The sequence below is a fragment of the Eublepharis macularius genome, chromosome 8 (genome assembly GCF_028583425.1).
Source record: "Eublepharis macularius isolate TG4126 chromosome 8, MPM_Emac_v1.0, whole genome shotgun sequence".
In the NCBI taxonomy this organism is placed as follows: domain Eukaryota; kingdom Metazoa; phylum Chordata; class Lepidosauria; order Squamata; family Eublepharidae; genus Eublepharis; species Eublepharis macularius.
Genome location: NC_072797.1, coordinates 7600867 through 7745045, shown reverse-complemented (window position 1 = coordinate 7745045; position 144179 = coordinate 7600867).

Here is a 144179-nt window from a genome sequence, read left to right as displayed (position 1 = left end):
AAAATGATCAATTTGGTGAAGTCTAGCAGTCTTTTCCTGACTCTCAGAACTTTTATCTGTGGTCGATTAGGCTCATCTGAATAAGACCAGATGATGCAACAGACTCTTTCTTTTTTAGAGCACTCCTTACTGTTCGCACTGCACCTTAATTAGAGTTCGCACACAGTGCTGTAGCGTTCAGATCTTGGGACTGTGCTACAATACAAAAGCAATTAATCTTACCTGCTACCTCTACAGACGATTGTTCCTGGTTGGCCAGACACAAGACAGAGTCTGTGATCACTCAAGATGGTGTAAGTTTATTTCTTCATCGATCTCACAGAGCTCCTCTGTGGGTTTAGTTTTTCCCTCCCTTCCTGTCAGTTCTCTGGACTTTTGTATCTTCTATCACTCACTCTTTAAGGTCATGGCCACATCCAGTTGCCTCAGTCAAAGATTTATAGAGCTTCTCTAACGTCTTTATTTCTACATGTGTTTTTCCGACCCGAGCTTTACCAGTCAGCTCTTCCACTCCATCTGCTCCGTACCACTTCAGCACATTGGTTACATTGTTAACACATCTTAACACAACTCAATATATTCTTGGTGGTGAAGAGTGCCCTCAAGTCATAGCTGACTCATGGCGACCCCTCGTGGGGTTTTCATGGCAAGAGACTAAAAGAGGTGGTTTGCCATTGCCTACCTCTGCAATCCTGGTCTTTGTTGGAGGTCTCCCTTCCAATTACTAACCAAGGCCGACCCTGCTTAGCTTCTGAGATCCTATGAGATCTGGCTCACCTGGGCTATCCAGGTCAGGGCCAATATATTACTAACCCATACTTAATACCAGGATCATATAAGTATTGGACCTGTCAGTGCCTGGCTTCTTCTCTATATTTGCAACACAATCTGCTGGCTTTTTTCATGGAATTTGATAGTTCAAGTAACGTCTTTTCATTTTACCCCAGTCTAGATGATACAATCTGTCAAATGGCAACAAAATACACTAAGTGGATGTGGGGATAGGAATAGTTTCTACAGTGAATGCCTGAGTATTAGGTCTGAACTTATTTACTTCAGCTTGTTTGTATACTTCAGTCTACTCTCTGCCATGAAAAGCTTGTGCCTTGCTAAAGCACTTCTGTTCTAGTATTTCCCACAATGCTTTTTCTTTTCTTGGTGCTGTGCAATGACATGATGACTACTCTTGTGGGATACAGTGCCACCCCAAGCAGACTAACCTTATCAAAACTCTTTCAGTTCCTCAAAACTCCTTGGATGTTTGTCAGGAGCCACCCAGATTTATCTCAAAATTTCTCCTTGGCATCATTCAGAAACAATTTAGACATCATATTAACTTTGTGTTTCTCATGGAAATTTTTTCCACCAGTCCTGAACTTCCAACTCATGCTAGACAAACTTTTGTTGGCTCAGTTTGCAATTAGGTTCAGCAAATTGAGGGGTTTTTTTAAATTGTAGCTTGCCCCCACCCCCAACAATCATATTCCAGACTGTGGCCTGTGTTGTGCTTCCAATTATGTTATCAGGACAAGGTCAAACTGTTTTCCCCCACCTGCAGGTGCCAGGCTGCACACGGGTGAAATCAGCAGCAGCTCTGTGGTGGCCCTACCCTGTGGAATGATCTGCCTGAGGAGGTCAGGAGAGCCCCCACTCTCCTGGCTTTTCACAAACAATGCAAAACTGAATTATTCAAAAAGGCTTTTTACTCAAATGGGAGGGCTGTATTGTAGGGATGGGGTCTCAGATGCTTTACTAATGAGTTAGAGACTGTAGACTTCATCACTGTATTACCTTACATTTTATTTGTTGCTTTAAATATGTATTCCTGTGTACCACCAGTGCTCCATGTTGACTAATGTTAGTCCTAGAACTGATTATGTTTTGCTTCAGTATTTTTTCTGCTCTGTATTGGATTCTTGTGAATACTATGTCTTTTAAATTTGTATCTATTTACCCTATGGCATCATTTATGGAAATGTCCTTGATACGGTATTGAAATGTACTTATTACTAGAGATGGGCATGAACCGAAATATGAACCAAAATTAAGCATGAACCAGGCTGGTTTGTGGTTCGCGAAAAACGGTTCATCAGATCCCAGTTTGCTGAACTGCCACGAACTTTTAGGCTGGTTCGTTTGGTTCATTTTTTGGTTCGTCACTGCAGACAGCCTGGCTCCAATCAATCAGTTTCCTAGGCAACAGGGGATGGACTTCCTGCAGACCTTCTACTGACCCGGAAGTGAACTTCTGCTGCCCTGGAAGTGACCTTCTGCTAATCTGGAAGTGACAATTTTCTGACCTGGATGTGACATTTTCACGAACCAAACGAACTGGTTCACGAACCAGGAGCAGGTTCATGAAAGTTCGTGGTTTGTGGTTCATGAAATTTGATGAACCATGAACCATATGGTTTGGGTTTTTTACTGTTCATGCCCATCTCTACTTATTACTGATTCTCAGTGAGAAAGGTGGACTATAAATGAAATAAATAAATAAGATCCCAAGACCTTCTACATGCAAACCGAAGGCTCTTCCACTGATCCACAGCCCCTCCCCAATCCCCTTGTTGGTGAGATTTTAATGAACATGCTGGATCTTCAGACAAGTAGGCGTACTCTCATAAAACAAACTTGCTTTCTAAATTTTTATTCTCAATTGGATATCTCATGCGGTGGTGAACAGCAGATATCTCAAACAGCGTGATCACCAAGGTTCATGTTTTCTGAAGACATCGAACCACCACCACCACCACTCAAGGAATTATCCTTGTCTTGGGAAGATTCATTATCTTCCCTTGAAAGCAGTCACGAGTCCATTCCCCAGTCTTACAAGCCTCCTCCATTTTCACTGTAGGCAAATTTTAGCTGCAGATTAAAAGAAGGATAAGCCTTCTAAAAATGCCTTTCTGTCCTATCAGTAAATGCCATAGCGAGAAAAAAAAAGTACTCTTTGAGACCAATTGCAAGCCCATATTCTAAATGTAAAGTGTGTTGCTGTGTTTGTTGTGCTGATGTCCTGCAGATAAACAGTTGGTGTTTCCTAAGCCAAAGACCTTCATGCCGGGGTCTCTCCGTTATTACAATAACTCCCATTCCTGGTCAATATGCAGCAGTAACTTCCCATTAAGTAGATATTATGTCCTTTTATTACATTCTCCGAGACTCATTATTCTACATTTATCTGCATTGAATTTGCTATCTATTAGCGAGAGCGCTTCGCTGATCGAAGCCCCTTCCCTACCTGCCTGCATTGTTTCTTCCAAGTGACCTTTCCTCCCAATTTAGTAATGTTGGTGCTGCAGAAATTCTTAGTTTAAAATAACGGAGCCTGGTCTCACTTGGGGAATTGGATGAAGCGGCAAATCTAACATTGATCACTATAGTGTCTCGGACACAAGGGAGTGCGCTTCACTGGGCTTCCAAATATGGCTCACAACTCAGTATTCACACTGTAATTTCAATGAAGGCTTGCTTGGAACAAAGTCACTTTCATTTGAAAAGTTAGAGTAGATTTGGACGCACCAAAGCTTGTTTGACCTCTATAGGCCCGAAGGCTGTTACCGAAAGCAGTCCATGTGTCGGGCACATAATGTGGTTGTGTCAGATTGCACTTTTAAAAGCCTAGAAGTGCTATATAAACAACTGAAGGACTGTTGTTGCTACCCAAAGAATCTGATTGGGTAGCATGAGTTGGAAAGAGGAGGGTCTGTTTTCAGCTCTAGCTGTGAGGACTCGAGTATGAAGAGTTGGGAGATGGAGTCCTAACAGAGAGCAGTTTTAACACCGATAGGAGAACTGGGGGAAAGTTGGCAAGGAGGTTTGGGAAGTGGGTGCAGACTCCCAATTGGGCCAAATAAAAGAGATAGATCGTCCAAGGAGAGGTGATTTCCCCACCCAGTTAAACAGGGAGGCAGCTCTTGAGAATGAAGAAATCCCTGGTTGGGTGTTGTTGGAAACTGCCTTAGAAAACCTTCAGTTTAAAAAATTGAAGGAACGCACAAGTGTTTGAAGAAAAGAGGCTTGGGATACTAGAAAGTGGGCACCAGCCTTCTTAAACACAAAAGAGAAAGAGAATACTAAAAAAAAGCATGCTAGAGTGTTTTGAGAAAACATGGGAACAAAAGCTTCTAGACATAAGGAGTTAAGTGTCTATGAAGAGCATAAGAACTACAGTCTGTTCATGTACTGATTTTACCTCAAAGATATCCATGTCTTCAAAAATTTTCAAACCCTAATTTCACCTGATTCCCCCCTCTAAAATAGATAAAATAGTTACTTTTGAATTTTAAAAACGTCTCTGGCGCCATTTCTGCTGTTTAAGGGCAAAGAAGAGGGAGAGAGGAGGAGGGAACGTCGTAGTGCAAAACATCCTCTAGGCATGTAGGAGTCATACAAAGGCTGAGCAGTGGTTTGATCATATTACTGGTACACACAAGTATTTTGAGCAGAGTTTTATGGCTTAAGGTAATTATCCGGCAAACCTGAATCAATTATTCCTATGGCTGTCAAGCTCCTGGTAGGGACAGTAGTAAAAGAGTCCAGTTGCACTTTTGAGAATAACCAACTTTAATGTAGCATAAGCTTTTGAGAACCACAGTTCTCTTCTTCAGATGCATGATAGGGATAGGGAATCCTCTGCTCTCGTTCCCTTTTTTTTTACAATAGAGTTTCCAGCTGTTCCTAGAATTACCGATTGTCAGTGCCGGGGTAGCTCCACAAATCACCAGAAGCCCTATGGTTTTACCATAGTTTTTCCAGCTATTTCTAGAGCTAACCTTTGTTTCCTTCAGTAAGAATGTACAGTAAGTACATGAGGCTGCATTTAAAAAAAAAATATCTCCTGCCAGTTGCTAAGCTCTGATACAAAAGAAAGAGGCATACCCAAGATACAATATGAGACCAAGAGACAATATGAGACAAACAACAACAACACTTGGGAATGAGAATAACCACACAAGAAATGTCACTTCATAAACAGAATTTCTCATCTATTTAAGTGCTCAGTGCAAAATAACTCACTCTTAATTAAACAATGATTGTATCAAAACCTATGTATGCAAACCATACAAATGGGGATTAGTTGCTAAGCTCTGCCTGGTAGTGAGAGAGTGTGACAGAACTTTTGGATGCTGCTATTAAGAGGCATTTAATCAGGGACTTTGGAACATCCCAGTAGTCAGGTTATTCCCACTTGAGTCTCCAGGGACGTTCCTTCTAGCTTTGGGGGCCCTTCTTTGATATTTAAGTGGACACCATATTGACTTGAAAGGAAGCAACCCCGACTGTAAGGCAACCCCCCTAAACAAAAATGATACACAAACACCCAAAAACATAATTGGACATAGTTTTAACTTGAATGTGAATGTAAGATGACACCTCCCCCTTTTTTATAAAATATCTTTTTAAAAAAACTAGTCTTGTATTGGAGTAAATACTGTATTTTATCCATGCATCTAGAGGTTAAGTCAGTGGATCTTTTTGGGGTGACCAAATACAGGGCTCCCTGTGACAAGATGGACTCATTTGCAGTAAGGGTTCTTGTCGTTTCACATCCCTGACTTCCTTGATTCTCTGGAAGTTCCAGTGGTCTTCTAAAGGGCCAAATCTGCTTTAAGCAAACCTGTCCAGTTTTGTAGCATTAGCTTTCGAGAACCACAGCTGTCTTCGTCAGATGCATCTGACAAAGAGAGATGTGGTTCTCGAAAGCTTATGCTACAACAAAGTTGGTTAGTTTTAAAGGTGCTACTGGACTCTATTATTTTGCAACTAGAGATTAACACTGGATCTATTCAGTTTTCTCTCTCTCTTGTACTACTAATTTAAAATATACTAATTGAGCAAGTGAGGGGAGGCAGGCACCTCTGCAGCAGGGAGCCTACGAAGAATCAGTTCCCCCCCACAAAGCCAGCATGCGCTTGGCATCCCCAGACTCTTTCTCACAAGAAAAGTGCAAAAACATCAGTTTCTGCCTGTTTCCTTCCAACTGTGAAGCTATTCTGTTCAGGCCCCCAGCCAAGCAGGAGGTGGTATACCTGCTAAGAGGAATTCTTCAGTGATCAAGCTGGCTTCTCCTAGCTATCAATGCCAATTACCGGAATACCTTTAGACTACTAGCTAAAAAGAAGACCAAAGAGGTAGCTTACATTGTGTTGTAAGTGTTTGGAGAGACTCGGTGTGTTAGACAGTGGACTTTCTGCTGAGTCCCGCCATAATCTTTAAGATCAGCTGAAGGCTGCCGGACTTTTCGACAGCAGTACTCAGTCAACCCAAGCACAGGGTGCTTGTTTATTTTTTATTTTTTTTTATTTATTAAATAATTGTACTTCCTCTCAACTCAAGGAAGCTTACAAATAGGCTTGCTAGGCCTCGGTAGTGTGAGAGGAGAATGCAGCAGGTGAGCAGGGACGTGTGATTGGGGAGGGCTCCATAGCAAGCAGAAGAGGGAAGGGGGCCCTGGGCACTCTCTGTTAGGGCCCACTAAAACCTGACCCCACCCTGAGCCCCTCACGGTGGCTGTTTAGCCCCCCAACACATTTGGAGATCCAGTCATGGAATTCTAGTGTCACATTTTTATTTATTTATTTATTCATTCATTCATTCCATTTATGTAACTTGTATTTCTTTCCCCTACCCTTCTTATTCTGTATTCCCCCAACTATCAATCATAAAATTAAAATATCAAAAAAAAAGTTTTTTACGCAGGGAAAGAAAAATTTAGCTCACAGGAAATCTCTAGGCACCCAGTTAGGGAACTGGTTAGGAAGTTTAACATATACAGAGAACATACGATGTTCGATTCCCCTGTCCCCCCGCCGCCAATCATTAATCCAAAATTGGTTACTGCTTTTATGGCAAAGGCACACTAAGGACACGCCAAAAGACCGCTGCTGCAATCCAAAGCTTTATTCATAAATGCCGAGGGTCAAATCAAAAGGACAGGGGAGTGCCCACTCTCTCCAGCTGCTCCCGGCAGGAGATTGGCAACGGGTTTGCCTGGCTAAATTGTCCCGTTTCGCAAGACTCACAGCTTCATCAAAAGCCACAAATAAATTCTCGGTGTAAAGCGTATTTCCCTTACTGCAAAATAACCTGCTGGACAAGAATCAAGTTTCTTCTTAGTTTTAGTTAAACAAGAGAGGAAATTTTGTCTTGGAGTTTGGGACCTGTCTTTTTGCCTACTGCTTTTATGGAACAAATGATGCCAATATTGTCATTAAAAGAAAATAGACAAGAGACTTTGCCACTATGTCAGCACATGGATGGTGCAAGATGCATAAAGTAATATATACATTTAGTATGGATGTGGGGATGAAAGAAAACAGGATAAGTCTGCCGTACAGACGGTATTATCCCCTGCTATTAAATGAGATGTTATAAGATGACAGACACCTTTCTATAAATCCTAGTGGAAATTTGGAGGTCCAAATAAGTTAGGATAAAATATTGGAATGTATTGGGATCTGGGGTAAAGAGTGCTTTTTTAAAAATCCAGATTTGGTTCTTTTAGGGATCTTAGTGATACCAGTAACTAGGTTCTAAATATTATTTTATTTTATTTTTATTTACGTCATTTATAGTCCGCCTTTTTCACTGAGACTCAAGGCGGATTACACAGTATGAAATTAGTACAATCAGTATCAAGCACATTTCCATACAGTGGCCGTTTCCACATGTTGTTAAAGCAACGGGCTACTTACTCAATGCTGGCGTTTTTTTTTTTTTTACAGATTCCAGATGCCTCTGATTTCAAAGCCGAAGCAGGCAGTCCGATCAGCATCCTTGACCCAGCACAGGAAAGAGCAGGAAATCCCAGTCTCAGAAAAGACACTGATCAGATGAAAGACAAACGGCCTGCTACCGCTTTGAAATCGGAGGCATCTGGAATCTGTAAAAAAGAATGACAGCATTGAGTATGTAGCTCGTTGCTTTAACAACATGTGGAAGTGGCCAGTATCAAGGACATTTCCATGAATAGAGACAAGTTTACAAAGACATAGCATTAGCAAGAATCCAATACAAAGTAGAAGAAAATACTGAAACGGAACATAATCCGTGATCCAGGCAACGGTCATCTCTAGGTTGGATTACTGTAACACGCTCTACGTGGGCCTATCCTTGTGCCTGACCCGAAGATTACAGCTGGTGCAAAATGCAGCGGCGCACATCATTATGAAAGCACCGAATAGGGTGCATATTACACCAATATTGGGCGAGCTGCATTGGTTGCCAGTGGAGTATCGGATCAGGTTCAAGGTTTTGGTATTGACCTATAAGGCCCTGTGCGGACTGGGGCCAGCGTATCTGAGGGACCGTCTCTCCCCGTATATTCCCCAGAGAACCCTCCGATCGGGAGAAAAGAAATTGTTATCCATCCCTGGCTCCAAGGAGGCCCGCCTGGCCTCGACTAGAGCCAGAGCTTTCTCAGTCTTGGCTCCTACCTGGTGGAACACTCTGTCTACCGAGACCAGGGCCTGGCAGGATTTACTATCTTTCCGCCGGGCCTGTAAGACAGGGTTGTTCCGCCAGGCTTATGGCTGAGGCTGGGCCTCCACTGGCTGGAGGATATAACATCTACTCCCCTCCCTATGAGAGCTTCCCACCACTGCTCTTAAGCTGCTGCCATGTTTCAATTGCACTGCTGTACTTTCTGTAATCGCCACAAAAAAAAAGAGTGCTGCTATTTTTAATATCTTTATATAATGCTTTTAATGTTTTATGATAATGTTTAATGAAATGTTTTAAATGTTTTTAATGCTGTTATCCGCCCTGAGCCTGCTTGCGGGGAGGGCGGAATATAAATATGATAAAATAAATAAATAAATAAAATAAATAATCATTTCTAGGACCAGGGCTTTTTTTCAGGGGGAACGTGGGGGAACGGAGTTCCGGAACCTCTTGAAAATGGTCACATGGCTGGTGGCCCCACCCCCTGATCTCCAGACAGAGGGAAGTTTAGATTGCCCTCCGCACCGCTTGGTGGCGTGGAGGGCAATCGACACTCCCCTCTGTCTGGAGATCAGGGGGCGGGGCCACCAGCTATGTGACCATTTTTGCCGAGGGCAACCCACTGAGTTCCACCACCTCTTTTCCCAGAAAAAAAGCCCTGTCTAGGACTGACATTAGACAACACAAAGCTAACATAAAGCACAAGTAGCTCATAGGAGCACATATTTAAGACAATAGGTAGTATGTAAGGCAACATAGTAGCGAAGTCTACAGTCCCTAATTCATTAGTGAAGCATCTGAGACCCCATCCCTACATTACAGCCCTCCCATCTGAATAAAAAGCCTTTTTGTAGCTCGTTCCCCAAACTCAAGCAGTTCTGTAGACTGGTTCTCAGAAGGCTATCTCTCATTTGTGCCCCCAGAGCTGACGAGAGCAGTCTCTTCACCGGTCAGGCTCTACTTCCCAGCCATACTGAAGCTGTGTGAAAGAAGAAGGTCTCCATGGTGGCTCTGCCAAAATGAAACGGAACCGACTTTGTCCGAGCCCAAGTGTTCCTGGAAGTATTTGACATACATTTGATTAAAAATGGCTTTGGGGGATGAGGGTTAAGGCAGCAGAGAAATGGGAGTTTTAGGCTGGGTAAGATTTTTAAGCTGTTTAATTGGATCTTAATTTGAATTTTAATGGGATTTAACATTTGGTTGTTTGCTTTCTCTGTATCCCGGGCGTGCAGGAAGAACCAAACCGTAACTAGAAATCATTTTCTGTCTTTCTTTTCTTCCTTCCTTCCTTGGATGCACAGACACACGAAAGCACGTGAAACTGTACTGGATCAGACCTTTGGTCTATCGAGTATTGCATACTCAGACTGGCAGCTGCTCTCCAGGTTTTCAGGCTTTCGATTTTCAGATAGCCCACTGCCCAGTCCTTTTAACAGATGCCAAGTATTGAACCTGGGACCTTCCGAATGGCAAACAGATGCTCTACCACTGAGCCATGGCTCCTTCTCTTCCTTTCTCCCTCTTCAGGAGGGGATAGCTATGTTGCAGCAAGATCCATGGCCAGATCTGTAAGTATCTAGATCCCAAGAAGGGTTTTCATGTCTCTTGCTATGGAAGGAGGAGAACTACCGGCAACCCTCACTTCCCACCACTGTTCCAACAGCTGGTGGTTGGAAATTAATTTAAAACTTGTCAGTAGAACATTGACATGCCATCACTTTCTGGAAAAACCCAGAAGTGAAATCATGCCACTCTAGAAATTTCCATAAACTCTATGGCAAAACCATTGAGTTTCTGGTAATTCCTGGAGAAGTATCATGTCACTTCTGGGTTTTTGCTGGAAATGACATCACACAATTGCATCAATGGCACCCACCATGTCCTTTGCTGGGTGCCACCATCAGCTGGCTATCCTAATTCCAAGTCATGAAGGAAACTGAACCTTGAATTTAACCTGGAAGCAAATAGACAGCCATGGGGAAATTCAGTGCAAGAAAATAGAGAGAATCACGGGTTCGACTGCACAAGAGATAGGTGAAATTGAAATAGAGATTTGGGGGCTGAAGCAACAGGGGTGAGAAATCCAAACCCTTTCCTGCTGAAACCACCAAAAGGTAATGGCTCTCTGGGATAGAAGTTCAGCCATTTAAATCCTGGCCTCCCCCACATTTCTCCAATAAGTGATTATTTTCTTACAAGGTGCACCAGCAATTTGGGGGCTGCCGGAGAGCCATAAGCCGCTTCTTTCTTTGACTGTTTCACTTCTCTCTGTTCCCCCAGGATGTACCTCAATGATTATTTCTATCTTTATTTTTTTTTCCTTTAGCACTTTCTCTCTCTGGCTCTTTTTAAAAACAGCTCTACTTCCCCTAAGGGAGATTTGCAGCAGTAAAGCTCTAGTGCCATTAAATGCAGTAAAGGGAAATCTAGACAGTTCGATTCCTTGGATAGTGGATTAACATCCATATACACACAACATGAGTAAAGGGGTGGGGGGGAAATCAACCATATCTAAGATCTTCCTGTGCATTTGAATTCATTAAATTAGGACTTGATTCCTTCCACTGTTGTCAATATCACACATTTAAGAAGATGAATGAATAGGCACTAAGCAATAAGATACGTTTGAGCCTTTGACATATATTTGTTGCAAATTCTTTGTTTTTCATAATGGGCAGCATTAAGGATGGCAGATGGATAATTCTGTAAAGCAGTGTCTGACTCAGGCAATGGAGTGCCCGGAGGTCTCTATGCCAATTCACTCATTCAAGGTCTTGGCACATATGCAGAGTGGCAAAGCCTACGTTCGAATAGAAGTGACTCGGCATGCCTGGCGATGGAGGGGTTGCAATTTCTCCCTTTTCATCACAAGCAGACTGTGTATTTGTGTGATGTCTCTCTTTGTTGGATATAGAAACTCCTGACTCCTCCTTCTCTTTATGTGCCGTTTGTTTTCTGTCTCCTGCTGGTCTTTCAAGAAGCAAGAAACTATCTGCCGAGCTCTCCTGTGCAAGAGTGCCAAGAGGCACATCCATACTCTCATTCTTGTGCAGCTGGATTAGCGGGCTACTTGTAATAAAGAATAATGTTATTTAGATTAGGTTTCTACATTTGTCTTCTGCTGCTATGAGAACGCAAGAGAATGTGAATTAGCTTTAATAACAGTAAGCTCTATCATATGCCGGCTTGGAGAGCGTTTCACCAGATGTGATCCTCCAGTTTCCTGACTAACTCTGCATTAGCTAATTAATAATCCCCAATAGTTTATACCTCTTGAACTGGCCTGCCCCTCCGCACCCTCCACCCATGGGATAAATTGCAAAAGGCTTCATGCTGGTAGTTGGGAATAAAATTTTACTATATTTATAGTCTGCCTTTCTCACTGAGGCTCAAAGCAGATTTCACACAGCAAGTCAGTGTGGGCAATAGGATGAAATATCTAATAAGGAATGTATTAGTGCTAGGGTTACAGAAATAAGGAACAGCCACAGAATATTAGCCATGACGTGAAATCGGAGGCTCGGCTGGCCTGAACCAGGGCCAGAGCATTTTCTGGCCTGGCCCCAACCTGGTGGAACTCTCTGTCGGAAGACACTTGGGCCCGCCAAGATCTTGTATCTTTTCAGCGGGCATCTAAGACAGAGATGTTCCGCCAGGCATATGGTTGAGCCCAGCACTGGATCCATCTAATTAGCCTCCCTGCCAGTCTCCTGTCAGTGGGGGGGGGAGCATATGGTCCATCTGCCTCCCCATGCTTGCAGAGTTAGAGGTTCACCAACCCACACCTCCACCCTTTTCTTCCCTTGTGTATGGTGGGCAGGGAAAGGGGGAAGGGTGTCCCATTTGGAATGTGGATACCCATGAGATGTTATGGTCCATCTGCCTCCCCATGCTTGAGGAGTTAGAGGTTCACCAACCCACACCTCCACCCTTCCCCCCCTTTTGTATGGTGGGCAGGAAAAGAGGGAAGGGTGCCCCATCTGGAATGCCAAAATCAATGTTTGCACTGAGATGTATTTTATTGGTTTTATCTCTTGTAATTTATTTATGATTGTAACCCACCCTGAGCCTGCTTGTGGGGAGGGCGGGCTAAAAATCTAATAATAATAATAAAAAGAATATTATTGCATCTTGTCTCCATATTTATTATCTATGATTGGCTCAGTCTAGGGTTGCCAAGTCCTCTTCCCCTCCTGGCAGGAGGGAGGGGGAGCTAGGACTTACCTTATAAATGTACACACACTTTGTCGAAGGCTTTCACGGCCGGCGAACGATGGTCGTTGTGGGTTTTCTGGGCTGTATTGCCGTGGTCTTGGCATTGTAGTTCCTGATGTTTCGCCAGCAGCTGTGGCCGGCATCTTCAGAGGTGTAGCACCAAAAGACAGAGACTTTGTATGTGTGCACCTTTGATGTGGTGAGATGACATCATTTCTGGGAATGACGTCATTGTGCAGGCCCCAGGACCACTCCTGTGCTTTGCATCAGGCTGATTCGGCCCATTTGGGGCCCAAATTGGCCCAGCATGAAGCAAGGGAACACTTCTGGGGCCTACGTGGTGATTGCACTCCTAGGAGTGACATCATCTCACCACACCAGGAGCGTGCCCTGGAAGGTTCGTTCTCTCGTATTCCCCACCATCGCCAGCCAGGTGAGTGGTGGCAGGGAGCAGATGCTGGGAGCAGGGGATCCCTCTCCCCTAGCGGGGGACCAGCACCCTTAGCTCGATCTCATTGCACACATCCAATTGCCACATTTTCTTTTCGTAGATCTCATGAGAATGTTCTCGAACTGTTGGCTCCATCAGGACTCTTGAAAGCTTATACCACTAGAAATCTTGTTGTTCTTTAAGGTGATACTGGACCCGAATACTGCTGTTCAATAGCAGAAACCTAATTATAAAATGCTAGCCACTCTAAACACTCTAAACACTGTGCAAGTTACCCTACTCAAAAGGAGAAACAAGGAGCCAATGATATTGCAGGAGAAAGAAGGTAACATGCGCAAAGGAGATGATCCGGGCATTAAGATATCGTATGAATAATATGCACTTTGAACATTTGAAAAGCCCTGCTGGAAAAGCCCAGTGGTCTATCTAGCCCACACAGTGGCCAGTCAGTGGCCCGGAAGGGCCAACAATTTGGGCACAATAGCTAAGGGCTTCCCCTGATGCTGCACTGGTATTCAGAGGTTTGTTACCTCTAAATATGGATGCTTACCATGGCTAGAAGCCAATGATGGACCTCTCCTCCTTGAATATGGCTCATCCCCTTTGACAGCCATCTACGTTACTGGCCATCATTATTTCCACCGGCAGTGAATTCAACAATTTAACAACTCATGGAGTAAATAACTATTTCCGTTTGTCTTTTCTCAACCTATTGCCAACCAACTTCGCTGGGTGCCCCTCCAAGAGTTTTAGGTTTTATGGGAGAGCAGGAAAAGCTCTCTCTATCCACTTTCTCCACACCATACCTAATTTGATAAACGATCACGTGTCGGGAACACGATGGTACCCGATGGCAAGATGGTAGCCAAGATGGCAAGATGGTAGCCAAGTAACTCTATATCAGCCGTTATGACCACTTCCTCTTCTGGACCTAGCTGACAGGGAACTTTAATTACTAGCTTGATACCCGTCCTTTGCTATGGTATTTAACTACTTTAAATCCAGTTATACTACTTATGAGCAACTCTAGTGAACTTTTAGGGGAAGACTGGGAGGTGCATTTGACCTCAGGACTCATTCAATGACTCCCAATAGCAACTGCATACTGTTTAGAATGAGGGAGGGGGTGAGGACCAATCAGGCCACATACGCAAATGACCTCTGTGTTCCAACTGTCTGGGGGGGGGCAAGGTGTGGAATGTTGTGAGCCCCAATCAGCCTGCATATGCAAATGACTTTGAAAAGCTGGCCCAATCAGGGAAGAGTGGCCAAACTGGCAGTGGGTGGGCGCCTCCAGTAACATAGGGAAGCTGTATCCCTTTGGGGAAATGTATTTTCCCATATCTATGGGACCATCTCTCCCCATATATTCCCCAGAGGACACTCCAATCAGGGGGCAAACAGCTGTTGGTGGTCCCTGACCCCAAGAAGGCCTGCCTAGCCTCAACTAGAGCCAGAGCCTTTTCAGTCCTGGCTCCCACCTGGTGGAATACTCTGCTGAAATCAGGGCCCAGCAGGACCTAGTATCTTTTTGCCAGGCCTGCAAGACAGAGTTGTTCCGCCAGGCATATGGCTAAGGCTGGGCCTCTGCCGGCCTGAAAAAAGGGGTGTATAAAATATTAACCCTCCCTGTGAAAGCTGTTCACCATCTTGTTTTAAATGTGTTTTTTTTAAATTTACATGATTTTTTTAATTGTATTTTTAATATCTTGTTATCTGCCCTGATCCTGCTCGTGGGGAGGACGGAATAGAAATCTGAAATAAATCAATTAAATTAATAATAAATTTTACCCCTTTTTACTCCCTTAGAGAACCGATTTCTTAAAATCCCTTCTTAGTGGGTGTTTACATCATGAAAGGAAAGTTCTCCCCAAAATTCATATTTCTAGGTCCAGGGGTTTAGGCTGGGTGTTGATGAGTCTGTCAGGACACTTGTTTTTATATATGCAGATTCATTCATTCATTCATTCATTTATAGTGTACCTTTCACACTGGGACACAAGGTGGATTACACAGAATCAACAGGATGAGACATCCAATAAGCAGTGCCAAAGGAATTGGAACAGTTGCATCAGACCAAAGGGGGAGAGGAGGTCCCATAGGTACAAAGGATCGAGGCCGTGAAGGACTTTGTATGTGATAGCAAATACCTTAAATTGAGTTTGGTAACTGATGGGCAGTCAATGGAGTGATTGCAGAATGGGAGTAATATGCATGCTCTGTCTTGATCCTGGTATGGCTGAGCTGTGGTGTTGCGCACCAACTGGAGTCTCGAAGTTCATTTCGAAGGAAGACCACTGTAAAATGTGTTACAGGATTCTAGTCTCAACTTTACAGTGGCATGGATTTAGGTCACCAGATTGGCTGTATAAAGGTAGGGGACCATCTTAGTTAGACTGAGTTGGAAGAAAGCATTTTTTTGCAGCGACATTAACTTGTTTCTCTAACAGTAATGTTGGTTTTTCATTTCATAGAAAAAGTGCTAAAGGAACTCATCAGCAAAACTCATTAGCATAACTCATTAGCATTTGCCACACCCCTTGACATCATCAGAAGTGAGTCATTAGCATAACTAATTTGCATATGCCACATCCCTGACATCACCTATCCTGGCTGTTTTGGACCCAATCCTGGCCATTCAGGGCCAAAATTGGGCTCAAAATGGCAAAAGGGGGCCCTGGTTTGGGGCCAAAACGGCCCATATCAGATCAGTGCTGGGCAGAGGAGGGTTCTCCCACCTGGCACCAATCTAATCCAGGCTGTTTTGGCCCTGATCCAGGCTGAAACGGGCCCCAAATGGCTGAGTCAGGTGGGCGAGGCCACCTGACATGTGACCTCCTTGGAGAACTGCCGGAACTGTATTCCTGTGCGTTCCCCTTTGAAATGAGCCCTGACCCCTAGGCTCTTAGCTGAGTCAGCAAGGGTCAACTGAACCCTGTTGAAAGTGGAAGCACAATGTCCTTCAACACCTCTGCCTTCCCAACTAACATTACCTCTGTCTGTTTAGGGTTTAGTTTCAATTTGTTCAGTCTTAGCCAGTTAACCACAGCTTCAAGACAGTGAATCAGGGCTTCTTGGGCATCTTTAGAAAATTTGGATAAGGCTATATAGAGCTGGGTATCATCCACATATTGATGACAGCCAATCCCGGCACAATGGATGATTTATCCTTAGGGCTTTTACATAAAGTTTGAAAAGTATGATGGATAGGACTGCGCCCCATGGAACTCAATAGGAGAGGTCCCACACTGGTGATAACTGCTCTCCTGCCATGACACTTTGAGTCCGTTTCATAATTGGAAATAGTCTAAACACTCTTCCTCTGATACCTACATCCCCAGTCGTGTCTCCTATATTTAGCTTGCTCGGAACCATTTCAATTTATGTGGTATCTCAAGTGGTCAATGATGAAAACATGGTCCAGTTCTATTTTGGGTTGCACTAAACATTATTATTGCAAGAGTTGCAAGAATCTGTAGCCCAATTCTCAACACAGCAGTTCCCAAAGTAATCCATATAAAAAAAGTTCAAGGAATTACATTGGAACTAATACGGAAGAGCAAGCAAGAGGACTAGAGCTGGAATGGTATCTAGGGGTGTGCAAGGAAAAAAATTTCGGCTTTCTTGTTTCGGGATTACCCGAAACAAGATTCTCTACCGTTAAAGCCGAAAGCCGAAACAAGAATCTCTTTCGGGATTCGGGATTCGGGATTCTTTCGGCATTCTTTCGGCATTCTTTCGGGGGTTTTTTTGGGAAAATGCCTCCGTCTTTCAGGACGCCTGGAGGAGGCATTTTCCACCTAATAAGCCCAAAATTGGTGGGGACCTTCCTCTAACCCTTCTCTAACAACCACCCAAGTTTCAGACAGATTGGACTTTGGGGGGCCATGTTATGGCCCCCCAAAGCAGGTCCCCCCATCCTCCCATAAGAAAGCGAAGGAGCAGCATATTGTTAGCATGCTGCTGCTGATCTTTCTTCATTATTTCCTATGGGGAAAAATGAAGAGGCAGGCTTCCTTTGCCAGGGGTGGCATTTTGCATGCAAAATGCCCCCCTACCCTCAGGGGCCCTTCTCCCACCCCTCCTCCCACCCCCCACCAAGGCTCAGCCTGCTCCCACTTGGGGGGGGGGCATTTCATGGCCTCCCCAAGTAGGTGCTCTAATCTCTACCACTGACAGCTGGGGGAGGCTTGTGTTGCCAGGGGTGGCATTTTGCATGCAAAATGCCCCCCAACCCTCTGGGGCCCTTCTCCCACCCCTCCTCCCACCCCCCACCAAGGCTCAGCCTGCTCCCACTTGGGGGGGCATTTCATGGCCTCCCCAAGTAGATGCTCTGCTCTCATCTCTACCACTGACAGCTGGGGGAGGCTTGTGTTGCCAGGGGTGGCATTTTGCATGCAAAATGCCCCCCAGCCCTCTGGGGCCCTTCTCCCACCCTTCCTCCCACCCCCCACCAAGGCTCAGACTGCTCCCACTTGGGGGGGCATTTCATGGCCTCCCCAAGTAGGTCCTCTCAGCCCCTAAAGTCCACCCCTTACAGCCCCACACAAACCCAATTCCCCCCCCAGCTGCCACACACAGACCCAAATCCCCACATTAGCCCCTCACAGACCCAAATCCACCCCCACCTGCCCTACACCCATAACCCCAGGAACAGGCTGGCAAAGGCCAGCCCTCTCCCTTTGTTCCCTATGCTGGGAACTTCTAAACTCTCTTTCCCTGGGCAATTCTGCACAGCCCAGGGGTGCCACAATGGTGGGCACACTTCTGAGTGCCAGCTGGTCCCTGTGAAAGAGCACCTGAACCACAGACACCCTCCCTCAAATTCCCCCACCACCTACAGAGATGGCTGGCCAGCCAGCCCCATTGTTCCCTATGATGGGAACCAACTGCACAACAAAGAATAAAACAAGAACAACACAAAATAAAGTTTTAAAAAAATTATATTCTCCCTTCCAAAGTACAAGTAGGCAAAGCATTATGACACATTACACCAGCAGTCCCCCACACAGAAAAATTAAAACAAAACTCACTTAACATCAGAGAATCACAAAGCATGATTCCTGTCAAAAACACTTTATTTCTTGAACAGCTTTAGGTTACACAGCAGGGGGGAACACCAAAGGGCATGGCAGCACTATCTTACACAAAAATAACACAACTCGCTTCACATTAAAGAATCACCCCAAAAAATTGCTGTCAAAAGCACTTTATTTCTGTAACTGCTTTAGGAAGGCACCACAGAGCAGGAAAGCAGTGTACTACACAAAAATAACACAACTCACTTCACATCAGAGAATCACACAAACACAATTGCTGTCAAAAACGGTGAAGTGGGTTGTATTATTTTTTGCAGTACATTGCTATCATGCCCTGTTGTGCCCTCCTACTGTGTAACCTAAAGCTGTTCAAGAAATAAAGTGTTTTTGCCAGGAATTGTGTTTTTGTGATTCTCTGATGTTAAGTGAGTTGTGTTATTTTTGTGTAAGATAGTGCTGCCATGCCCTTTGGTGTTCCCCCCTGCTGTGTAACCTAAAGCTGTTCAAGAAATAAAGTGTTTTTAACAGGAATTGTGCTTTGTGATTCTCTGATGTGAAGTGAGTTGTGTTATTTTTGTGTAAGATAGTGCTGCCATGCCCTTTGGTGTTCCCCCCTGCTGTGTAACCTAAAGCTGTTCAAGAAATAAAGTGTTTTTGACAGGAATCATGCTTTGTGATTCTCTGATGTTAAGTGAGTTTTGTTTTAATTTTTCTGTGTGGGGGACTGCTGGTGTAATGTGTCATAATGCTTTGCCTACTTGTACTTTGGAAGGGAGAATATAATTTTTTTAAAACTTTATTTTGTGTTGTTCTTGTTTTATTCTTTGTTGTGCAGTTGGTTCCCATCATAGGGAACAATGGGGCTGGCTGGCCAGCCATCTCTGTAGGTGGTGGGGGAATTTGAGGGAGGGTGTCTGTGGTTCAGGTGCTCTTTCACAGGGACCAGCTGGCACTCAGAAGTGTGCCCACCATTGTGGCACCCCTGGGCTGTGCAGAATTGCCTAGGGAAAGAGAGTTTAGAAGTTCCCAGCATAGGGAACAAAGGGAGAGGGCTGGCCTTTGCCAGCCTGTTCCTGGGGTTATGGGTGTGGGGCAGGTGGGGGTGGATTTGGGTCTGTGAGGGGCTAATGTGGGGATTTGGGTCTGTGTGTGGCAGCTGGGGGGGAATTGGGTTTGTGTGGGGCTGTAAGGGGTGGACTTTAGGGGCTGAGAGGACCTACTTGGGGAGGCCATGAAATGGCCCCCCCAAGTGGGAGCAGTCTGAGCCTTGGTGGGGGGTGGGAGGAAGGGTGGGAGAAGGGCCCCAGAGGGCTGGGGGGCATTTTGCATGCAAAATGCCACCCCTGGCAACACAAGCCTCTCCCAGCTGTCAGTGGTAGAGATGAGAGCAGAGCACCTACTTGGGGAGGCCATGAAATGCCCCCCCAAGTGGGAGCAGGCTGAGCCTTGGTGGGGGGTGGGAGGAGGGGTGGGAGAAGGGCCCCAGAGGGTTGGGGGGCATTTTGCATGCAAAATGCCACCCCTGGCAACACAAGCCTCCCCCAGCTGTCAGTGGTAGAGATTAGAGCACCTACTTGGGGAGGCCATGAAATGGCCCCCCCAAGTGGGAGCAGGCTGAGCCTTGGTGGGGGGTGGGAGGAGGGGTGGGAGAAGGGCCCCTGAGGGCTGGGGGGCATTTTGCATGCAAAATGCCACCCCTGGCAAAGGAAGCCTGCCTCTTCATTTTTTCCCCATAGGAAATAATGAAGAAAGATCAGCAGCAGCATGCTAACAATATGCTGCTCCTTCGCTTTCTTATGGGAGGATGGGGGGACCTGCTTTGGGGGGCCATAACATGGCCCCCCAAAGTCCAATCTGTCTGAACCTTGGGTGGTTGTTAGAGAAGGGTTAGAGGAAGGTCCCCACCAATTTTGGGCTTATTCGGTGGGAAAATGCCTCCTCCAGACGTCCTGGAAGACGGAGGCATTTTCCCATAGAAAAGCCGAAAGAAAGCCGAAAGAATCCCGAAACGTTTCGGCTTTTTTCTTTCGGCTACCCGAAACGTTTCGGCATTCCCCGAAACGTTTCGGCATTCCCCGAAAGAAGCCGAAACACTTTTGTTTCGGCATTCTTTCGGCATTCTGAATGCCGAAACGCACATCCCTAATGGTATCTGATTCCTGTCCTGCGTTGCATGGTGGTAGAGGGAAGATAGAGGCAGGGAGTCAGCAACTGGAGCTAGATCCAGGCATGATGGAGGGTCCTTGGCTGCTTTCTCTCCTTCTTCCATAGTTCCACCACAGTAACAAACCTCTATTTTTGTTGCCCAAAAGATCAATTCTAATTCACATATGCCATTTGCAACCAATGAGAGATTTATGTATGTATTTATTTTATTTATATCACGCCCTCCCCACGAATGGGCTCAGGGAAGCTCACATCATCAATAAAATATAATGAGTTAATCATCAATTATAAAAACACACTTAAAACTGTCACTAAAATACTCCAAGCACCATTGTACATAGGCTACTTTAGATATTGATCAAAAACCTGCATTGGTGTCAGTTCCGGGGACAGCAGTCCATGACAGGTAGACCTCCAAACCCCTTACAGGAAGCATTCCAGTGCATTGGTTGAAAGGGTTTTTATTTAGAGATCCATTAAGTTCATGGGTACATCCATAGATGGGAAAGTTGGCAGGCATGATTATACAGGCAAAGGCACTATTGATATAGGGAACACTATTCCCCCCCTCCCTTGAAGCAGTTTGCATTTTGGTGCGTGTCCGGGGATGGGCCTCCCTCCCTCAGGAGGGCCCCCCCGGCCTCGCTCGCCCGACCCCCAAGAGCTCACGACAGCAGCCCCACTCACCAGAGGCATGGCAGGGCGCCACACAATGCAGATGGCGGAGTAAGAGAGATGTCCTGAGCCAAGGAAGACGGGCTGCCCACCGCAGCATTGGGAGCAGCCGCCGGACGGCACCAAGGCAGCAAGGCCCGGCCCAGCCACCCGCCACAGGACGCCCTCACCGGGGCCGAGACAGGGACATGCAGTGGGCGGCAGGGCAGCCTGCGGGCCAGCAGAGAAACCTCGAGGCCAGCGCTACCGGGCGTGGTGCGGCGCCTCCCGCCCAGGACAGCTGGAAGGGCAGAACCCCGTCGGCTGACGCTGGGCCCGAGGCCACGGAGGCGGGGCCACCATCAGCCCTCAGCCAACAACAGGCCGGGATGCCTGTCTGTCATGCTGACCCCCCGCCTGAACCACCACTACGGCCCAGGGGCGGGGAGGCTCACGCCGGGGCGCAGGTGGGGCCAAGTGCTGGCACCTGCCCTAGCACAGGTGATAGGCCTTCCGCTGGGGGCCGGGTGAGGGGGGAGCGGGGTGGAACTTCATGAGGACAGGGGATAAGAGGGCCCCAGGCTCCTGGCTGAGGAGGAGAGAGACGGGGGGGGCTGACCCTGCTGGGGAAATAGCTGGCCTAGAAAAGAGGAGCCAAGGGAGGGCCCTCCTCCTCCCCCTCTTGGGGGGCTGGCGGTGCCGCTGGAAGGAACCCGCCCAGACCACGGCAGACCCACAGGGCGCCGACCAGAAGGGCGGGACACTTCACAGCGCGAAAACCTAAGAAGATGCATGAGAACACAATAGTTTAGTCTGGATAGAAACAGCAAAAGGTTACAAAGAAATCAAAGTCTTTCTCTCTCCCCTGGGAAACGGTTGCATTTCTGGTTCCAGCTGCAAGGCCAGCGCCGCATATTTTCAGAGATGACAGGCTGGTTACTTTCCCTGTGAAATCAGCATTAGTACTTTCGTTTTCAGGCAGGTCAGGAATGGCATGTGGCTACCTTACAAAGCATAACTATAGGCTCATGGCATGAGATTAATACAGTAGACCAGAGAATACAGAAACGGCATGGATGTGTGCACACATGACAGTAGGTCATAGCATGTGGGCAGAACACATGGTCGAGGGCATTCATAGAAGAGGTGGTGACCTTAGATGGAATAAGAGGGGGACACCTGCTGACCCTCAGCCAAAGGCCCGATGGAACATCTCCATTTTACAGGCCCTGCGGAACTGTAATAGGTCCCGCAGGGCCCGGATCTCCAGCAGGAGAGCATTGCACCAGGCTGGGACCAGGGCGGAAAAAGCTCTGGCCATGGTGGAGGTCAGATGGATGTCCCTCGGGCCGGGGACCACCAGGAGTCACATGTATTGCATGTTTATGCTACACCTGAGTATTAAGCATCACATGAATAGGCTGAAATGGGACTGAAGCACTGATTTTATCATTCAAGGGTGGGGATGAGAATTGGAATTGTCTGAGAAACCTGCTGTAGCTACTCATTGTCTTCTGTATTTTTTCATTCATGATTTCCATCTAACAGACACAAAATAGGGTTCTGTGTTAGAAGCTTTTCAGTCGGAGAGACAAAATTCCATCTGATTTCTCCTGCCAGCATGAATTATTTACATGTTCGACTGAACCACTTCAGACCGCAAGACAATTCCTCCTTCCAGAGGGAATCTATTATTAGGGTTTTTTCACTTCCACTTCCTCTGCCCATAAGAGAATGCATGTCTGGTGGGCTTCCTCTAGTTTTGTTGGCTGAAAAGGAAGCATAACCAAACAAGAGATCATTTTCTATTCTTACCTACTGAGTTTCTCAACTCGTCAAACATATGGCATTTGAATATCTAGCTCTTCCACTACTATTACATCTGTTGACCTACCTTTCTTTGATTAGTAGAGAAATGACAGTTTGATGTAATGGTTAAGAGTATGGGACTCTAATCTGGAGAACCAGGTTTGATTCCCCACTCCTTCACTTGAAGCCAGCTGGGTGACCCATAATTCTATCTTCTTGGGTAGCTCAAGAAGATAGAATTAAAATTCAACAAGACCTGAATACTCTGGAGATGTGGGCAGCTGTGAATAGGATGCAATTCAACAAAGACAAGTGCACAGTATTACATCTGGGCCACAAAAATGGGAAGCACAAATACTGGATGGGGGATACACTTCTGGGCAGTAGTATATGTGAAAGGAATCTTGGGATAAGAGAGGACTGTAAACTAAATATGAGCAGTCAGTGTGATGCGGTGGCAAAAAAGGCCAATTCAGTCCTGGGTTGTATCAAAGGAGCCATAGCATCAAAATCGCAGAAGATCATATAGCCCCTCTCTATACTGCCTTGGTCAGGCTGCACCTGGAGTATTGTGTGCAGTTCTGGAGGCCTCACTTCAAAAAGGATGTGGACAAAATCAAGAGGGTGCAGAGGAGAGCGACGAGGATGATCAGGGGTCTGGAGACTGAGCCCTATGAGGAAAGGCTGAAGGCCTTGGGAATGTTTAGTATAGAGAAGAGACTGAGGGGGGACATGATTGAAAGGCTGTCATTTGGAAGATGGTATGGAGCTGTTCCAGTTGGCAGCAGAGGGTAGGACCCAAAACAATGGGCTTAAATTACATGCAGAAAGGTACCGGCTGGATATTAGGAAGAACTTTTTCATGGTCAGAGTAGTTCAAAAGTGGAATCAGCTGCCTAGGGAGGTGGTGAGCTCCCCCTCACTGACAGTTTTCAAGAAGAGGCTGGATGAATATTTGTTAGAGATGCTTTAAGCTGATCCTGCACTGGGCAGGGGGTTGGACTAGATGGTCTGTATGGCCCCTTCCAAGTCTATGAGCAGAACTACAAGTGACAAAAGGCACAGATTGGACACTTGTCAGCTTCCCTCAAGTTTTGATGGGAAATGTAGGCAGCTTGGCGGAATGTTGGACAAGTGACAGTTGAAAAGTCCATTGGACAGCAGTCGGAGAGTGAAGCTGCGAGACCAGGATGCCTACATTTCCCATCAAAGCTTGATGGAAGCTGACAAGTGTCCAATCTGTGCCTTTTGTCACTTGTGGTTCTGCTCTATGATTCTATGATTCTTGGAGCTCTCTCAGCCCCACCCACTTAACAGGGTGATTGTTGTTGTAGGGATAACAATAACATGCTTTGTAAACTGCTCTGAGTGGGCATTAATTCATCCTAAAGGGTGGTATATACATCAAATGTTGTTGTTGTTGTTGTTACAACTATTATCCACCCTCAAAATCTCCAGGAATTTCACAACCCAGAGCTGGCAACCCTATATTTACATATTGGTGACAACCCAGTCGGCATCTCTGGATGACGTAACCCAGCAGTGTCGTGTAGATGTAAAGAGATGTAAAGAGCATAGGAGATAAGATGAAACTGCTCTGTGTGGGTGTTAAGTCATCCTGAAGGGTATATACATCGAATGTTGTTGTTGTTAAATGTTGGATGGAACATCCACGTTTATTTATTTGAATAGTAAACCCTAAACGGCTTGGGGCCACAGTACATGAAGGACTGTCAATTCTCCTGTCATTACAACTGATTGCCAAACTACAATGATTAGTTTCCTCATAGAAAATAGCTGCTCAACAGGGTTGGACTTCATGCTCATGACATCACCTGTCTGCTGACTTTTCTCCCTTCCTCAAACTCTGCTCTCCCCAGGTGCTGACCCCAAATCTCCAAGGATTTTCCAAGCTGAGGCTGGCAACCGTACCTAGTTCACCAGTGAATTTCTGCCTCTGAGGGCCAAGCTACACATGACAAATGACACTTGAACGGCAAGTGTATTTCTCCCTGTTCACTTGCCCTCCACTCAATCCACTTGCCGTTCAAGTGTCATTCGTCACTTGTAGCTTGGCCCTCAGAGCCAAGCTACAAGTGATGCCTGACACAGGTTGGACACTTGTCAGCTTCCCTCAAGTTTTGAGGGGAAATGTAGGCATCCTGGTCTTGCAGCTGTAAGACCAGGACACCTACATTTCCCATCAAAACTTGAGGGAAGCTGACAAGTGTCCAACCTGTGTAAGGCGTCACTTGTAGCTTGGCTCTCAGACCCTGCTCTCCATGTCCCTGCCTTTGGGGGAGGCATGTGGCAAATCGAGATAGGGCATCTTCTGTGGTGGCACGCCCCTTGTGAAACACTCTTTCTCTTGTGGCTTCTCTGGCACATACTTAACTTCCTTTTAGGCACCAGATCAATCTTTTAGTTAAGGGTTTTATCCTGACAGCTTTTTAAATGCCTCCCTTCACTTTTATGGATCATTTTTGATGTTCTATGTCTTGTTCTTAATGGTTGTTTTTGTTGTTTTAATTGTAATAACATCGTAATTGCTTTGAGCAGGACTCTAAAGAGGCAGCATAGAAATATCCTAAATAAATCAATAAACATTTCAATCCTAAGCAAAGTTGTTCTCTGACTTCATTGGATTTAGAAGGGTTTAGGCTTGCACTGCAAACCATATTGTTCCTGAAGAACAGCAATAATCTGGAGCAATAACCTTTAGAAATAAAGGAAATATATTCATGGCCACAGCTTCTATATCTGGATTTCCTAATTTAACTGGGAACCTACATGGGACGCAAATATTCCTTTTGGCAGGAAACCGGATGCTGTAGACTTTGTGGTGAATATCTTAACGACAACAACAACATTTGATTTATGTACTGCTCTTTAGGACAACTTAATACCCCACTCAGAGCAGTTCATGAAGTGTGTTATGAAATCGCCCTGTGAAGGTGGGTGGAGCTGACCCAAGGTCACCCAGCTGGCTTCAGCCGGAGGAGTAGGGAATCAAACCTGGCTCTCCAGATTAGAGTCCTGCTGCTCTTAGCCACTGCACCAAACTGGCTTCATCAGACAACCATACCTCAGATCCCATGGCCTCATGTGCTGTTGCTGTAGTGGTGGAGTTTAATTTCTTTCTGTTTGGGGTAACTTCTGTACCCACAGGGTAGGTGAAATCATTTATCCCCCAGCTTACTGGATAGTTGGAGGGAGTAATTCAATTATGTGTGTGTGTGTGTGTGTTTTTGGGGGGCGGGGAGGATATGACTACGATAAGATTGTGCAAAAATGCTCAGAGGCTCAAATATTGTCAATAAGATGGTCTTGGTTGAACATAAAACACTAAGAATGACTTTTTAAATTACAACTTTTTGGAGCTGTCTCAGCCCCACCCACCTCACAGGGTGATTGTTGTAAAGAAAATAATAACACACTTTGTAAACCGCTCTGAGCGGACGTTAAGTTGTCCTGATTCCCATACAATGCAAAGTGACCTGATTACATGTGTGCTAAACTCATGTCTAGCCATGGGGCGGGGCGGAGGGGGACCACAACTGAACTTGCATTTTATGTGTAACTGCACGGATGGGCTCACATGAGTACACACGGAAGAAATCCCTGTTTTCTTCCAGTACATTTCTGGAAACACAATAGAGCGATGCAGGGGGGGGGTGTTATTTGTCTTACTGCTGGAGATACATATCTTCAGGCAGACATGTGAAAAACATGTGCTAAACACATGTTTAGCACATACTGGACCCAGCTATTGAGGGATACTTGGGAAGCAGAGATGTAGTTCTAGCCCCATCGTTAGGGTTTTGCTCTGAGCGTACATTAATCCAAAGTGGAATTTTACAAGTTCAATTCCTCGGCAAGACAAAACGTAAAGCGAACAACCTTGGAATCCGCTCCACAATATTGATTGAGACTGCTTGGGCATTCCTGTGGGTAATACTTCCTTTGTTTGCTTAAGCAAAAATAACTCATTTGTCTCTTTAATAAGAACATTATGGATACCCCATGAATTGGTATGTCAGCAGTAGTTTGGAACGATGGTGTGTTCACCGACAGGCCAGCCAAGAATAAATAAGCAACCGTGAGCGATACTGGTTGTTAGTGCGGTAGATGAACCTCAGGGCAAAATATCTCGCAACTTTTCTGACACAAATATGAGCATAACGGTTGCTTACTTTGGAAGAGGGAATAGATTATGGAGGTAGTATTGAAATGATCTTAGAAGCTTCTAAAATATTTTCAGAATTACCTTTTTTTTAAATGTGCAAATCTTTCTTAGAATTATGATTTATTATGTGATTATTAATTCTAATTGGGGAGATAATGCTGGGAAGAGCAAGTTCCTGAAGGGCATTGTGCTCTATACCACTGAAGAGTTCTACTTGATTTTTGCTAACTCGGTCAAGAATCTAGGTGTTGTATTGGATCCAGCACTATTACTGGAGAAGTGAGTAAAAGCAGGAACAAAAAGATGTTCTATCAGCTTCATTTAGCCTGGAACATGGACTCCTACCTTGGCTTGGGTGATCTGGCCATGTGGATCCAAGCTACGGTTTACATTGAGGCTAAACTATTGTAATGCATTCTTCCTGGGTCTGCCCTTAAAGACAACTCCAAAACTCCAATGAATTCAGAATGTCGCAGTTTGGTTATTGTTGGTATCACGTTACTTTTACTGCATTTTTTTAGACCTTGTAATCCACTGTCTGCACCGTTTATAGTATCTTTGCCTTAAATTGTTGTTTTCGTTGTTCTCTAATTCTGTCATCCTAGTCCTGTTTAGTCTTGCCAGGTCCTCTTATCCTCGTGGTGATCGGCACTTACCTTCCTAACATCTTCCCATGTGGTATGATGATGGTATTATGATGTCACTTCCGGGAGTGATGTCACCGTACAGGCCCTAGGAGTGCAACCTGGAGGGTTGCGCAAAACTCGCGAGAGAAGATGCTATCTTCCACATTTTTTGTGATGTTCCGCAGCGTTCCAGATGAAGGTAAGTAGTATGAAAATGGCCAGGGACTGGAGGAGCAGGAGTTGGTGAGCTGGGTGTCCTATAGGACCAGATACCTGTGGAAATATAAAGGAACATTGAACAAGAGAGTTCATATTCCAAATGTCACCTGAGACCTTGATGCACATGAGCACTTTGGACTGGACTTCTTAGAAAAGAATGGTCCCTCTGTCAGGATCTCTTTTAGGGCTCATGTTCTTAACCAGAGTTATGCCATGTTTAAGTTGTAGTTGTTAAGCTTTTTCTCCCTCCAGGTCCAGATGTTGTTTTTACCTCTTTTTCCATGGGAGAAAATACTTCTTATCTGCCTCTTCAGCCAAAGACCTTGGCAGCCTTCCCACGTTCTCAGCATACAGAACTATGGGGGGAGGCTGGGAACGAGGGGTTTGATGTGTTGCTGGTTTCATTTTGTATCTCATTCTCAACAATGCCTTGGTTCAGTCAAGTCTTCTTTAGGCCTTGAAATATGGACACTTGTATCACAGCCTAGGGCCAAGCTACACATGATGAATGACACTTGAATGGCAAGTGGATTGAGTGGAGGGCAAGCGAACAGGGAGAAATACACTTGCTGTTCAAGTGTCATTCGTCATGTGTAGCTTGGCCCCTAGTCTTTCAATAAACCTTTTGAAATCAAGAAACTTGTGCTTCTTGCAGAAGAGGGAGACCAACTCTAGATAACAGGGATTCCATAGTCTGACACCCTCTTGGACATTAGATGCACCTTATTTGCATTTCCTCCCTTTGTATTTTTCGGCGGGTAGCAGTACATTTGCACATTCTGTAATTGATATGAATACATCAGCACTATAGTTTGCACTCAGCTTCAGGATTTCTGTGAAAGTTCTGACATAGGATTTATGGTGTGTGGAGTAGATTGGGCCTTTCAGGTTATGAGTTTGATTGTATGAAACTCCATCAGCACGTAGCACTTTATTAAGCATAAAAAGAGTACATGATTGCCAAATTGGAGTGAGAGTGGTTGGAGCTCATGATGGACTTGGGTCCTTTTGTTTTTGTGCCCACTAGGGGATTTGCAGCCCTCAGTTTCATTGTTCATTGGCTGCCTCATGTTTTCTGATTGCACTATTTTATTCTGTAATCTGTCTTAAGCCCCAGCAAGAAATAATAACATAATAACATTCGATTTATATACTGCCCTTCAGGATGACTTAACACCCACTCAGTGGTTTACAAGGTATGTTATTATTAACCCCACAATAAAACACCCTGTGAGGTGGGTGGGGCTGAGAGAGCTCTGAGAGAGCTGTGACTGACCCAAGGTCACCCAGCTGGCTTCAAGTGGAAGAGTGAGGACTCAAATCCGGTTCTCCAGATTAGAGTCCTGCCGCTCTTAACCACTACACCAAACTGGCTCTCCAGCAGACTATATAAATAAAGTAAATAAATAAAAAATAAATATTATGAGAGCCCAGAAGCTGCAGTCATTAGAATGTTGGACTAAGAGCTGTGACATCCAGATCCCCCTTACTGCCATGAAACTCACTGGGTGACCTTTGCCATTCACAAAGATGTGCGTGGCCAGAATCTACCAAGGTAAGGAAGGCTGAAACTACCGTACTGATTTGAAATAACCAGTCAGGTTTGGGGTGATAGGCCCTCTTGTTACTACTATTCCCCAGGGGTTGGAAAGTGTAGTTTTAACTTCGTGTTGGCTGGAAACTACTTTATAATATATTACTATCAACTGGGCTTCGTGAATCAGTCTTAAGTGCTGACACTTTTGCTCTCCAGGGCTGAATATTTAGCTCTGAGTCTTTTGAAAGGAACAAATCAATATGAAACCTTCCCTTGGTTGGAAAGGGTGAAAGGAAGGGAAATTTCTGTTTGCTTCTAAATCTCGCTCCATCTTCTGATTCGAAGGCATTACTCATTGAGGAGGTGCGAGGTGGGGAATCTTTGTCAAACATGCATGTTTGTCCCAGCAACCAAACCTTAGCTTTATTATCTTGTTCCTGCAATGGCATCAACAAGCTCAAATGTTGCCTAATAAAATTAATTATACTACACTGTGGAACGAGGCCTTTTAAATAGGCATTGTGCTTTTAAGCCTGTTTGGGGGCGGGAATCCCATCATCAAAGCAACAAGCAAATCTCTTGGGTGGGGGATGAGGAAGGCACCATTTTAATTTATCCATCCTGGAGATGCGTGCCAAGAGGATCGCAAAGATGAAAATAATGAAACCACCAACAGTGCCTGTTTTCATTGCTGAGGGGGCTTGCAAGTGCATCATCCCTCTCCATCCCTGAGAAAAGAAGATACTGCTGTGTTTCCTCTACCCAGCATGCTTTGTAAAGCCCTTAAGGAAAGCCCCATTCTCTCACATCCTTCTGCCAAATTGCAGGGTAGCAGCTGAATTCTCTCAGAGCAGGACTTTGTATAAAGCCGTAGAAGGGGGGCGGCCACTGGTAGAGAGATAAACAAACCGGCCGGAGGAAGAAAGGGACTGCAGATTTTTTTTCCTGAATAGAATCGACAGGTTCGGCTGTAGCTGTTGGGGGAACGAAAGCAAGCTGTGAGGAGTCTTATGTTAGGGTTTCCAGAAGGGACACCAACACTTCCTAATTTTATCCCTCGAAGTCAACTGTCCCTTTGTTTTCAGAACAGAGTGGAATCCATGAGGCAGAAGCGAGTGTAGCGACCCTGTAGAAATCCTTCCTTGGAATAAATTCATCAGAGGGCTTCATAGTTTGTGCCGAAAGGGAGAATATTAGTGAAATGCAAGTTCTGTTGTTTTTTAAAAGGCAAAATAAACGAAGTAGGCCGGACTGCTTGAGAAGGCTATGGAATGGCTGAAGACACCACAACATATTTTCTCCTTGGCCAGCTCAGAGCTTTGCTACTCCCTGCAAGGATAAGACGGAATTCAGAAAGTTGGTAGAGTTCATAGGCCCCTATTTTGATTTGTTTCCCCTTTGAGAGAAACAAATCCATGTAGCTTTATTGTTGTACCAGGTTCTCTTTCCTCATGCCCAACACCCTCCCTCCCCGTTAATACATTTTTTCAACAGCCTTCTTGTATTCATTACATATAAATGGGGGGAAATGGCAAAAAGAAACAACAGATTATCAAAAAAAAGTAATCCCACCCATGGTCTCAGAGAGGGCAGTGGACACTTCCTGCTTGAGTGGCTCAGTGTTGCTGTGTACTAAATAGTACCACACTCATTCGTGGCTGAGTTTTAAAGGTAAACCTAACCTTATCTATGTCTGTGGGGCTAGCCTGTGTTACTCAGAGTAATCTTGTCAGATATGTACAGGTACATCTGTCAGGCCACACTAAGGGGAAAAGGGGTGTGTAAGTGACATTGGTGACATCACTGAGATCCCTATGTCACTTTCAGGTACAGCCAGAGGTGACAAATGGTAGCTCTAGGAATCACTGGAAACTCTATGGTAAAAGAGCCTGTTTGGTGTAGTGGATAAGAGTGCGGGACTCTAAACTGGAGAGCCGGGTTTGATTCCCTACTCCTCCACTTGAAGCCAGCTGGGTGACCTTGGGCTAGTCATGGCTCTCTGGAGCTCTCTCAGCCCCACCCAACACACAGGATGTTTGTGGTTGTGGGGATAATAATAACATACTTTGTAAACTGCTCTGAGTGGGCATTAAGTTGTCCTGAAGGCCGTTATGTAAATCAAATGTTGTTGTTATTGTTCTTGTGAAAACTGACATTGGTGATGTCACAGATTACTATTTTATTTTTCTCCCAACACTGCTCAGGGCAGTCACAGGTAACCAGAGTCCTGGCATCCATTACACAAAGCACTTTAGTTGTGTTGTTTAGAGTCTCTTCTGGGAGTCTCATACACAATCAGCCCCACTGCCTTGTCTTGGCATTGAGATCCCATTTTGGGTACCAGTCTGGGAGGGGGAGATGAGGCTTGGAACGCTTCCCTTCTCCCCACCCCCACCCCATTTCTCTGTAGCTTATTTATTTATTTATTTATATTCCACCCTCCCCACATCAGCAGGCTCAGGGTGGATTACAACCAAGTTTAAAATCATATTTCATAGTATATACAATTTAAAACCATAAAGCATCTTAAATACTTAGATTTATATAAATTTATTATATAAGTATTTATATAAATACTTAGATTTATATAAATCTAATTATAATTATATATATAATTCCCTTACCATCTATCCAATGAGTCACAATGTAACTCAGAGCGCAGGCGAATTATTACCCCCCTAGCGGGGATAGGAAGGGAGTCCCTTCATAGAGCAGCAGATGGGATGGCTGCTGGGTGGAGGAGCCTGGATCCACCTCCCCACACACTCCCTGCCCGCAGCGCCCCGATCGGGGTGCCTGCCGGACAGAGGAGCCTGGAGCTTCCTCCCTGTGCACTCCCCGCCTGCAGCGTCCCGGGATCTGGGGGGGGGGTCAAGCAGCAGCATGCAAGCCTCGCTCACCTCCTTTCCCCACCAAAGCCGGGATCTGGGGGGAGGTGTTGATCAGCACCAAAGCCAGGATCTGGGGGGGAGGGTCGAGCAGCAGCATGCAAGCCAGCATGCAAGCCTCGCTGCCTCCTATCACCCTAAAGCAGCGATCCTGGGGGCAGGGGGGGTCAAGTGGCGGCATGCAAGCCTCACTCCCCCCCGCAAAGCTGCAATCCTGGGGTGGGTGTCAAGCCACAGAATGTCCCAAACTGGAGCTGGCAACCCTACTTGAACTTGCAGTGGGAAGAGCGAGAGGGGCGCACATGAGTAAAGGAGGGGGCAGGGCAGCAGGCATATATCACCTCCCTCCCGAGCCACAATGGGGGTGAGTATTAAGTGATGACAGAGGGGCATGGAGGCGAGCATGCCACCCTGCCCTCCTTCCCCTTGCCCAGATCAGGACGCTGGGGAGGGGACAATGGCCGGCCAGCCCCCCTTACCCTTTCTAGAGCCCGTTGTATTTTTTTCTTACAATGGGCTTTCTTGCTAATATATATATATATATATATATATATATATATATATATATATATATATATATATATATATATATAGATAGATAGATAGATAGATAGATAGATAGATAGATAGATAGATAGATAGATAGATAGATAGATAGATAGATAGATATGTATATATAGATATGTATATATAGATATAGATATAGATATAGATATAGATATAGATATAGATATGTACATATATATACGTACAGACAGAGACAGACAGAGACAGCAGCACACAATATAGACGACCACCTTTTTCGCCATCCCCAAAGTATTTTGGCAGGGAAATATGAGAGATGAAGGTGTCACTAGTAGGGAAGGCATATCAGTACTCCCCTAGCTAGGGGGCACCACCCGGCATCAACCACATGCCTGGCGGAACAGCTCCGTCTTACAGGCCCAGCAAAAAGCTAATCAATCTCACCGGGCCCCGGTCTCCTTGGGCAGAGCGTTCCACCAGGCTGGGCCCAGGTTTTATTTCTAGAGATGGTGAAGGGGTGTTTCTCATCTCGCTCTTGCCAGTGTTGCCTTGTTTCCAATTAAGCCATGTTTGTTTCAGTCAGGCCGTTGATTCTCTGGGGCCCTCATGGGCTCGCTACTCCATGGACAGGTTTGTCAGGCACTGCCCAGCAACAGGTGGGAGAGCTGTGGGTGGGGATATGAAGGAACATGATACCAGATGCAGCATCACATCACTTCCAGTACAAAAGGTGGAAATGAGATAGGTCGCTCTAGGAATCACTAGAAAAAACTGTGGTTTTACCATAGAGTTTCTAGGGAGCCCTGGAGCTACCCTATGTCACTTCTTTCTCCCCCAGATGTGACTTAAAGCTGCACATGACATTATTTTTTTTTAATTCCCTCAAAAATCCCTATATTGGCTCATCTCTATCTCTTTGATTAGATAGAGTAATTTCTCTCCATGTGTGGGAACTTAGTTGTTGACCTCAGTATTTTACGAACGAATAATTCTCTCTGTTCTGCTGGTTTTTCTCCTTCCACTCGATGGCTTGCATCAATTGTTCTTCAATGAGCCTTTAAGGGACAATGCACTTAAATGGCTTTCAGAACCCGCTTGCCTTCCTCTGCTTAAATCCTCATAGCACACTCTCGAATGTCAATACTGAAAGTCCCTGCCTCCAGCCCGAAGGAAACTTTTCTCTCCCACGTTGAATCAAAACGATGAAAACGGGTAACATATCCTTGAAATCTTCAGCGATGAAAGGTAACTTTTCGGCAAGCGTGGAAAGATGCAAATTCAAGAGCCAAAATCACCTTGTAAATTGGAAGTGTAATTGCATCCAATCTAGGTTGGGGCTTTTTTTTCGCTTTGTGTATTTCCTTACATACACATCCCCATTTGCAAAAGCATAATCTAGCAAGCAATTACACACATAGGTGACTTTAAGGCTGCGAATTGCCCCGGTGAGTTCACTTTTACATAAACCCTTGAGTGTTTATCTAGATCCCAGCCAAAACTTGCACCTCTTTTAGCCTTCAATGTATGACAGAAAAGAAATGTAGGCCAGGCCCCAGTGGAGCTCCTGTAATCTTTCTATCCATTTGCAAAAGCGGGCAAAATTGTTCTTAATGGGGCAGGTGTCTGGGGAAGATGGAGCCCTAGGATCTGCGTCCAAAAGCAGCCCTCTAAAAGGAATGAAGAACAGAGAATCAGCCTCCACATCTGAACACAAACATGAATACATAGTTTTCTCCTTTCTCTCTGTTGCATTGCTTTCAATGGGATGTGAATTTGGATCATCTTCTGAGTAGAGATGGGCAGGAACCACAAGGAAACCGAACCATGAGGTTCGTGGTTTTTCACGAACTGGGAACCACGAACTGGGGCCAGTTTACGAACCAGTTCGTGGTTCATGGGGTTTAAATGTCCCTTTCCGGCCGCTTAGCAGCAGCAGGGGAAAAAACATTTGACAGTTTAAAGGGCCCTTTCCTGCCCTGCAAGCGGCAGGGCCCTTTAAACTATCAGCTGGCAGGTGGCAGGGGGGATGCTCCCCTCGCTGCCTGCCAGCTGATAGTTTAAAGGGACCTGCCACTTGCAAACGGCAGGGCCCTTTAAACTGTCCAGTGGTGCTTCTCTAATGTGGAGGCCAGCACGAGATCCTCACTGAGCCTCCCACCAGCCTCGCACTAAGTGTGGGGTTACACAGTGTCCACCGGCCGGCTGCCCAACATATGGGTACAGCACAGGGCTATGTGATGCCCATTCATTGCTGACCCATGTATGGGTTGCAGTACATTATCTGTCTGCTTCCCTCCTCCTGTATGTTGATGGGCAGGAATCTGGAATTGACCCCATCTTGGGACAGTCATTATCTGTTTGTTGATTTTATGATGAACTGTTGTTTTATGGTTTTAATATTTGCATTATATTTTTATAATCTGTTGTACCTCGCCCTGAGCCTGCTTGTGGGAAGGGCGAGTTAGAAATGTTAATCATCATCATCATCATCATCATCATCATCATCATCATCATCAGTGGTGCTTCTTTAATGCAATTCGTAACTCCGTGTCATACAGAATTTAGTGCAACAAGAAGTGGATATGGCCAATAGCGACATGGCTTTTAAAACTGGACTAGGCAAATGCATGGATGATGGATCAATCAGTATTTATTAGTTTAACTGTTAAATAGAATTTTGTACACAATTCTCACACATGAAGTGGCCTTAATGAGGGTGAAGCTACAAGTGACTAATGACACTTGAATGGCAAGTGTATTTCTCCCTGTTCACTTGTGCTCCACTCAATCCACTTGCCGTTCAAGTGTCATTTGTCACTTGTAGCTTGGCCCTGAGTTAGACCATTGGTGTGCCAAAGTCAGGTAAGCAGTTGTCTACGACAGGCAGCTGCTCACCAGAGAGTCAGACAGAGTTCTTTCACCCAACAGTTTTTATTGAGGATTGAGCCTGGGGCCTGGGGCATATTAAGCATATGTTCTACCTACTGAGCCATGCTCCCTCTCTGCTTTCCATGTATGCAGGTCATGTATCTTCTATATATTTATTTGCTTCATTTATACCCTGACTAACAGGGACCCAAAGCAGTTTCTATTATTCTCCTCTGCTCCATTTACAGCAACCCTGTGAGGTAGGTTAGGCTGAGAATGGGAAACTGGCCCAAGGTCACCCAGCAAGCTTTCAAGGTAGACTGGGGAATTGACCAGATGCTGGAGGAAAACAATACAGGATAGCCGTGACCTTCACACTCTCTGCATATGCACAGAAACGCTTCAGCTTAAGGTTAGACTTTTTCTCCCTTTGTGCGGCAAGGAACTCTGGGTATTCTCAGAGGTGCTAAGTCCATTCTCCCCAAAATTTGACAGGCAAAAGAAGGTTATCTTTTATGCTACTAAAGATAATTCCTTTAAAGACTTTCTCCTTCCTTCCTCCCTGACAGCAGATACAGCAGCTAGCAGCTTTCACTACAAAATTAAATTCAGTATGTTTCATGCAGCATGATTATTCCTTTGCTACCAAGCAATTATCTCCCAAAACAAAACAGAACAATAAAATATATGAATTATGTCTGAAACCTTATGGCAGCCTCGGCTCCTTCTGCAACTTTTCTTCTATTTTCAACCGTCTGTAAATGCTTTTTGGAGCAATTTTAAAAATTTTATTTAGATTGCATTGGGCACAATTTGCATGGACTATAGAGCACCGGAATGAAGGTTTCTCTTTCCTTCCTGTCTTAAGAAAACATGGGTCATATGTTGTGATTTTACCATGAAAATTCTCATCAATGCGCTGGTCATCTTTTTTTCCCTAAAGCATAAGAATGTACAAGATGTCTTGCAAGATTAATCCCGAAGTTAGTCTAATCTCACATTATGCTTCCAAGAGCAGCCAGCAGGAGACCTCTGGGAAACAAGTGAAGGCTTCTTTTTTTTTTTTTTTAAATTTTATTGGGTTAGAATCCATTATTTTTACATTACATTCAATTTTCCCCAAATTTTTCATTCCTAACCCCCTCCCTTTCCCCCCCTTTTGTTGACTTCCAACAGCTTTCCCACCCTTTGTCCCTTTTCCCTTACTTCTGTTAAATTCCTCTATTTAAAACAGATATACATTCTCTATTATATTAAGCAGTACATCCTTAACTACTTTTCTTGTTATATACCCAAACTGTAAGTCTTTGTTTCCATCTTAGATAAACAATTTATCCCACTTTCCAGTTTCAAATATTTCTATATATCATAAACCATAAAAATCTTACATTTAAATCAGACAATTTGACTTATTCTCTATATATTCCTCATTCTATCTTTTTATGGTACTTCTATATAGCCCATCACATAGTCAATCAATTTGACTCTTCTGTACATTCAGTTTGGTGCATATAAATCTTATCAAAGAAAGAAAATATTGTTAGTTATTCACTCCTTATATTTAAACCTTATCATTAATTATTTTCTATCAATATTCTATCTATTAACCTATATATATCTATTTATATATCAATCTGTTAACTGCTTATTAATTCACATTTATCTCTTCCTCCCTCGGTAAAGTCACCCCCCTCTATTATACTTTTATTATACTTCAGTAGTTCTCAAACTGCCACAGTTTTCCTCCCACCTCCCATTTCTTCTCCAGATATTGTTTCAGCTTCTCCCAGTCTGTGTTAAACTGCCCTGAGTCCAGATTTCTCAGTTTTACAAGTGAAGGCTTCTTAGGAGATCATGTGAAACCATGGTTTCATTAAATTAACAGTGATTAATGGGGGGGGCGTGTTATCCAAACCATATTTTCGACTGGTAGCAGACATCTCCATCAGCCAGCTCCCACTTTTCCCCCCTATTTTTTTATTTTTATTTTTAGTGCGGGAAAGTTAAAAGAACAAAAGAAAGAAAGTAAAACAGAACAAAAAGACAACTTCAAAGGGCCACAAATGGCCTACAAATCAGTCTACAAAGTAAAAACAGTAAAAAACATAATAAGCATCTTATTAATCCATTACAGTTTTTCACCTACAACACTTCCTCCTTTATAATCAATCAGCTTGTGGTCTCATTAATATCTTTTTTTTTCTGTGTCTGTCTTGATATCTCAGAATCTTATTCTAAAAAATCAAAACCACAAATCATTAATTCATTTTTCTTTGTTCCTCGCAGGTAGTCCACAAAGAGTTTCCAATTCACCATGAATATAGAGTGTTTTATCTCTAATTAACACTGTAAGTTTGGTCATCTCAGCTAAGTCTATCATTTTTCCAGTCCAATCTTCCAATAAACGGAGCTCTTTACACTTCTATTTTTGAGCATATAAGAACCATGCTGTTGTTACCATATATAAAAGTAAAATACCATGATCTTTTTCCAGTTTGTTGTCCCTAATTCCCAACAAATAGAACTCTGGTTTAAACTGTAAATTAACTTTTAAGCTCCTACTTTGGCAGATACATAAAGTGTTACATTCAATTGCAATAGACTGGGTTGAGAATCCCAGTTTGTAATGAATAATCAAGCTCCAAACCACAGTTTATAAAACGTGGCTTGCTTTAACTCCCATTTTAGCCTGAGGTCAGATTTAGATATGCTTGAACACCCACCAGCTCAACCTATATCCCACTCACCCATCACAAGCAGGGAGCTGACTGCTAAGTGGGCAGTTTAGGCTGCTCGTGAGAAGCTTAATGCTCGAGTTTTACTTTCCGCACATACAATCATACACAATGCCCATTAACCCGAACTCCTCCCATTGCAACTACCTGTCATACTCTGCTGCCAGGTATTTAAATGAGAAATGAACGAAACCAGCCAGGCATATGGAAACAATAAATTTAGGTGTTTTTTTAAAAGACTTTTAATGCTCTTCTTCTGTTTTATGGATACTTTTTATGCTGCTTAAGTTGAATGGCTTATTCTTTTTCTACTGTGTTTTTTTTTTAATTATAAGCCACCTCAAGCAAGACTCTGATGAGGCAGCAGAGAAATATTCTAAATAAGTACTTATCTCCATGGACACTATCAAGACCTACTGATACATAATTTATTTACTGCTTTTCTCCCTGATCTGCAATGCATAGCGGGTTTTCACACCATCCTCCCTTCCTTTACTTAATCATCACAGCAGCAACCTTGTGAGGGTTGGTTAGGCTGAGAAGTTGTGATGGGTCCATGGTCACCTGGCAGGCTTCCATTCTTGAGTAAGGGATTTGAACCCAGGACCTAGCCTGACACTCTAACCGCTATACCACACCAGCCCTCATGACAGACAGACAGACAGACAGACAGACAGACAGACAGACAGACAGACAGACAGACAGATAGATAGATAGATGATAGATAGATAGATAGATAGATAGATAGATAGATAGATAGATAGATAGATAGATAGATAGATAGATAGATAGATAGATAGATAGATAGATAGATAGATAGATAGATCCCCTGCAGAAGAATTTCAAAGGGAGATCAGAGAGACTACTGAATTACAACTGATAACAAAGCTCAAGACCATGCATCTACTTGGACTGAATCGAGACAAAGGTCTCCTGTTTCATTACCAATGCTAATTTCTCCCCACCCACTACTCCTCTGTATACCCCACCCTATTCGATCACACCTGCCATTGTCATTCACCGGCTATCATCATTCCCCTTTGTCATTCCCCTTTGTCATTCACCAGCTATTCTCATTCGGCTTCTGCAATCACTCCACTCTCCAAGATATAAGAACAGATGGACTCACACTGTAGCTGTATCTGAAGAAGTGAGCTGTGGCTCGTGAAAGCTAATTTTGTTAGTCTAATTTTGTTAGTCTTATAGGTGCTACTGAACTATTGCTCTTTTCCATTGCTACAGACAAACTAACCCAGCTACCCGGATAGATAGATAGATAGATAGATAGATAGATAGATAGATAGATAGATAGATAGATAGATAGATAGATAGATAGATAGATAGATAGATAGATAGATAGATAGATAGATAGATAGATAGATAGATAGATAGATAGATAGATAGGTAGGTAGGTAGGTAGGTAGGTAGGTAGGTAGGTAGGTAGGTAGGTAGGTAGGTAGGTAGGTAGGTAGATAGATAGATAGATAGATACGCCTCTAAGAAAAGCATTTATTTTTGCTAAGTGCAAATGTCTTTTCAGCAGGTGCATGCTGCGTGACCAGGAAATAGTTCAGGCAATGCTTGTTCCATAGGGTTGCCTGACTTGTTCGTGTTAGAATGTCACGTCTCTACAGTTTTGAGAGAGTTTAGAGGTCAGTGTCTGACCGATATGCTGTGGCAGGGAGGGAGACTCTTTTGCCTGAAGCAAAGGACGCTCGCTGTTAATTCCTCAAATGTCACTCCTGGCTTGGATTGGTGTGTTTGCATTTTTGCCTGTTTCAGCTGCTCGCTCTCTTATATCTCCTTAGACCTTAATTCAAGTACATATAACCGTCCTAGCTAGCATTCATGCTATATTACCCTCTCATCTCTTATTCCTCCCAGGAATGTTTACAGCTTCCATTCTCTTTAACAGTTACCATCCAAAGAGGGAAATAATAGATATATTAAAAATCTTGAAATTAAGAAAAATAAACTCATTTGTGAATATAAACTTGATCACGCACACACGTATACATATCATGAAGGCAAGAAAGTAAGAAGGCAGTTTCCCTATCTGTCTCCCTCCAAAACTAATAATAACATGAATGGAGGGGGCATTTCAACAGGTAAAACCAGAAAAATATCCCTACACACTGGGGCAGAGTCCAAAACAGAGCTCCACGTGACTGTGATTGTATTTTCCTTTATAGGCCATTCACACACAGTGAATGGATTTATCTCTTTGTTGTATGAGACTTGACCTTCTCCTCTCTACTACTATCAGGGTTGCCTGTCCCCCCCCCCCCCCCGGCAACCAGCAGGGGGCCAGGGGACTTACTGAGTCACAGGGCTCTTGCTGATGATGTTATCATGTTGCCAGAGATCCACTGATGTCACTTCTGGAAGGGACATCATCCCATTACTGGGCTGCTGGAACTGTTCTGGCATTTGTGCATTTGTGCAAAACTCTATGGTTTTTGCCAAAGTACCACTGCTTCACCCAGGCATATGGGAAGTGATGCCAAAGCATTGCTGGTGATATGACAACATCTCCAGCAAGAGCCCATGTTGCCTGATAAGTCCTCCCACCTCTTTTTTCCCCAGCATTAGGAAACACCAGGTGGAGGTCTGGTAACCCTGATTGCCATTTGGCTGGTTTCCCAGTCTCAGTTGGAAACCCCATTCCCAATCCAGCCCCAATCTCCCACCCTCAAAAAATTGAACATTGAAAGAAAAATGGCTTTGATAGTGATGCTCTAGGAATTTCACATCATCTCTATGTTCTTTACCATAGAGATTAGGAGAAATTCCTAGACCATCACCTGAGTCTGACATCCCTTCCTCCCCAAACTCCACCCTTCCCAGTTACACACACACCAATTTCCCAATTATTTGCCTAGGTAATGTTGGGGACCCTAATAACCATGCCTCCCATTTGTGGCCTAGCTGCCCACTTACCAGGTTTGACCTCCAACTTGCCTCCAACCATGCTGTCAGGCTTCCAGCTCAGGGGGAACTGGTCTAACCGGAATCCATTTTGGCTGACATGGACACCCCTAAATTGATAGCTCCCTGGGGCAGCAACTTAACTATTTTCTTTTCCCCTTACATTGTGAAGCATCATAAGCACTGATGATCCATTAACAACAATCCAGCACTCTAGTATATTTTTCTCCTGGCTCTGCTGCAGGGAGCAAGTTAGACTGAGACAGAGAGCCAAGCTACAAGTGACGCCTGACACAGGTTGGACGCTTCTCAGCTTCCCTCAAGTTTTGATGGGAAATGTAGGCATCCCAGTTTTACAGCTTGGCTCTCCATTACAGCTGCAAGACCAGGATGCCTACATTCCCCATCAAAACTTGAGGGAAGCTGACAAGTGTCCAACCTGTGTCATGCATCACTTGTAGCTTGGCTCAGAGTGACTTGCCCAATTTACCCGCCAGTTTCAAGGCAGTATGGGAATCTGAAGCCAGATTTCCCAGACCTTGTTCTGATACATAAACTGCAAAATCCTAAACCAAATTACTCCAGTCTAAGCTCATTGAAATCAATGGGTTTAGACTGGAGTAACTCTGCTTAGGATTGCACTGTAAGTGTACCACTGCACTTTATCTTCCCTTTCTGTTCAAGACTCTAAAGGGGCTTGTGTCCATTCATCGAGATGAAGCAATTGAAGCAAGAGCCAACCATCAATATAATGGTACATAACAAATGCATGAGAAACAGAAGAAGAAAAGAAGCCATAACAATCGCACCCTGACTTAGACAAATTGTTCAGCAATTGTTCGCTGAGATTCAATGAACATTTTCACCGCTTTAACCTCAGCCTCGTGTTTTTGCCTGTCCCCATCCCATCTCACCTGCTGGCACAGAAAGCATTGGACTGAGCCATCAGAGAGTGACTGTGTTGACCTAGATGTGGTAGTGTATGGGGTGTGTGTGTGTGGGGGGGGAGATTTGCATTTTTGGCAACAGCCACATGTCTAACACATCATGCCGTTCTGTGAGAAAAGCAGACTATAAATGAAGTAAATATATACACAAATAAATGTGTATGAGTTATGTGCCATCAAGTCACCTCTGACCTATGGTGAACCTATGAATGAACGATCTCCAAAACTTCGTATCATTAACAGACTTGCTCAAATCTTGCAAACTAGAGGGTGTGGCTTCTTTTATTGGGTCCAGCCATCTCGTTTTGGGTCTTCCTCTTTTCCTATCACTTTTCCTAGCAATCCTATGATGAAACTCAAAGAAATAAACAATATAAATAAGTGATCGAGTTAGTCTGGGTCGAGTGTTTTTGTTAACATGGATGTAATGCCAATAAAGGTTGCTGAATTGACTGGCATCTTAAACTGGATGTAAATTGTCCAGATTGAAACTGGAGAAGTTACACTTTCTGATCGGAGAATATTTCCAGATTATTGTGTTTAAGAACCATAACATGCTTAAAATCATATCTGGTAACTTTGGAGGACTCGAATACATTTATCCTTGCATTCTTATCCCATCCTTTCCCCAAGGAGGTAAGTGTGCATGCCCGCATGCCTGCTCGTGCGCCCTCTTTCTGCCCTCACAATGACACTAAGAGGTAGGTTAAGCTAAGAAAAAGAGTGACTGCATAAAATTAGCCAATACGCTTCGTGACTGATAGGGGATTTCAGTTCAGCAGTTCATAAAAACTCTATGAAATAAAACAGTCTTGCAAAGTCCTTTAATAGCTATCAGAAGGGTGTTTTAGCAGTCAGTCTTCTGGAGTCTGTTTCATAAAACCCGTACTACAGCCAAATGTCCTAATTCCACACAGTCACACCATTGAAGTCGATGCCATTGTCAGAAGGGCATGCGGTATGTCTGAACAAGTGGAAGGGGGCAAATTAGAGGGGAGGTCCTTCACGTATGAGGAACCCTTGGTGGTCAGAAAGTGGGATACAAATAAATAAATAAAACCCAGGTTGTTAAACTCATTAAAGGTAAAAACCTTGAATGAAACCTGAAAGGAAATCAATAACCAGAGTCATAGGTAAAAGATGCTTTGGGGTTGGATTTTAACTGGTTGGACTGCAAATCAGCACTTTGCTGGTTCAAATCCCACTACTGCTATGAGCTCTGCAGATGGCCTTGGGGAAGCCGCTCCTCTCAGCCTCAACTCTGTGGGATAATAATAACAGTGACTTTGTTTACCACTCTGAGTGGGGCGCTAATCTGTCTAGAGAAGCAGTATATTATCATCATCATCATCATCATCATCATCATCATCATCATCATCATCATCATCATCATCATCATCATTAACTAAACCTCCAAGTACAGATGTTGCCATCCTGTACCGGTATTGGGATGTGATGGTTCAGGTGTCTGTGTTATGTGCCGTCAAGTCGCCTTTGACCTATGGTGACCCTATGATGGAAAGACCTCCAAAATGTCCTATCATTAACAGACTGGCTCAGATCTCGCAAACTGAAGGACGTGGCTTCTTTTATTGAATTAAAGCCATTTCGTTTTGGGTCTTCCTCTTTTCCTACCACCTTTCACTTTTCCTAGCATTATTGACTTTTCCAGAGAATCTTGTCTTCTCATAATGTGACCAAAGTACGACAGCCTCAGTTTTGTCATTTTAGCTTCTAAGGAGAATTCAGGCTTGATTTGATCCAGTACCCACTGATTTGTCTTTTTGGCCATCCATGGTATCCGCAAAACTCGCCTCCAGCACCACATTTCAAATGAATCCATTTTCTTCCTGTCAGCTTTCTTCACCGTCCAACTTTCACATCCATACATAGTAATGAAGAATACCATAGTTTGGATTATCTTGATCTTGGTTCCCAGAAAGACATCTTTATCTTTAAGGATCTTCTCTAGCTCCCTCAAAGCTGCTGTTCCAAGTCCCAATCTTCCTCTTATTTCTTCATTGCAGTCTCCCTTTTGATTAATGATGGAGCCAAGGAATAGGAAATCTTGAATTTCATTTTCCTCATTGTCAACTTTAAAATTGTGTAACTTCTCAGTAGTCATTACTTTTGTCTTCTTGATGTTCAGCTGTTCAGGTATAATCAATAATTTTCATATTGGCTCATTCTAGTCAACATACAGAGTGAGATGGTGCCAGAGTGCCAACTTGTTCAGTTGTTTGGGATTCTTTTCAGTTTATTCAGTCTGAGGATGTAGACAATATCCTTGGAGGTTTGAGGCCTACCACCTGCCTGGATACTTAAATCTGTCTTGACAAGCTGGTTGACAGGATTCAAGAGGTAGTTAATGCCTCCTTGAGGGAGCAGATGGTTGCTGCAGCTTTGAAACAGGCTGTGGTCCTCTCACTTTTAAAGAAGCTCAATCCCTTGGCCTTTGGTTTCATCTTATCTCCTATGCTCTTTAACATCTACATGACACTTCTGGGTTATGTCATCCAGAGATGCCAACTGGGTTGTCACCAATATGTAACAACAACAACAATAACAACAAAAACCAATTTATATACCACCCTTCAGGACAACTTAGCACCCACTCAGAGTGGTTTACAAAGTATGTTATTATTATCCCCACAACAACAATCACCCTGTGAGGTGGGTGGGGCTGAGAGAGCTCTGAGAGAGCTGTGACTGACCCAAGGTCACCCAGCTGGCTTCAAGCAGAGGAGTGGGGAATCAAACCTAGCTCTCCAGACTAGAGTCCCATGCTCTCAACCACTATACCAAACTGGTTCCTGGGAAGAGCGAGAATTTGGAGGGGAAGGACCACAACGGGGTATAATGCCATGGAGTCCACCTTCCAGAGGATCCATTTTCTCCAAAGAAACTGAATTCTGTCATCTATTGCCTGGAGATTTGTTATAATTCCAGGAGATCTCCAACTACCACCCGGATGTTGACAGCCCTATGTAGATGACACTCAGCTCTATTTCATGTTTCCAGATTATCCCAGAAAGGAGCAGAAGACTTGAAACAATGTGAAGAGGCAGTTTAAAACTGGATGCGAGCTACTAAACTGAGCCCAAAAGCAACAGATGGTCTCGGTTAATGGCCTGATGTAGATGTTAAATAACAGACATCTGGAACATCTAAAGTTAAGTAATTGATTTGGTTTCTTTGATGCCCTTTGTTCAGACAACCATTTTCCCCAAAATAACATGGATCCATCCTCTCCCACCATCTTTTACAATAGGTACCACAGTCAAGGATGATCCAAGGTAATAAAGTCCATGAAGAGATGTAATAGGCCAGAAGGGATGAAAGACTCTTGAATGTTGTCCCCGATATCAGAGCTGAAGCCATATTAGAAGGGATCAAGGGCAAAAGTAGCATTCATATTTTGGAATTGGTCTGCTATCATCCATTCCACCACCTTGCCCACCAAAGCGAGATACAACCCTGCCCTATAATTAGCCACATCATCTTTTCCCATGGACAGACTTTTTAAGTAATGGGCTCACCACTGCCTCCGTCAGGGGTTTCAGTAAATTCCCTTTGCTGTATCAGAGTTGTATCCTGGCCAAAGGAATTCTAATCTTCTCCAAAGAGGATTAATTAGCCAAAAGGGACAGAGATTTATATTGCAAATGGTGGCCTTCTTTGATCCGAGGACTCTGTCCCCATCAGTCTGGAGAAGCAATCTACAAGTATCCAGATAACAACATTTGATTTATATACCACCATTCAGGGCAACTTAACACCCACTCAGAGCGGTTTACAAAGTAAGTTTCTATTAACCCCACAATAAATACCCTGAGAAATGAGTGGGGTTAACAGAGCGCTAGAATAGCAGTGACTGACCCAAGGTCACCCTGCTGGCTTCAAGTGGAGGAGTGGGGAATCAAACCCTGTTCTCCAGATTGCAATCCCATTGCTCTTAACCACTTAACATTGATAAGAGAATGTAACTGACACTTTTGGCAGATTAAACTGGTAGAGGAGCTTCCCCAATGAAATAAATGGAAATAAAATCTGCTGTTATATATCTTTTTAAAATCTTCTGCTGTATTGTTTGTTGTGTGTTTTTAAATATTTAAGGAGTGTTATTGGTTTTAAAGGTATTTGTATATTATATTAGTGTATTAATTGCAATTAATTACAATTAATTAATTAATTAATTACAATTAATTAATTAATTACAATTAATTGAGCCTGAGTCTGAGCCTGAGTCTGCTGATGCAGGCCGGGCGCGGAATATAAATAAATAAATAAATAAATAAATAAATAAATAAATAAATAAATAAATAAATAAATAAATAAATAAATAAATAAATAAATAAATAAATGAATGAATGAATGAATGAATGAATGAATGAATGAATGAATGAATAATAAAAACAATGAGAATGAATAGCAGTAATCCACAAACATAAGGGAAAAAATGAAACGAAGCTTTTAAAATGGGTAAAATGCTTATCCCTTATAGACATGAGTAAAGAGTCCGTCTTCTTAAAGCGGATTCCAAAGCAAAATACATTGAATGCAAGATTCGATACATTAAAAGTCACTACCTTGGATATCAAATTGGTCCTTATTGCACCAGCTATATTGGTCCATCCATATTACACCGTGGCTGCTTCCACACACGTTGGATAATCCACTTTCAATACTCTTTAGTGAACATTTGAAACTGATTTTCCATGTGTGGAACAAAAAATCCACTTCTAAAGGATTACAAAAGTGCATTGAAAGTGCATTATACAACGTGTGTGGAAATGGCCCATATCTCCACCGTGAGTTTTCCACCCTCCAAACTGTAATGTCCCCAATGGTAAACACCATTCACACGGATTGTGGATGGAGGCCCGTATGATTAGCCAATGAATGTTCTGAATTGTGATGAGAAACTTGAGCAGGAGTTGGAGGTCTAACAAGGGCTGCTTCCACACACGTTGGATAATCCACTTTCAATACCCTTTAGTGAACATTTGGAACTGCTTTTCCATGGGTGGAACAAAAAATCCACTTCCAAAGGATTGCTAAAGTGCATTGAAAGTGCATTATTCAATGTGTGTGGAAATGGCCAATATCTAGGCCAGCTTTCAGCCTATAGAATACAGTTCTGTAACCCCCCCCCCCCCACACACACACACACCACCACCATTCCTTTTGGTGCTTGAAACTCTTTCAGTAAACCTCCGCTGGCGAACAATCCTCCCTTGATGATTATGCAAAACTGTCATTAAAAAGAAACAAATAATTGATACATCTAAGTGACCACAGCGGGGGAGAAAGAAGTGGGTGGTCTCATTAAGATCTTTTGTTCGCTAGGAAGGGTATTACTCATTGTCTTAAGTCAACTATACAAATGACCTGTGCCACAAAGATGATGAATGCCTAACTCGTTTTCATCATATATTTTAATGTCCCGCTGGCAGCAATCTTTGTCATCCAAACAAAACAAAACGACTAACATAAACAAGAAATCTATTATTAAATGCAACGTGATCCTTGCTCTTTTCTGAAACGGGAACTTGCAGCGCTTGAGGCTCATGTACTGTAATCAGAGCAAAAAGCTTCTTGTTGACTCGATATAGGGTAGATAAAAATGGATGGCTTTTAAAAAAACATTAAACATAAGACATCAGTTTTAAAAACAAAAAGTCAGTAACCTTACAAGTCCTTAAAAAAAAAAACTTTTAAAATGTATAACTGTAATATGAACAAACCCATACATTTGTGATTCCTCAAAACTCAATTTTACATAGGATTTAAACCTATTTTCCCATTAAAATCTTGACATCCCACAAAAATAATCCCATAAAAATATAGGCCATAAAGTGATATTTATAAAATATTATAAATAAGACACTGTATGATAATTTATTTTATCACAGTATCTGAAAGAATACTGTATGAATCCATACACCAGCTACGTTCTTCTGGTAGCTGCATCTCTTCTCTCATTCATTTTTTCTCTGTCAGAGGTGGTATTTTTACTGTTGTGGCACCTGTTAGATAGAATGGCTTCCCAGAGACGGTAAGGAAAGCTCTGTAACTGCAGATTTTTAGAAAGAGGTAGACTTCTATTTTAATTTTTAGGATTTTCAGTCATACATAAACTTCCTGGAACATTTTGCTAGCCTTATAAAGATCTTATTGTTATTCTAAATGGGAGGACTCCTTGTGAGATGGGGAAAATTAGCATTCAAGGAGATGCAGCGAGAGGGGGTAACTGGGATCTCCCCCAATATATACCAGGATTGTTCCCTTAGACAACTCTCTGGATGAACCAGGCGGGTGCTCAACAGGAAAGGTTTTTATCGAAGGTGCAGTAAAACCAAACACACAGAAAATTACATGTAGCATACATACAAGGCTAACTAGAAAATCAGGAAAAGAGAGAGAGATCCAGGGCAGGGTGATATTTACCAGTCTAGGAGAGAGAGGATGTCTGTAGAGATAGCAGCTTGAGTGACCAGTGCTTTGCAACAGGAAAAAGAAGGCTCAGACACATGTCTGACGATGTGCATATTATCCAAGGACACACACATTGCATATGGCTTTGAAAAGCCCAGTTATAGAGCAAAACGTATCCTGGGGCAAAATTACGTCTTCTGCTCCTGAAACAATAATTTACATATATGGGCGGAACTATAAGTGAGAAGGGTGCTTAATGTTCCACAATTGTCAGATGAGAAGGGTTTATCAGGTCCCTGAATTGCCCAGAATAGGAAAGATGAGTGAGGAATGTGTGGACGGATGTTGTTGAAATCAAGCAGGCAGACTTCACTTTAAGTGCTTCACTTAAGTGCTTCTCCGGGGCACGGAGGGGCCGCTAGTCAGCCTGACACACCTCCTGCGAATTTTCCAACTCCAGCCAGAGTTGGCATATGTTCTGCCTGGCCAGGCAGTATTTTGTTCTTATGATATTCCAGTTTTCTAAACAGCCCTTTCAGAAAGGAGAAGGGGTATGACTGCCAATATAACAGCATCCCTTGCAAGATAGCAGATATAGACCTAGGCTGGAACCTCCAAATTTGCCACAAAATTGTGCTTTAAGTGGAGTCCAAAGATTAGTTGAAAGCTTGTTGCACTCATCTTTGCAAAACTGTTTTTGCTCCCTTCAGGTTTATTCAGATTTGGGAGGGGGGAGTGACCAAGAACCTCCAAATTTTACTTGAATTCATGATTGATAGATTTTGATTTGCAGTTCAGTTCAGAGTGTATCCAAAACAACAACTCTCTCTATCACCCCCCCCCACTCCTCTCTTTCTGCTGGAACTATGGGCCAAGCTACACATGACGAATGACACTTGAACGGCAAGTGTATTTCTCCCTGTTCACTTGCCCTCCACTCAATCCACTTGCCGTTCAAGTGTCATTCGTCATGTGTAGCTTGGCCCTAGCATTGTGATAGAAATTGGACTTTGCTACCCTAGTCAGAATAAGAGGCAGACACAAGGACTGGGTACTAAAGGGCCACTTTTATTAAAACAACAACAGTAATAATGCAGCAACAAGGGGACCTAACTAGCTGTCCAGGACAAGCCAGCGGTCGCACTGGGACCTCTCCTTGAACCTGTCTGGGCAAGACCCACTGCCCCGGGCACGAGCCATCCAGATGACACGGCTGGGACCCGGCCTGCCAGGTGGATGGTTCCCCCCTTAAAGCTCCAAACACCCCAAGCCGTGAAGCCCGAGGGAAGGACTTGTACAGGAGGTCCCACCAGGCAGCCTGCCTTCGCAGCTGACTGATGTAAAGCACGCCAGCCGCTCCTGACAGACCCCGATTCCCCACCAATGGGGATCTGCCAAGGGTACTCACAAACCTGCTCTCATTTCCCTAACTCTACCCTGCCAGCGGCCGAATTAAAAGAAGTGGCTCCACCTGATCCATTGCCACTTACCACTGCAAATAGAGCAAGGTAGGTGAAAAACACCCTGGACGCCCAGGCCAATTTGGTGAAAAGGGGGGGGGATTCCTACCTGGCCCGAAAACTGGCGACCGGCAAGACCTGCTCTGCTACAGGGTGTGGTGGGTGGGCTGAGCTCAAGGCGCAGACTGAGCGCCCTAAGGGCGGAGCAGCCTAATAGGCCTGCGTGCTCCGCCCCACAAGAGCCCGTATGCCCAGGAAGGGGGGAGCTGCCTCCCATCCTTTCAGGGCAGCAACAAATAGCACCCGGCCATAGCAGCCAATGGCTGCGGACGGGGGTTGCCGCCTTCTTTTTTTCCAAAATCCACTTTTTTTAGATATAGCCATCGATTCTTTGTATTTGCTTCTTATCTTTCAAAAATAACGGCTCCCAGACTCACCTGGGGGCCTGAGTTGCGGGCGATGTGGGGGAAGGTGAGTGGGGAAGTGGCATGGGGGCAGCCATGTTGAGGAGGGGCGGGGAGTGTCCAGGGGCCAGGTGATTCTGCCCAGGCACATCCGGCGAGGGCCCCTGGTTGGATGGCTGATCCCCGCCCCTCAGCACTTGGCTCGTGGGGCATTGGGCACCGATCAGTTTGGGGGGAAACAGGGCCCTCAGGCTCAGTTTCCCTATTATGGGGATCCCCATAAGGGGTCTGGGGAGTGAGGAATGGCCAGTGCATGCCCAGACGGGGGCTGTCAGTCCGCCTCACTCCCAGGGGATGATCTACACAGGAGTGTACACCCACCTGGCATCCCACTGACTGTCATCCCATGGTTCCCCCCTCAGCAGGGGTCTGAGGGGGCGTGTGGTTCATCGGCTTGGCAGATGGGTCAGCCGATGCTCGGATCTGTGCCCTATGCACGCCTTTGCTCCCTGAGCTGTAATTTCAATAAAGTTGTGGCCTCTACCTCCAGCACTGTGTCCGTGTGTTTCTTGTCGCCATGCCCCCTCCCCACTCTCCTCCCCCCATTTAGCACTCGCCTGCAATAAGGTTTTCTCTTTAATTTTCCTTTGACTCCTCTCTATAGTTTTCTTTTACACTTCTGTACACCCTTTTGTAAAATTAACCATTGCACTTTTGGGGGGAGGGGCGTTAGTTACTTCAGGCTGGTGTGTTAGCAGGAGGAAAGGAAGGTCTGAGAAGACATTGCCAGCCTCTGAGCATCTACAGAATGAAATTCTGCAATTTTATGCAACCTCCCTTCCTGCCCCTCTTCCCTGTTCTCCTAGGAGGAACATACCACACATTAATTGCAATTTTTAATTTTTTATCTCTTGGCTGCCACAGGAGTGGAAGCACGAACAAAAGGTAGAGGTGGAACATCTCCCACCCCCAGAGGTTATGGCATTCATATTCTTGATGGTTTTTTGTTCTTTAACTTGACTAGTCTATAAATACAACGGACCAATTCTATGGTGGTAATAGTTAATGTCCATGAAAACCAGCACTACCTCTACCCCAATTCCAATATATTGTTTTATCAGGACCGGTGTTGTTCTGGGGAGTGGAATGAGCAAGCAACACCCTGCATGGATCTTAGATAGCTATCCTTAAAAGCCCTTGAAAAATGAGCATGGAGAGGAAGATCTTTTTAAAGAACATTCAGAACAAACCAAAGTTTTGCTGGACATCATACTTATATCCATACCGATTGGCAATCTGCAGCCATTTTTGTATTCCCAAACCCTTTCTTGTTTTTTGTTCCTGTTGGGATGCTGGACATGTTCATGAACCTGCAATTGGGGACCCCAGCAATTTCTCGCAATTTTCTTGTCCCCGAGAAGTGCGGATGACTGCGGTGGTATCCACATTTATACAGTACAGCGAGAGTATTGTTTTCAACCAGCCGCCATGTTAATGATAGCTTTGTGAACCTATCATTACTGAGAGATACTGCAAGTAACAGATGGTTATGAACAACACCTGACTTGTGTTTCAACGCAAAACTGTAGGTGGCTAAAAGAATCACCACTAGGATTATGGATGTAATGGAGGCACATCAGAGATGAAATTGTCCCACACATGCATTTTATAGGTCAAAAGGTCTGAAGTTCGGGGGCCATCTGTTGCTGCTGTTCAGTAGTGTAAGGAAGTCTATAGCCTCTGTTTGACTTGTCATTTTCTCCAGAGCTCTGTTGATCTCTCCCAGGAGCAGGAGATTCTTGCAAGCAACCGGAAGGAAGGAGCTGACCAAAACATGATGATACTTCTTTAGTAGTGGCCCACAACATGGTTTGTTGGACATCTGGGCTCATATATTGTCTTTCCAGGGAGGTACGGTTGCCGACGTAAGAGCACTCTTTAAAAAGAATGTTCAGTTATATCAGCCATTCCTGCTTAAACCCCACTAGCAAATGTTTGTTTTGACATAAAAAGTCTTGGTTCAAAACAGCAATTTAAAAATATATAAAAATGTGAGCACATAGTTAACAGCTTTTAGGCTCCCTCTACAGCTTCAGACTCCAATATATTCTTTTCCCTCCCTCCCGCCTCAGTTCACAGCATCACTTCACACATCCAATCTTGCCTCAGGAAGCTTATCTCACTTCTTCAGCAGTATCCCATTACAGCCAGACACGTCCAGCCTCGATTGTCAACAGAGAATTCATAGTCAAAACAAAGAAGGCTTCTTGGTTACATCAAGCAATGAAAATAAAGGACTCAAAAGTTGTGGTTTCCACAAGGTAAGAACTATCAAAACCAAAAGTCCAAGTCAAAGGATGTTGAACTGGCCTCTATTTATCAAACTAAAGAAGGCTTTTTGGTACCATGTTCTTCTCAAGACGAGACCCACCAAAACCAAAAGTCCAAGTCACAGGTTGTTGAATTGGCCTGCAAAGAAGGCTTTTTGGTATTGTGTTCTTCTCAAGACGAGACCCACCAAAACCAAAAGTCCTAGTCAAAGGTTGTTGAACTGGCCTGTATTTATCAAACCAAAGAAGGCTTTTTGGTACCATGTTCTTCTCAAGACGAGAACTATCAAAACCAAAAGTCCTAGTCAAAGGTTGTTGAACTGGCCTGTATTTATCAAACCAAAGAAGGCTTTTTGGTACCATGTTCTTCTCAAGACGAGACCCACCAAAACCAAAAGTCCAAGTCACAGGTTGTTGAATTGGCCTGTAAAGAAGGCTTTTTGGTATCGTGTTCTTCTCAAGACGAGACCCACCAAAACCAAAAGTCCAAGTCAAAGGTTGTTGAACTGGCCTGTATTTATCAAACCAAAGAAGGGTTTTTGGTACCATGTTCTTCTCAAGACGAGACCCACCAAAACCAAAAGTCCAAGTCACAGGTTGTTGAATTGGCCTGCAAAGAAGGCTTTTTGGTACCGTGTTCTTCTCAAGACGAGACCCACCAAAACCAAAAGTCCTAGTCAAAGGATGTTGAACTGGCCTGTATTTATTAAACCAAAGAAGGCTTTTTGGTACCGTGTTCTTCTCAAGACGAGAACTATCAAAACCAAAAGTCCTAGTCAAAGGATATTGAACTGGCCTGTATTTATCAAACTAAAGAAGGCTTTTTGGTACCATGTTCTTCTCAAGATGAGACCCACCAAAACCAAAAGTCCAAGTCAAAGGTTGTTGAACATGCCTGTATCCATCACACTACCATGTTTTTCTTTGTGGGTGAGGACTGAAGCTATGATCTCTACCATACATGGCTCCTGTTCAGTGCTGAGCTATAAGATACAATACTTCTGACACTGCATCACAACACCCTATAGTAAAGGAATTACTTCCTCTTATTCAATGGTCTTCAGCAGCAGAAGATAGTATCCCTCCAGTGAACTGTCTTATGAGCATAATAGCACTACAAATATGAAGAAGGTGAAGAAGGTGAAAATGAACAAGACAACAACAAAGATGACGATGGAAACAATGACAACGAGGACAACAACAAAGACAATGACAAAGAAGAATATGGAGGAAGGAAGGAAGGACTGTTTCATCTGCTAAAGGTATACTTCAAGTCCAGTCCCTTTTTTCCCCCTAAAAGAAAGACGTGCTGGTACTCCTGATGTTCACCACCTTGGGGACTCAAGGCCACCAGCTGAAAAGATTTGCCAGTACTGCAAAAAGAGGTGAGGTACTGGCACCACTGGGGAGGGGGGAAGCCAAGCTCAAGGCTAAGAAGTTAAGTAACAAGTTACATATCTTTCACACTTATATCTCACCCTCCCTCCAATGAACCCGGGGCTGCATAAAAGATTCTCCCTTCTCCATTTTATCTTCACATCAGTCTTGTGAGAGAGAGCAAGAGAGAGAGACTGACTCCAGCTTGCCCAATGAACTTCGCAGCACAGCAGGATTTAGAACTCAGGTCTCCATCAAACACTCTGCTCACTATTCCACTGTAAGTTTTTTTTATGAGGAATCTGGAGAGAGGAGTCATGTCAGTTCTGGGAGTCTAAGCACAGAAGGCAGCAAGAGAGAATGGACACAGCTCCTTTAACAGAGCAGAAGTCTTGCTCTTAAATTTCATTTTCACCATTTGGATTTCCAATTGAGTGGCTGAATACCAATTGCAATTTAACTTCCAAGCCACCCCTCCTTCCCCACATCTGTAACGATTTGCAGAGTTTCGCATTCATCAGGGCAGTTTGCTGATGCCGTTCCTGTGAAAGAAGACCATGGGGAATGTCGAGACAAGACTGCAACATTGGGCAGCTGAATCTGGATTCGAAAGGTGTATTTGTTCTGCTGCTCACAGTCCTAAGATCAGCAATATTTATTTATGAATTTATTTATTTATTGTCTACCTTTCTCTCTAAGGCTCAAGGCAAATTACACAGGGGAAGTCAATAAGATTAACAGCTGGGGCATTCAATAAACAATACGATAGGATATGGATTACTGAAATTTGAAAACAAGCATAAATCTGAATACAGAGATGAGACATTGCTAAAACACAACATAATTAATTTGACATGACATATTAAGCGATGTGGAAGCTGCCCATTAGGATCATATACACCTCAACAGACAGTACCCAGTAGTATAGTCTACAGTTCTTGTCCTTTCAACAAACGATCTCTCTGAGCCTTTCTTACAGCACGGTTTTATTATCTGAGTTAAAAAGTCCTCCTGAATAATTTGGTTTTGCATAGTTAGTGGGAAATGAGTAGAGTGGAAGTTTTACTGATCTCTGCAGGTAGGTCGTTCCAGAGGGTGGGGCCACCACAAAGAATGCATGTATACAGGCAGCTGTTGACTTAGCCCATTAGAAATATGGTATCGGCAGACGGCTGTGTTTAGTTGAGTGAAGCTGCTATGGCAGAGAAAAGGGCGAGAGATGGTTGCAGAAGAGCTAAGGCCATGAAGAGCTTTGCATGTGATAGACAAGCTCTTGAATTGAGGCTGGTAACAGATGGGTAGCCAATGGAGCGACTGCAGAATGGGAATAGTATCCCATGTGTGTTCTGCCTAGCTCTCTCTTTTTTTTTTTTTGAAAAATTTTTATTGGGTTAGAATCCATTATTTTTACATTTACATTCAATTTTCCCCAATTTTTTCATCTCTAACCCCCTCCCTTTCCCCCCCTTTTTGTTGACTTCCAACAGCTTTCCAACCCTTTGTCCCCTTTCCCTTACTTTTATTAGCTTCCTCTATCTAAAACAAATATATATTCTCCATTATTCTAAGCAGTACATCTTTAACTATTTAACATTGTATGCCCAAACTGTAAGTCTTTGTTTCCATCTTAGATAAACAATTTATCCCATTTTTCAATTTCAAATATTTCTATATATCATAAACCATATAGATCATACATTCGTTTATATCAAACAATTTGACTTATTCTCTATATATTACTCATTCTATCTTTTTATAATAATTCTATATATCTCTCATCACGTAGTCAATCAATTTGACCCATCTATATCTTCAGACATTCAGTTTGGTACAAAACTTACCAGAAAGAAAGAAAATATTGTTAGTTAATCAATCCTTATATTTAGTCCTTATAATTAATTATTTTCTCTATGTTCTGTTTGTTAAACTATATATATCTATATATATATCAATATATATCAATCTATTAATCTGACTGCTTATTAATTCGCATTTTTCTTGTTCTGCCTAGCTCTTGATAACAATTGAGCTGTGGGATTTTGCACTGTCTGGAGTCTCCAAGTTTCCTTTGAGTAGAGACCTATGAAGAGTGCCTTACAGTAGTCTAGTCTCAATGTTACTGTGGTGTGGATCTAGGCAGCCAGATTGGCAATGTCAAGGTAGAGGGCCAGGATCAGAAAGCTGCAGAAGCTGGGAAAGCCAGACCTTGAAATGTCCCTAGTTACCAGCACTGCCCAGGAAAGGTTAGGACATTAAACTCAAGTAGCCCTAGTTGACCCAGCCTCACCACCACAGAGACTTCTAAAGGCCTATTCAAAGCAAAAGTCACTGATGCACCCACTGCAATGCAGATCCCAGACACAGAATCTGAGTTTTTTCTTTCAGGTCTTGGAGTCCTGACGATAAAATCCCCTTAGGTATAGTTAAGGGTGAACAAGTCATGCCTTTGGAGAGCCATTCTCTGAAGACCCTTTAGAAAATCTAAGTTTGCAATAGATCTAGAGGAGTTAGCTTTGTTAGTCTGCAGTAGCAAAATAGCAAAGAGTCCAATCTCACCTTTAAGACTAACCAACTTGATTGTAGCATAAGCTTTCGAGAACCACAGCATGGAGGGTATGAAGAAACTGGCCAGAGGTATATAGGCGGTGAGGGGAGGGAGGGTGCAGGGAGGGAGGGTCATGTAAATGTAAATAAGTTCATGAAAGAGGTGGAATGCACAATCCAGGCTGGCAGAATCCCCTCCTCTCCATGGCAGAATCTGAATAGAATGCCTGAAGGCAGTTACTTTTGGTAATGAGATAACCGTTCATAGTCTCTATTCAATCCAAGTCTGACTGAGTCAAATTTGCATATGAATTCCAATTCAGCAGCTCCCTGTTGGATTGAGTTGCAATGTTTTCCAAGGCTGTCTGGCTTCACAGTAGAGTAGAGTACATGCTTAGTCCTGTATTTTCTGCATCCCTGACTAGATACTCTCCCTCACAATGAGAACAGCCCTATATACAGAGAGTAGGTATGTGGAGGAAATGTGTGCAGACAGCGAGAAAGACTGAACACACTGGCGGCGGCACACCAGTAGGGTTGCCAGACCTTTGCTGGCAATTCACAGGAGCTTTGTGAGGTTGGAGACTGGGAAGGGGGGCATCACAAACATTGTGACATATCTCTCAATTGAGTGGCCAGAAGTGACGCCATCATGTATGTAATGCTCTAATAATTCCCTCAATCTCTATGATAAATACCATAGAGACTGGGGAATTTCTTAAAATGCTACTGACACTGTGACATCATTTCCAGCCAATCAACAGGAAGTGGATTGAATTATCTATGACGGTCAAAGACCAGTTCTGAAATACATACAATTGCACACATAATACATAAAAGATTAAACTGGAAATGATATCACGCATTTGTGCCAATGTTCCCCCTTCATTTTTCTCTCCCACTACTCCTAGGACAGGAGCAGTATGGTGGCAACATGGCAATTCTATCCACAAGAGATTTGGGAATGCCCAAATGCTGTTTGATGGTTATTCATAGAACCCACAGCATTGTTGTTGCTGTTTCAGAACCGCAGACTGATGGAACAGTTGAATGGATGGACAACCACCACGAGAAACATCTCTAGTTTATTGAAAAGCAATTTGCTTTCCTTGAGATTCTTCTGAGCACTGGTGGCACTAAAAAGGTCTCAACATTTTGGGGCAACTCCAGTCATCCTTCAGGCTCTGCATTCAGAGGTTGGGAGAGGCAGAGAGGCACCTGGTAACAAGGGGCCAAGTTAAAGGATTGCTTAAGCACATCTCTGCCCCATTCTCATGTAAAAGGAGAGGTCTGGTTTTACAAAAAAAGTGACAAATAGATTAAGGGAACTGAATGTTGCCTCCATCCCGCTTTCCCTCTTGACGGTCCATTGCTTCAGCATTCTTTCTCTTGAGCCTGCTGTTTCACATTCTGTCCCCCCAGAATAGGGATGGGCACGAACAGAAAAAAAACAAACATGATGTTTGTTCTTCATTGCCATCCACGAACAGGGACTCATGAACACTTATGAGCATGACCTGTTCATGAACATGTCCATGGTTGGCTGTTCGTGGGGGCCAGCAGGCTCTCCTCCAGCCATCATCCAAGTTTGGTCAAGATCCCTACTGCACCACTCCCAGAAACCTGACCTGAGCAGGCAACAGGAAAGGTACCAATAATAAATAACAGCTTGGCTAGATCCTGGGAGCAGCCCTGGAACATGAAAGGGTAGATCCCTATCCCACCACACACAAAGAAAATTCAAGCTCCAATGCGCTCTCTCTATCAAAATGCCAACAGCAGCTGTCTCTCCCTCTCCAAAGCCAGAGCGGGGAGCCCCCTCCCTCCTGGTCTTTGCTCTCTTGTAACAAATTTGGAGCTCCACACTTGCAAGGAAGACCTGCCTATCAAGCTAAATTGGGCTTAGATTGGGGTTTCCAGGCCAACAGCAGGAGTTCAGACAGAGTTCAGACAATCCCTGCCTATGTTGCCAAGGGAATTGATTGCAGGTGCCAAACTGTCTGGCTTGACGAACAGCAACGAACAGCAATGAACGAGGCTTGCAATGACCACCTGTTCGTTTAGAATGAGGCCTCATGAACAGCTTGTTCTCGAACAGCAGATTGGGCTGTTCGTGGTTTTTTTTTGTTCATATTGCTGTTCATGCCCATCTCTACCCCAGAATAACAGCAGCAGCAACAACAACAGCAACAACAATGTTCAGTTTTTATACTGCCCTTCAGGACAACTTAACACCCATCCAAAGCAGTTTACAAAATGTATTGTTATTATCCTCATGACAATCACCCTGTGAGGTTGATGGGGCTGAGAGAGCTCTGAAAGACCTGTGATTGACCCGAGGTCACCCAGCTGGCCTCAAGCAAGCAGAGGAGTGGGGAATCAAACCTGGTTCTCCAGATTAAAGTCCTGCCTATCTTAATTGCTACACCAAACTGGCTCTCATGGCATTTATAGATGTTTTATATGAATACCTTATGCTGAAAACATATCTGAAGAAGGGAGCTCTGACTCTAAAAAGCTTACATCCTGAAAATCTTGTTGGTCTCTAAAGTGCCACTGCATTCAAATCTGCTCTTCTACTGTAGACTCTCCTAAGACTACCCCCATATTTGGCAGACCTATACATTTAGCTTGGCTCAAACAACCGGCATTTACATTTTTGTGGCTCCCTGGTGAGAATATGTAGATTCCCTGGGCTTCCTTCACAATTCCTTAGATGTTTTACCTCAGACAGAGCCTCCGCATTTGCTTTAGGCAAATCTGGGGGCGACTCAAGCTGTGTGTTTTGTTTTAGTTCTGCATTTGTGTTGGCATATCCCGCCCCCCCCCCCCGCTTGCAAACAGCTCCTCAATATGCACTGCAAATTTCCGAGGGTTTGAAGATCTTCTCTTAGAAGCTGTCCTGCCCAACTCCTGCAAAATGCCAATAAGAGAACAAATAATATTTGCTCATCATAATGTTCAGCACAAACCATGACTGATTAGTGCTGGGTGGGACATCAACAGAGGTAGTAATCAAGGTTACTTCAGCATTGATTTTTTTCAGAGGTGAAGCCTCTTTGATGTATGACTCCATCAACACCTGCAGAGCCAAACGGTGCACATGAAATTAATCCCAATTAATTAGGCTATTTGTTGATGGCACTCGGCTCTTTTATGTTGCAAAATAAATATTAATTCAGTGACACTTTTTCACCTTGTGAAGCTTACATAGTAAGGAAGGGAGGGGAATAGCCTATTGATCGGCGTACTGGAACATAGGAGAAAGTTTAGATAACTCCCAGGCGGAACTTGAGTATTGGTGCTGCCTACAGAAAGGTTATATGTTCAAAGACTGAATGCAGGTTATTGGCCATGGGTTGAACCAGAGCATGGAGCCAAGCAACTCCTATCCCAGCACGATGTCAAAAACTAACAATGTTGTGCCAGAATCATTAGACAGACAAAACACGATCTGACTGCACCCCACGAAGCAAAATGTACCGGTGGATAGAAGCTTCCAAAGATGCAATCTGTAGGATCTTCTGTCTCAGTTGAAGGTTCCCATCCATGTATGCAGAGGAATCCCACAGATGGTACTTTAGGTCTGCACGATTCCTAAGATTGGCTGGTTTGCACAGGCCCTGGTGTTAGGGTGCGGAAGTGAGTTTTGGATTTGTCTATACTCAGCCCTGGCGCCAGGGTTACTGGCACGTGAGGCCATCCTCGCACGCGCCCCAGACTGCATGATGACACCATCATGTGATGATGTCATCACGCAGTGATGCCAGGACCATTGGCTGGTGGGTGGCTGGGGTGGCACGAGGAGGCCACCCGCGCTCTGCTCGCTGCCCGGGCAGCCTGCTGTCCCTGGCCCGCGGCTGCTGTGCCTGCCTGCGGGCATGTGGCAGCGGCAGTGCGGGGCTGGCCGGTGGCAGCGCTGTGCACACCTCCACCCCCAGCACCCCCTCCAGTGCCCCCTCCAGCCCCCCGGCACCTGCGGCCCCCGCCTCATGGCCTCAATGGTGGTGCCAGCCCTGTCTATACTTGAAGCTTGTTGTTCAATACTTGATGACCCCAAGAAGAAAGCCAGAACTTTTTCTACCGAAGAGCACTGTGGTTGTGAGTTGAAACAAAGTGAAGGAAACGTGTGATTTAAAGTATAACTTGTTCACACATGCTAGTAAATTGATAGTTTGGGGTGTGTGCATTGTACATCTCCATTTTTGCCATCAAAATTCCATGCATGTTGAGCCCTGACAAAGGCATCTATAAATGCCATGAAGACAACTTCAGGTAGGTAGCTGTGTTGGTCTGCAGTTGAACAGCAAAATTTGAGTCCAGTGGCACCTTAGCATCCAAGAAGATATTTCAATGGTATAAGCTTTTGAGAGACAAAGCTCCTTTCTTCAGATACAGATATCTGAATAAAGGGAACGTTGACTCTCAAAAACTTACACCTCTGAAATATCTTGTTGGTCTCTAAGGCACCACTGAACTCAAATCCTGTTATATAAATGCCATAGAACCCACTGCAACTGTTAAGTAAACGCAAAGCTTCCTCGGGAAATACATAAGGCATGGATTTTCTCATTGTGCGTTTTTCCTCATGAATGTTTTGGTTTCAGTGTGAGTTGTGCAGAAGAATGCACCGCAAAAAGATCCATGCCATCTATCCATGGAAAGAAAGTCGGTGTCTTGTTGAAGTGAAGTGACACGGCAAGTGGCAAGGCTGTGGAATGACTTTAGTGTTTTCATCTGAAAGTGAAGGACATTTAAGATATATCTACCTCCTTTTGAAGTTGACTTTGTAACTTACCTGATTATAGGAGGCTTTTAATAATAATAACAACAACAATAACATTCAATTTATATACTGCCCTTCAGGACAATTTAATGCCCACTCAGAGCAGTTTACAAAGTGTGTTATTATTATTCTCATGACAATCACCCTGTGAGGTAGGTAGGGCTGAGAGAGCTCTGAGAGAGCTGTGACTGACCCAAGGTCACCCAGCCGGCTTCAAGCAGAGGAGTGGGGAATCAAACCCAGTTCTCCAGATTAGAGTCCCGCACTCTTAACCACTACACCAAACTGGCTCTCTTTTATGGAACCAAGGTTTTAGACTGTTACTATAATAGCGATATAAATATGTGGATCCCTTCCTATTTATGAATCATATATTGCACTTTGCACTTTATATAAGGACCACAATTGTGAGTTTGCTCTCGTGTTTACTTTTCAGTCTTATTTAATAGTTGCTTGGTGGCGGTTGTTTTTTTTGACATTTTCAGTACTGCAATACTCTTCCTTTTTGGCTAAATGCCATAAAAGTCAAAACATCATGGAACAGTGTTGTGTTATGTACTATCAAGTTACCTCTGACCTATGGCGACCCTATAAATGATGACCTCCAAAACATCCTATTGTTAATCGACTTGCTCAGATCTTGCAAATTGGACATTTTGGAGTTCTGGGGAATCTGCTGGATTGATTCATATTGATATTTTCATTTGATTGCTGCAATATCATGCACAAACACACTTGAGACTGCCTTATACTGAACCAGACAGCTGGTCCATCAAGGTCAGTATTTTCTATTCACCCTGACAACAGCTTTCCATGGTCTCAAGTAGAGTTCTTTCCCACTACCTCCAACCTGCTCCTTTTAATTGTAGATAACAAAGATTGGACTTGGTACCTTCTGCATGCAAAGCAGATTCTCTACAATGGAGCCATGGACCCTCCCCATGATTTGCATGTGTGAATGTACCATGACAGACACGACACCACAGACAGACACTTCGGTCCAGTGCATGGATTCAGTCCATGTGTGACAAACTCAGCTTTACACGCTGAGATTCCTAGTCAGAGGGTTATGATTGACAGGTTTCCTCCCCCCTTGTGGCTGGCCTGGAATGGCAGTTGGGGATGGATGTTGGGGGAAGCTGTCAGTTGGGAGTGAGTGAAAAACTGTTGCGTGAGAAGGAGAGTTGGAGCCTGGCTTTTGACCAGTGAGGGTCAGCCAGAAAGTCCCCTGTGTTTTGTGAAGCACTTACAGTCCTAGGACTCAAGTGGGGAAAACCAGCATAAACCCCCTACATAGACTCAATAGATCTGGGAAGTATAGAGGGCCAAGGAAGGAGGTAGCAAGGAGTCTCCCCTTCAGTGCCAGGAACAGGGTTATAGTTCACCGCTATAACACCTGCCCAAGATCTGGGAAGGGTCTGTCTCTGTGGAGCGCCCTTAAGTCTGGAGAGGAGGGAAAGTCGTCCTGTGCTTTTACTTGTCAAGTGTAACATCTGTGAAGCAGTGGGAACCTCTAAAAGCAGCCTGTAACCAAATGTGTTGTGCCTCACACCTGCGAAGTTGTTGTACCCAAACCTTTCTGTCATTACGTTTAAACACCTGCCTACCCGCCTCTTGAGTTCAACTTCTGTTAATAAACCTTCATTTTACCTTTTTGAATCTCCTCAAGCCTCGTGTGCCAGTTTCTGATAAAGGGAAGCGCAAACTCCAGATCTGTCCCCCTATAAAGAATCGGCTGGGTAACCCAATTGTAATATTTGTAAGGGTGGGACAAAGAAGAACATTGAAGCTCAATATCAACCATGTTACCAAAGGCTGCCCAGCCCAGTCTACAGCTTCATAAGCTTACAGTGGAGGAAGTTTTACCTCAGGGTAGGGGAAGTTCAGTCCAAGCCTGAGTGTGACGTGGGTTTGTGGCACCATGCATCCCCCCAACAGACTTCTGATACTGTGGTCTTCATTCTTTCCAGACCCAGAACCTCATTTAATCCATAGGAGGCAGCAGAGACCCAATGAGATGCAAGCAAGTGACATCAGAAATGACATCAGAGGTGGAGCCACAGTTTATGCACCCACCTGTATGTCAGAAAGGCCTTCAGCATATCTGCCATGCCTTAGGTGTGTTGTGATAGTATTGTTCCTCTGAGTACATGCGGAGTAAAACTAGCATTCTGTTGCTTTGTTGCTAACTGCTTATCTTCCAGGGAAGGTGTTTTGGTTACCAGTTCCTGCTGATACCTGAGAACTTGATCTTAGATTTAACACAGAGACTGAGCAGAGCTCCTTTCTTCCTCCTTCCCAAGCAATGCATGCCAAAACCTCCAATGGCCTCTCCTTCCCACTGTGTGTGTGTGTGTGTGTGTGTGTGTGTGTGTGTGTGTGTGTGTGTGTGTGGAAACAGTGTCCTATAACTGATCCTGCTTTACTTCCTTTAGGCATTCCAGTCAATCCCATTGTTACAGCTTCTTGAACAGATATCTTTCCTTAATAAAATCATCTTTAACTCGTACATCAGAGTGATGCAGTGAAGTGATTGGGGAAGTAGCTGGCAAGACCTGACACTGTACTAAAAAGGAATCCTGTCCTCAGTTGAGCGACCACAGTGTGCTGTCCTGCTGCTTTTCTCAGAGTCTCTCTACACGAGATGCCTCAGCACATGTTCATCAAGTGTAGGGGAAAGCAATGTTCGTCGGGAAGCATAGTTTTAAAAGACAGAGCCATCAGAGATCACTCCTCAGAGGGTTTGTTATTTTCACCTTCACCTCCCTGAATGCTCTGTCAATTTCACCTTTCCAGTCTAAAACTGTGTGGGATCAGAACCAGAGGGCACAAAGGAATGGAAATGGGGGACGTCACATCACAACGTTTTCCTGGCAGAATTTTTGTTATGGGGTGGTTTGTCATTGCCTTCCCCAGTCATCTACACTTCACCCCAAAGAAACTGGGCACTCATTTTACCAACCTCGGAAGGATGGAAAGCTGAGTCAACCTTGAGCCGGTTACCTGAACCCGGCTTCCTCCAGGATCGAACTCAGGTCGTCGTGAGCAGAGCTTGGGCTGCACTACTGCAGCTTACTACTCTGCACCACAGGGCTTTTTATGTGGGGTTGTGCCTCAACAAAAAAAATGATGGGCCCTTAGTCCTTGTGGGGCCCTAAACTTCAGCCTAGTCAGCCTTGGGAACAATACAGCCCTGGCTGAAATTTCCTTTCTGGCATTTCACAGCCCCTGCCCTCAGCTCCAGTGTATAGCAAAGGCTTTACCCTGCCTCTGTCTTTTGAAATGATCCTTCCCGCCTAACAATGCATCTCCCGACATGCGTTCTTCATGTGTCAGATGTCTCATGTAGAGACACTCGCAGAATGCGTGCTGACAGAGGTAGGGGGATGGAATCTTATTTAGCAGCGAGTGTTTCAAAAGAGCACCCCAAATTGCATCTCAGTAGTTCACTACCCAACAGCAGAGAATGCATGATAATCTTCACCAGTAAGTTGCAGTCTACTAATTCATTGGAGAGAAGTCAAGCAGAAAGATTCAAGTGGTGTGCGTGCGTGCGTAGATCAGGCCTCTGAGAGTACAGCCATGTGTGAACCCGCCCTTTGCAATAAGGATCTGCATCGCTTCAACCAGGGCCAGGGCTTTTTCAGTCCTGGCCCCAGCCTGGTGGAACGCTCTGTCAATGGAAACCCGGGCCCAGCGGGACATATTATCGTTCCGCCGGGCCTGTAAGACAGAGCTGTTCTGCCAGGCGTTTGGTGATTGAAGGGGGCGGTGCCATGTCGGCCTCACACCTTTGGGGTGGGGAAGGTTCTCCCCACCACTGCACCTTGTTAATTTGTTTTATTATTTGTATATTGATTTTAGTTTTTGTTTTTATCAATTTTAACTGTTCACCGCCCAGAGCCCCTGGGATGGGCGGTATATAAATTGAATAAATAAAAATAAATAAAAATAAATCTAGTGCTGCTGTTTAGGCACGCAGAGTGTGCATGGCTGTGCCCGCTCCTGTAGATCAGGCAGCAAATGTATCAATGCTTCCAAATTTACATGTGAATAAGAAATAATTATCTGTGCGAGCCCATGGGTTGGGATTTAATAGTTATTTTTTCCCCTCAACAATATACCCTTATCTTTATGGAAGCAGTACAGCCCATCAAAGAGTCGTCGCTGATGAACTCACGCTAATGAGTTTCCGATACTTAACCTTGTATTTCGCTTCATTACGGGAGCCTCCGTTCCCTCTAGTTTTGTATTTCGTATCAGAAAGTTCATTTAGAATCCAGTCAATCTTCCCGTGCCAGGGTTGCTCTTTAAATTTTTCATTCAGGGAGGACACAATGGGAATAATGTTTGTATCTGTCAAGGAGACATATGAAAACTTTTCAGAGACACTGTCGGGAGCGAAAAGGAGAAGAGCAAAATAAATCCACAAAAGACGGGATTCAATAAAGAAAGAAAAGAATAGAATTAAGACACCAAGGTCTGTTTGTTATGGTGAATAAGTCATTGGGCGCCAATGGGTCTATTAAAAAAGACAGCTGAAGTCTTTAGATTAATATTTTATTTAAAATGACAGCGTTGCGTAATTGCCTCTGTTGGCCTCTTGCCGTGATGTGCAAGATCATCTGAGAAGACATTTACGAAACATCTTGGGGGAGCTTAGTGGGTCTTGCCAGAGAAAAGCAACGCCACTGTAGTAGGTTTGGCATAACCCTTTTAATGGAAGTGGAGTCATGGTGTTAGACCAAGAATGGGAGTCAAGATGCATGACGTGATGGGATTCTATGATTGTTTGATATTCTGAGAAATTCAACATGTGAATACAGTGACCAAGCTTGCTTCAAATCTCCCACTCTATTGGCTTTCTGCAAATAATGCAAGACAACTATTCAAGAGGGATTGTTACTCTGATAGGAGGGCTGCACTATTCATTTATTTAACTACACTTTTATTCCACCCTCTCTGAAAACCAGGCTCAGAGCGGATCACAATAGGAATATAAAACAGGCAGCATAAGGAAGTGGTCTCAGAGAAACACACCAGTAGAGATAGGGACCATAGACTTTACTTCTATGTGCTACTATGTACTATCTGTTGCTTGAGGTGTGATCCTACTGGGCGGTTCTATGTTTGTTTAATATGTCCATCTTGGAATTGTTTATACTCTGTTTCAGCATTTCCTCAACTCCTTATTGGATTTCTGCTGGTGTAAAACCTTGGTAAATTTGCATTTATACACCCAGTTACGTTGTTTATTGAAATGACCTTAAAACTGACTGTACTAACTCGCACTGTGTAATCTACCTTAAGTCTCAGAGCCAAGCTACAAGTGACGAATTCCACTTGCCTGGCAACTGAACAGACTCACGTGTATTCCTCCCTGTTCACTTGCCATTCACTTGAGCTCCACTTGATCAAGGGTTTCCAGTTCCCACCTGGATGTTTCTTAGGGATTTGGGGGCATGCCTGTGGAGGGACCAATTTAGGAGGGAATTCACCTAGAATTGGTGGTATACCATACAATATGCCCTCTGAAGATGCCATTTTTGCAGTAATCCGGGGATCAGTTATAATTCTGGAAGGACCCTAGGTGCCACCTGGAAGTTGGCAACCATACTGGGGAATCAGAGTTCTCCTAGAATTAAGTGTAGGGGTGTGTGCCAAGAAAATTTCAGTTCTGGTTCTGGAGGGCTCCAGAATAATTCCATTCCCTTTCTGTTTATTCTGACTGGGGCAGTGCTGGCTTGGAATGGATCTGTTTGCTTTTTTTCCCCTTCCCTTGTGATTTTCAGAGTTGTGCATCATTGGCCATGCATGTGTAAATGCATGCTGTTCTTTTCAAGGGAAGGTGGGCAAACTAGGCTCTGGGATAGCTCTTTTTGCACACAATTGCAAAATTGCACAGACCACAGTACTCCCTCTAAACCATCGACTCATCGAGGTTGAGAGCGTGCAATGACGGGTTTCCATGTTTATGAACCCCGAGGAAAGCTTAGTTTAAGGTGCACATCAAGGCGAGAGTTGAGAAACTGCACAGTGCGCATGCGCCCACAAACTGTTCTTTTCAAAGGGAGGAATTGGGAAAATTGGGAAAAATTGGGAAAATTCATACTTAATCAAATACCACATTCTTCCAAAACCCATCGATCCGATGAATTTCTTCTCAAACACATGAAAACACGTGAAAAATCACACAACAATGGACCTCCTTGGCAGCCTTGCAGATACAATGGTGGGCAAATGGCTGGCAAAGTGGCTTTGGCACTGCCTGCCAGCTGTGCAAGCAAGATAGCATTCCATTACCAACCAGCACAGTGCAGTGAAATTAAAACAAAATTGCTTCTTTATGATAGTGACAAAGCCAAGAAATCATTACTTTTGTGTCCTGCAGTTGTGCCATGTTTCCCTGTGCCTTAAACTTCCATTTCCACGATGAACAAACCATTTGACCAGATCAGTCCTTCTGCATGGCATACTGATCTGGAAAGACTTTGTGTGTGCTTGTGTGCGTGTGCAATGCACATGCCTGCACATTCCTGCTGCAGTTTTAATGGTGATACTGGAGCTTACGTCACCATGTCCTCTGCTGCTCCCCTCCTCGGCACAAAGCAAGCTTTTTGCAATTTGATTCCTACGAGCTACTCAACATCCATACCATTGCCCAGGAAGCGCTGAAGGAAAAAATGTGCTCGTGTGCACCCCACATATCCCCTTCCTGCCCACGGAGTTAAGGCTAAGGGCTCACTCTCTCCTGTTGGTATCCAGTTGGTTGCATGATGAGTGCAGACAGATTTTCCTTTAAGGAAAACAAGGTGCTGCCGGATGGCCCGCCCCATTGCCTGGACTGCGTGCACAGCCTCTGCAAGGTGAGAACACAAACTTTTTGGCGGGGTGAAGTTGTTACAGCTTTGTTTCCTGACTTTGTTCCGCCATTCCAGAAGTTGCTTGAAGGCCCCGAAACAGCTATTTCTGTATTTTCAGCTCTTTTTTTTGTGTTATGCACACCCCTATGATGACTGATCTCTGGACTACAGAAATCAGTTCCCTCGAGAAAACGGCATCTATGGGCCAAGCTACACATGACGAATGACACTTGAATGGCAAGTGTATTTCTCCCTGTTCACTTGCCCTCCACTCAATCCACTTGCCAGGCAAGTGTCTTTCGTTATGTGTAGCTTGGCCCTTACCTCCATTGAACTGCCTCCCCAAATTCCACCCTCTCTAGGAGCTACCCTCAAATCTCCAGGAATTTCAGTCTCGCGCTGACAATCGTATGACCTCAGAATGATTCCCTACCAGAGTTCATGAGATATGAAGTCTGAGAAAACTGCAACTCCCATCAGTCCCACCAATGCACCCTCAACTCCGTTGTTGGGTGTTCAGTATGAGAGAGGACATTGATGTGGATAGAGGAATAAGTTCAATTTTTAAAAAGTGATTTTCATGGATTGCAGGATCACTACAAGTTAGTATTTAAAAGTCATAATTAACTTCTTCTGATGCCGCTGAGGCCTTGATATTCAGGTTCTCTCTACATTGCATCCACCCCTTTATAAACAGGACGGGGAGAGGGGAGTAATTCCCTATTATTTTGCTTTGTAATAGCATCCTGTAGGTATTGGGTACCTTGCTAAAACTGACTCATGCTCCAACAGATGTGAAAGCTTCGGCGGCTAAGGTGCTAACAATTAAAGCAGCCAGAGACAGATTAAATTTGCTGATGACAGCTCATTTCTAAGATGACTGCAAAGGAAGCCTGATAAAACGTTATCTGAAATTCACAGTTTTGATGAGATGTCTTCCTGGACCACTGAGAAAATGAAATATTGGAAGGTGCCGGGGAGCCTAAGGGAATGGCTGGTTTGGTATGACAGAGACTCCTGCAATCTTGGCGCTCTGCAATTTTGGATTATCAGCGGACTGTTGTTCCCAACGCAGTGTGTGATTTTGCCAGCAATTCTTGGGTCATTTCAAACAAAACATATATATCCAGGCAATATATTTCAAGGCACTTCTACTCTGCTGCAACCAAAATGGTGAGAAGCCCTAGCAAAGGGACGATTACCAGAATAGGAACAGTCCCTATTTTCTGCTTTCTGTCTGTGGAAATTAACTGTCTCTAGTTTGTTTCCATGTTGAATAAGAATAAGAATAAGAATAAGAATAAGAATAAGAATAAGAATAAGAATAAGAATAAGAATAAGAATAAGAATAAGAATAAGAATAAGAATAAGAATAAGAATAAGAATAAGAATTGATTTATATACCACCCTTCAGGACAATTTAACACCCACTCAGAGTGGTTTACAAAGTATGTTATTATTATCCCCACAACAATCACCCTGCGAGGTAGGTGGGGCTGAAAGAGCTCCAGTGACCCATGACTGACCCAAGGTCACACAGCTGGCAACAAATGGAGGAGCGGGAAATGAAACCCAGCACTTCCGATTAGAGTCCTGCTGCTCTTAACCACTACACCAAACTGGTTCTTTTTTTACGTTTGTGTTTCAAATTTTCTACTACCTACCTATTGTATCTCTTTCACCAAATGTCCTAACTGACCCAAGGTCACCCAGCTGGCTGAGAGAGCTGCAATTGACCTGGTTCTCCGGATTAGACTCCTTCCAGTCTTAACCACTACACCAAACTGACTCCCACTACACCAAATTGGCTCTGTTTCCATTTTGAAGATGTCCTGTTAGTGTGTGTGGCGGGCAGGGAGGTGGAGTTTAGGTGGGTAGCCTTGGTGGTCTACAGTAGAACAGCAGGATTTGCATCCAGTGTCAGCTTAGAGACCAACAAGAATTTCAGGGTGTAATCTTTTGAGAGTCAGAGCTCCCTTCTTCAGTGGGAGAGAGTTGTTATCTTTCTACTTGCTCTCCCACCCTGGACAAGCTGAATCTCTGCCCTCAAACATGTATATCTCTGAGTGGGGGACTGGATACATCATCTCCAAAACTGGCTTTACAATTTGCAGTGGTCACTTCAGGCAGCAGATTTTAACAACAACAACAACATTTGATTTATATACTGCCCTTCAGGACAACTTAACACTCACTCAGAGTGGTTTACAAAGTATGCCATTATTATCCCCACAACAACAAACACCTTTGAGGTCAGTGGGGCTGAGAGAGCTCCTAGAAGCTGTGACTGACCCAAGGTCACCCAACTGGCTTCAAGTGGAGGAGCGAGGAGTCAAACTCGGTTCTCCAGATTAGAGTTCCGCACTCTTAACCACTACTCCAAACTGGCTTTTTAGTTTTAGGGAGCAACAAGCTGTTCAGCAGTTACCAACAAGACTGTCACCTGTGCTCTTGAGTGGCCAGCTGTTCTCCTAGGCACCCCATCTAGGTGCTATTGCGAGGACTCTGAAAATGGCATCTGAATTCTTTTAAGAGGAAGTAGTCTGATGGGGGAGGATGTTCGAGAAGTTTTATAGGGCTAGGATTGCCCGGTCCCCTTCCCCTCCCAGCAGGAAGACGAGGACACTGGACCTGCCTTCTCGGTGCTCCTGTGATTGCCATCACACATGGGACCATGTGCTGTCATGATGACATCACTTACAGGAAGTGATGTCATTGCACATGGCTGAGGAACATGCGCATGCTTTGCAGCTGGCCAATTTGGGTCCCAAACGGGCCTGGCCCAAACTGGCCCGTAGGAGTGCTCTCAGTGCAGCCCCTCATCAGCCAGGTAAGCAGTGGCAAGGGGGAAGAAAGATGGAAGCAGGAAATTCCCTGCCCCCACCGTGGGAATGGGCTCCCTTTATAGGGTGCACGTGGTAGCCAGCCTCCTTAAGCAGCCATATAGTATCCATGTATGGACACAGAGGCACCATTCATTGAACCATAGGCCAGGAAGAAGCAGAGACAGCTTATGGAATGTTCTTCCCTTTGAGGATGGCCAGGCGCCTATATTGCTTTTTTTAAGGCACCAGGACAAAGCATTTCTGTTCCCCCAGGCTTTTAACACTATGTCCGTTTCCACACTTCCTTAAAGGAACGACCCACTCACCGAACACTGCCAGCTTTTCTCCTTCATTCCACACGTCTCCAATTTCAAAACGATAGCAGGCTGTTTGGCTTCCATTGTTTCAATGCCTTTTGGGGGAACTCGTGAAATGCAAGAAAAGAAAAGGCTCTGAAAAACCGGAAGCCAAACAGCCTGCTACTGTTTTGAAATCGGAGATGCGTGAAGTGAAGGAGAAAAGTCGGGAGCATTCAGTGAGTGGGCCATCCCTTTAAGGATGTGTTGAAATGGCCTATTTTTAATCTAGAAACCATTATTTGAAGCTGTCGGTAGCCTGTTTTTATGTTCCACCATTGTCTCAGTTTTAAATGCTGGATCTTAATATATTTTAATTTTTTAAATTAAAATAAATGTTTATTTTGTTAACCACCTTCCTGAAGAGGTGGCATAAAACTTTTTTCTAAATCAAATAAACAAACCATCTACACATCGGCTCAGGACTTGAACTTTCCACTGATACCTTGAGGCCAATTTTGTTTTTCTATTACATTTTGAAACAAAAGAGTAATATCTTTAACTCTATGGGGCATATGCAATACAGAAGAGACAGAAAAGGAAGTGGAGAGGAGGTTCGACCTCTTATGGCCTGAAGGCTTGGCCAGTGGAAGAAGGCAGCTTGAGCTCAAAGTTATTCCTGGTGGAAGGTCAATCTCAAGAAGGTCAAGTCAAGGTGCCTGCCAATTTAGATGCTGGAGATAAACTTCTGGCATGATAAGGCACAGCACAGGTTGTGAAGCCTCCGAAAGCAGATGAGTCAGGGAATTAGAAGCACAAGGAAGCCTGGAGCCGGCTTGTTATAACGGGTAGATCGTCTTGTGTTAAAATCCCTATGCAGCTGTGAAGCTCAATGTACATGACCTGGGACTGCTTTTCTCTCTCTTTCCTGTCTCAGTTTGCATGTCTTACGCTACCTCTAAGATGGAGGAAGCATGGGGTAAAAAAAGTAGCAAATTTTGAAGGTCTGTAGGCAACTCAAGGCAGCCGTAGAGGCATATAAATGCCCTTCTTCATTTTTTTGTGTCATTGGGAGCTTTTCGTTTAGACCATTTTCAGAGGCAGTGGTTCTTGGTTCTTTTATTTATTTATTTATTTTTCCAAGTATGAAAGCTGTTGGATATTTAGCAGAGTAAATAAAGCGCAATGGAATAATGCCGGACAGAGATGTGTGTTAACTTCTAAGAAAAAATTTACTTCAAAAATTAGGGAAAGGGTTGCATGGAAAGAAAACGACAACAGTCTAACTAACTTATCTTTACTCCATCTTGTTTCTTTGTCCCCGCTCTTTGGCTGTTTCCACACACCCTTAAATGGACGGCACACTAACAGAATGCTGATGACATCTCCGTTTGGCTTTCGTTTTTTCAGCGCCTTTTCTGGGACTGCGGAAAGTGAGTTCCCATAAAAGGCACCCAAAAAATGGAAGCCAGGCGGCCCACAACAGTTTTGTAACATCTGGATTCATGAGGAAAAGCTGCCAGCATTCATTGAGTGGGCTGTCCCTTTAAAGGTATGTGAAAATGGCTCTCTCTCTCTCTCTCTGACCCCTTGCGTACACGCAGGATAGCATGAACTATCTCTAATATATTGATCAGTCAATAGTCAATCTTAAGGTCACCTCATTGAGAGTAAAACCTCCTCCTTTTTGGCAGGAAGAGTCTACTCTACACCTGGGCCATTTTCACATGTCTTTAAAATAGCGAGATACTCATGGAAGGCTGCCGACTTCGGGCCAAGCTACACATGACGAATGACACTTGAACGGCAAGTGGATTGAGTGGAGGGCAAGTGAACAGGGAGAAATACACTTGCTGTTCAAGTGTCATTTGTCATGTGTAGCTTGGCCCTCACTCACATGATTTTTGACGCCATCCGTTTACAAATTGGAGGCAAGTAACAACGAAAACGCAATAATCAGGGAGGGCCGGTGGCAGCCTTCTGTGAGTATCCCTCTATTTAAAAGACGTGTGAAATGGCCCTAATTGGCTCTATGCTAAATTTGCTATCACTAGCTTGCAGAAACTTCAGCATAGCCCTTTCATGATAAAAGAGGTGACACCTGCAAAACACAACAGAAGTCAAATGTGATAGACACAACAAATAATGGTAAACATTATGTTGATTTAATGGAAATGGTACAAGGGGAAGAAAATGGAGCAAAAATATGTGCAAGTGAGAAGTGAAAATAGCATATGGATTTTTGAGCTGAAACAGTGAAATTTGGTGGTGTCCTTATACACCCCGTTCCACATATGCAAAGCATAGTTCACACAAACAGCAGATGTGAAGGTAAAGCTGTCAGATAGCCCTAGGATTGCCAGGTCCCCCACTTCCAAATCGGGAGAGGGTGCTGGGCAGGTGGGGGTTGATGGTTCTTCTCATATGTGTGTGTTTCATGGGTCTTCCGTCACCAGGTCTAAGTAATATTTTTGCTCTTTTATGCCATTTCCTAAAGAATCAGTCCCACTGAATTGGATAGCCCAGGAGAACCTGATCTCATCAGATCTCAGAAGCTAAGTTGGATCAGCCTTGGTTAGTAATTGGATGGGAGACCTCCAATGAAGACCAGAGTTCTTCTGCCATGAAAACTCCACCAGGGGTCACCATCAGTCATCTATGACTTGAGGACAGGATTTCATTTCATTTTCAGTCTCACTGAGGGCCAAGCTACACATGACGAATGACACTTGAACGGCAAGTGGATTGAGTGGAGGGCAAGTGAACAGGGAGAAATACACTTGCCGTTCAAGTGTCATTCGTCATGTGTAGCTTGGCCCTGAGACCCCATCACTTCTGGTTTGAACCAAAAGTGATGTCATCAGAGACCCTGTGGAGTGTCCATGTTCTATTTCATCTCATGTTCTGTTCAGCCTCTCCACACCTTTCCACCCCTGCTAGCCAGGTGAGGAGTGGTGGGCCGTGGCAGTTTGTGGCAGGGGATCTTCCGCACCAAGTAGATGGTGTCCATCCTGTCACAGCCCTGGTTAGCAACATGCACACAAGAATTCTAAATGTCAGGCTCCAGTCCTGACATTTTTGTTGCTTTTTTCCCTTTAAAAATGTCACACACATACACACACACACACACACACACACACCCATTAGCAGTTCGATACAGTCTCAGGATATAGGTTAACACACTCATGGGTTAATAATAATAAAAGCTTCCAGACAGATTCATGCCCCACCCAAAGCGGTGAACAAGTTAGTGTTATTATCCCTACAATACAGCTGGGGAGCTGGGGCTAAGAGGAGTGGCTTACCCAAGGTAAGCCTACTGAGCTCATGGCAGAAGTGGGATTTGAACCAGTAGAGTGCTGATTCACAGCCGAACTACTTAACCACTGTGCTACAGCAGCAGGTTGAAGATAAGGAGTAAGAATTAACTGTGAATGAGGGTTGCTAACCTCAACGTGGGGCCTTGAGTTCTCCCAGAATTATAACTGATCTTCAGAAGACACAAATCAGTTTCCCAGGAGAAAGTGTCAGCTATGAAGAATAGACTCCGTGGTATCTTATTTCCACTGAGTTCCCTCCCCAAACTCTACCCAAGGCATCCACCACCCAAATCGGAGTTGACAAGATCAGCAATGGCTGCTGAGTTTTACTGATAATGCCACATCTCCAAGTGCTAAATTTCCCCAGCAATGCATAGCAACAGGAGAATGTTGAACATTGCCTAGATAAGGTGCGTTTGCAATTTGTGTGAGCTAAGGTATGTTGGACATGAATGCCAGCTGTACCCAACAAGATAACATTGCTGTATTCATCCTAGGTGCACATGGGCCTCCCACTAAGCAAATCCATGTGGATTCCATAACCAGAAACAGGTTTTAAAAAAATCATCACTGGTTCATCTAATCATATCTACCATGTGCCTGGATACCCACAGGAACAGAAAGCTTCCCTATTAAGAGATCAGTGGCGCACATTTCATTGCTTGTCCTCACAAACACTTGAGGACAAGCAATAACGAAATTCTGATGACCTCTGCAGTTACTTAATTAAAATCTCCCTGCCGTTTTGATGACATTTTTTCATTAGTTTAGGGTGAACTGTAAGTAAAGAGCCAACGGTGTGAAGGGGACTTGGGCGGAAGAGACCCACGTTCAAAGCCCAGCTTGGCCATGAAAGTCCTCAATGGCTTTGCATAATGGCTTTGTTTATCCAATCGAAATGTTGCGGTCGTCTTTCCAAGAAGATCACAGTTTGTGGTTTTCTAATGGTTTTCCTAGGAACACTGGAAAACATCCGAGTATCCTACCAGCACATTCGTAGAATTTCAGGGTTCTGAAACATTGAGCAGTCGAGCAATGAAAAGGAAGCAAAGGGGCCATAAACTGATCCAGGAAGAAGCCACTGTGGTGTAGTAGTGTGTAGTTTGTGCGTCTGATTAGAATTGGGGAAGCCATACATAACAACAACAATAACATTTGCTTAAATGTTTATTTAATATACCACCCTTCAGGACAACTTAATGCCCACTTAGAGTGGTTTACAAAGTGTGTTACAATAACAAAAACAACAACAACAGCAGCAGCATTCAATTAATATACCGCACTTCAGGACAACTTAAAACCCACGCTTAACGCTTCCAGTTTTGTTTTAAAAATAGAACTTCCTGCCTTACACGTGAAAAAGTGGTCTGCTAGGTCTCTGACCACATGCAATGCTTTTAAAAGCAATAAAGCTGAGAAATAATAATAACACTCGAATCATATTTTTATTGATTTATTTATATTTGATTTATATTCCGCCTTCCCCACATCAGCGGGCTCAGGGCGGATTACATCATATACGTTATTAAAAAAGTTAACATTTCAACTTTCAAACCAACAGACAATAATATATAATTTAAAATCTAAAATACGGGGTACAAACAGCAGCAGCACAGAAACAATTCATATAACCCATCATCCAACCACCCCTAAAAGAATATCACAAAGGGTTGAGTGGTAGCTATTTCCTGATAGGGAGGGACGATCCCCTCTATTCAACCAGTGGGGGGCCCTGCCCAGAGTCAACCATATGCCTGGCAGAACAGCTCAGTTTACAGGCCTGGCGAAAGGATAGCAAGTCCTGCTGGACCCTGGTCTCATCAGACAGAGCGTTCCACCAGGTTGGAGCCAGGAATAAAAAGGCCCTGGCTCTGGGCGACACTAGGCAGGCCTCCCTGCGACCAGGGACCACTAATAGCTGTTTTTCACTGGAATGAAGCGTCCTCTGGGGCTCATATGAAGAGAGGCGGTCCTGCAGATACGCTGGTCCCAGTCCGCATAGAACTTTATACACCACTCTTCAGGACAACGTAATGCCCACTCAGAGCAGTTTACAAAGTGTGTTATTATTATCCTCACAACAATCACCTTGTGAAGTGGATGGGACTGAGAGCGCTCTGAGAAGCTGTGACTGACCCAAGGTCACCCAACTGGCTTCAAGTGGAGGAGTAAAGAATCAAACCTGGCTCTCCAGATTACAGTCCTGCTGCTCTTCTTAACCACTACACCAAACTGGCTCCAAACATGAAGCTTTTCGTGTGACTATCTCTCAGCCTATCTTACTGCAGAGGTCTGTACTGAGGATAAAATGGAGGAGGGGTAAATGATAGACAGTATGGTGTAGTAGTCAGTGTGTCCAGTTAGGCTCTGGGAGACCTAGTTTTCAATTCCCAGTCTGTCCTGGAAGCTTGCTGAGTGACCTTGGGTCTGTCACTTAATCTGAGCCTAACCTACCTCACAGGAACATTGTGAAGATAAAACGGAAGATAGCAGAATTCTGTAAGCCCATTGAGGAGAAAGGTAGGGGTATAAATGAAAAAGTAAAAAAAAAAATGAAGGAGAAAGAACATAAAAATGTAATAGATTAATAAACCACTGTGGATTTTTTTCCCTAGGTGGAGGGAATGTATGTGGTCATTTTCATCAGCTTTGATGCAACTCATTTTCATTACTGTCATCTGTGGTTCTTTGGTGACTTTAATGCCATTTGTCCTCTGTTCACATGCCATTTATGCAAAAAAGAAAATTGCAAATATGTTATGGCTATCAAGAAAACATGACTCATGAAGACAGAGAAACTGGTGCAAAAATACTCAAGGATTCATTTCTCACCAGGGAGAAAAAGAATAAAAAATTGAATATCCAAATCAAGCCAAATAGCTTTCTATTGTCAATCTTATCCCTATCTTTATAGACAGAGGGTCCCGCGGTCAATGCCTGACATTGCTAGATAAAATTATATCAGACAGTATAGGAGGGAAAGACCCCTGCCTGAGGCTTAGGAAGATTGCTGCCAGGGTTTTTTTTCAGTGGGAACGCGGTGGAACGGAGTTCCAGCACCTCTTGAAAATACTCGGCAATAGTACATGAAAATAATATTATTTCAAAGAATCCTGTGTGTTTCTTCCTCATTTCCCTCTTGAGAGTTCCACCACCTCTTTTCCCAGAAAAAAAAACCTGGGCTGCTATTCAGAGCATAGGTAGACCATTGGTCTGATGGTATTTTAAAAAAAAATACTGAAGGGACATCTGATAAGATACAGTAGCACAATTAGAGAAAATTCCTGACATGTTTCACAGCTATTGTTCAGGGGGATATATTTAGTTCTTAATTAGACACATATTATATCTCCTCCTTACAAGACACAGGCGGCATTCAGACATCATGCTTGACTGCAATTAAACTCCAATTTGCTTCCACAAGCACGAATGTGGCTTGCTCATAGGGCCTCTTGTTCCCCCAGCCCGACCTCACCCCACCGCCCACCGATTCCGTCTCTCTCCGCACAGACTGCAAAGCCAAACTCTGGTAGAAAACAAACTGCAATTGCCTGTGGTTTGTGAATGCAGGGCAAGCTGAAGTTTATTGTCCCCCCAAAAGTGGGATGACAAACTCGGATTCAGCCTTGGGTTAGAATGGTGTAGTGATTAAGAGCGGTGGGACTCTAATCTGGAGAACTGAGGGCCAAGCTACAAGTGACGAATGACACTTGAACGGCAAGTGTATTTCTCCCTGTTCACTTGCCCTCCACTCAATCCACTTGCCGTTCAAGTGTCATTCGTCACTTGTAGCTTGGCCCAGAGTTTGATTCCCCACTCCTCGACTTCAAGCCAGCTGGGTGACCTTGGGTCAGTCACAGCTCTCTCAGAGTTCTCTCAGCCCTAACCGCCTCACAGGGGGATTGTTGTTGTGGGGATAATAATAACATACTTTGTAAACTGCCCTGAATGGGCGCTAAGAGCCGTATATAAAGGGGGCCATATATAAATTGAATGTTGTTGTTGTTGTTGTTATTTGGGATGGGACAAGCTAACTCCAAATCACCCAGTCACCAGCATTTGGATGTCACATGCGACTGTTCTTATTATACACTGCATAAGAAGGCCTGTCTTGTCAAATTACTGTTTTATTGTGGTTTATTGTGGCATCTGAAAGAGATGAGGTTGACAGCCCTGCACTAGCAACCTCCAGAAGCACTGAGGGTTGGCAGAGATTGCGGAAAACCCATGTGGCACAATACCATGACATCACTTCCAGTTATGTACCTGGAAGTGATGTCATGACATCAATGATACTTTAGGAATTTCCTAAATCTCTATGATAAAAAAACCATAGCATTTTTTTTTACAACACTTGTGTTCCATGCATCTGACAAACAGAGTTGTGGTTCTCGAAAGCTTATGCTACAATAAAATTGGTTAGTCTTAAAGGTGCTACTGGACTCTTTTTGATTTTGCTACTACAGACTAACACGGCTAACTCCTCTGGATCTATGACCATATTTGGGAGGTTACTTAACCCTGATTTGAGGGTTGCTTATTCAGAATTCAACTGCTTCAGAACACCCAAGGAATGCTTATGCATAAGAATACCCTTTCTGGATAAAGCCAACAGTCCATTTACTCCAACATTCAACAATGGGCCAGCCACATACAGAGCAGGCAGATAGATATATGTGCAGACCGACCAACCGACCAACTGACTGACTGACTGACAGAGATAATATCAATGATATTGTAAAGCTGCCTTATACGAAGTCAGGTCACTGTTCCAGCTAGAGAGTTTTTTCTCCCTCTTCCCTGATACCAGCACTTCGGGGCATCCAATGAAGTCAATGAGCAATAGAATCAGGGCAGACAAAAGGAAATACTTCTTTACTGAGTAATTAAATTGTTGTTTTCACTGCCAGTGGGATTTCGTTATGGCCATAAACATCGGCGATAGAGTTTGGGGAATCTGCAGTATCGCTTCTGGGCAACACTCTAGGTTGCCAGGCTTAGCCTCTATGGCTTTCACCATGAAGACCAGTAGAAATTCCTAGAGCATTACTATGTGGAGGCCATTTATTTTCCTGATCCTCAGTCCTTGGTGGGGGAAGCACTGAATTTTACGGCCTGGTAATTCTCCACCATGGGTGGGCAAGTGGGAGGCCTACCAGCGGCTCTTTGATAGGTTGCTTTGAGTTCTGGAATCTCCACTTGGCTTGGCAAATATCTACTGAGAGCCTGTCTTCCATAACTGCCTCTAAAACACATAGTGACAGGAGAGCAGAGAAATATATTATAGCTTTCAGCTTTACCAAACCTCATCAGTGTATTCATAGTCTTTCTTTTAAAAAAGTCTTTCTGCTTTTTCTCCCGGAGTGGGATCTGACCAGCAGATCAGAGAATGCAGAGATTTACAGCAAAGGGCATCAGATCTTATAAACATGTTTTTTGTTTCCTCCAAAGAGCCAATCTATCACACCTGGTCATCTGAATGGCCAAGATCAATAAAAAAGCCACACAATTTATTGTCCTCTTTTCTAGGTATACAGCAATAAAAAGGACTCCAAAGTTATAATGCCAGTGTGAAATCATGATTGATTGACATGATCATGTTGGCCAATATTTGTGATTGTTTTGTGCATTTCTGTATACTTAGAAATGCAGGACAGGGGGAGAGTTAGGAGTGGTTAAAAAAATCTTAACTTGTCCATCAGATTTCAGAGGACATGTGGCTCTGCGTGGAGGGAACAGAAGGCGCAACTCTGGGCTTCATTAGAGAGTATTTATTTAAAGCAGGGGCTGCCCCGCTAGCTGAGGCTGCAGATCCCTTTGGAATTCTGAGGAAATATCATTTATCATGCGACAAAATTGCTGCCCTCAGGCAAGCTCCACGTTGCCAGGCCTGGCCTAGAAATCCCAGGAATTCTTGGGGTGTGGAGCCTGAGAAGGAGAAGTAGAGATGCAAGTACGGACATTGCAAAGAGCAGGAGGGTTGGAGGCAGAGACACAGAGGCATGCAATGTCAGTATGCCATTTCCAAGTAAAACCCAGGAGTGACAGTGAGTAGCTCTAGGAATCACTGCTAATCTGTGTGTCCAGCAACGCCGTCCTTCTGTCCAACCCCACCACCATCCCTGCAGCAGCAGGCACCCCCTTTAGGCCCTGCAGCACAGCCTCTGGCAGTACCTCAGTTGCAGGAGCCCCTCCAGGCCTCTCTCACCCTTAGGCCAGTTGCACCACTCTGGGGAACAGCCTGCAGCCACTCAGCAGACTCACCTGCCTCCTGCAGTTGCCCAGATGGCTCCGCTTCATCCAGGCTCACAGGAGATTGCCATCAGCACAAGCCAGGCAGGCCCAGGCCCCAAGATGCCAAGGGAGCCACTGGGAAGGGTTCAGAAGCAGCAGGGGCGAGCTGGGCAGAGAGCAGACCAAGTGCCCCATCCTAGGCGGGGATGGAGTGGGTGGGGCCAGGAGACTGCAGAGTCTACCCATTCCTCCTATCAGGCTGGGAGCAGGGCCAGTCAGGGAGACTGGGTGGCGATTGGGGGCTGAGCCAGGGAGGTGGGGCAACAGGAGGTCTTTAAATTCAAGTTCCCGTGAAGGCTGAAGAGGATTATGCAAGGAGAGGCAGCTGGAGCGTGCTGCTACTCCCAGGGCAGGAGAAGGAACAAGGTGGTGCAACCCCCTTCCATGCCCATCTGAGGCCGGAGGACATTTGCCTGGAGAGCTGGTAGGATGGCAGGCCATCAGGGGAGGGTGCCAGTGAGGGAGGAGCCTCACACAGTCATAAAAACATTATGATTTTACTATAGAGTTTCTAGCAATTCCTTGAGCTACTCATTGACACGTCTCGGCTGTGCCCAGAAGTGATGTGCTGGCAACTAGACAAGATCCCTTTTTTAACTTCATTTTTTCCTGCTGCCACTCAGAGCTTTGGTGGAGAATGGAGCAAATCATTGGGGGATTTCCCCCCATATGTGGGCACATGAAAAGTCAAAGGGAGAGTGTGGGAAACACTGTGACATTATTTCTGGGTGATCATCCAGAAGTGATGTCACAGTGATCCCTGTGGTCTCTGCCGTAGAGATTGGGGAATTCCTAGAGTGCCATAGGAGTTCCCTCCCCCATTCCCCCACCCCGCTGCTCTATTGCTCACATGTGGGAGAGAGAGGACAGTAGTGGAAGATTGCCTAGGCAAACCCAATCACAAAACGAATGCAATGGGATAATGATAATGATGATGATGATGATGATGATGATGATAATGACATTTGATTAATATACCGCCCTTCAGGACAACTTAATGCCCACTCAGAGCAGTTTACACAGTATGTTATTATCCTCACAACAACAATCACCTTATGAGGTGGGTGGGGTTGAGAGAGCTCTGGAAGAGCTGTGACTGACCCAAGGTCACCCAGCTGGCTTCAAGTGGAGGAGGGGGGAATCAAACCCAGTTCTCCAGAATGTGAAACAAATTTGTTTTTCATGTTCGCTTCCTCAAGGGCTTAAATTTGGTCCAGTAGCGAGGTCACTCACACAGTCAATAGATCTATACACATGCAAATGGCAATACACCATAAATGATGGCAAAATACCATAAATGTGTCAGGTTCTGAATGCTGTTATGTATGTCTTTGCCTAACCGACTCCATATTTAATCCTTTCAGTGTTTAAGTGCTTTCTTCACAGGTGCCAAGGTTCCCAGGCAGCTATCTCACAGAGAAGGATTGTTTTGGCTACTGCTATTCCACCAAGAACCGGCCTTGAAGAACTTTCGCTTTCCTAGCTTCAAAGGGATTTGTTTTGAGAACTATGGGGGGGAGGTTGGGCCTGCTGGGATCTGTTACTTTGTACCTCATGCTTTGCCTGTCATTGGTAACAATTCACATGTACCATCCTGAATATTGTATTCAGGCCAGTGGACTATAATGAACTAATTCTTCAGTAAAAACCTTTTAGAAATAATGGACTTTTGTCTGATTGCAGAAGGTAGTCTGGAGTAAGGACATTATCTAGCCACAGCTCTGACAGTTTGTTACCAATCATCTTTTCCAATGCCTAAGCTGGATCAAACGGACTCCAAAGCTGTCCCGCTCAGGGATCCTTTGTTTGACCCGTATGTCTCCCCCGGCTCCCAAGGATTGGAACCTCAAGAACCTGTACCAAGAGGAACCAGCTCCTCTGTTACTATGCTCTACACTCTCGCTCCCAGCAGTGCAGATACCCGGCCTAGAGCTACAGCCGAACCACTGTTTTCCGTACCCACTCCGACACAGTGGGGTGCGAGACCTAGGGAGACGAGGGAGCGGAGGGCCAGTGCGATGTTCACGCAAACACAGATGGACAGTCGGCGCAGTTTGGAGTCAATACCCGAGCATGCCAGTAGCCAACCGTGGCTTTACTGGAACAGGACTACCGAACAAACAGAGTGGGAGACGTCCTGCCGTGGCGCCCTAAGCTGGGATTATTCGGAAGTCACCCCATGGTCGGGGAAACAAGAAGTAAGTGAGCACCAGTGGGTGCAGCTTCAAAGTAGAATGATTGCCATTGACTCTGGAATATCGGCAGTCACTGGTTTGGTGAAAGGAATCTTAGCCGCCAGATCTGAAGAAGAACAAGGAGTGGACGAAATCATACCTGGTCTACCGAGGCCACGTACTGAATATGTGCCCACCTTGCAAGCTACTGGTTATACTGAACAGGAGGAGGTAAATCCTGACAGAGTGCAAGTTTTGGAGACCAGACTAGCAAGCATGGAAGAAAGCTTAGCCCATGCAGTCCACCTGCTATCTGTACTCGTGGTGGGGGACGGTGGACGTGAACTGCCAGCTGGTCTACCAGACATCAGCCAAAGTTTATCAAACCTACAAAATCTTTTGCCGCATCCGGAGGGCCCTATCCAACCGTAGCCGCAACAGCCACCGGAGACGGGGGATTCTGACTCTGTAACCGGTGAAGGACCCTGTCCTGAAGACCCGTGTCCAGAAGATCCCCATCCCGAATAGCCGATCATACCAGGTGACAATGGAACCGGTGGAGGAGATGGAGAACCGAGCCCAGAAGACCCCCGTCCCAACCGTCCAACCATTCCCGTGGACAGAGGAACCGAAGGAGGAGGTGAGGAACCAGGACCACCCCTGAGGCCCACGTCCCCTATAGTACCTCCACCCACGACCCAAGCGAATCAGCCACCAAGCCTCCAGAGAGGGGATACTCCGCAAGTCATCCCTGGGACGAGCAGAATTGGAAGAGGTACTACTCCCAGGCCACACCAAACGCCGGGGCCGCGGGGGGCTATAGCGCCTCTCCAACCTATCTCTCCTCACCCATCCCCATTGCAACTGGCACCCCAAGGGGCAATTCCTGCTCCTCTTTTACCAGCGCCCAGATTACCAACTCCTCGAGGCCCACCGTCAGTGCAGCCGGCACCCTTACGGCCAGCGCCTCTACAACCTGTACCTGGAGGGCCTCCCCAGCCGATTCTGAGAGGGCCTCCCCCACAACAACCTCAACCTTATCCTCATCAACCTCCGCAGCATCCTCATCAACCTCCGCATCAACCTCCGCAGCCGCTTCCGCCAACACCGCGACAGCCTCCTTTACAACTCGCCCCGCTCGACGTCTACCTGATGCCAGCACCAGCTCCCAGGCAAGAACTTCCCATGGGATGGGTTAAGCTGGAAGCTACATTCGACGGAGATCCTTCCAAACTGGGATTTTTCCTTGTCCAAGCAGTACAGTTCTTCAATCGATGGGGACATCTATTTGGAAGTGAAGCCAGCCAAATCGAACATCTGGGATCGAGACTTCAAGGCAAAGCGGCTGACTGGTATATAGGACTTTATGATATTGGTGCCCCTGAGTTGAATACACTTCAAGGGCTAGTGGACGCGCTCCGAGCCCAATACGAAGATCCCCTAGAAGAAACTAGGGCCCGGACTGAATTACAGTCTATTAGGCAAGGCAGCATGTCAGCTAGAGACTATGTTACAAAATTCCGACAGCTCGCTTCCAAATGCCCAAGGTGTGAAGAATCTACCAAAATCATTTTATTCAAACAGGGATTAAATCCTAAATTGTTGGATAGAGCTCTTATGCAAGATAACCCTCCTACGCTGTTAGGATGGATCCAGTTAACCTGCGAAGTAGAAAATCGCATGCTGGAAGTTCGTTTAGTGGAACAACATCAACAACCCGCGGGCCAAAGGTGCTCCTCAGTTCTCGTTTGAGGGGTCCGAGGGACTGGATATGCTACTCGCGGAGCGAGAGATGCTAGATGGCAACAAGGATTGTGCTTGCAGTGTGGCCAAAGTGGTCACTTTGCAGCGCAATGTCCGTACCGGCCTGTGCAAAGACCTCTGCTCCAACTAAGACGTCCAGCCCCCACAACCTATTCGGCGCCTCCGCGCCCTACACCAGCTCCTAGATCAGCGAGGGGCAGAGGAGCTCCTCTGAAAAACCTCCCCGAGAGAGGGTGAGAGTTGGAAGAAGTTATGGAATATGATTCAACAACTCTAACCGGGGAGGAGAATCCAGAGAGTCCCACTTCGGGAAACGAAATGGATCTGTCGTAAAAGGACCCAAATGGCAGATCAAGCCTCAATCCATTCCTGCTTTGAACAGACCTCCAGGGTCCATACTTTTCATACCCATAATATTAGTAAATCCAGATAGAAACATGCACATCCGTGTGCAAGCCCTAATAGATTCGGACTGCTCCAGAGACATTATCGCTCCAGCCTTGGTGAATGGATTAGTGCTTCCTGTACAAGAATTAGAAACGCCCGTTATTTTTGAGCAAATGGATGGCACTAATATGAACCCAGTTACTACGGAAACCGCTCCGATTGTAACTGGAATGGGTCACCATTGGGAAGTAAGATCATTCATCATAAGTGCCACTGCCAAATACCCCTTGATCCTGGGAAGCCGGTGGTTGTGCAACCACAACCCCTATATAAACTGGGCAGAAGGAAGCATCACGTTCAGCCACGACGCCTGTAAAAATCATCGTTGGGATCAAAATTGGGGTGTCGATCCTACCCACAAAGAATCTGCTCTCCTCAGCCAGGAAGAAATTAATCAAATACCCAAGCAATATAGAGCCTACATCCAAGCCTTTACAGAAGAAGAGGCCAATACCTTACCTCCACATAGGAGGACAGACTGTGCTGTGGAAATTTTACGAGGCGCCTCGCTGCCTAAGGGCCGCCTATACCCAATGAGCCCCAACGAAAGAGAAGAACTCCGCAAATTCATTGACACTAATCTCCAAAGAGGATTTATACGACCGGCTAACAGCCCACATGCTGCACCAGTGCTCTTTGTCAAAAAGAAGGATGGGGGCTTAAGACTGTGCACAGATTTTAGGGGACTGAATGCTGTATCATCCAGCAACGCATACCCCATCCCGCTCATCAGAGACCTTCTCAACGTCGTGGCTCAAGGTAAGATCTTTACGAAATTAGATTTAAAAGATGCCTACTTCCACGTTCGTATCAAAGCAGGGGATGAATGGAAAACCGCTTTTAACACGCCCCTCGGCCAGTATAAATATTTAGTTATGCCGTTTGGTTTAGCTGGGGCCCCGTCAGTTTTCATGTCCATGATCAATGAAGTATTACATGAATTTCTGTACAAAGGAGTTGTGGTTTACTTAGATGATGTCTTAATCTATTTGGAATCTGAGGAGGAACACGTGGATCTTGTAAAAAGAGTTCTCACTACGCTAATGTGTAACAAACTGCCCATTAAACTATCTAAATGTGAATTCCACAAAACAGAACTCACTTATTTGGGCTACTGCATCTCCAAAGATGGTTTAAAAATGGATCCAAGCAAAGTACAAGCAATCCGAAGTTGGCAAACTCCCGCTACCCGCAAGGAACTACAGTCCTTTTTAGGTTTCGCCAACTTCTATAGGGAGTTCATTGCAAACTTCGCCCAACTTACACTCCCCCTAACCGAACTGTTAAAAACTAAAGACAAGGGGGACAATGCCAAAAAGCCGAGTGCCAAATTACCTTGGACACGAGAATGCCAAGAGGCATTCGATCTTCTCAAAATGCAGTTTGTTTCTGAACCCGCCCTCCAACACCCCGATGAAAATCGCCCCTTTGTAGTGCAAGTCGACGCCAGCGACACCGCCATTGGGGGCGTACTTTTGCAAAAGGGGGAGGACGGGAAACTCAAGCCCTGTGCCTTCCGATCCCGAAAATTTTCGGAAGCAGAGAGGAATTGGAACGTGTGGGAAAAGGAGGCACTTGCTGTAAAAGCCGCCCTCACTACCTGGAGGCACTGGTTAGAGGGAGCCCGTCATCCATTTGAGGTCTGGATGGACCATAGAATCCCTACGCAGCCCTCGGAGACTAAATGCTAAACAGCTGCGCTGGGCAGAATACTTTTCCAAATTCAATTTCACTTTAAACTTTTTGCCGGGCAAAACTAACTTTCTTGCTGATGCCCCAACACAAGTGCAAAAGGGAGGAGACTATAGATACTGTCTTTTCCCCTACGCAACTAGGGGGTGTGGTAACAACGCGCAGTCGCACTGCCCGGCCCCCTTAACCCGATCAGGGGTGGAGATTGAAGCTGAAAGCTGAAGTGGAAAAGGAGGGGGGGAAAGTGCCCAAAGACAAACTGCAACAATCGAAACACGGGGAATGGCTTTGGGGGGACTGCTTTTATGTTCCCAACAGTTTAAGAAAAGAAGTCTTGCAGCGCTATCATGATGCCCCTACAGCAGGACACTATGGGTACTTAAAGACGCTTCATTTAGTACAGCGCCAATTTTGGTGGCCAGGCATGCGCAAGGACATTTCACAATATGTAGCATCCTGCCCCATTTGCCTCAGTGCCAAATCCCGCAAAGGCAAGCCTCCCGGATTATTACAACCGTAAGAAACACCAAGCAGACCATGGGAAGTAATATCCATGGACTTTATTACTGACTTACCCCCCTCCAAAGGTCACAACTGTATTCTGGTCATAGTGGATTTATTCTCCAAACAAGCACACTTTATACCTTGCACCACTATACCGTCAGCTAAAAAACTGGCAGATATCTTTCTGAAACACATTGTAAAATTACATTCTTTTCCGTCCAAGGTGATTTCGGATCGTGGCGGACAATTCGTTGCCAACTTCTGGCGGGAGCTTTTACAAATGCTAGATATTGAACAAGGTTTAAGTTCAAGCCATCATCCGCAAACCGACGGACAGTCAGAAAAAACTAATCAAATCCTAGAACAATTTCTTCGCTGCTATATTAACTTCCAACAAGATAATTGGGTCGATTTGCTCCCCTTGGCAGAATTCTCTTACAATAACAGCGTGCACGCCTCCACAGGAGAAACTCCCTTCAAAGTCGTTTATGGCTTCCACTTCAAACCCTTCCCGTTTGAAGTGCTTCCCCCTCCTACTGCAGCTTCCAGAGACGTAACCGAATGGTGGGGGGAAGCTGCTCAACAATGGACTCAAATTAAAAAACATCTCGACAAAGCCAAAGAGGATTACAAACGATATGCCGACCACCACCGTGCGGCTGATTGGGATTTACAACCCGGCGACCTTGTCTATCTTTCCACAAAAAATCTGAAAGTGGCTCAAACCAGCCGTAAGCTCGCGTTAAAATTTCTTGGACCCTTTCCTGTTCAAAAAGTGATCAACAAAGTGACTGTTGCCTTGGATTTACCAAAGAACTTGCGCCACGTACACGATACTTTTCATGTCAGTCTGTTGAAAAAAGCTCCTCCTGCAGACCAATGGCACATCCGTGCCCCTCCAATTCCAACTTTAATTGATGATCAAACTCATTACGAAGTACAGCAAATTTTGGACTCTAAATTGAAAAGAAATCAGCTGTTTTACCTTATCAGATGGAAGGACTTTGACTCTGGGTTTGATGAGTGGGTGAATTCTGTACATGTTCATGCTCCTAGATTAGTCAAAGCATTCCATTCTCGCTACCCACATAAACCTGGGGGGGGGAGCATCTTAGAGGGGGCAGAATGTCAGGTTCTGAATGCTGTTATGTATGTCTTTGCCTAACCGACTCCATATTTAATCCTTTCAGTGTTTAAGTGCTTTCTTCACAGGTGCCAAGTTTCCCAGGCAGCTTTCTCACAGAGAAGGATTGTTTTGGCTACTGTAGAGAAACTGGCTGTAATTTGCAGAGTTGCCGAGTAGGATGTGAGAGACTCAGGTTTGAAGCACCACTCGGCTTTGGAAGCTTACTGGGTGACTTTCATTCAGTCACAAACTCTCAGCCTAACCTACCTCTCAGGGCTGCTGTGAGGATAATCTGGAGGCAAGGAAAATGATATAAGCTGCTTTGGGTCCCCATTGTGGAGAAAGGCAGTATATAAATGAAGTAAATTAAACATATAGATGAAAATGGGGGAGGAGATAAAAGGTAAGTTGTTTAATGGGTTTGAAGGAGAGAAGGATAAAGAGAAGGTGACATATGGAGGCTGCCAGGGGAAAGGGAAAGAGGAAATAGTATGGGGAAGGGGATACAGATGAAAGTGATATACCCCCTGATACCACAGCCAAGTTCACCTATAGTAACAATTAATTGTATGCTGATGGACCTAATACAAGCAGTGATTTCTTATGTGTTTGCAATAATGAGGTCACAATTGCTTAGTAACTTTGAGAAACTGTGTCTAGTTACATTGAGTATTGAAAGCAAGACTTCAGAGGTTTGTCTGAGTCTCTCTAAATGAGACAAATTTTGTGAGGACGCTCAAGTGAAGAGAGGTGCAATGCTAACTGGGAAGACGAGTTCTAAAAGACAGATCGGAAAGCTTTGTCAATTTCCTTCTCTACAGAGCTTGCAAAGATCAGGGGTTTTGTTAATTTCCACTTTGGCTCCCAGAAGGGGAGGTGAAACTGACTGAGGGCGAAGCTACAAGTGACGAATGACACTTGAACAGCAAGTGTGTTTCTCCCTGTTCACTTGCCCTCCACTCAATCCACTTGCTGTTCAAGTGTCATTTGTCACTTGTAGCTTGGCCCTCAGCCTTCAGGGAGTTCGAGAGGAAATAAACAAACCCCCTGAGCAGCCACATTTGCAAGCTCAGTAGAGAGGGGAAATTGACAAAGCCTTCCGATCTGTCTTCCCAGTTAACATTGCCCCTCTCGTCACTTGAGTGTCCTCGTGAAATTCATCTCATTTAGAGAGACTCTCCGAAGATAATGGTATAATAGCATTGTTTGTTTGCCAGATACATTCAGCCAGAAAGGAATTCTTAAAAGGTAACATACTCAAGACAATGGCTTATTCTGTAGTGTCACACGTGCAAAAGTGACATGAGCTGACTTTGTACTAGAAAGGTGATAGGCGTACTGAAATTTCTAACTGCAACATAGACTATGAACCACTCAGATTGTAATTTAGTATGTTGATATTATGGTGTCATAAATGCTATAAAAACTCTGCTGCTAAAGGGAGGAGCAAGAGGGAAACAATTTGGGGGGCTTCTAAAGCCTGGTTTCCTTCCCGCTGTTGAAACAGCGAAATAATTCTAACCCTCTTCTTACTCCTGGCCTCCAGTGACTTATTTGGTGGGGCACTGGAGGAAATAACCTTTTCCAGGCATAACACCTTTGCAAGTCCTCAGAGGTTCCCCACCATGCAGCTGGGCCAGGCTCAGCTGGCACCATGCAACCAGGCCATAAGGGAGAAGTGCTGGGGAGTGGAAAGGTGAAGATGGGGGGCAGATAAAGGTGTGTGGGAAAGAGAGAAGGAAGCAAGAAAGGAGGAGATTCTATGGGGGGGCAAGGAAGGGAAAGTGGGCATGGTAAGGGAGGGGGAAAGTCCTTGCGGGTGCCCTTCCCCCCCCCCTAATCTCTTCCCCAAGGTTCAAGAAGCACGCAGGTGTCAAGAAACTCATGAAAGCTCCTACCCTACCACAAATTTTGTTAGTCTTATAGATGCTACTGGACTCCTGCTCTTTTCTACTGCTAGAGACTGACTAACACAGTTACCCGTCTTGATCTAAACATGACATTGAACAACAAAAACAATGGACGATGTATGCAAGTTGGTACCCTTCAACATGCATGTAAAACTGGCAAAGGGGGACTTGTGCCAACTTCAGTGTAAATTAGTAATTTATGCCTACAAATGCTGGGATTCTGTTGCTATTTCTTGTGAGCTTCCCCTTGGCTGGAAACTGAACGCTGGTTGAGGTGGACCTTGCTCCGATCCAGCAAGGTAATTCAATGCATTTAAGGGAGTTTTCTTTTTTTAACTTGCTCAGCAGATAAGACTGAATGTCACCCTGGTGGCAGTTCTAGACATTTCTGAGCAGTATAAGCCACGGAATGAGCTGCCCTTCTTACTCAGAGATCTCAGAAGGACAACCTCGCAAGCAGCTCCTGGAGTAATTAAGAAGTCAGTAAATGTATATGTAACTCATTTAGAGTATCCCAGTTGGACTGTACTTGTTAATTGATAAACAGGCATGCAAGAACAGCAACTTTGAGGTCTTTTGGTTAAGGAACCTGGGACTCGAGAGACCACATTTGGGTAGTTGCGGTTGCTGCCAAATTGCTGCTGGTGACTTTCTATGAGTCACCTCATCGGTAGATAGCACAGGCAGGAAGATAATACTTCCTTATCTCAGCAAACAACTCGGATAAAAACTTTATTGGAGGAATAATCATCGTACAGGCTTTCTCTCCCTGTTTTGGGATTGGTAGATATTTTGACATGCACACGCGCACACAGACACGCACAGACTCTCTCCACACAAGACATCTTACACAGGGATGCTCAAGTGAAAGATCTTCCACTTGTTCTCCCATTGTGGATCCACATGCACTGCTAGGGAGACACAGTACACTTGAATATAAGAACATACAGAAAGGAAGTCACTTGAGCGTCCCCGTGTAAGATGTCTTGTGTAGAGAGACTCGGAGCCAAGCTACAAGAGACGAATTACACGAGGAGGAGCATGTAAAAGGAGCTCCAATGTTAGCCGGGGAGCTGAGTTTTAAAAGAGATCGGAAGGCTTTGTCAATTTCCCCTCTCTACAGAGCCAGGGCAATCCATGCTCAGAGGGTTTGTTTATTTCCTCTTTGCCTCTTAGAAGGGGAGGTGAAACTGACAGCTTTTGGGAGGCTGCTCAGAGAGTTTGTTAATTTCCTCTTTGCCTCTGGAAGGCTCGGTCAGTTTCACCTCCCCTTCTAAGCAGGGCTGGATCGAGGGGGGGCAGAGGGGGTAGTCTGTCCCTGGCGCAGCCAGGGAGGGGGCGCTGGGAGCAGCTGCCAGCTGCTGGAGTGGGCAGGCGGCAGCGCGGGCAGCCTCACAGCCCCCCGCGCTGCCTTTCACCTGCCCCGTAGGACAGGGGGCAGCCAGCTTGCTGCGCGCCCCCTGTCCTGCAGGGCAGGCGAAAGTGCGAGGAGCTGCGAGGCTGCCTGTGCCATTCACCTGTGGGGAGGCAAATGGCGTGGGCGGCTTCCCAGCCCCGCACACTGCCTCCGCTGCTTTGCACCTGCATGATGACATCACCAAAATGACATCATCACGCAGCGCTGGGAGCGCGCACGTGCTGCGCGTGCGCGAGGAGGTTGGGCTAGGGTTGCCCCGGGCGCTGGCAACCCTAGATCTGGCCCTGCTTCTAAGAGGTGAAGAGGAAATGAACAAACTCTCTGAGCAGCAATCTGTATAGAGGGGAAATTGACAAAGCCTTCCAATCTCTTTTAAAACTCAGCTTCCCGGCTAATATTGCCACTCCCTTCATGTGCTTCTCCTCGTGTAATTCGTCTCTTGTAGCTTAGCTCTCACTCACCGAGAGCTTTTCTCCTTCACTCTATGTCTCAAATTTCAAAACAGTAGCAGTCTGTTTGGCTTCCATTTTGCATAACACCCCTTGAGATCCATAAAGATGCTGACCAACAACAAATTTACCACAGATTTTGCTTTAGACAGCGTTTGGCTGCTGCGAAGGATGAGTTGCCGTTTCCTCTCCTAACCCCCTCCCTTTTACAAGGTTTTGCTGACCTTATTGAAAATCTTGTAACATCCCTGGGCATTCCTATGGGGGGGCATTTTGTTCCAAGATGCATTTTGCCTGAAATAAACCTCAACATGAATTTGGGGTTACTTCTCGGTGCATCTGACGAAGATGTCAGCCACTAGATGGAGACTGGAAATAAGAACATAAGAGAAGCCATGTTGGATCAGGCCAATGGCCCATCCAGTCCAACACTCTGTGTCACACAATGGCCAAAAACCCAGGTGTCCTCAGGAGGTCTGCCAGTGGGGAAGGGACACTAGAAGCCCTCCCACTGATGCCCCCCCCCCCAATCACCAAGAATACAGAGCATCACTGCCCTAGACAGAGAGTTCCATCTATACCTTGTGGCTAATAGTCACTGATGGACCTCTACTCCATATGTTTATCCAGTCCCCTATTGAAGCTGTCTATGCTTGAAGCTGCCATGTGGCTGGGTGAAGCCCTGGTATTTGGGCAAAAAACATACATTTTTGTCTAAACACCAAAGCAGTTCTGACATTACATTGCTGGCGAACAAACATATGAGTAGATTCACTCCTGTCATCTCTTCCTGCCCCCCACTGGTTATCAGTGGCAAACAGGCAACCTTGGGGTTCTGAGAGGATAAAATGGAGGAATAGAGAACCATATACACCACCCTGAGTGTGGGCTAAAAATGTAATGATGATGATAATAATAACTAAGAAACAAGAAAAATCAATCTTTTGCTGTGAGGTACGTATACGAAGAGTGACAGTAGAATATTCTGTTATTCCAAGTTTTGTGGAGCTCAAGAGATTTTTCCCTTGAGGTGAAAATAATATACTTGTGACATATTCATTTTCAATGTAAAATGTCCTCTTTTGCATAGGACGTGTTTTGCAGTTTAATAGTATATTTGAATTAGCATAGAAAGAGCTTCATGTCTTCATTAGTTATGCTGATTAATGACAGACTTCTGATACAACAGACTTTACCATATTTCTTCTTGGGGCTTCATTTGTATTGAGAAGAGAAATGAAACTTTTTTTTTAGTTTTATCATTTTAGATTTTCGGTCCAGTAGCTGTTTTCTCAGCAACAAGACATTCCTACACCGCAAGACTGTACACAATTTGAAATGCATGGCCAGTGAACTTTCAGCTATAGTGAAACATTGTAATCAGGGCCAAGCTACACATGACGAATGACACTTGAATGGCAAGTGTATTTCTCCCTGTTCACTTGCCCTCCACTCAATCCACTTGCCGTTCAAGTGTCATTCGTCATGTGTAGCTTGGCCCTCAGTTCATTCACAATTACTTTCCACTTGGCATTTGTGTGATTTGGAAATTTGTGCCTTCGAATATATATATATATATATATATATATATATATATATATATATATATATTTGAATATATATGTTAAAAAAACACATCCTAGAAATCAGTTTTGATGCTTTGGAAGGGGTCAAATATCAAATATCATTGGAAGATGATTAATGATGATTTTTTTCAAATTCCAATAACAACCATAACAAGAACAACAGCAACATTCAATTTTATATAATAACATTAGATTTATATACCACCCTTCAGGACAACTTAACACCCAGTCAGAGCAGTTTATTATTATTGGTATGTTATTATTATCTCCACAACAATCACCCTATGAGGTGGGTGGGGCTGAGAGAGCTCTGAGAGAGCTATGTCTGACCCGAGGTCACCCAGTTGGCTTCAAGCGGAGGAGTGGGGAATCAAACCCAGTTCTCCAGATTAGAGTCCTGCCACTACACCAAACAATTTTGCCCGGTCCTGAGTCTCATACACACTTTATCCAAGATCCACACTAGTTCCTTTCTATTCATTCACTTGAATGGAAGGACATCCAAAAGATGTGATTCATAGCAATTTATTCAGTCCATGTATGTACAATAGACAGCCATTTCAAAATGGTAATGAATTTTTGATCAACTGTCTATTTTTCAAGGGCTGTCTCAAAACATTCCAGTCCTTTTGTTCTCACTGCTTGCATCGCACTGCTGGGTGTGAGAGCCAGTTTGGTGTAGTGGTTAAGAGTGGCAGGACTCTAATCTGGAGAGCCGGGTTTGATTCCCCACTCCTCCACTTGAAGCCAGCTGGGTGACCTCAGATGAGTCACAGTTCTCTGGAGCTCTCTCAGCCCCACCCAACCCACAGGGTGTTTTGTTGTGGGGATAACAATGGCATACTTTGTAAACCACTCTGAGTGGGCATTGTCCTGAAGGGCAGTATATAAATCGAATGTTATTATTAGAGTCACTAACATTTAAGGAGCTATGAGTGGGGTTGCCCCCCCGCCCCTGGCTGAGGAATTTCCTGGAGAGTTGAGGGTGGAGCTTGCAGAGGGATGAGTGTGTGGACGGGATCTCAGCAAGGATTTCAAAGTTGCCATTGCCTCCATAGGCGGAGATCATTTGTAATCCCATGAGTAGACATGGGCACGATCCAAAAAATAATCCCAATTTAGCTGATTGTGATTCCACGGTGGCGCCGAACCCAGGTACCCAAACCTCACCGATCAAGTCCCGTTTCCGATACAGAATTGGGAATCAGGAATCGGGAATCGGGAAGGCCGATGCGGGAGGCCACCCCGCGGTTTCCAGCATTAAAGGAATGGTGGGTGAGGAGGATGGTGGCCGCTGGCCCGTGGAGGCGGTGGCGAGCCGCCTCCCCTCAGGGGGTGGGGGGGTCTGTCCCCACGGGAGTGTGCCGGTACTGTCACGGGGAGGGGAGGCACTAGAGTGTGTGATACTGTGTGAGCTTTCAGCCAAGGAGGTGCCCACTGAGCTTGGCCCCAGAGCTAGACGGCAGCCCTGGAAGCAGAGAGAGAAAGAGAGAGGGAATAAAGTAGAGCCTTAGCCCACCACCACCACCACTCCCCCAGACCAGAGTGACCAGGCACTAGAGTGTGTGATACTGTGTGAGCTCTCAGCCAAGGAGGTGCCCACTGAGCTTGGCCCCAGAGCTAGACGGCAGCCCTGGAAGCAGAGGAGATAGCTCCCTATTCCCTATCCGCTGAAGCCCAAAGCTAAAGCTCCCCCCCTCTCTCTTGCGATTTCTCTCTCCAAAAGCGGCAAGCGAGAGCTCGCCTCTGTCCCTCTCCACCCACAAGCGGAAAGAGAAACTTGGTTGCGCAGCACTTGGCTATTTATAAAGCCTGGGTCTGCTACACAGGAGGGCTGTGTTTGGCCGTAAGAGCTGCCTCTCAGGCTTTGCAGGGATGAGATTCGAGTGCCCATGGCTACAGAAGAACACCCCCTTCCCCCACCCTCCCCTCTCTTCTCCCAAATGGAGGAGGATGCCGTCTCTAAGATTTTCTCTATTAATTCTTCTTTTGTTGGCATATCTGTGTTTTTCTAGTATCTGGCATATACTATTCTTGCTGCTGTCATTATATGTATTATCAAATATCTACTTTCCCTATTTAACTCTTTCGGTATTATATTTAATAGGAACATTTCCGGTTTATAGGGTATGTTTATTCTAGCACCTCTTGCAACAGCTCATGAATCCCTTTCCAATATCTCTTTGCTTTTTTACATAGCCACCATGTATGGAAAAAAGTGCCCACTTTTTCTTTGCACTTCCAGCATTTATTGGGCACTTCAGTGTACATCTTTGCTAATTTTTCACATACCACCTATAGAACATTTTATATAGGTTTTCTTTAAAAGTGGTTGAAGCGTCTTCCTAGCTTGATTTCCTGGCGTGATCCCCTTTATTGGCATGATGACATCAGAAAACGCCAGGGGCTTTCAGGCTTCAGGCTTCATGGATTGCCATGGCTGAAAATTTAGGAACTCACTCTTCAAGCAGCAATGACCTCTCAAGCCCATCAGTTAGTTTGCACAATTGGTGTCTTCTTAACAACAACAGCAGTGTGCTTATATACCATCCTTCTGTACAGATTAGTGCCACACTTAGAGTGATGAACAAAGTTAGTGTTATTATTATCCCCACAGTACAGCTGGGGCTGAGCAGAGGCCACCTGCAGAATTCATGGCAGTAATGGAAGTCAAACTAGCAGAGTGCTGATTCACAGCCCAGCCACTTAACCACTAAGCTACACCAAAGTCTTCTGAGACTTTGTTGCATGGTAGCTTCTGTATAGATCCATTGAAGATGTTATATGTGTTATATGCCATCAAGTCACTTCTGAAATATGGTAACCTGATGAATTAATGGCTTCCAAAATGTCCTCTCATTAACAGCTTTGCTCTTGCAAATTGAAGGTTGTGGCTTCCTTTATTGAAACAATCCATCCCATCTTGAGTCTTCCTCTTTTAGATCTTCAACTTCTTCCAGCATTATTGTTTTTTCCAGTGAGTTTTGACTCCTTGTAATGCAATTGAAGTACGATAGACACAGTTTCAACATTTGTTGCTGTGGAATGTTGCAAAAATGCGGAAGGTAGTGTCTTCTCGTGCGAGTTTTGAGTGATTGTCGCGTAAAACTCATGCAAGAAGACGCTATCTTCCACGGTTTTTTCGTGACATTCCGCAGCATTCCGGAAGTAGGTGAGTAGTGTGGAAACAGCCCAGGACTCACAAACAACATCACTAGGGCCATTCCCATAAATCTCAGACTTTGGGATGCTGGGACTTGATGACCATGCTCATCATGTTTCGTCATTGGGCATGTTCCAGAGCCTAGAAGACAAAACCAGAGTCCGAATACAAAATAGAATGCATTTCCTTTGCTAAATACTAGATGAAGTTCATTCATTCATAGTGGCAATAAGACTGGTTATCTGGATGAATAGATTATCTTTACTGCTGGGAGAAGGTAGTTGGATTTCCTGTGATTAAAGCAGCCTCTTACACAAATGTTTTGTTTCAGCACTGTTTTTCAGCTCCATATCGGATTTCTGATGCAGAGGAGTTAGCCGTGTTAGTCTGCGGTAGCAAAATCAAAAAGAGTCCAGTAGCACCTTTAAGACTAACCAATTTTATTGTAGCATAAGCTTTCGAGAATCAAGTTCTCTTCATCAGATGCATGGTACAGAAACTGGTCAAATATAGAAGAGGAGGGAGGAGGAGGGGAGGAGAGAGAAGAGGCAATTAGGGCGTGAGAGGGAGGGTGCAACCAAAACATTCCTTTGCTAGTAAATGTAAACATCTCCTTTTGGTGTTGGGGTCAGTTGGAGTTTGCCCTGTTAGTTTGTAGCAGCAAAACCAATTCCAATGCAGTATAAACCTTCGATAACCACAGCTCTCCCCATCAGATGCATCTGACAAAGAGAACTGTGGTCCCCGAAAGCCCACACCAGGTGTCACTGGGCTCCCCCAGACCCAGCCTCTGTAAAGGAAATCTGTTACCTGTGATAATGTGATAACCATTCATAGTACCTATTCAGTCCCAGCTTGACAGAGTCAAATTTGCATATGAATTCCAATTCAGCAGCCTCCCGTTGGATTTTGTTTTTGAAAGGTTTCTGTTGAACTACAGCGACCTTTAAGTCTTTGATGGAATGTCCTGGTAGATTTCTGTTTGCTTTCAAATTTCTACTGTCCTTACCCTATCATATTGTTTGTTGAATATCCCAGTTGTTGATCATATTGACTTATGCTATGTAATGCATCTTGAATCTCAGTGAAAAAGGCAGGATATAACTAACTAGCTAGCTAAATAAATGCATAAATATGTCGCATACCCTATACAAATGGACATCTCACCCTCCCAAGCATTCCACAGCATAGTCCCTATGAGTCAGTATCATCTGTCACAACTATTCATTTGCACACATTAAGCATTCTGAAAACCCATTGTCAGACATGCGGACAGACTCGGGGCAGGTTGCAGCATTATATAGTGGATCAATAACTTAAAACAGCACACAATAAAAGATAAAATACACAATTTCGTAATTCCAATACAAAAGTTAAAACCACAATCTAAAATGCTGCATGAGATGGTTCACCATAATATATCCCACACACCAGTATCATGGAGGTACCAGAATGTAAAACCAAAGGCTGCAGCAGAGAGATGGACTGGGAAGTTCGCCCATGCCTCAACCACCACTGTAAACCTGGCGGAACATCTCCGTCTTAGAGGCTTGGTGGAACTGTGACAAGTCCCGCAGAGCCCCAGTCTTGATGGAGAGAGAGTTCCACCAGGATGGAAGCTGAATGTTACCCCTCAAAAGACTATGGAGGGCAAATGGAGAAGAGTCATCCAGGACAGGGAATCAAGTAATATCACACTGAAAAGCTATTAAGGATTCCACCCACTGTATGTTATGAAAATGGTTACATGGAAATCTGGCAAAATGTTTAGGGGAAGCTTATCAGCTCTCAAGTTTCGTGAATATCAACTGATATACTATCCATTTTCATGAACTTGTCTACTCTTCTAATGTGGAAACATTTGTTAGAATTGGAAGCCAGTATATATTTTTTTTCATTTTAAAGTTGAACTGCAACATATTAACGTTCTGGAAGGCAGATTTATCTGTTCACACCTTTGACCTTGAAAAACTTTGTCCAAGGTCACCTAGGTAGTGCAGTACTACTTGCTGAAGAATTCTACTCTCCCACTTTCCATTCTCGACTGGTAAACTCTGATCCCATAAGGTTGTTTCAACTCATGTTACCATTAACATTTGTTTTTGTCAAACGATATCAAGGAATGTCTAGAAAATCAATCTTTAATAAGTTACAGTAATGTTTTCAATTTCCTGTCATCTGCTTTAACGTACATGTGTACTCTGTCATTTCTCATCACTTTCTAAATCCATCTTGTTATCAGCTTGGTATAACTTAATGTACAGCTAACTCATTCCTCGGTGACCTTAAATCATACACTACCCGGGAGGCTTCTTGGAAGAGTCATTCTTTCTTTGCTGTGAAGGTGACAGAGATAACGAAAAGGTAGCGAGTGAGAAAATCAAAACTTCACAGGGAAGTTTTGTACTTGGCCAAACTTGATAGAAGAAAATATTTAGATGCAATAGCAACTTTAGAGCTGCCATCTTTTTAACCTATTACTTGTAATATTACTACATATCTGAGGAAGATCAAGATGGGTATCTGGTATCTGAAGAAGTGAGCTGTGACTCACAAAAGCTCATATCCTACCACAAATTTTGTTAGTCTTATAGGTGCTATTGGACTCTTGTTCATATCTGAGGAAGTGAGAGCCAAGCTACAAGTGATGCCTGACACAGGTTGGACACTTGTCAGCTTCCCTCAAGTTTTGATGGGAAATGTAGGCATTTTGGTCTTGCAGCTTGGCTCTCCATTTACTTGAAGTTTACAGAGCGGCACTCTATGGGAAGGAGAACATACAGTTGGGAGGGGAGTGCAGGTGTCGGGGTCTCACCAGGCACCCCCCTTCCCCTCCGCTGGGTGTGTGTGTGTGGGGGGGGGGGTTCCGTAAACTTCAGTTAAATGAAGAGCCAAGCTGTAAGACCAGGACACCTAGACTTCACATCAAAACTTGAGATAAGCTGACAAGTGTTCAACCTGTGTCAGGCATCACTTGCAGCTTGGCTCTGAGTTGCGACATATGGACATAAGAACATAAGAAAAGCCATGTTGAATCAGACCAATGTTCTCTCAAGTCCAGCATTCTATTGAAATAAAATTTATTAGTCTTTAAGATGCTACTGGACTTTTGTTTTATTATGGATAGTCCAACCATTTACTAAGGGCCAAGCTACACATGACGAATGACACTTGAACGGCAAGTGGATTGAGTGGAGGGCAAGTGAACAGGGAGAAATACACTTGCCATTCAAGTGTCATTCGTCATGTGTAGCTTGGCCCTAAGTCAAGGAGGACCTCAAGTTTTGTTATGATGCCTATCATTTTGCTTTAACTAAGCATACCACATCAGTGTCCATGTGAACTACAAATTTCCCTGGATTCCCCCCTGGTAAAACAGAAAATAAGGGCCACCACTCAGGATCATACCAATGTTCTATCTAGTCCTGTATCCCGCTTCAAGCACCTCCAACCAGATCCTCATGGAAGACCTCCTCCACTGTTGCTCCTCCCAAGCACTGGTATTCAGAGAATTACTGCTTCTGACCATGGAAGTTTCACTTAGTCACTATGGCTATTAAATACTGATGGACCTATCTTCCATAACTTTGTCTTATTACAAGGAGGTAAAATAGCAAAACAAGTGGAATTGATTCAGATAATCTATTTATGGCATTTACTTGGAATACGGAAAGGCAAGTTTTACATTGATAGCGGTGTCGGAGTGGTGGTAGTTCTTTTTTGGAATCAAACCTGGGTAATACAATAACTGTAGGCAGACACGAGACAGTTACCCTAGCTAGAGCTGTGCCTAATCACTCTTTGAGTTCAAGATAGAACTTGAAGCCCAGGGACTAACTAGTATCAGCCTTTTCCTAGTATACTTTTCCTAGTATTATTGACTTTTCTAGAGAATCATGTCTTCTCATGATGTGACCAAAGTATGATAGCCTAATTTTTGTCATTTTAGCTTCGAGGGAGAATTGAGGTTGGATTCGATCTAGAACCCACTTATTTGCCTTTTTAGCCATCCATGGTATCTGCAAACCTCTCCTCCAGTGTGTGTGTTATGTGCTGTCAAGTCACCTCCCACCTATGGCAAATTTATGAAGGAAAGACCTCCAAAACATCCTCTCATTAACAGAGTTGCTCAGATCTTACAAACTGGAGGAAGTCACTTCTTTTATTGACTCAAGCCATTTCATTTCCTTCTGCCTTCTACTTTTCCTAGCATTATTGACTTTTCCAGAGAATCTTGTCTTCTCATAATGTGAGCAAAGTATGATAGCTTCAGTTTTGTCATTTTAGCTTCTACAAAATATGAAAAACATCCAGACATGTTATGAGTGAGTGAATCATTTTTGTTTCCTTCTGGTATCTGAAAAAATAGTTTGGGCTAGGTGAAGAAACAGGAAGAACACATTTAATGGCAGAGCAAGATTTGAGTCCTGTAGACCAGCAAGATTTCCAGGGTCTAGCTCCCTTTATCACATACCCCTGATGAAGGGAGCTTTGATTCTCAGAAGTTTATACCCTGGAAATCTTCTGGTACTATTGGCCTTGAATCTTGCTCTTCTACTGACTGCCCTCTTTAAGAACTTTTAAAAAATATATATGGAGAAAATTAAGCATACGCTTAGAATTTCATATCTGGATGCTGAGGGCTTCATTTTGGCTGACTCCTGTCCTTAAATGGTAGTAGCAGTGATCTTTCGTGATCCACAAAGTCCAAGGGAATCAGTTTAAAATTGATTATTCCTTCCAGGGAAGTGCAGGACTAGATTTTTCTAGTCTTGTTGAAAGACCCTTATGCTTTCCTTGAACTTTCTTAGAGCCAAGCTACAAGTGACGCCTTACACAGGTTGGACACTTGTCAGTTTACCTCAGGTTTTGATGGGAAATGTAGGCGTCCTGGTTTTACAGCTTGGCTCTCCATTACAGCTGCAAGACCAGGATGCCTACATTTCCCATCAAAACTTGAGCGAAGCTGACAAGTGTCCAACCTGTGTCAGGCGCCACTTGTAGCTTGGCTCTTAGATGATTTACTGAACATCCACGTTCAGCTCAAAAATTCATTTGAGGCTAAGCTCAGTTATAACTTAGGGATATGAACCACCCCTGCTCCAGACAAATTCTATTTGTCTTTTTGAAACTTTTGCTTTTTGCTTACAACTTCCTTTTGCGGCCCTTGAAATTTTGGTGGATATTTCTTCCAAGGAGAAACCTCTACATTTACCTTGAAATTTCGCTTTAGATGACATTCGGTGGCAACTCTTGTCAACTATCGCAATAGGTCTAGGTAGCCTCTATTTCGTAACTGCTCTACTCTGCTTTTCTGATTACTCCACAGTCTCTCCCTCTGTTCTGCCTTGCTGTTTTGTAACTTTTTAAAAAAGAAGCTTTAAATAGTAATTGCTAGAGCGTGTGAAGAGCTCTCTCCCCAGACGTGTTAAAGACTTAGGTCAGCCTTTTAGAAGACATAAAACTCTCTAGGCTCAGATTTAGTATGGACTTGGGAAATGGAAGGCTCCAGTAATGTGGAAACTCAGGCCGTGCAGCTCATCCCAGTCCTGGAGATGCTGAAAAGACAACAACTCCCACATAGATTTCTCCATTCAATTCATTACCAGTTGGTACTTAGTGATAACATGAAGGAAATGTTTGTTTCTCGGTGTAGCTTTAATTGCCTACGATATTAGAATGTATCTTTCTGATAGAGGCAAATGTCATTTCAGCATACTCTGCCATGTTGGGCAGAAAAAAATATTTCCCATAGTAAGATATTCATAAATGTTTATGAGTTTCAGTGTAAGTCATTTAAGAGGCTGGGGCGATAGCTATCTTGTCAGCTCAATTCCGCAAGACAGACACTGAGTTTGAAATAAACTGAGCATCGGGTTTTCTTTTTCCTCCCCTGCAAAATTTGGAGCTGTTCTTCAAACGTTAACTAATCTAATGAGTTTTGTATTGAATTGCGAACACATTTAATTCGGCATTCAAGATATTGTAGCATTTAATATTTTGCCTCGCAAGCAATCTACCACGAGGCAGATTTTTTTTAAAAAAAAAAAAACCCTTCCACAAAATTTCTTTCATACAGTCTGATTAAAATCCAATTAATTACAAACACAATTAAACCTTTCTACAGGAGTTTGCCGAGGATGGCTGACGGAAGTCAAGTTGTCAATCAAAGATCCAGCAGGGACCACTAATTGGAAAGCGGCAAAACTTTCAGCCAATGCGAACAGAAAAGAAAAGAAAGAAAATCATTGGCCCTTCATGTAATATGTACGTTTATTAGGAAATAGTTTCCTACTTTGATTCCTTTGCTTATCATTTGATCGATACAACTTTCTTCTGGTAGCACCTTTCCTGACAAAAGCCTCCCAAGGCACTCCGTGGTAGTAAATATGCGTACAATAAAAAGGCAATTAAGAATGAAATAAAGGGGAATGAAACATTAATGTATCATCCAACGTTATTGTAAAATCTTTGCAATGTAATGGGAGCTTATGTTTTTTTTTAAAAAAAAATGTATTCATTGTCACGTGGAAAGTTTACAGTGTCAATAACAACCTAGTCATTCCAATTTCTCCCTTGCTCCCCTTAGAGTAGCTGAGAGAATTATCTGACAGTGCCTTATTTGCTTCCTCCACCAGCACAAACTCTGTAAACTTTGCTTTAAAGCTTTGTCTTGAGGTGCCCCCCCATGCCAATTGATGGCATAGTGTGAGGAGAGGGTAAGGGGAAGGAGACATGTTACACTACGCAGTGATGTCTCTTCTAAGTAAAGACCCAGAAGTGATATCACCACGTCATGCAATGCTCTACAAATTCTCCCGATCTCACTGATCTTCACCATAGAGACTGGAAGTGTTCCAAGAGTGTTGTGTGACATGGTGAGGTCACTTCCAGGTCTTCACCTGGAAATGATATTGCCATGTAGTATAACATCCTCCTCTCCATGCTTTACCCCAAAAAGTTCCTGTGGGTTTGAGGCAGAGGGTTGGCAACCATTGCTTTGCCCCCACCTGATCCTTATATGCTTGTTTCCTAGTACAGCTCAACCTGTAACTTTGTGACTTATGGTCATAGATCCAGAGGAGTTAGCCGTGTTAGTCTGTAGTAGCAAAATAGTAAAGAGTCCAGTAGCACCTTTAAGACTAACCAACTTTATTGTAGCATAAGCTTTCGAGAGCTGTAGCTCTCTTTGTCTGATGCATATGACGAAGAGAGCTGTGGCCCTTGAAAGCTTACGCTACAATAAAGTTGGTTAGTCTTAAAGGTGCTACTGGACTCTTTACTGTTTTATTTCCTCTATCATCCTCAGCATTATAGAATTTAGAACATTTTTATGCATATGCTGGGATAGCGCCCTGCAGATGCCACACCAGTGAAAATCTGGGACATGAGCTTAAGGCGCTGTTAGCCTCTCAAAGGGAATATATTTGCAGTGCTCTAAAGAAAGTGTTCGTTATAGGCCTCCTATGCGGTGTGCCATAGTCTGCCATGCAACAGCGAGTGTGGTATTTCCTTCCTTCCTATTCTTTGTGTACTTTGGGTGGGGAATGGATGACATCAGGGAAGTATGCCCACATTTCTCTGCATTGATGCACTGCTCCCACACATGACTGAGGTGGAAGCATTGTCAGCTTGCGCTTCTGTCACTGGTGGAAACGGGTGACATCGGGAAACGGTGGAGTACCGGATTAGATTCAAGGTTCCGGTATTGACCTATAAGGCCCTGTGCGGACTGGGACCAGCGTATCTATGGGACCGTCTCTCCCCATATATTCCCTGGAGGACACTCCGATCAGGGGCAAACAGCTGTTGGTGGTCCCTGGCCCCAAGGAGGCCCGCCTAGCCTCGACTAGAGCCAGGGCCTTTTCGGTCCTCACTCCCACCTGGTGGAATGCTCTGTCTGCTGAAATCAGGGCCCAGCAGGACCTACTATCCTTCCATCGGGCCTGCAAGACAGAGTTGTTCTACCAGGCATATGGCTGAGGCTGGGCTTCTGCTGGCCTGAAAAAAAAGGGGGGTATAAAATCTTAACCCTCCCTGTGAAGGCTGTCCACCATCCTGTTTTAAATGTGGATGGATTTTATTGTATTGTAATATGTTGTTTTTATTGTATTTTGTATTTTAATATCTTGTTATCCACCCTGAGCCTGCTTGCAGGGATGGCGGAATAGAAATTTGAAATAAATAAATAAATTAAATAAATATGGATGCCAGTGCAGTTTCTATGTTCTCAGTTTCTTGGAATCTTCTTCTCCTCCTCCTCCTCCTCTTGATATTTCTTGGAATTTCTTGGCATTCCTTTGCTATGTGGGGATGGCGTAAGATGATTTCTACACCATTCTAATAACACACTCTAGGACTGCTGTGTGAATTAACCTGGTCTTTAAAAAAGATCCATGAGCAATGGAATGCCGTATAAAGAATAGTTAGCAATAAAGAAAATGAATCGTTTGAAGTTTACCATTCTATGCCTGTCTGGGATATTCTGTTAAGAGAAAGCACACATCAATCCCAGTCTAAGATCCTTGGAAGGATAAAGAGATGCTAAAGCAACGTTAAAAAAATTAGAATTTGCCAAAGGAGCAAGTGTGGATCAGGGGTTAGAGAATCATATAAAGATCTTGGAGAACCAGGTTCAAATCCTGACTCTGCCATGGAAGCTCTCTGGGTGACCTCAGGCCAATTTCACACTCCGAGCCTAGCCTACCTCATAGGGCTGTTGTTAGGATAACATTGAGGGGAGGAAATGTAAAATGTTATGATCCTCACTTGGGAGAAAGGTGGTAAATACATGAAGACATCTAGAAAGATGTTGGCGGAAAACTTCTGCTGCTTTTGCTCGCGTGTGCTACAGAAGCAGTAGAGATATTTTTATTTATTTATGTCATTTATAATCCACCTTTCTCACTGACTCAAGGTAGATTACACAGTATGAGGTTAATACAATCAGTATCAAGTAGGTACATTTCAATACAATACTATAAGGTAAACATATACAAGTTTCAAGACACAGCATTAGCAAGGATCTATTACTTCTCTGCAACCATTGTATCAGCTGATTCACAACTATCTAAATTGTTTAAGGTACATCAATGTCTTCTGATTCCTCTAGGTAGTTTCCACATTGATTAATCTGTTCCGTCCAATTACTTACGTTTTGTTTTGGCAATGTTTCATCTTTTGTATATCTGTATTTGAATTTCTGCTTCTTTTCAAAGTTCTGCAGTGCATGCCATATTGTATTGTTTATTGAACGCCCCGGTTATTGATCATTAGAACTGACACTGTACAATCTGCCTTGAGTCTCTGTGAGAAAGGTGGGCTATTAATAACACACACACAAAAATAAATTCATGCATAAATAAATACATACAATCATACGGAGCAGCCAATATGGTCAATTTGATTCTGTCTTGATTCTTTATGCCGTCATTGTCTTTTATATCAATCGGATTCATTTTGGTAGCTATCCTTTATGCTTCTTTTGGTTCATTTAAAACATTGTTGCACAGTTTATGCTTCATTTTATGCCATTTAAATGCAAATGACGCACAAATAACATTGGAAAATGTGGACATTTTTGTACAGGAGAAATTCAGATCTTGGAAATACAGCAGTGTGGAAAAAAGCCTGATGCATTCATTTTGCACAAGGGAGAAGCAAAATCAAAACAGAGATGGTCAGATGGAATCAACAACATTGCAAATAAAGTCTTACCCCACTCCAAACAGAAGTTCCCTTTTTTCCACCATCTTCTCTGTCCCATATATCCTCATCTTTTCAGAGGTTTTAAAGGAACTGTCTAGTTTCATAATACAGTTACTATTCCTCGCAGAATTCTTCACAATTAACTCCATGGGGAACCACATTGCTAATACACAGCGTAATTAAGAATTGGCGCGTCCATTATATGATTTATTTATTTTATTTATTTATGTCAGTTATAGTCCACTTTTCCCACTGAGACTCAAGGTGGATTGTATAGTACGAAACGAGTACAGTCAATATTAAGGACATTTCCATAAACTACGCCTGAGGGTAAACAAGTACAAGTGTACAAAGACAGAACATCAGCAAGAATCCAATACAAAGTTGAAGAAATGCTGAAACAGAGCATAAGCAATTCTAGGACTGACAGTAGGCACCATAGAGCTACCCAGTAGGGTCATGCTTGAAGCTCAGGTAGCACATAGGAGCACATACATAAAGAAAACGTAAGGCTACATAGTGGTGAAGTTGGTGGTCCCTGACTCATTGGGGAAGCATCTGTTTGAGACCACCCCCCTAAAGTATAGCCCTCCTATCTGAGGAAAAAGCCCTTTTGACTAATTCAATTTGCATCGTTTGCAGAAAGCCAGGAGACCCCCTCAGGCAGGCCGGTGCATAGGGTGGGGGCCACCACAGAAAATACATGTGTACGGGCAGCTGTTGATTTTGCCCATGTGCAGGGTGGCACCTGTAGGAGATCCTGCTCAGATCAGCAAAGCTGCCATGGAAAAACACAGGAGGAGAGGAAGTCTCGTAGGTATGCCAGATCAAGGCCATGAAGAGCTTGGTATGTGATAGCCAGGGCTTTTTTTCAGCTGGAACACGGTGGAACGGAGTTCCAGCACCTCTGGTCACATGGACAGTGGCCCCACCCCCTGATCTCCAGACAGAGGGGAGTTTAGATTGCTGCTCCTGATCTCCAGACTCCCCTCTGCCTGGAGGTCAGGGGCCGGGGCTACCGGCCATGTGGCCATTTTCGCCGAGGGCGATTTAAATTTTAAAAACTCCCCCCTTGTTCCAACTGACCCAAAGTGACGTCATTGTGTGGTCCTGAGTTCCCAGAAAAAAAGCCCTGGTGACAGCCAATACCTTGAACCAAGCACAGAAACTGGTACATGGCCAATGGAGTGGTTGCAGGATGGGAGTAATATTCCTGCTCCTTCTCGTTCCTGATAACAGCCACACCGCAGCATTTTGCACCATTTGGAGTCTCGTAGTTAACTTAGATGGGAGTCTTATGCTGTCGCATATTCTGATTATACCTTCACAACCTTTGAAAACCCAGTGGCAGCATGATACAAGCATTTCCGAAGTAACATCCTCTGGATAATGCTCAAGCATCATTAGTTTGAAAATGCTCCTCCAAAAGATGTGCAAAAATGCCTTAAGAACATTTGCTTGTCCTTCTTAACACCCTCTTCCCATTAAATTCCTCACACTTTTTGCCGAAGTTTTGCCCAAGTTCACTTTATCACTTTTTAATCTCATGCTTTCTCCCTGGAGCTCAGGGAATCACACACGTCTCCCTTTGCATCCTCACAGTGATTCTGTGATGTAGATTAAGTTGAGATAGACGGAGAATTACTGGGCTAACAGCGCAATCCTAAACAAAGTTACTCCCTTCTAAGGGCGAAGCTACAAGTGACGAATGACACTTGAACAGCAAGTGTGTTTCTCCCTGTTCACTTGCTCTCCACTCAATCCACTTGCCGTTCAAGTGTCATTTGTCACTTGTAGCTTGGCCTTAAGACTATTGGCCATTCAAGGGACTTAGCAGGGTATAACGGTTTAGGATTTCACTGCCATTGAGCTTCATGGGAAAGAAGAGATTTGAACTGGAGTCTCTTGCTTTTGGGTCTGGCATGGTAACAATTACTCCACACTAGCTTTTTAAGTAGGGTTATGAACCTCAGGGCCAAGCTACACATGAAGAATGACACTTGAACGGCAAGTGGATTGAGTGGAGGGCAAGTGAACAGGGAGAAATACACTTGCTGTTCAAGTGTCATTCGTCATGTGTAGCTTGGCCCTCAGCGTGGGCCTGGAGTGCTCTCAGATTCACAACTGAACTTCAGTCTGCAGAGATTGGTTCCTCTGGAGGAAAGAAAAGCCTCAGAGGGTGATTTCTGTGGCACCCAGGGCTTTTTTCCAGCAGGAACACAGTGGAACGGAGTTCTGGCACCTCTTGAAAATGGTCACATGGCCGATGGCCCCACCCCCTGATCTCCAGACAAAGGGAAGTTTAGATTGCCCTCTGCACAGTGGCGCGGTGGGTGATCTAAACTCCCCTCTGTCTGGAGATCAGGGGGCGGGGCCACCGGCCATGTGACCATTTTCGCCGCGGGCGATTTAAACTTTTAAAAACTCCCCCCTTGTTCCAGCTGACCCAAAGTGCAGTCCTGAGTTCCACCACTGAGGGCCAAGCTACACATGACGAATGACACTTGAACAGCAAGTGGATTTAGTGGAGGGCAAGTGAACAGGGAGAAATACACTTGCTGTTCAAGTGTCATTCGTCATGTGTAGCTTGGCCCTGAGTTCCACCACCTCTTTTCCCAGAAAAAAAGCCCTGCTGGCATCCCATTCCAGAGTTCCCTCTCCTCTCAAAACTTTGCATTCCCCAGGGACATCCCCATCAAATCTCCGGGCATTTCAGGCCACTCTATCTTTAGGTGAATTTCAATGCCAAATTCTAATAGGTCAAGGTAGCTGCCTCAGCCCTGTCCATGTGCCAGTATGTCCAGAGCATAATTTGTACGATTACCTCCATACAGTTTTGGGAAGCTTGGGGGTGGGGCGTGGCATTTATCATCGCAGCACAGATTTATCACACCCAACCTCCAGGAAAAAGGCAACACTTTGTGATTTGTCCATTTAAAAATGGCCATGAGATGGGTTGTTTGACAAGATACAACTCACACCACCGTAAGGAGATTGCAGAAAGGGGGTATGTGGTTCAGGAAAGCCTTGTGAACCACAACAATAATATGAGGATTTCAGAGTGCTACAAAAGCGTCAAGAGAAGGATGCCTGTTCTGAACTGGAAAATTCCTCGACATTTGAAGCTGAAGCTTGGCGAGAGATGAGCCTGTCTACCTCAGACTTCCACTTTGGAGACACAGCTTTGGTTTATCATCCATTCCACTCTCATTGTCAGTCCTAGGGTTGCCAGCTCCAAGTTGGGAAATTCCTGGACATCTGGGGGGTGAAACCTGGAGAAACCTGGAGAAATAATCCAGAATACTTCTTTAAGTGTTTGAAAGGCTGTCATTTGGAGGCGGGCAGGGAGCTGTTCCAGTTGGCAGCAGAGGACAATGGGCTTAAATTAGATGCAAAAAGATACCGGCTGGATCTTAGGAAGAACTTTTTCACGGTCAGAGTAGTTCCAAGGTGGAATCAGCTGCCTAGGGAGGTGGTGAGCTCCCCTTCACTGACAGTTTTCAAGAAGAGGCTGGATGAATATTTGTCAGGGATGCTTTAGGCTGATCCTGCACTGGGCAGGGGGTTGGACTAGATGGTCTGTATGGCCCCTTCCAACTCTATGATTCTATGATCAATGATTCTAAAGTGGGGTTTGTGGAGGAAAAGGACCTTGGCATGGCATAATTCCATACAGTCCGCTCCCCCAAAGTAGCCATTTTCTCCATGTGAACTGATCTCTTTGGCCTGGAGACGAGTTGTAATTCCGGTAGATCTCCAGCCACTACCTGGAGGCTGGCAACCCTAGTTAGTCCCCTCCTTGTTTCTAGATCAGCCTTTGGGTGGGCCACAGGAGAAGTTGCCATCCCATCTCCTTTTAGGATGACCAGTTCTGGGTTGGAAAGTTCCAGGAGATTTGAGAGTGAAGCCTGAGGTTTGGGGAAGAGATGGAAGATTCCACCCTCCCAATCAGCTGTTTTTTTTTCCCCAGGAGAAGTCTAGGCATGGGGACATGGAGGGTGTTTAGAGTTTCTGGTGAGAGGTGTGATGTCACTACCAGGTTTTTCCTGAAAGTGCTGTTCCACTGTTAGCCCGACAGCCACTTTTTAAAATTATTTCTCTCCCTCTATTGCTCTAAGTGGTGGTGAGAAGAGGAATGGGGGATCTCCTGCCCCCATAAGGGCCCTGGCAATCCTATCTAGTAGTTTTCTGAATAGATGTTTAATAACAACAATAACCACAACATTTGATTTATATACCATGCTTCAGGACAACTTACTGCCCACTCAAAGCAGTTTACAGAACATGTTGTTATCATCCCCATGACAGTTACCCTGTGAGGGGCTGAGATTGCTCTGAGGGAGCTGTGACTGACCCAAGGTGAGGTAGGTGGGGCTGAGAGAGCTCTGAGAGAGCTGTGACTGACCCAAGGTGAGGTGGGTGGAGTTGTGAGAGTTCCAGAGAGCTGTGACTAGCCCAAGGTCACCCGACTGACTTCAAGTGGAGGAGTGGGGAATCAAACCTGGCTCTCCAGATTACAGTCCTGCCGCTCTTAACTATTACACAAAACTGGGAGACAGACACTCACCCTGGGCTGGCCTCTTGATGCTGGGCTCTCTTTTTTCCTTAGAGACTGCAACAACCTCATTCTGAACTTATTTCCTGGACTCAGAAGGGGCTTGCAGAAGGTTTATCTGATGTTGTAGGTAAGGCAATTATTTAGTTCGTTTATAGTCCACCTTTCTCACTGAGACTCAATGCAGATTACTGAAAATACCGAAGTAATGCTAAAACCACAAATTTATTTCAGTAGTTAACAGTTCGTTCATCTCCCCCCCCCCCCAGTGCACAATCTTTTTTCTTCTATTATTAAAACGGTTACATACACGCAATACTTTTTTATCAGTCAAAACGTACAAAATATATACCCAGTAACTTATAATGGGCTAGATCGTATAATCATGAGAGTTGAAAGAGCTTGTAGAGATGGATTTTTCTCACTAGCCCACATGATTTATTTATCTACTGACTTTATTTCTTTAGCCTTTCTTGCGGAGGCTCAATAGATCCTTCCAATCTCTGCTGGTCAAACACTTATTCTCTCTCCCCCATCTAGTCTCCTTGCACCTAGGATAACATGAATGATCAGTCAAGCAAATGGGGGAATTTTCTGGTCTGCAAATTCACCAGTCTACACATTACGTCCAATTAAGTGATTTATCAAGGAAGAGAAATAAGTGGCAAGCAGGGTATATGAAAATAAAAAACATTTCAAGCTATCTTGTCCATGCAATTGAAAATCTAGACAGGTTCTAACCTTCAGCTATGTTCACAGGTTTGAGACAGACAGCTTCTTATTCCTGCTAGAAATGTCTGACAGCTGATGGATTTTCTATGGGAAGAAAAGTCATTTTTCAATCCAGTGGGTTGGGGAAAGGGAGAGCAGAGGGAAGGGATGCTTACCCAACTGACTCCTATGGAGTGCAGACAAGTTTCCCCCTTCAAAGTAAGAGGCTCTTGTCCGGAGTCTGAGGCTCATCCCCCGGTCTTACCAAGAAGTGGGGTTGGGAGACAGTTGGAGTACCACTACCCAGCCACCCCAATGGACACCCTTGGCCAGCATGGACCAACAATAGACGGGGAGAAAGAGGCAACCCAGCCACAAGAAGGTGGAGCAGCTCCCAAGTCCCAGAGGGTCAGAAGGAACAGGTGGAAGCCAGCCAGCCCCACCCTCCAGTGGGAGATGAAGAGCCCTGACAGGGGAAGTAAGGACAGCCAGATGGGGGCCAGGGCAGAAGGAGAAGGCACAAGAAATAGGTACAGCCAGCCAGACAGCTACCTTACTGGCAGGACAGCAGAAGCAGCACAGGGCCACACCCCAAGCTGCAAACAGGGAGGAAGGGAGTAATAGAGACCAACTGAGGCTGCTGGAAGCTTGGAGCAGAGGAAACTTGGCAGCCAGCCAAGAGAGCACAGCTGTAGCTGTCCAACGCAGCCAAACTAGCTACCCCAAGTGCAACTGGTTGAGGCAGCCAAGGCCAATGCTAGGAGGCAAAAGAGGGGTGTGGCCAGGCAGGTGGAGCCTGGAATGAGGAACAGAATATAAGGGAAGTCCACCCACAGGGTGTGGTGGGTTGTGTAGGAGTGTGATGGAGTGGAGGAGAGAGGAAGGAGGAATGAGAGAACAGCAGAGAGGAGGTGGAAGAAAGGAGACCGAGACCGAGACCGAGACCGAGACCGAGACCGAGACCGAGACCGAGACCGAGACCGAGACCGAGACCGAGACCGAGACTGAGACCAACAGCTGGGTGGGGACAGCTGTCATGCAAGGCAGCTGGGACAATGCCAGGTTGAAGGGACCTGCGAGTGGACTGAGAGGGTGCGAGGGTGAGGTATACCCCCCTCCTTCCACAGAGTGGGCTCCCGCAGATTCCCTGAAGGTCCTTTAAGGCTGAAGTCAGGTAGGCTGGTGCCTCACCAGGCAACGGCCAAGGCAGAACCTGACAGCTCTAATGGGTAAATGCTTCCATGTGGCTGGTTGGGACATCAGACAATGCTTTAGGGGTTGCATCTTATGGAAACTGGGGGGGGGGGGGGGTTGCTCTTGACTGCCAGTGGCAGACCAAGTAGTTAGCAAAACAAAAGAGGAAGAAAAGGTGACAGGCATTGTTCATTTATCCATCTTTTCAAGCTGGATGTCCCAGTGATGAGCACATTAACACACACGTTAACATGCACACAGTGTGCATGATAGGTAATCTGGTTTCTGTTTAAACCCATGACAGCAAATGATAATAATAACAAATGAGGGGAAAGAGTTATTAGCTTATCTATTATTGTATATTTCTCTGTATCTATCTCTCTGTACCTTAGAAGCTGCTTTTGCCACATGTTCTTAGTTTGGTGCAGTGGCTAAGAGCAGCAGGACTCTAATCTGGAGATCCAGGTTTGATTCCCCACTCATCTGCTTGAAGCCAGCTGCGTGACCTTGGGTCAGTCACAGCTCTTTTAGAGCGCTCTCAGCCAGCTGAGTGACCTTGGGTCAGTCACAGCTCTCTCAGAGCTCTCTCAGCCAGCTGGGTGACCTTGGGTCAGTCACAGCTCTCTCAGAGCTCTCTCAGTCAGCTGGGTGACCTTGGGTCAGTCACAGCTCTCTCGGAGCTCTCCCAACCCCACCTACCTCACTGGGTGATTGTTGTGGGGATAATAATAACATACTTTGTAAACCGCTCTGAGTGGATGTTAAGTTGTCATGAAGGGAGGTGTATAAAGCAAATGTTATTATTATTATTTAAATTATCTGAAACACAATCAATAATAAGCTGAGGTCCCATGTTATTATTGATTGGCCTTGCTATGCTGATACAAGTTTCCACTGGAGACCTAAATATCAACCAGATATTGGCGTAATATGTATGCTGTTCCAAGTAGCACCGTATTTTGCAGTTCTGCAGGTGTTATGTCAGAAAGCTGCAGTTTTTCCATATTAATTGCAACGTTTTTCGAGATGGTTCCAAGTGCCCCGATGACAATGGGGACTACTGTTGCATTCTTCTTCCATAGTCGGGTGGTTTCTATTGCCAGCTCTCTATATTTAATCATTTTTTCTTGTTCTTTTTCTTAGACTCTGGCATTATGATGATGATGATGATGATGATGATGATGATGATGATGATGATGATGATGATGATGATGATGTCAGTAATCTCCTGGCATTCCAGCTGATCTCTAGACTACAGAGATGTGTTCCCCTGGAGAAAACGGTTACTTTGGAGTATGGACTCTGAGGCATTGTAACCTGCTGTGGTTCTTTTCCTCCTTAAATCCCACTATGCCCAGGCTCCACCTTCAAATCTCCAGGAATTTCCCAGCCTGGGGTTGGCAACCCTGTTACTTAAGAAATGAATGATTTTAAAGAGAGAGAGAGAAGACACAAACTAGTTTGGGTGATGCCAACAGTATTTTCAGGACAAGAATGCAACCCTTGCTCTTTTGCACATTCTTTTTATTTCTGCCCAAATGTGCAAAAGACAGCTTTTCACCAAAAGCCACCCCCCCCTTAAAGATGGTTTTGGTTGATTGGGGGCTAAGTTTGCCCACCTCCCCTTTCTCCTCGCTAGAGCACTCACACAAACTCATATTTTAAAAAAAGTTACTTCACTTTTTTCCCTGTTCTGTGAAATAGGATGCAATATTGTATGAACTATGGCCATTTTCACACTACTAACCTGCTTCCATAACGTTGCGAAACTTTGTGCAAAAAACATGGAAGATAGCGTCTTCTCGTGAGAGTTTTGTGCGATGTCATGCAAAACTCTTGCAATGTCATGCAAAACTCTCATGAGAAGACACTATCTTCTGTGTTTTTTGCTCAACGTTTCGCAACATTACGGAAGCAGGTTAGTAGTGCGAAAACGGCCCATGTTTTCCCCCAACCCCCACCTCCAGAAAATCCATTATAGATATTCTGCATCTGACCGATCTTTCAGCTAGGCAATGTCCATTACTAAAAATATAAGAATAGTACAAAAATTCAGAAGCCTTACTGGCCTACCACATTACATGTGGCCTATTCTAGCTCATCTCTCATTGATGGGAGCCCAGGTAGTAGAAATTATGGACACTGGTACCTCCCGCTAAGGAACCGCACGTCCTGATTTTGGGGGGATTCACAGTGTAGCAGAACATTTTATGGTACTCCGCCCACTTAAGCTGTCACCTTATGCCCATGCCCAAAGCAACCCAATTCACTGTTTGAACCCAGGCCTCTAGCTCTTGACATCACACCTTGCTATATTCTACAGACCCCCAGCAGGCTTTTTTCCACATCCTCCTACCCCCTGCAACATTTTCAAAGTTAGTAAGTGTGATAAAGGGCGGATCCTCTGCACTGATGCTGTCACGTCCTGCCTCGATGTGCTCCCCTCTCTGTCCCATTGAAATAACGCGATATCATTTTCAGTAGCCGCCGGTGAGTAATTCAGCTGTGAGCCGAAGGACATGGCTGAGAAGGGTGTAATAATTACAGACTCATGTAGAAATCCTCCTGTGTATTTCCTTCCAGGAGTATGATCTCGGAGAATTTCTGCAAGGCCAACTTCAAGTAATTACTGTCACTTCATGCTTATCTGCTGCCTCTCTTGCTAGGTAGTTCCCCCTCCCCTTTTCACTGCCACTCCTTCCTGAATATACTGACTTGACAAAAGGAGCCATTTATCAAGGTGGCATTCCAACACCTTTTCTTTCCCCCCCTTCCTTTCCTGGAATTATGTGAGAGATTATGGTCCAGGCTGGAATGATATGTACCACATCATCTCAATAATAGACCCAGCAATGATCGACGACAAATGCCCATTAGCTACTACCAATTCAGCCATGTCACTGAGCTCTGATTTTGGACATCTTTATTTCAGACATTCAAATTGCCCATTTTTCTCTCCTTCAATTCTGGGGGTGGATAGATGATGTAGTTGCTTAGCCCAATGCAAGGATAGGTAGACGCTGAAAGGTATGGTTCTGCTCCACTTACTCAAAAGAGTCCGAAAGAAAGAAATCAAGAAGAGTCCAGTAGCACCTTTAAGACTAACCAACTTTATTGTAGCATAAGCTTTCGAGAATCACAGCTCTCTTCGTCAGATGCTTCTGACGAAGAGAACTGTGATTCTCGAAAGCTTATGCTACAGTAAAGTTGGTTAGTCTTAAAGGTGCTACTGGACACTTCTTGATTTTGCTACTACAGACTAACACGGCTAACTCCTCTGGATCTATACCAGAACATTATTGATAGATGAAAACTCAGCGGTTAAAATGTGTAGCACAAAGTTTTTTGCGACAGTTTATAAAATCCGTCAGCTAAAGAAGATGTAATAATTTTACTGGAAGAAATGCTAAATTGCATTTTTAATTTTCATATTATATTTATCAATGTGGGAGTTAAAATCTATGGTTTTAGAATTTCTGAGCGTATGAATGCTGTTATATTTTATGCTGGTCAAGGACCATTTATAATAAAGTTTGAGAGGGGCAGGATCTTACCATCAAGTTCCAGAGCGATCAGAGGAAGGAAAGCAGGTTTAGATTAAATTAAATTACAGGCACAAAGGTACTGGCAGGATATTAGGAAGAATTTGTTCACGGTCAGAGTAGTTCAAAAGTGGAATCAGCTGCCTAGGGAGGTGGTGAGCTCCCCCTCACTGGCAGTTTTCAAGAAGAGGCTGGATGAATATTTGTCAGGGATGCTTTAGGCTGATCCTGCACTGGGCAGGGGGTTGGACTAGATGGTCTGTATGGCCCCTTCCAACTCTGTGATTCTATGATTCTATGGTCATAGATCCAGAGGAGCTAGCCGTGTTAGTCTGTAGTAGCAAAATCAAAAAGAGTCCAGTAGCACCTTTAAGACTAACCAATTTTATTGTAGCATAAGCTTTCGAGAATCAAATTCTCTTCGTCAGATGCATGATCCAAACTGGTCAAATACAGAAGAGGAGGGGAGATAGGGGAGAGAAGGAGACATATATCAGAAGGGGACAGGAAGCAATTAGCGGGGACTGCTGAATTGCAACTGATAACAAAGCTCAGGAGACTGCATCCATCTGGATTGACTCAAGAACGACCTAGGCCTCCCGTCTCATTACCGATGCTGATTTCTCCACACCCACCACCCCTCTGCCTACCCCACCCCATCGAATCACACCTGCTGCTGTCATTCACCAGATTTAGTCATTCAGCATCTGAAATCACGCCACTCTCCAAGATATAAAGACAGAGGGACTCACATTCTAGCTGTATCTGAAGGAGTTGCGCTGTGGCTCATGAAAGTTCATATCCTACCACAAATTTTGTTAGTCTTATAGGTGCTACTGGATTCTTGTTCTTTTCCACTGCAACAGACAGACGAACACAGCTACCCATCTTGATCAAGAGTCCGTACAGGTAGATAAGCTCTACGTGGTTTAAAGGAGGGAGGAGTTACCCAAATTATAGACCGGGAGGCAGAAAATATCATGGCAACATGGAAGCTTTCAAACACATGAGACCATTTAAAACAGATCTCTAATTAATATACCGCCACCATATGTGGCATTCATTAGGTATGATTTGTCAGGTTGCCAAGTGTCACTCAGACAGTCTGGTATTTTGGGGGATTGTCTGAGGGAAACGATCCCCAAATACTGGACACCTGGCCCCTCCCCTTCCCCCTCCCCTCCCTCCATCACCCAGCCCAGCCATCCAGACTCTTGCAGATGCTCAGGGTCGCAGCAGGCATGGGGAAGTGTCCAACAGCTGTGCAGCTCTGCCCAGGAGTAGCCAGCCAGCCTGCTGGGGTGCCCAGGTAGATTGGCACCATGGCATCACTTCCTGTAGTGATGTCAACATGGTGACCAGGAAAGGGCACACTGCACACAGGCACACAAATGTTATAAAAATATTAGTGTCGCTTCCCCGTCCCCGGGATCCAGTATTGTCCCAGACCCATTTGGCAACTCTAATGATTTGGAGTTTCCTATCACTCCTGTCCCATCTCCCGAATCCTCATTTTTAATTTGGGTCCTTCCTTGTACAATCATTCTTTATATTGGTGCTATTTTCTCTGGCTTCACTTCCACTTTCTTCTTCAAATAAAATGAACACAATTTTCAACATTTATCTGTGCATCAGTACATGGGTGTAATATACTCTAGACTGATTATGCATACAGATGACATGCACTGAGCCACCTATCTTCAGCAAAGTTGCTACATCATGTTCTCTAGCCATCTAGCTCAATGTTGGAGTGAACATTGGCAAAGCTTCTGTGGACTGAGAAAAGCTACCAGCATTCGATGAGTGAGCCGTCTCTTTAAGAGCATGTGGAAATGGTCATTGTTAATGTATTGGATATGCTGTGGAAACAAATATGAGTAATCTAGAACCTCCAAATCTGGAAAGAAATTCACATGGGAAGAATTTTCAAAAGTGGCCTTATTAAGCACTGAAACCGTCTGGATAAGTACAATAAGAAAGGGCTGGATCGAGGGGGGGCAGGGGGGTTACCCTGCCCCCGGCGCCACCAAAGAGGGGGCGGCAAGCCAGCTGCCCTGGAACATGGTGCACCATAGAGATGGCAGCGGCCACACGGGTGACTGAACGGAGGGCTGGAAGGCCGCTGTGCCATTCGCCTGCCCCACTGACTGGGTGGCTGGCAGCAGTGCAGGATGCCCCCTGGAAGCATGCCACCCGCACTACCTACCACATGAGGGAAGGGAGCATGGGGCAAGCTGGCCACCCTGTCACCAGGGAAGGGGAATGCACAGGCAGCCTTCCAGCCCTCCACTCAGCCACCCACGCAGCTGCTGCCAGCTCCACAGCACACCGTGTTCTGGGGTGGCCAGCTTGCTATGTGGTCCCTTCCCTCCAGTGCCAGCAGGTCAGCATGCTTTTCCTGGGGGTCCCCGCATGATGACATCATACAAAGCGCACAGGCGGGGGAATGCAGTGCTTGGATTGACCGGGCGTGTGCAACCCTAGATCTGGCCCTGCAATAAGATGGAACTTTCCCCCATTATTGGCCTTGCTCTTAGCCAATAGTGATCTTCGTAATCCAGTATCACCTACTTGCTTTTGTTATAATTATTGTTAATGGTCTGTATTTTGCCATCAAGCAAAAGTAGGGCAAGATTTGGCTCCAGTAGCATCTTAAAGAGCAACAAGATTTCTAGGGTATATACGCCAGTGGTTCTCAACCAGAGTTCTGCAGAACATCGTTTGGAGGTGGTGGAATAAATAAATAAATAAATAAATAATTAAGCCTTATATTAACTTTGGACGTGAACTTTATGTCGATGTTTAAATAAACTTTATTTTGGTTTGACATTCTGATATCTGGAAAAAAGATTAGATAATACAAAAAAGACAGAGAAGATGCTTCGCATTTTTCTTATGATGTAAGCCCGCTTGCTTGCTCGTGCGCGCGCACACAATTTTCTTGGCAGTAATCTAGCAATAATTGAATTGTGCTCCCTGGCATCCTCTTTTTCTGGCCTGTATATGATTTCCTAGATAGGGGTGTCTTTTGATTTGAAAAAAAAATAATTTAGGGGTTCCTTCATGGAAAAAAGTTTGGGAAACACAGGTATAAGCTATCGAGAGCCAAAGTTTCTTTTAGCAGATAAGGCAGCAAATAGCAAAAGCATGCTTCCACTTATGAAGGTGGGGTGGATTGGTCATTAACAGCACGGGGAAAAAACTCAGTGAGCCAACAGCCGGGTGGCTGCCACCCCATATTAGGGCTACCTCTAGGGATGTCAGGTCCTCCTACCCTCCCAATGGGAGAGGGGACCCGACACTTACCTTATCAGCATTCCCTGTTGCTTGTCATGTGCACATTCTTGCGCCTAAGTGATGTCACTTCCTGGAAGTGACATCATCATGCAGGCATGGGAATAAGTATATGCATCTCAGCGGGCCAGTTTGGGCCTCAAATGGGCCCGATTTGGCCCGTTTGGGGTAAAAAATGGCCCACGGAGAAGCACAGGATCACTCTTATTGGTGGCATGATGTCACTCACCGGAGGTGACATTGAAGTGCATCCAGGAGCCCATTCCCCCACATTTCTTCCCCCACCCACCAGGTGAGTAGAGACGGGGCGGAGGGTGAATGGCATCCCTAGCTACCTTGTCCCCATGTGAAGAGAAACTCACCTTACACTGCCACTGCAAGATGGGAGCCCTCCCCAAGTATGTGGGGATCAGCTTGCTCTTTCTCCCCCTTCCACCAGGGGGCAGGTCAATGGTGGACCCCTTTTTGCAGGCCATTTTTTTCATCCCGAGTCCACCTTTGCTTGGCAGAACCAGTTTGGTGTAGTGGTTAAGAGCACGGGACTCTAAACTGGAGAACCGAGTCTGATTCCCCACTCCTCTGCTTGAAGCCAGCTGGGTGACCTTGGGTCAGCCACAGCTCTCTCAGAGCTCTCTCAGCCCCACCCACCTCACAGGGTGATTGTCGTGAGGATAATAATAACACACTTTGTAAACCGCTCTGAGTGGGTGTTAAGTTGTCCTGAATGCATCAAATGTTGTTGTTGTTATTAAGAAGAGGGTGTTGTTGTTATTAAGAAGAGGGTGATTTTCATTTATTCCCTCTTCCCACTGCAGACCTACAGTTTACTCCCTATGCCATTCACAACGGTCCACTGCAGCCCCGAAACAAAATTCTCCGGTGTTCAGAGGGCTACTATGGGATAAGGAAATGGGGAAGTCCTGGTTCATAAGTCCTGTTTTACTCATGGGTCTCATAAGATATAAGCCACTATCATAATTAATTTCCAACCGCCCCCCAAACCGAACCCATCGGTTCCCTTCCTGTCCTTAATTTTATGACGTGCATGAGCAAATATAAGTGAAATTCCATTTCTCCTAAAGATAATCTGAAGTGTTTTTTTTAAAAAATTCTTTTAATTCGGGGATGGTTAATTACATGACACTCAAGATGTGTACAAGTTCTCCAGGTTTTCACCATTCATCAAATAAATGAAATGAAAAATAATTAGTCGATAGTGATTTATTAAAATCACATCCGGCTCATATCAACATAGCTCAGAAAACCAAATATAGCACTAGAATGGAACTTTGAGGCTCCCCCCCCCTTCCCGCTTGTTGTCTCTTATTGCACAATGACAATTTTGTTCAAATGATCTGATTAAAGCATTCCAAACTGGGTGAAACCCATTGAATCGATATAGTAAAAATCCAGACAAGCTGTGAAGGTTTTAATTTTTTTTTTGGCTATACAATTTGTTAACAAAGGGAAAGAGGGGGTGCACATGTGAATTTAAAGCACTGGTGTTATTATATTATTTCATCCGTCTGTTTTTTTTTTTACCCTCTCTCTCTCCTTTCCCTTCTCCTTCGTTCTTTCATCCTCTCATTTTTCCTCCTCTTTGTAATGGGATTGAAGAATAGGCAATTACTTGCTTTTATTTTACTGGCTGCAGACCATGTGCTCATTAGAACAAATGTTACCATTACCTCTTTTATTTTATGATTATTAAATTTGGATTTGATTGCCAATACTTTGGTTTTTTACTGTAGGTTTAAAGGGGAGAGTTGACTATTACATACCCTGGGGGGTGAAATAAAAGAGATTGCAAAGGTTAGGCACAGCGGAAAGCTCTTTCGCATGGTTTCTGACCTGCCCGGGAGCCCACGGGGACATGAAGATCTTACTCTTTCCAGCAGTTGCACTGTGGGGTGCGAAAGGCCTCTATTAATTATTTATTTACCCTACCTTTGCTCCCCTTGTGGGTCACCACGAGATCCTCGAAAATGACAGGAAGATAGCCATTCAGAAAGGATTTTTATCACACGATCATAAAACAAAGAATAAGCCAGCAAACATGGAAATAAAACGACATAAAATCAGCAATGTAGAGGGAATGGAGTAGGCTAACAGCTGCCCTCCCCCAGAACTGGCATTAACCAGCTAAGAATAAACCAGTTCTCAATCCCCAAGCCCTATGAAATAAAATTGTTTTTTTCAGTCTTCTCGGGACAAGGAGACATGGAGATCAGCAATGAATCCCATCAACTTGGTGACATCGGTTTTCAAAAAAAGTATAGGCTTTTGGTTAGCTGAACATGGGTACATTTCTTTATTTATTTAGAGAATTTATATGGCACCTCTTCAGAGACTGGCTTGAGGCAGCTTACAACTAATAAAAAGAAGCTATGAAAAACACAAACGTTTAAAAACAACAACAACAGGCCAATGCCATCAAAGCACAATCAATAGAAACAGGCCAGTGGCATTAAAACAAGCCTGGGTATAACAACAACATAAAATACACACTTAGCAACCTAGGATGATGTAGATAAAATGATCTTGAGAAGATAAAACCCTTTCTTTAAAAATCTGGATAAAAACACAAACGTTTAAAAACAACAACAACAGGCCAATGCCATCAAAGCACAATCAATAGAAACAGGCCAGTGGCATTAAAACAAGCCTGGGTATAACAACATAAAATACACACTTAGCAACCTAGGATGATGTAGATAAAATGATCTTGAGAAGATAAAACCCTTTCTTTAAAAATCTGGGTAAAAAGAATATGTTAGTCTAATACGTAAAAAGAAAAGGCAGATGGGCAGGTGCCCAAGAAGTCTCGTTCCAAAGCGAGTTTGGTGTCATGGTTAAAAGCGGCAGGACTCTAATCTGGAGAACTGGGTTTGATTCCCCACTCCTCTGCCTGAAGCCAGCTGGGTGACCTTGGGTCAGTCACAGCTTTCTCAGAGCTCTCTCAGCCCCATCCACCTCACAGGGTAATTGTCATGAGGATAATAATAACGTACTTTGTAAACCACTCTGTGGATGCGAAGTTGTCCAGAAGGGAGGTATATAAATCAAATGTTGTTGTTGCTGTTGTTGTTATTAAAGGTGAGGTGCTGTACATTGGCCATTTCCACATGCCCTAACCCTCCGGAAAATCACACAAAACCCATGGCATGAAATGTCTCCCTAGCTCAATTTCCCAGCATGATCCCGTTTAATGGCGTGTTTTCTGATGTTATCGAACCATTAAAAGGGATCATGCTAGGAAATCGTGCTAGGAAGACGTTTCATGCTGTGCGGTTATGCGCGCGCGTGAAAACACCCCTGGTGTATCAGCCAAAGCTGGTAAAAGGTGCTATATGCCACTCTCGAAAACATATACCCTGAAAGTCTTGCTGGTCTCTAAGGTGCCATTGGACTCAAATCCTGCTGGCTTCAGGTAAGAATCCAGCTGCACCCTAAGCTACAAAACTGCTTCGGGGGAAGTACAACCCCCTCCAGGGTAGGATGACTCCTCAATCCTTGGACAGCTTTGTCATTCACCATCAATCTTGTCTGGATCAAGATTCAGTTTATTGGTGATCATCCATTTCACTATCTTCAACAGGAACCCATTTAGAGGGTTGCCAGTCAATGGCGACTAGCAGGAGGGGAGGTGGAGATAAAGTAACCAAGGAGGTTGGCATGACAGAAACAAATATATATCAAATCACTGAAAATAATTAAAAATAAAATTTAGAATAAAGTTTAATAGGAAAATGTAGATGTACTAAATCTCCTTGGTTACTCTGTTTGCAAGGTTGTTATTTTTTGTTCCCTTTTTTGCTGTCTTTGACAGGGCAGCATAACATCACTTCCAGCAGATTCCAGGAAATGACATCACGTTGCAGGCATTACATTGATGCAACACTCTAGGTTTGAGGCAAAACTCTATGGTTTACCATAAAGTTTTGCCCCAAACCTAGAGTGTCACATTGACATCATGTTCACAACATTATATCACTTCTGAGAATTTGCAGCAGTAGCATGGGACCATATTTAAAAACATTTCCTTCTGCTGGGCCTCAGCCAGTTGGAGGGCAACAGCAAGAGAGGTCTGCCATTGAAGTAGAAGACCTGGCCATTCTGTTCCAGATTTTCAAAGATCCACCGAATTCAGCTGATAAAGAGAAATAGAGCAGGATGTCATCCTCATATTGATGGTTCTGTACAGATGCCAGCACCCCTGATTTCAGAGTGGGAGACCGGGTGCTTCTGTGAAGGGGGGAATTCAGCGTCCTTGTGCATGACATGATTTCTGATCAAAACACGGAAGCTACGAGATCTCAGGGGGACCAAAATCATCTCCCAACACACTATCTTTGCTGTGTTTGTGGCTCGTTCGCCCCCGCTGAGACACCATCGCTTCTGTTAAGCGCATCAGCAGGACTTCTGGAGTGTGTGCATGTGTCAACTTCGCAGTGTGCTCCGATGGCCCCCAGCCGGCTTTCCCACTCCCGTCCTTACCCTGCTTGCCCGATTGCCTATGGCACTCAACACCAAATCCCCCAATAACCTCTCGCAGTGGTTTCATGTAGATGTTAAACAGCACTGTTAACTTGTAACAGGTCAAAGAAAGTCACAGACTGTCCCTGAAAATGTATGAGTTTTCCAGAAAAAAACCCAAAACTGGGAGATGGTGTTATGCAGGGCTTTTTTTCTGGGAAAAGAGGTGGTGGAACTCAGTGGGTTGCCCTCAGAGAAAATGGTCAAATGGCTGGTGGCCCCACTCCCTGATCTCCAGACAGAGGGGAGTTTAGATTGCCCTCCACACCACTGGAGTGGCGTGGAGGGCAATCTCAACTCCCCTCTGTCTGGAGATCAGGGGGCGGGGCCACCAGCCATGTGACCATTTTCAAGAGGTTCTGGAACTCTGTTCCTCTGCGTTCCCACTGAAAAAAAAGCCCTGGTGTTATGAAAGTTATCTCACTGCTTTGACTTGCCTCACTCCCATTTGGAACTAAATTTGGAGACTTCCTATGGCTCTAGAGGCTTCCCTAACTCTTGAGCCTGGCTCACAACAGGCCTTCCCTGTTTTTCCCCCACCTATTTTGCAGTAGTGTCTCTGGGACTAATATAAGATTGAGGATGGTTAGGGATTTTCCCACTTGAGTGGAACACATTCAAGATGCATGGACGTTAGAGTTGCCAGCTCTGGACTGGGAATTTGGGGGTGGAGCCAAGGAGGGTGGGGTTTGTGGAGGGAAAGGGTCTCAGATGAGTATGATTCCTTGATTCCACCCTGCAAAGCAGCCATTTTCTTCAGGGGAGCAGACCTGTGTAGTCTGGAGATCAGTTGTAATTCCAAGATCTCTCCAACCTTTAGAGGTCTGCAATCCTACTGAATGTCACAGGCACTTTAAGACAGTTCTTGTTTCCACTTCCTAACCTCTCTTGTTGCCCTGCATTCTTCTCCTATGCAGTGCCTAACCAGACCTCAGCTACAGACTGGAACCGCTACCATAATATAAATAATGCATTTTTTTTCTCAAACAAGAAAATCAAAATCGAATTCCACATTTGTGCTCCAAAAATAAAAAGAGGCTGGGTTACAGAGGCTAAACAACTTCAATAAAATAATTATAACCATAATAATTGAAATATTGTTACAAATGTGATGTCCTTTCAAGTTTCCGCTCTTATTTTGTGTACCGATGTGTGTGTGTATCCGGCGTGCGATGGAGCCAAATTAAATCCTGCATATTATATGACCACAAGCACAGTCATAATACACATTCTTTTCTTGGCATTTCCAGTTCTTTTGCTTTTCTTGTTTTTAATGAATTTTTCCTGAAGGCATCCATGCAATGGAGCATTTGTTGATCGCAAACAATAAAGAAATAAATAAAACAAGGGGAGGAGGGAATGGGGTTGCCTGAGTTGAGAGCCTTGCGAAACGTGGGACTCAGGTGGGCAATGTTTGCCTATATGTTGGTATGCCTCTCACAATGAGAGCTAGTTTGATGTTGATGCTAAGCTGTGATAAATGCATAGAGGAGACATAGAAAACCACCATGGTGATTATGGAACCGTCATTCTTAGGACTATATCTCTGATATAGCCCAGAGGTTGGGTTATATCAGTAGTCTTCAATCCATGGCCTGGGTCTCTGTGGTGGTTTTGCACTATGGCTCCTCCATCGATTTGTTTCAGGTATTGGTCTGATTAAGGGAGCTCTGACTCTCAACAGTTCATTTCGTGGAAATCTGGTTGGTCTTTGAGGTGCTACTAGTCCTCTTGAATCTCCCTCTTCCACCAATTTGGGTGCCTTTTTGAAAGACCTGCTGCTAGTGTGCGTGCATATAGAACAAAGGTATCATGTCTCCTACATTTGGAGAGGAACAGTAGGTCACCGAGTTGTGAAGAGGATTCCTCCATCACTCTAACACTCTGTCCTCATTATGGTATACCTCCTGATGCTTGGCTGGTGTTTCCCTCACTGGGTCTCTTATTCTGTCCACAGTTCTGGCCTGGACACACTGGTGAGATCGTAACTCTGCCCCTCTTCTTCCTGCCACATGACTATGACGTTATTGACTTCTTGTCTGGACTCGATAGGCCCTTTTCAACTCCAGCAAGAGCCTTCTTATGCTCTTGGTTTTCAATTCAAATTTGGCCTCTGTCCTAAACTGACTTGATGGCCTGAGCAAATCTATGATAACATTCTCATCTTATACTAACCTCTGCAGAGTTGTTATGCAGAGGGCTGATATAAAGCTGAGATGATTTGAACATTTAATGATATACAGAGACTAATTGGTGGTAGAGAGTGCCTTCAAGTCATAGCTGACTTTGGAGACCCTTGGTGGGGCTTTCATGGTAAGAGATTAACAGAGGTGGTTTGCCACCGCCTGCCTCTGCAACCCTGGTCTTCACTGGAGGTCTCCCATCCAATTACTAACCAAGGCTGACCCTGCTTAGCTTCTGAGAGCTGATGAGATCAGGCTCACCTGGGCTATCCAGGTCTGCACTCGTTGATGCTTTATTTGCCATTTTCCCCTTTGTGTCTTTCACTTCTACAAGGAGTCCAACTACTCCTAAATCACCTCCAGCCCACAGGGCAGGGTGGTTAAAGCTCAGCCATTGTAGAGCATAGAGACTATTATAAACCAGGATTCTTTATAAGAGCTTAACATGATGACAACGGCCAAGATCCTCCCCTGTCCACAATGTCAGGTGCAAAGGAGCTCCATCTAAACTATGTGTAATTGTGTCCAAGTGCTGACTGTACTCTTGTTTCCTGATGCAAGACTTTGGACCATCTGCAGAAGATTTCCGGTCCTCCTGGATTTCATCTCATGGGCAACTAACAGCAGTGCATTCTGGGTGCTGGGGTAGTTTCAGGATCCTGGTCATAGGATTTCCCAATGTCTAATGGCCATCTCTCCAGCTATGGATCTCCTGCATGGAGCAAGAAGTTGGCCTTATGTCCTCTAAGGCTCTGGCAACTCTAATTCTATGGGTTTTTTTGCCCTAATGTGCAATCGCTTTGCTGGTGTGCCCTAGTCATTTCAACACGCACATTTCAGCATGCACACCAAACCATAAGATTCTATGACCGGGAACAGACATGAGGTTATATAACTACAAGGAGTTGAGGTCCTTTGCCAGCATACACTAGCAAATGGAAAGGAAATGGGCAAAAACTCAAAACAAATGCATCCTCTATCTAATCAATTGGCAGCATTATAAAGCATTGCACACACACACACAAATGCATGGGGTGAAAGTATTCTTTGTGTGCGGTAATTCCGTTGGGGGAAAAATATACTTGGTGCCATTTGGAGAATGGATATAGCCTATTTATATCTACACCTTTGACTGATACGATCAGGGGAGAGAAGTATTGGCGATAGCCTGCCATTTGTCTGACCCCTTGATGAAATAAAATAAAACAGCAGAGACAAAATACTAACACAAAAGCCCATAAAGGAAAAATTGAGTGAACTATAAATATTGTGTCTAAATGCAAAAGGAAGCAAGGGGGACCAGCAAAAGATAAAATGAACTGTGAAACTCCATTTGATCCCTAAAAAGAGTCCCTTCTCCCCCAAATAATTCAAAACCGAGAGCTAAAGTGTGACAAGTGAAGAGAAAGAATGGTATTCATCACTGGTTTCCTTGCTATTCGTAATAACAATTCAGATTTCAAGGGGGCGGCTGTAAGATTTGTCTTTCTCTACTGAAAATGCACTTTTCTCTTAAAAACAATCACATAGTTTTCAAAGGAAACATTCAGCCCAGTCCTGAACACACACAAGGAGTAGCATCAGCAGCAGAGCCTGATAAACTCATCAGGGCCTTTAAATGCTCAAGTCTTTGTGGTTGATGTGCAATCACAGAAAATAATGAGCCCATGCCCCCATAAAGTGCTACACAAAACTGGCATCTTCTTTTTCCAGAAACTTTATCTGTCATGTTTTTATCATTCCCTTTCTCCAAGCAACACAATGTGGCCTATTTGGTTGTCCCATCCTCCACTTTATCCTCACAACAGCCCTATGAGGTAAGTCAAGTTGTGTTATTCAAGTCAGTCCTCAAGTCAGACTTGTCACATGAGGACATGTGGAGAAGTAGAACTCAAGTCCTAGGGTAACAAGAAATGGCTTGAGTCTATACTAGAGATGGGTACAAACAGAAAAAAAAATGAACATGATGTTCGTTGTTTATTGCCATCCACAAACAGGGACTCATGAAGACTTACGAGCATGACCTGTTCACGAACATGTTCATGGTTGGCTGTTCGAGGCGGCCAGAAGGCTCTCCTCCAGCCATCATTCAAGTCAAGATCCCTACTGCACCACTCCCAGAAACCTGACCTGAGCAGGCACCAAGAAAGGCACCAATAATAAATAATAGCTTGGCCTCAGAGCATGGCAGCAGCCCTAGAACTTGAAGGGGTAGATCCCTACCACACCACTCCCAGAAACCTTACCTGAGCAGGCAGCAGGAAAGGTACCAATAATAAAAAATAGCTCGGCCCAGAGCCTGGCAGCAGCCCTGGAACTTGAAGGGGTAGATCCCTATCCCACCACACACAAAGAAAATCCAACCTCCAATACACTCGCTCTATCAAAATGCCAACAGCAGCTGTCTCTCCCTCTCCACTGTCTGCAAAGCCAGAGCTGGGAGCCCCCCTCCCCCCTGCTCTTTGCTCCCTTGTAACAAATTTGGAGCTCCACACTTGAAAGGAAGACCTGCCTATCAAGCTAAATTGGGCTTAGATTGGGGTTTCCAGGACAACAGCAGGAGTTCAGACAGAGTTCAGACAATCCTTGCCTAAGTTGCCAAGGGAATTGATTGCAGGTGCCGGACTGTCTGGTGTGGCGAACAGCAACAAACAGCAATGAACAAGGCTTGCAACGACCCCCTGTTCATTTAGAATGGGGTCTCATGAACAGCTTGTTTGCGAACAGTAGATTGGGCTGTTCGTGGCTTTTTTTTGTTCGTATTGCTGTTCGTGCCCATCTCTAGTCTATACATGGCTACCAGTAATAAATCTCTCAGGCAGGGAAAGATGGAAGAGAGACTGATATTTAAACAGAAAGAAACTTTTTTGACCTAACCAGGATACAGAATAGAAAGAGGAGGGGCAAGAGAATAGCACAAAACAACATCACAACAATGCACTGGCGATTTACTTGCGGCAACCAAATAAAAACATTCCCTAATATTACTTTAAGCTAAACACCCAATTAATGTTACTTTTAATCCAAATTATGTTTCTCCCATGTGGCCAGTCAAGAGAAAAACCAACCCACAGAGAGGAGATTTTAGAAAGAAAAGAGAAGGATTCTTTAGCCAGGAGAGGCTATTATGGAGAAGGCTGCATTGTAAAGATGAGATCAGGGAGGAAGCAGCTAAGAGCAGAATGGGAAAGGAATGGCTGCCTGTGCTGGCAACCCTGGAAGATTGTGTGTGTGTGTGTGTGGGAGGGGAGGACCTGGTAAAATGCCATCTCAAGATGCTGTGACATCAATTCCAGCTGTGTACTTAGAAGTGCTGTCGCCGTGTTATATGGCTTTCTAGGATTTCCCCAAAACTCTATGGTTAAAAACCATGCAAATCAGGGCAATACCTAGAGCATCACACATCATGGTGATGCCATTTCCAGGTAAATAGCTGGAAGTGACATCATGGAATCATGTGAACCATTTGGCCCATCCCACCCCCATTTCCCTCATGTCATCCTATTGAGTGGTGGCAAAGGAGAGAATTCCAGGGCGGGAGGTTGCCTGCCATAGTGGCCATCTAGCCACCTTCAGAACAAGTGGGAGTTCCTGTTATTTTAGCATCGGAAGAAGTTCTGGGAGCAGAAATGGCTACTCAAGTGGAGGGCTTGAAATATCCTTTTTATGCACCTGGATTTATCGGGGTGCAAATAGGGGGGAAGCACTACTATGGGCCAAATTTGGTGCAGAATTAGGAACTGCAATGGTATGGACCAAAAGTGGAAGATATGACTTCCTAGTGGTGGATTTGGATTTTTGTAAAGGTCTGAGAAAGAGGCACAAATACCCAAAAAATGGTCATAAAGAAGAAGAGGGAATGTATGAGCTGAGACAAAAGGATGAACGTGATGATCTAGATAGGATGCTTGAATTAGCTGTGGCAGACCGGATTAACATCCGCTAACAAAGGCTAGGAAGTGGCTGATGGCCCTGGCCTTGGTCATGTTTGGCTTTGCAGAGAGGCTTGCATTGTAGATTCTTTGATGGTCCTAGAAGTTTATTATTGTCCAGCAATATTGGGGTATTGCTTATGGCCTTGGGTGTGAGGAGCTCTGGAAGGTCAACCAAAGAGCCTTGATTAATGTTTTCCTGGACTCTCATGATATCTCAGGCAACCAGGCTACTTCTTCTCAAAAGTACTCAGGGGGACTTCCTACCTTAATAGAAGATAGTTTCAGGTGGGAAGCCATGTTGTTCTGCCATAGAAGAGTAAGGTTCAAGTCTAATGGCACATTAGACCAACGGGATCTCCAGGGTACCAAGCTGACCCTCAGAAACCTAGAAAACTTGTTGGTCTTTAAGATGCTAGTGGTCTCAAATCTTGCCTTAATTAAGAGACCCTGTTTTAATATCAAACTGGATGGATTTATTTTGTTCCCCAGATTTTGAAGGCCAGAAAGGCTTGGGGTGCAAAAAGACAAGGGTCTAAGTGGCAGGGCACTATATAACTACTGAGACACGATGAATAGTTTAAGGTCATTCAAAGTGTTTCCGTGAGTGGCAGTCGGTTGGTTTATAGGGATTTCGACTGGATTAATTTTTGTATTGCATTATACTGGGAGAGAATATTTGAATCCAGATTTCTTGAATTCTACTCCATCACGCTAACCAATACAATTCACTGTCTATTTACAGTCTCCAGGGAAAAGGTGCAAAGAAAAACGGTTATAGGAATAATGTCAAGATTGGTGGTTATCGAAGGCTTATACTACATAGGAATTGGATGGTCTAGCTGTTTTACTGCTGCAAACTAACAGGGCAAACTCCTTTGAAGCCTCATCCAAGCCAACTGACCCCAAAAGGACACCAAAAGGAGATGTTTACATTTACTAGCAAAGGAATGTTTTGGTTGCACCCTCCCTCTCCCCCCCTAACTGCATCTTCTCTCTCCTCCCCTCCTCTTCTATATTTGACCAGTTTCTGTACTATGCATCTGACGAAGAGAACTTGATCCTCGAAAGCCTATGCTACAATAAAATTGGTTAGTCTTAAAGGTGCTACTGGACTCTTTTTGTTTATGTTAATGGAGAGCAGCCTGAGTGATTGAACATAAGAAAAAGCCTAGTGCATTAGTGCCAGATATAATCTAGTCCAACAATGGCCCAACTAGAAGCATGTAAGCAGAACTTGAGGGAATCAACCTTCTCTTCTTGACAATTCTCACCCTCTGGTATTCAATGGTATGCTGTTCCTGTATATGAATGTTCTACTCCATTTAATTGTCACGGCTGATAGTTGTCAGTCAATCTATCCTCCATGAATCTGTTCAATCTCTTTTAAAAGACATCTAAGCCAGTAAGTGCTGTATATTGTGGTAGATAAACTGACCAGTTACTTATTTTTATCAGTGTATTTAAATACCTGTATTCTACCTTTTGGTCAATTAAAACACATTATAAATCATCTACAACAGAAACAACCGGTAAAACAAGAGAAACAGCAGGGGTTTTTTTAGAGCAAACAAGCTATGCCAATAAAATTAATAGAACTACTCAGGCCCGCAGAGTTAAAGAAATGGTTTGTCAGTTCAGCATTATAGCACTGATACTAAGTTAAGTCAAATTAAATAGAAGAAAATAAATAAACATTGCTTAAGTTCTGAAAAATTAATGGGGATGATGAAAAACAAGCATAACAAAGGAAAGAGCTTGAAAAACTGGTACTGCAGTCAAGCGGGTGGGAGGCATTTTGGGGAAAAAATGGTAACATTCCATTTAGAATGCTGGGGCAATATCACAATCGGGAATTTTGGGGTATCCCTACATCGGTTTTGGGTTTATTTTTTTATTTAATCTTTCAAGGGCTTTGCGGTAGGTGTTTTTGAGCAAATAGCACCAAATTTGCAGGGAACCAAGTCTACCCACTGTCCTAAAGACCTCCCATCTTTGAAGGGGATTAGACCAAGAGAAATGATTTTATGGACTCCATTTAGAATGCTGGGGCAATATCATAATCTGGAATTTTGGGGTATCCCTACATCGGTTTTGGGTTTATTTTTTTATTTAATCTTTCAAGGGCTTTGAGGTAGGTGTTTTTGAGCAAATAGCACCAAATTTGCAGGGAACCAAGTCTACCCACTGTCCTAAAGACCTCCCATCTTTGAAGGGGATTAGACCAAGAGAAATGATTGTATGGACTCTTGAATAGAGATGGGGACAAACTGAAATACAAACCAAAATTAAGCACAAACCAGACTGGTTTGTGGTTCGAGAATCAGCTGTTCATCAGATCCTATTTCTGATAAACTGCTGCGAACTTTAGGCTGGTTCATTTGGCTCATTTTGGTTCGTCACTGCAGACAGCCTGGTGCCAATCAATCAGTTTCCTAGGCAACAGGGGATGGATTTCCTGCAGACCTTCAGCTGACCCAGAAGTGAACTTCTGCTGGCCCGGAAGTGACTTTCTGCTGACCTAGAAGTGATGATTTTCTGATCTGGATGTGATGTTTTTGCAAGCAAAACGAACCGGTTCACGAACCATGGGCAGGTTCGTGAAAGTTCGTGGTTTGTGAAATTTGACGAACCATGAACCACATGGTTCATTTTTTTCCCGGTTCGTACCCATCTTTACTCTTGAACAAGGGGCTGCCTGCCACCATGGTCTCCTTTGTTTCCTATGGGAGTAATAACTGGGGTTCTGTAGTGGGTGTTGTAGAGCAACTAGCACCAAAATTGCAGGTTACCAAGTTCTCCATCTCTACTAAAGACTGACCTCCAAGTTTTAAGGAAATTTTACAGTCCTCTGAACAAGGGCTGTTTCCACACGGCTTAACTCTCTTCATAATGTCCCAGTAGATTGTGCAAAAAATGCGGAAGATCGTGTTTCCTTGCACGAGATTTGCACGATGTCACATGACATCGCACAAATCTCATGTGAAGAAACACGATCTTCTGCGTTTTTTGCACGATCTACATTACAAAGAGAGGTAAGCCATGTGGAAACGGCCAAGGTGTTCTAGCTGTCCAAGTTTCCACTGTTCCTCTTGGGGACAATGCCATGCTTAAAACTTTCAATCTAATCTATCAAAGTTATGTACAGCTTCCCTGCACAAGAGCACCCCAGAGCTCCATCAGCAAGCAACAAACCAGCACGAACAACAGAATTAGAGAAAAATTCTCCCCCCAAACAGAGATCACCCTCACCAAGAATAGGGCAACCTCCCAAAGCACCAAATCTTTACAAAAAATCTAAACCAAAACCCAAAGCAGACAGCCAAAAAAGCTAAAGAAAATTAAATCAGAGACAGAAGGAAGGGATAGTCAATAAACACACACACACAAAACCCAGATATGAGACACACCAAAACACATTAGGAAAATAAAACATTAAGTATAGAATCAAAAATTTAACCCCCCATTCCAGAACTCTCTCTCTCTCTCTCTCTCTCTCTCTCTCTCTCTCTCTCTCTCTCTCTGTGTGTGTGTGTGTGTGTTAATTTAACTATGTACTGCTATGTACTGCCTGTGCTTCACGTTGTCTAATGTCAGCCCTAGAACTGTTTATGTTCTGTTACCGCATTTCTTCAACTCTGTATTGGATCCTTGCTAATGCTCTGTCTTTGTAAATTTGCATTCATTTACCCTATGGCATTGTTTATGGAAATGCCCTTGACAGTGTATGGAAATGTACTTGCTACTGATTGTACGAATCTCACACTATGTAATCCGCCTTGAGTCTTAGTGAGAAAGGCGGACTATAAATGACAAACAAACAAACAAACAGACAGACAGACAGACAGACGGACAGACAGACAGACAATAAAAATGTATAGTCTGGCTAACAATAGTAAAACAATTAACAAGTAACATAACAACACAACCAAGAACATGAAACCATTCCTGAAGATACTCCCATTATGTCCCAGCACGGCAAAGGACTAACAGGCAGGCACAGGTATCTCCACAGAAGCTCCAGTAAAGCCAGAAGAATTCAGGAAAATGGCTGCCTCTCTTCTTAAGGTTGCCACAGCTGAATTGAATCTAGAAACAAACTGGGGGACCCAATAAAGATGCATCAAGTAGCTGCAATAGACTAAAGCCAACTTGTCCCTGTTTACAGCCAGGAAGCCCCATTTAGAACCAGTTGAGGTTCTTGAGAACATTAGAAGATCTCAATGTGGAAGCCACCTATCCATGTTTACTATGGTCATGTCAGACTGTTTCTGTTGTTCATAGTACATCAGCCTACACTCTTAAAAAGGTACTCTTGGCTGAGACGATGGCAAAATTCTACTGGAGTAGGGTTTGCAAACAAATCTCGCCTCCCAACCCTACCCTGAGCAAAGCCTTGGGAGCACTTTTCTCTCAATACGTAAATAGCAGGATTATGAAATTCAAAACACATAACGTTTTGTGAATTCCCCTCGTTTGCTGTGGTCTCCACAAACAAGGATGAAAAATACACAATAAAAAAGTCAATGAAGTTAGGAGGATAACTTTAGTTTTAGGTAGGTAGCCGTGTTGGTCTGCAGTAGAACACCAGGATTTGAGTCCAGCAGCACCTTAGAAACCAACAAGATTTTCAAGGTGTAAGCTTCCAAGAGTCAGAGCTCCCTTCTTCAGGAGGATCACTCTCCCTTTAGTTCTGGAGTTCTGCTCCTCAGCATTTGTGAACTTTGACAGTAGCTCATCAGAGCAGGAATCTGCTGTACACTGAATCAGACTCTTGGTCCGTCACAGTACTGTCTGCTCAGGCTGGTAGTGACTCTCCAAGTCTCAGGTTTTTCTCATTACCTATTACCTGGTCCTTTCTGGAGGTGCCAGGGATCGAACCTAGGACCTTCTAGATGCCGAGCAGATGCTCTGCCACTGAGCCAGGGGTACAAAGGAGCTGGAAGGAAGATAATATTCCCTATTGTTGCCAACAACAACCGTCTGACATCTAGAAGCAATACAAACAGGAGTACATCCAAGTTGCGCACCCTGGATTTTCAGGGGAGTATAATGCTATCCCGTGGCGCAGAGTGGTAAGCTACAGTATGGCAGCCCAAGCTCTGCTCACGACTTGAGTTTTATCCTGGCAGAAACCAGGTTCAAATAGCCAGCTCAAGGTTGACTCAGCCTTCCATCCTTCCAAGGTCAGTAAAATGAGTACCCATTTTCCTGGAGGTAAAGTGTAGATGACTAGGGAAGGCAATGGCAAACCACCCCGTAACAAAAGTCTGCCAAGAATATGTCATGATGCGACGTCAGTGCTTGCACAGGGGACTACCTTTACCTTTATAATGCTATCCAACACCAGTTATATATCACTTCCAGTATCATCTCCATGCCAGCCGACAGAACTTATATCTTGTCTGGATTAAACAACACCTAATTCTACAACTTTCTTAGGTTCCCTTGAATGAGAGAGGTAGAGCTGAGTATCTCTAGTTAGCAGGACAAACCTTTCCCTGCCTAAGAACTACTGCCAGTCAAAGGCGACTGAGCTAAATGGACCAAAACACCAGACACGGCATAAAGCAACTTCAAATATCCACTCTATGGCATCTCTAAGGAAATGCACTGTGTCATTGAAATCCTAGCAAAGTAGGGCGAGAGTAATGCAGAGATACTGAAAGAATGAATATTCCCTTATATTTAAATGTGTTTAGTGTTTTGTCAGCAGTTTTGGTTCTCGGCTTGTCACTGTTTTATTGGAGATTTCTTTGTGCTGTGTTGCGCATTCTATGCTTTCAATGCACAATGCATATGGTGTTTATAAACGTAGTCATATCATAATATGCATATTAAGGATAATGCTTGTGTATTGGTGTGCCAATAACTTTGAACAATTGCAGGGATTTGCTGGTCGAAATGAAAGAAATGAGACATCTGAAATCAAGCCTACTCCATCAAGAAACTCCAGTTTCTATTGCACATCCAAGTAAAAGAGAAATCACAGTGGAAATGAATTCTGCACATGATGTTCTACCAGTTGAGGTTCATCTTGGAGGAACATCTTTTAGAAGAATTAATTCTGCACATGGCCAAGGTATTCAGCCGAATTTTTCAATCCGAAATTTTGCAGCCCTATGAAGGATGCTGGTGTTGTTGTTCTTTAGACTCTTCCGCTGACTTCAATGAGCAAAGTTTTTAATGGTTGTTGTGGGTTTTCCGGGCTGTATTGCCGTGGTCTTGGCATTGTAGTTCCTGACGTTTCGCCAGCAGCTGTGGCTGGCATCTTCAGAGGTGTAGCACCAAAAGACAGAGATCTCTCAGTGTCACAGTGAGCCCGGAAAACCCACAACAACCATCGTTCTCCGGCCGTGAAAGCCTTCGACAATGCATCAAAGTTTTTAACTTTGCCTTGATCATTTAATTATTTATTTAATGTCATTTATAGTCCACCTTTCTTACTGAGACTCAAGGCAGGTTACACAGCGTGAGACTAGTACAGTCAGTATCAAGGACATTTCCATAAACAATGCCATAGGGTAAATAAATCCAAGTTTACAAAGACATTAGTAAGACATTAGTAAGAATCCAATACAGAGTTGAAGAAATGCTGAAACAGGACTGACATTAGACAACATGAGGTACAGGTAATTCATAGGAACACACCTTTAAAGCAACAGATAGTACGTAAGGCACCACAGTGGTGAAGTCTATGGTCTCTAACTCATTAGCAAAGCATCTAAGACCGCCTTCCTACAATAGAGCCCTCCTATCTGAGCCCTCCCATCTGAGACCCAGTTTGGTGTAGTGGATAAGAAAGCAGGACTCTAATCTGGAGAGCTGGGTTTGATTCCCCACTCCTCCACTTGAAGCCAACTGGGTGACCTTGGGCTAGTCACGGCTCTCTGGAGCTTTCTCAGCCCACCCACCTCACAGAGTGTTTTGTTGTGGAGATAATAATAACATACTTTGTAAACCACTCTGAGTGGGCATCAAATTGTCCTGAAGGGTGGTATATAAATTGAATGTTTTTGCGTTATTATTATTAAAAGCCTTTTTGAGTACTTGGGTTTTCTATCATTTGCAAGAAGAGTGAGGGCTCTCTTGACCTCCTCAGGCAGGCCGTTCCACAGGTTAGGGGCCACCACCGAGAAAGCCCGTGTATGGGCTGCAGTTGATTTCGCCCATGTGCAGGGTGGCCCAGTTTTGATTGTATATTAGTTCTTTTTGTTTTTTTCTTAGTCAATTTGAAGAGGAGCTTTTGATATATTTTACTTTATTTTGGATGGATCTTTTTGTGGTTTGCTTGAAATAATACAATTAATACTTTCTGCTGCATGAAAAAACCTAAGGAGTTTAGCGAGTGAGGCGGGGGTGGGGGATCTATTACAAAAGGGAAAAATAAAAGCTGAGTACTGTAATTTTTTCCCTTCCCACGGCAGCAATTCTTTAGCGGCTGCAGAAGTGACCCAGAATGGTGTAAATCAGCTTTAAGCTCCATTGCCTCTGGCTGGGATATTTAGCTGAAAATACAAACATCGGCAAGAATGAGGGCTATCAGTTATAACAAGTCTCTCGCTCCCGGTGCACTCTCTTCCCTAAAGTTTGAACTTGTGCCAATAGAATGCATCAGTCAAAAATATCAGGCCCAAATAGAGACAGGATTTTGGTTCAGCTACACCTGGCATCCTGTGGAAAACTGCTTCGGTACAGGATGTTTTGTTATCTTCACTTGACACAGTAGGACTCAAAAAGCATTACATAGAATCATAGAATCATAAGGTTGGAAGGGACCTCTAGGCTCATCTCATGCAAACCCCTGCACAATGCAGGATGTTCACAACTGCCTCCCCTCTACTCCTCCAGTGACCCCTGCCCCATGCCTAGAAGATGGCAAAACACCACCAAGATCCCTAGCCAAACTGGCCTGGGGAAAATTGCTACCTGACCCCCAAGGAGGCAGCCGGCATTACACTGGGTGTGTACAAAGGGGCACAAGAACTAAGCACTGATGTAACCCTTCCTGCCCTCCCTCTCATGATCTGCCCAGGTTCACAGAATCAGAATTGCTGTCAGATGGCCATCTAGGCTCTGCTTAAAAAACCTCCGAAGAAGGAGAGCCCACCACCTCCCGAAGTCTGTTTCACTGAGGGACTGCTCTAACTGTCAGGAAGTTCTTTCTAATGTTTAACTGAAAACTCTTCTGATTTAATTTTAGCCCATTGGTTCTGGTCCGACCTTCTGGGGCAATGGAAAACAACTCCGCACCATCCTCTATATGACAGCCCTTCAAGTACTTGAAGATGGCTATCACCTCTCAGTCATCTCCTCTTCAGGCTAAACATACCAAGCTCCTTCAACCTTTCCTCATAGGACTTGGCCTCCAGACCCCTCACCATCTTTGTTGCCCTCCTCTGGACATGTTCCAGCTTGTCTATATCCAGACATGGGAGTGTCTGGAAAGCATGCTTAAGGATTATGCCAATTTCTACTAACTCCCCCCAAAAAGAGATACTCTCCCATACAAACAAACCTAAATCAAGAATGATATCCCACAACTGGGAGATATAGTAATATAACGTAATAATGTAATAATTTAATCAGTGAAAAAGTGCAAAGTGCTACTAGTAATATATCAAATTCTAAGAAATAGTATAATAAATATCTAAGACATATACAAAACTACAATAGTCCCCAAATGGGTAAGATGGCCAAAAATACAATTAATAATAATAAATTCAATTCATTTACCCGGAAATTCAGCAGGTTAGCACAAGAAATGAATAAACAATTTTCAAAGCGTTGAGTATCCAAATATATGAAAAAAAGGAATAAAGTCCAAGTTGATATCTCTGTATTCTCTCCATAGGTGGAGTCAGAACAACAGATCATGCCAATTTCTACTAACTGGCCGTCCCTTAAGTATGCACAGCTTGACCCTACATTAGGCATGCTGTATGTTCCGCCACGGCAGCTCTGCTCTTCTGAACATGGCTTGCACGTACCACACTGCAAATGGGCAAAGTCAAGAACTGTTATCACATGCACATTCTCTGTTGTGAGCTCCATGTTATGGAATGGCCAGCTTGTTGCGGTTATGATGTTTTTTGCTCTGCTGGATTTCTGCAGAGCTGAACAATATCAAAAAGGTTCAGAGAGATACTTTGGAAAAGGGGTAAGGACTGTCAGCTATGCTACTGTGTATTGGCTGTGGCTATGGTGGATTGCATCATTTATGGGATGTTCCAGTTGTCGTTCATATGAACTTATTCTCTGTAAGCTGCTTAAAGTCTCACTGAGGGCCAAGCTACACATGACGAATGACACTTGAATGGCAAGTGGATTGAGTGGAGGGCAAGTGAACAGGGAGAAATACACTTGCTGCTCAAGTGTCATTCGTCATGTGTAGCTTGGCCCTGAGAAAGGAACTGGCGATGCCAGGTCCCCCGGTCGGGACAGGGGATCCCCCGCTCCCATCCTCAGTCCTCCACCACCACTCACCTAGCTGATGTGGCAGAAAGGTGTGGGAATGGGCCTCCCAGGTGCACTCTCGGGGTGGTGCAACGATGTCACTTCCTGAGAGTGACGACACCGTGCTGCCATGAGAATGATCCAGCGCTGTGCAGCGGGCCAATTTGGGCCCCAAATGGGCTGAATTGGGACTCAAATCGGTCCACTGCAAAGTGGGTGTGTGCTCCCATGTTTGCCCAATGATATCATTTCTGGGAAGAGAAGAGAAGGTGAATGCCTTGAGGGTAAGGTGACCTGGAAAGCCTAAAAGGCATGCTGTAAATTATGCAACCAAACAAAACAAATTCCTATTTTGAGCAATTGTTCTCATGCCTCTGGGCTCTCCCACCCTTGCTGATGTGGCTGGCAGGAGAACAGCGGGGCGGTACAAGAATGATGTTACACTACGTGTCAATGCCAAGTCTAGGTGAAAACTTGGCTGTGATGTCAGCGTGTCAGCTCACTCTCTGGAAACTTCCAGACAGTCTGTGGCCAGGCTCAGACGTGACATTAACACACTGCACAATGTCACACCCACTGCTTGCCCTTTCTCCAAAGCTCTCAAAGGTGCCAGGCAGTGGTCTGTCATCCCTGTCCTATATGCATGCAAACCGCATGAATGTGGACTCCACTAAAATGATTGGCGACCCTTCAAAAAGCTGTATCCCCAGTTGCCCAAAAACCACACACAAAATCTACCAATACATGTTTGTGTGTTATGTGCTGTCAAGTCACCTCTGACCTATGGTGACCTTATGAAGGAAAGACTTCCAAAATGTCCTACCATTAACAGACTTGCTCAGATCCTGCAAACTGGAGGATGTGACTTCTTTTGTTGAGTCAAGCCATCTTGTTTTAGGTCTTCCTCTTTTCCTGCTGCCTTTCTCTTTTCCTAGTATTATTGACGTTTCCAGAAAATCTTGTCTTCTCATGATGCGACTAAAGTACGATAGCCTTAGTCTTGTCATTTCAGCTTCTGTGGAGAATCCAGGTTTGGTTTGATCTAGTACCCACTTATTTGTCTTTTTAGCTGGCCGTGGTATTTGTAAAACTCTCCTACATTTCAAATGAATCCATTTTCTTCCTGTCAACTTTCTTCACTGTCCAACTTTCACATCCATACATAGCAATGGGGGATAACATAGTTTGGATTATGTTGCATAGGCTCTTTAAGTTATGCCAAAGTTATGCCAAATAAGTGTGAAGGGAAATTGGGCCTGGAGGGGTATATTGGAGATATTATAGCTGAACTCCAGACTACAGTGATAATTTGCCCTGGAGAAAATGGCTGCTTTGGGAGGTGGAGTCCATTGTATTGTATTCAACTGAGGTCCCTCCCATCTCCATATCCGATCCTCTCCAGGTTCCACCCCCAAGTCTCCAGGTATTTCCCAGCCTATCTCTCAGCATTTTCTCTCTTTTTAATAGCAAGCATGTGAGCCCAAGTTTTATGTGGATGTCATCTAAAGGGGAAAGGAAATTATGCTTTCTTTCATGTTCTTTTCATAAAGAACCAGTTTGGAGTAGTAGTTAAGAGCCAATTTAGTGTAGTGGTTAAGAGCGGCGGGACTCTAATCTGGAGAACCAGGTTTGATTCCCCACTCCTCTGCATGAAGCCAGCTGGGTGACCTTGGGTCACTCACAGCTCTCTCGGATAGGGTCGCCAGTCCCTCGTAACTTCCCAGCGGGGGACAGGCTCCCTGCACTTACCTCTTGGGGTAGGGAGCATGTGCGTGCCCGCTCCTGCAAGTGTGATGATGTCACTTCCCGGAAGTGACATCATCACACAGCCTTCTGGAAGTGCACCCATTGTATGCAGGGGCTCAGATTGGGGCCACTGCGGAATGTGAGAGTACTCCTGCATTCCACAGCACCCCCAAAATGGGCCCATTTTGGCCAAAATTGGGCTAATTTTGGGCTCATTTTGGTGTGGATCAGGCCTGTTTTGGCCTGTATCAGGGCTGCTGTGGACTGTGGAAGTGCTCCTGTGCTCCACAAAGGCCCCAAATGTTTTGGCCAAAATTGGGCTTGTTTGGGGCCTGTTTTGTGTGGATCAGACCTGTTTTGGCCCAGATTGGGGCCACTGCAGAGCACAGAAGCGCTCCTGCACTCCACAGCAGCTTAACATGGGCCCAATCCATGCCAAAACATGCCTGGAATGAGCCCGATTTGGGCCAAAATGTGCCCATTTTGGGCCGCTGCAGAGCACAAGAACACTCCCATACTCCGCAGCAGCCCCAATCCAGGCCAAAACAGGCCTGATCCAGGCGGCTCCTGTGTACAGGAGCGCGCAGCGCTGCAGGGGAATGCGTATGGAAGGTGTGCCCCCCCCCGCTGGCCAGATAAGTGGGGGCAGGGGGTGGAGGTGGGGGCAGGGCCTGGGGGTCTGGCATCCCTTTTCTCAGAAGTCTCTCAGCCCCACCCACTTCACAGGGTGATTGTCATGAGGGTAATAATAACACACTTTGTAAACCAATCTGTGTGGGCATTAAGCTCTTCTGAAGGGTGATATATAGACTGAATGTTGTTGTTATTGTTATGGTTGTTGTTGTTTTTAAATTAAATGACCCTTTGGGGCTGCTGTTTGTTTCATTCCTGTTATTCCACCTGAACGTTTGCCAAAAGGAGGCAAAGAGAAGCTCTGAGTGGTCCAAATTTGAATGATGATCCCATGTACCAGGTTTTTTAAAAAAGAAAACACTGGGAAGCCAGAATCTCAGCTAGGTCTGCCCAAAGGTATCCAGCTGTATCTCCGTCAATAAAATCAGTAGTCAGCAAGCCTCTGGTCTCACCACTGTTTTCCGGCCTCAAGGAAATATTAGTCCCTCTTGTTACACAATAGTTTCCCCAGGCACATAGTCTGGAAATAACAGGAAACCAGTCTACTCTTTCCCCCTCTAGCAAACTTGGAGAGTATAGAATCTTTTGAGTCTAAATGTTTTGCATCTAAAGTAGAAAATGTTCATCCTAGCATGGGATCAGGAGTTTGGAAAGCACCCTTATTTGACTGCATGCTAGAACTTCTTTTTTTAAAAAAAAAATCATACTGATAGTACGAGTATAGACAAATCAATTGTATACACAGAAACACAATACAGCATCATTCTTTGCCTTCAAGGTTTCTCTAATAGATACGGTTTATTAATACGGCAGATCACATGTTCAGATGAACATGTGGTAGCGATACCATTTACCTGCTTGGTATGAGAGATCACTCATTCCCAGCTCCTGTGATACTTCAGCAACTTGCAGTAGAAAAAAAAATTGCCTGATGGCAGAAACTCTATGGTTTTTACCATAGAGTTTCCAGTAGAGTTGCAAGGTCCCTGGAGCCAACCCGGGGGATGAGAGGGTCAAGATTGGGGTCAGTCCCTCTTTATTTCTTGTTCGTTTCTTTTTTTCTCTTCCCTTTTTAATGGGGTTTTAAACTTATCAATAAAATGAAGAATATTGGAAGGTTCGAGGGTGCACGGGGAGCTTAACTCTGTAGCTCTTTCTGGGGCAACAAGGAAGGGAAGGTCCCTTGATTTGATGAAATTCTGCCCCATTTGTATTTTCTTTCAGAAACCTTGAGGCCTACAATTCAATGTGAAGCCTAATTTTGAGTAAACTGCTTTGC